The 131928-nt window shown below is 41.1% G+C and overlaps 8 protein-coding genes across 12 annotated transcripts; 4 read left to right on the plus strand and 4 right to left on the minus strand.

Annotated features, from left to right (window-relative positions):
- Positions 1 to 7349: 7349 nt before the first annotated feature.
- mideasa (mitotic deacetylase associated SANT domain protein a) lies at positions 7350 to 19737 on the minus strand. Of its 4 annotated transcripts, none has more exons than XM_085372987.1 (13): positions 19446 to 19737; positions 17293 to 19019; positions 14394 to 14609; positions 12229 to 12571; positions 12061 to 12127; positions 11834 to 11976; positions 11633 to 11736; positions 11447 to 11522; positions 11227 to 11315; positions 10600 to 10743; positions 8450 to 8578; positions 8124 to 8290; positions 7350 to 7854 (listed from the first exon to the last, which is right to left on the minus strand). In XM_085372987.1, the coding sequence occupies exons 2-13, from the start codon at positions 18799 to 18801 to the stop codon at positions 7578 to 7580; spliced, it is 3264 nt and encodes a 1087-aa protein (XP_085229113.1). In that variant the 5' UTR covers positions 18802 to 19019; positions 19446 to 19737; the 3' UTR covers positions 7350 to 7577. The 4 variants fall into 4 exon arrangements, with proteins under 4 accessions (XP_085229113.1, XP_085229112.1, XP_085229110.1 ...); XM_085372986.1 differs by having other exon boundaries at positions 19435 to 19737; XM_085372984.1 differs by having other exon boundaries at positions 19431 to 19737.
- A 3675-nt stretch (positions 19738 to 23412) lies between these two features.
- Positions 23413 to 34617, plus strand: ttbk2b (tau tubulin kinase 2b). The gene is made up of 15 exons (XM_085371886.1): positions 23413 to 23472; positions 23877 to 23999; positions 24094 to 24241; positions 28291 to 28364; positions 28446 to 28586; positions 28674 to 28778; positions 29321 to 29386; positions 29967 to 30059; positions 30145 to 30270; positions 30374 to 30531; positions 30726 to 30915; positions 31293 to 31507; positions 31596 to 32058; positions 32348 to 33021; positions 33935 to 34617. Exons 2-15 carry the CDS (start codon positions 23931 to 23933, stop codon positions 34275 to 34277), a joined length of 2865 nt encoding a protein of 954 aa, XP_085228012.1. The 5' UTR covers positions 23413 to 23472; positions 23877 to 23930; the 3' UTR covers positions 34278 to 34617.
- Positions 34618 to 36199: 1582 nt separating this feature from the next.
- Positions 36200 to 38220, minus strand: churc1 (churchill domain containing 1). Its single transcript, XM_085371888.1, has 4 exons — positions 38083 to 38220; positions 37757 to 37892; positions 36586 to 36656; positions 36200 to 36501 (listed from the first exon to the last, which is right to left on the minus strand). Exons 1-4 carry the CDS (start codon positions 38119 to 38121, stop codon positions 36409 to 36411), a joined length of 339 nt encoding a protein of 112 aa, XP_085228014.1. The 5' UTR covers positions 38122 to 38220; the 3' UTR covers positions 36200 to 36408.
- Positions 38221 to 38420: 200 nt separating this feature from the next.
- znf106b (zinc finger protein 106b) lies at positions 38421 to 47813 on the plus strand. Its single transcript, XM_085372563.1, has 21 exons — positions 38421 to 38474; positions 38694 to 38898; positions 39007 to 39068; positions 39322 to 39525; positions 39627 to 40736; positions 40841 to 41198; positions 41285 to 41345; positions 41743 to 41897; positions 41977 to 42037; positions 42132 to 42873; positions 42956 to 43005; positions 43153 to 43286; positions 44313 to 44447; positions 44642 to 44758; positions 44866 to 45057; positions 45313 to 45375; positions 46118 to 46237; positions 46567 to 46638; positions 46782 to 46853; positions 46951 to 47097; positions 47204 to 47813. The coding sequence occupies exons 2-21, from the start codon at positions 38773 to 38775 to the stop codon at positions 47258 to 47260; spliced, it is 4038 nt and encodes a 1345-aa protein (XP_085228689.1). The 5' UTR covers positions 38421 to 38474; positions 38694 to 38772; the 3' UTR covers positions 47261 to 47813.
- A 785-nt stretch (positions 47814 to 48598) lies between these two features.
- On the minus strand, positions 48599 to 64588 carry capn3b (calpain 3b). Its single transcript, XM_085372564.1, has 23 exons — positions 64055 to 64588; positions 60300 to 60369; positions 59624 to 59742; positions 57881 to 58014; positions 57291 to 57459; positions 56839 to 56922; positions 56662 to 56753; positions 56434 to 56511; positions 55696 to 55856; positions 55403 to 55572; positions 55296 to 55307; positions 54935 to 55143; positions 54797 to 54833; positions 52881 to 52904; positions 52602 to 52688; positions 50540 to 50614; positions 50401 to 50458; positions 50258 to 50322; positions 50004 to 50072; positions 49846 to 49924; positions 49568 to 49684; positions 49298 to 49356; positions 48599 to 48985 (listed from the first exon to the last, which is right to left on the minus strand). The coding sequence occupies exons 1-23, from the start codon at positions 64370 to 64372 to the stop codon at positions 48959 to 48961; spliced, it is 2313 nt and encodes a 770-aa protein (XP_085228690.1). The 5' UTR covers positions 64373 to 64588; the 3' UTR covers positions 48599 to 48958.
- Positions 64589 to 66987: 2399 nt separating this feature from the next.
- Positions 66988 to 75412, plus strand: nrbp1 (nuclear receptor binding protein 1). The gene is made up of 19 exons (XM_085371801.1): positions 66988 to 67245; positions 67350 to 67536; positions 67783 to 68041; positions 68138 to 68260; positions 69779 to 69880; positions 69991 to 70080; positions 70186 to 70226; positions 70379 to 70473; positions 70556 to 70639; positions 70727 to 70785; positions 71003 to 71101; positions 71179 to 71311; positions 71836 to 71926; positions 72096 to 72146; positions 72363 to 72498; positions 72674 to 72727; positions 72837 to 72900; positions 73601 to 73656; positions 73744 to 75412. Exons 3-19 carry the CDS (start codon positions 67811 to 67813, stop codon positions 73837 to 73839), a joined length of 1605 nt encoding a protein of 534 aa, XP_085227927.1. The 5' UTR covers positions 66988 to 67245; positions 67350 to 67536; positions 67783 to 67810; the 3' UTR covers positions 73840 to 75412.
- Positions 75413 to 80023: 4611 nt separating this feature from the next.
- Positions 80024 to 91094, minus strand: LOC146617267 (macoilin-1). Of its 2 annotated transcripts, none has more exons than XM_085371883.1 (11): positions 91018 to 91094; positions 89315 to 89456; positions 89000 to 89126; positions 88751 to 88874; positions 88371 to 88546; positions 86422 to 86905; positions 86192 to 86350; positions 85169 to 85339; positions 83530 to 83656; positions 82636 to 82810; positions 80024 to 80214 (listed from the first exon to the last, which is right to left on the minus strand). In XM_085371883.1, the coding sequence occupies exons 1-11, from the start codon at positions 91092 to 91094 to the stop codon at positions 80024 to 80026; spliced, it is 1953 nt and encodes a 650-aa protein (XP_085228009.1). The 2 variants fall into 2 exon arrangements, with proteins under 2 accessions (XP_085228009.1, XP_085228008.1); XM_085371882.1 differs by having other exon boundaries at positions 88368 to 88546.
- Positions 91095 to 100297: 9203 nt separating this feature from the next.
- On the plus strand, positions 100298 to 110747 carry LOC146617268 (uncharacterized). Its single transcript, XM_085372974.1, has 8 exons — positions 100298 to 100678; positions 104090 to 104348; positions 106485 to 106576; positions 106741 to 106831; positions 107408 to 107550; positions 107644 to 107738; positions 108118 to 108200; positions 110620 to 110747. Exons 1-8 carry the CDS (start codon positions 100298 to 100300, stop codon positions 110745 to 110747), a joined length of 1272 nt encoding a protein of 423 aa, XP_085229100.1.
- The last annotated feature ends 21181 nt before the right edge of the window (positions 110748 to 131928 follow it).

Genomic DNA, 131928 nt, shown 5'->3' on the forward strand with positions numbered 1-131928 from the left:
TGGGTTTAATTCCATTAAGTGAGCTACTGTGTGAGAGTAGAGTAGCAGCTGATCTAGGCTCTAGACTGTAAAACGAAGCCGAGCTTTAGGTGGAGATGACACGGGTGCAGGCAATCAAAGTAAGAGATGACACGTGGCAGGAGGTCAGCTAAGCAGATTACATCTCTCAAGGCCACTGACCAAATTTCAGCCGAGTGGTTTGTCAGTTATATGGTCAATACGGTCATTAAATGAAGCGATTTCGTTTCAGCATCAAGGGCAGCTGGATGTAAGCAATGCTGCAGAGATTATGTGTAGTACATAGATCATAGCTTCAGAGGAAGCTGGAGGCACACGCTCCATCATCATGAACAAGCTGATTTATAAATGCTTCAAATTATTTAATGGAATTTTTCGGGGTGTTTTCAAGCAAAATACAATAAATCAATGTAGTCTACAGCTTTCTGCTTAATAACATGCACTTCCAACTTAACTTTTTTTGGTCCATTTTCTGATGAGATGCTCTGTTTACCAAATGTGTAAGTTGTAACTAATGAATTGAGTCATAAATCATTTAAGCAACTTGAACTTTTCCATTAGTAGGCTCTGAATAATATCCATCAGTGTGACCACACACCTGCAAAATACACTAATTAATGGTGATTAGCTGACATTAGTATGCTTATGAATCTTTAGTAGAGCAAACCTTTAGGTTTTAGATGCATCATTAATCCAACACAGCTGATTTAAATGGCTGAATTTCATCCTCAACTTGTCTTGAAGTTCTCCAGAGTCCTAGTAATGAACTAATGGTAATGAACATTTGATTCAGGTGTGTTGACCCAGGGTGATATCTAAACCCTGCAGGACACCGGCCCTTGAGACCTGGAGTTCCCCACCAAAGAACCACCGTCCTTTCTGACCATGCGCTGCAAAAATAACTACAAAATTACTTGAACTTAGGTTGGTAATGGGCAGGGGCTGCTGCAAGGAAACCACTGATCATTTGCAATTATTTCTATCCAACTGAAATAACTACAATCTACACAACAACAACGTTAAGTCCTAAAATCTCTGTGACCCTATCTGTGCGATAGGCTCCAGCCCCAGACAACCCTGAATCGAATAAGCAGAAGAAAACTGACGCATGCATGTGCTATTGAAACGCGCAAGAGATAAATTGGATTCTGGTTTGGAAAGTTTTGAAGCAAACTGTAATTTTATAAAGTCTGTTAACACTAACCAACGGCTTGGCTTTTTAGGTAAAACATAATCACGATAATCCGAATAACTTCTCTTCAACAATGCATTGAAACTGAATGCTGATTTTTTTGAGGGAACAGGTTTTAAATGTGTAGCCAAAATTTTGCACGTACAGATTATCTTTTCTTTTTACCTTTTTGCCTTCATTTAAAAGGAGCAGTAGAGAACAGAGAAACAGTAGACACCGTGTCCCCTGTTCTACAAATGTGCCGAGGAAGACACAATCCAGGGAGAGTGAGGTTCGTGTCAGGTACCTTAACCCCTCAAAGGGAGGATGCTTCAGTTCGCTTTTGCTGTGCATATATATTTAAAACCATTTGCATGGACTGTCACCTTGGAACATGTGATTCTCCTCCATTTTTATGGACATAAAATTCTCAGACAGCCAGAGATTCTGAGTTTCACAATAACGAAACTCAGAAACAGACAGACAGGAACACAAAAGCTGTCAGTCATTCATCTGTCCTTTCATTGATTGATCAGAGTGACAGTGAGGGAAGTGGAGCCTGTACTTTTATTTTTCATACCTATCTTACCCTCCTCATTGTTACCCATCTTTGTCAACTAATATATTTACTTTCATAACTTTATTTGCATTATTTTCACTTTATATATTCGCTGGTCACTATTAAATTGGGCCCACTTTTGCAGTCAGAGCTGACACGAATCTTCATGGCATAGATTCAATAAAGTGCTGCAAGCATTCCTCAGAGACTTCGGTCCATATCGCCATGACAGCATCACACAGTTGCTGCAGATTTGTTAGCCGCACATCCATGATGCAAATCTCCTATTCCACCACATCCCAAACGGGTCTGTCTACTGGACTCAGATCTGGTGACTGTGGAGGTCATTTGAGTACAGTGAACTCAGTGTCACATCTGAGAAACCAGTTTCACTTTAAATAAAGCTCGGTTGATAGTAAGGTGCCTAAACTTTGATACACCTTTGATACAAGACAGGATGGATCCATACTTTCATTTTTTTTAAGCCAGATTTTGACCTTACCCTCTAAATGTGAGAGCAGAAACTCTGACTCGTCAGACGAGGTAACATTTTTCCAATAATCTTTTAGAAAAACGTCAAATTTTGGTGAACTTGTGTGAATTATCACCTCAGCTTCCTGTTCTTAGTTGAGGCTGCAGGTGTGGTCTTCTGCTGCTGTAGTCCATTTGTTTCATAGTTCAGTGCTTTTTAAGTGGCTGATTAAATATTTGTCATAATGAGCACTGTTATCACAGACAGCAAACAAGATTTGATGTCTTTTAATGATGAAAAATCATATCATGAATATTGAATGCTTTTGCCTGTTAAGGAACCACAATTTGAAATACTGCCTGCTGCATGGTGCGTCATCTATAAGGAGTTTCTTTTTGAGCATGCTATACACTTTGGCCTTGGTTTCCTTCCATATAGCTACCACAAGAATGAAACTGACCTGCAGCCGCACAGGTCAAACCGTGAAAATATTTTCTTGCTCACTGGCTGAACATTAATAATCTCTCTGCTTTGCATCAGATTTAACCTTGGCCCTGCTGGTTGAGAGCCACAGATCCCCGCATTCGTCTTCCAGACATTTAATGACATTGATTTAGCATTTAGCCTTTGTCTCCACTGTGCCACTCCAGTCTGAATTGTAATATCTTCATCTTCTACGCCCCAATCTATTTTATTGCATCCATATAACTGGGTTTCTAATGGGGCTTTATTAGCAGGCCCTGTGCTCAGGGAAGACATTTGATCCTCACTGTAAACCCAGTAATACTCTGTCACTTGCACGGCAAAACAAGTCCTCAGGACAGTGAGTACACCACACTGTCAGCTGCATTTCATTGCATATACACACACACACACATAGCCACACTTTTTAAACTGTTAATGTTTCCTAAGTTGCACACTTTAAAAAGCTTAATGATCTTAAGAAGAAACGTTTTAGTGTTTTATAAGGAAATATGTTACTTAGTGTATCCTTCATGTTTCATATTTTGTCTGTCTTTCAGAATCCAAAGTGGTCTCAGAAATTATTCATCTACAAGAAATTAACTGCTTACTTTTTATGTCCCATCATCACAGTGCAAAATTTATGCTTATGCCACAGGTGATCCACATGGAGCAGATGATGTGATTAGATTTTAGAGCATCTTTCTGCATAAATCTGCATGAGATAAAACTGATTTATTAAAAAATTCTCCCAATTTGTAATGAGAAATCTCTCCTGCGAGGATACACCGGTAATCTGTCACTGCACTGGTCACGCAGTCTGTTTTCATCCAATAAAGCAATTCCATCTGGGATACAGTTGACATTCTCCAGTGAGCTATTTCTTTACTTTTGTGTAACCTAAATCCGAATTCCCAAGGTAGTTTTCGGCACCATCTTTACACAGATCCTGATTTCAAATCTGCCCGTGTGGATTTGCGCAATCGTAAACATGCTTTACCAAGCATGTTTAGCTCCCAGTAATCAGCTAAGACAATAAAGCAATGAAAGTGCCTCTTGCTTTGTTCAACTGTTAGAAAAGGGCCGGGTAGTTACAGATAACTTTAATGTCATGTGGTGGTTTATCATTTTTTGACTCACTTTCTCACATCAGCTAGTAATCTACAAGATGAATATATCAGGATTAACTTTATATTACAAAGAGGGAATGTGTGTTGTATCTCAAATTATTTTGAACCTTCTCTTTTTGTTTATTGGATCTAAGCAGAGCTTTTAAAAAAACCTTTTAGATGATATATTATAACACAAGGATTATCCTTCTCCAAATATACAGAGACTTTTCAGCAACACCTAGGAAGAAGTTATGGGTAACCAAATATAGCAGAAACCCACAGAGGAGCCATCATGTGCAAATGTCTAATGCCATGTGGGCCTGCATGGCAAGCAGACTGGTTTATTCAACTTCTGTCACACTGTGAGATAAAACAGAGAAGTGTGAATGAGGCTTGAATTTCACTGATGATGTAACAACAACTTGTGACAGTTGCCGACATTCTTCAAAGGCTGTGGCGTTTGAAATTTTATTGATTGCCATTAATATTCCTCAAACAAATGCAAAAGAAACAGCCTGGACTTTTGAGAAAGGACAGGGCAGATTTGTTTGTGGTCTTATGCTGTTGTAACTCATCAGCCTATGTGTTGGATATATTCTTCGTTGTGCTTTTTGGCTAATTTCAGTTATGAGACTGGTGATCTTTAGTTACCATACCCATTTTCTTTAGCTCCAAATCAGGTTGGCTGTTCAGCTTTATCATCAACAATGTTTTTTTTGTTTTGTTTTGTGGTGAATATCTCAGAAGGTCCGTTTCAGAAATCCTGCCCTTACTGATGTGTCATAGTTCCTGGCCTCCATCTCCAGTATTTTATCTTACATACTGCCTTGCCCCATGCCCTATGCTGCTTTACAACTGCATCGTGCAGTAATCACATGATTAAGCATGTGTAGAGGTGTTCTTATTCATCTTCTTGAAGTGCCCAATGAGTTTGTCATGTGCAACCCTCATCTTTTTCATTTTCGTTGTAAAGTCATTACATTTGGCCTGGTTTTGTGGCAGGGTGGTGTTGAGAGGGCCATCAGTAATGAAAAATTATATAGTGCAAACTGCAAGTCAGCATTTTGATTTCTACACCTTCTGCAGTAGAGGCATTAGCAGGATTTTTTTTAAATGGGGTGGACCAGGAGTGGCAAGAACACAGCATGGGAACACAGTGAGGGGGGCTACAACACATGAATGAGACCAGAAATGTAAGGTTTATGTCACAGCTGCCTGAAATGTTTCTGTAATATTTAATCCACCGGTATGTGGAAGCGCTTTAGCTGGAATTATATTTATTGTTTTACAAAAAAGCAAAAACATGATCTTAAAGCATTTGATTATTTTTCAATTAAGATGCCATATTACAGCTATTTACTTCCATTTCTGAACAGAGAAATTAGTTTTAGTGTTTTTTGTTTTTTTGTTTTGTTTTTTTACAGAGAGAAGCTTTTAGTGGTTAAATATTTGATTAATTTCTGATTTCTCAGAGAAGTCTAATGTGATGGTTTAAATTCAGGTATAAAAAACATGAATTCAATTTGTTATTTAACTAATAACTAATGTTAAACTTGATTATCCAGCATACAGTGGAGTAAAAGGAAAAGGTAGTATAAGATGGAAACAGTAAAATAAAACACAAATACATTAAAGCTCAGCAAAGCATTAATTTGGGTTAGCCGCTATTAGCCTCAGCTAACAGATTAGCTTCGCTTAGCTGTTTTTAGCTTGCATTAGTGAATCTTTCTTTAAATAGAACAACATTGTTGAACTTGGACACTTGCCGAATAAACTCTCTTATGATGTGAGCATGTAATCAAATGATCAAAATTAAATCAGAGGAAAACTGTGATTTTATTTTTTTTTAGGACATTTTATATTAGGTATAATGTTAGCTTAAAACTAGCTCCTGTTATTATTTAGCTGGCTAGTTTTTATCTGACCAGACACACTACTCAATTTCTATTTATTCAATTCAATTCAATTTTTAAATTAAATTCAGTTTTATTTATATAGTTCCAAATCACACCAACAGTTAGTTGCTTTAATTGTCTTTGTACTGTAATGTAAAGACCCATAGAAGGAAAACAGAAAAAAACCCAAAACCAAACAACAACAATCAGATAATCCCTATGAGCAAGCATTTTGGAGACAGTGGGAAAGAAAAAACTGCCTTTTAGCAGGAAGAAACCTTTAGCAGAACCAGGCTCAGGGAGGGCTGCCGTCTGTTGCGACCAGGTGAGGGGAAGAAGACAGGACATAGTTATGAGTATATATTTTTCCCGTTAAAGAAACAAAAATAAATAAATAAAAAAGCTCTTCTCATTTAAAACTTCTAGAGCGTGCAAAAAATGTGTAAAACCAAGTGTTTCAGGCAGTCTGTAGCCTGAGCTTTTGGCATGTAAAGAAAATCATAGTAGGTCCACTTTAAATCAAAGGATCACATGAAACAAATGTGGATTTTTTTTTCTTACACTCATCCAAAGTCAGATTATGTGTTTAAAGCAATGTCTGCTGCTAGATTTTTGCAGCAGGAGGAAAGTAAATGAAGGCCACTCAGTCACTGATGGGCTGGAGACAGAAACAGAGCCACTTTGTCTTCAATAATCTCAGCGCAATATCCCTCGCATCTCATCTCCCGAGAGCATCATTTCCCTTTATGGCTCACACTCCTAAATGGCTGAATTATGCCACCAAAGATCAATGCAAAATTTCACCACTCCCTAGCGTCTCAAGACAAGTTGGCTTTCCAGCCCTTAATCTTAAAATTATAGGCCTTTGGAGCCTGTCTGGCATATAAGACCTATGAGCACAGCATTAGAAGTAAATCTCTCTTTGCCCACTAGATGTATAAGGATGTTATGATTTAGGAATATAAAATGACATAAATCTTGACTTGGTCTACATAGAATTTAAGCCACGTTTATCTTAGGCCAATCAGACAACAGCAATATTTCCATTCACCTACAGGCAACCATGAAGGGAAATTCTCAGCTCACACTGAACCTCTGCCGCCATCTGCTGGTTAAACAAAAAACCCCATCCACTCCTCAGAAGAATATATTTCTTTAATACATTTCTCAATTCACCAGTCACATTACAGCCGACATGATTACTTTTTATATTATCAAAATCACTGGAAAAAAAAAAAAATGCAGTATCATAAATATATGACAGTCTCATATATATATTTTTTGTACATATTCATTTCACAGGTCCCTTAGTTTAAAAATAAGTGTACAACCCACCTAAAAATCTGATAGAAATCTGCTAAATTCAGCGCTGTTTTTTTTCCTGTAAGAAGTATTTGAAACAGAATGGCTTCTGTCTTTAAAGGGAAGCAACTATAAAGTAATGATTGCCTTGATCTCATTTTATTGCTAGAAAGATATCCTGATTCATCAAACAACCATTGAAGATCTTAACATATGTTCAATTAAATAAGATTTAAAAAGGCCCTATTAGCAAAAGCAGAAGCATAGCACACGGACATTTTACACACACAAAAAAAAAAAAAAACCAACAAAAAAAACAAACTGATTATTTCAAAGGTACAAATGTGAAAATGTGGAGTGTGGCTTACACGCTGACGGTGTGAATCTGAATTACAGTCAAAGACAAACAGTTCAGGTCAGGAAACAAGTGAAAAGATCAACAGGAAGACTTTAAAAGCATCTTGTGCTTATTCTGCTCCTCATAGGGGAGCACATGTTTTTAAACACCTCCCTCCCTGATTTGTTCACCATCTCCCCTCTATTTACACGTCAATCCATCCCATTAATGTTCGTCTTTATATCGGTCTCACTGCCAGTCTTCATCGTCGTCATCCTCCCCCTCTGATGAGTCCTCTTGGCTGCTGGCCTCAGCCTGCTCTGACGCTCCATTCCCATTACCTCCCCGCTGGGTCTCTGCAGCAGACACAGCTGCCGCCGCTGCTGCTGCTGCCGCCGCCTTCCTGGCTCGAGCTTGAGCTGCTGCCTGCTCCTCCTCCTCCTTCTGACGCAGCGCTGCAGCCTTCTTCTCCTGCTCGGCATGACTCTTCATGTGAGCGCTTCGACTCTTCACTTTATAAAACACTCTGTAAGGGAGGAAAAGGGTGCAGCGTTATGCTTGATAGCAACTGTTTGGAATAAAGCGGCGCTATTGAAAAAATAAATAAATAAATAAATATATCACGGAATTCACGGAAACTTCTAAACACACTGTGCCCCACAGAGATCAGCACACTGAGATGAACCAAAAATCACCAGCATTATTTGGACTCTTATAATGAATGAGCAAACATTCATAACACAATGCTAACAGGTCAGGAATTAACGCCAATCTCTGTGATGGCTTTTGTCGTACCTGTTGCATTTCTTGCAAGGAAAAATCTGCTCAGGTTCCTGCGAGGGCTTCAGTGGCACCCGGGGCTTCTTTGCAGCAGGCTCGGCCCGAGATCTGGGAAGTGCTGGAGACTGATGAGCCTCTTTATGAACAGTATCTGGCTCTTTGAGCACCAGCACTGTTCCTGCCTGAAGAGGCAGAAACAGAAGGTTGCGTTTTAGCACAGTTGAGACCAATGGTTCATAAAATTTAGATTTTTTCAAATAAATAAATATATTGTTTTTTCCTTATTTTAAATATATTAACTGATAAGGATGTGTATCAAAGAACTATGAAATGAAACTTACATAGTCATGAACCTGTAGTGACTGAGCGACCCTCGCCTGCTGTTTTCTCTCATTGATTTGCTCTAAAGACATATTCTTCTTGTCATCCTCATCTGCTTCACCTTGAGTCATCTTCGGCTGCTGTGAACTCTGTAAGGAATCCCACCAGGGAAATTAGGCAGACTATGACCCAGAATCTTAAACATTACTTCAAGACAATAAGATCCTTGTTTCTTCATTAAAGGGGACCCGTTATTTATTTTTTTACCCTAGTCTTTCTTCTTAATTGTCCCCCCCCCAAAAAAAACCAAACAAACAAAAACAGAGGTTTTCCTTAATAAAGTCGCAGCTGTTGAGAGTTTTGCAGCCTCCACTCCCTGGTACACTTGACTCAGCTTTCTCAAGATTTCCTCAAAATGCTTTCTTAGTTGCCAGACCCCCCCCCCCCCCTTCCTAAAAAAAAAAAGAAAGCACATTAACAGTGGATACACAAAATGTATTACTCTATTCAAGGAACCCAGATGAGGGGCAGCCAATCAGAAGTAAAGTGGGTATCTTGTTTCAAACTAACAGGCTCTATATACGGGGAAGGATAGGATTAGATTAAAAATTGGATCTAGACATCTTTATATAGAGTAATAATCATATACAAATATGATTATTACTCTACATTTTTAGACCAGCTAATGTGCAACCCTTCTTTTCTCACAACCACCAACTCATCGTTCTTGATTCCAGTGGTCTTAACATTTTGCGTGGCCAGAGCACATCCTTATTTTGGTACTTTTGTAAATAACTGCTGTCAACCAGAGAATAGGTCCAGGGGTTGCTTTATTTAGGGTCACACAAATACATGTATCAGAAATGCTGAAGAAAGCCACTGGCTGAAGGGTGTCTGTTTCTTTTTGCTGCCGTGTATTTAAAATAACATAGCAGCAAAAAGACGTGGCACAAAGCATATTTCTCCATGTGCAGACATCTGTATTCACACACAATGAAACCCCTTCTTAAAAACACTCAAGTTCCATTTGATTAGTTGAAAAATGTTGACGACTTTTAATTAATCCTAAATATATTCAAACAGATAAATATAAACATGGAAGACACATTCAACCATGCACAATGAAACGCACATGAGACATTGCAAATACTACATATACGGTCATGGTAAACAGTACACCAATCAATTCAAAGGTTTTATGTACAAGCACATAATCTAAAGCACACCTGGTGTACTTAATGCTAGGTAAATACAACCTCAGGTGAGCAACAATACAACATATTACAAAGTGTTATTATTTATTTAACAACAATTTTGCCAAAAATTAAGAAGCAGTGTTTGAAAAGCTGAGTGCATCCCATAATTCAAGAGCTTATTTAACCACCTTTAGAAGCACTAATGTGAAGTAACTGTTTTCTGTGACTTAATCAGTCTCTCACATCATTGTGGAGGAATTTTGTCCCACCCTTCTTTACAGTGTTGCTTCAGTTCACTAAAGTTTGCAGGCATTTGTTTATGCACAGCTCTCCAAGCTCCTGCAAAAACATTTCAGTCAGGTTGACGTCGGGTTTTTAAATTGGACAATTATAACACCCAGAAATGATGTTGCAGATTTACTGCTGGGTTTGGGGTCGTTCTCCTGTTTTATAACTCTAAGCTTAAGCTGTTGGACAAGTGGCCTCACATGGTTGACTTTGACTGCAAAACCAAGCCCAAATCCTCACTCCTCCACCAACGTGCCTGACAGTTGGTATCAGGCGCTTGTGCTCTAATGTGTGTTTGTATGAGAGGAGTTTCAGCAGATGTGGCGCTATTAATTATGGCCATGAGGCTGTTGAAGAGGCCTTGGTTTCAAGCCACACTGAAGTCATTTATTGCACGTCTTCCTCCTGCTCTCTTACCCAGCTTTCCCGATTCCTCTCCACTGCCCTATCTCAATAAAGGTTAACAAAATCAATCAAATGCATTTGATTAGCAGCACCTGGCTGCCACGTAGCCTCTTGAGGCTGTAATTTTTCACACAGTGCTTCTGCATTTTGGTTTAACTTTTGTTTGATAAACAACAAATTAAAGGACCAGATTACTTCACCTTAGAATTCAGGATGTGCTTTTTATTACCATGACTGCATATTGACTCTTTAAAATAAAGGTCAGATTTAACCGCGCTTACCTTGACGTCCACGACTGCCTCTGCGTGTTTTTCCACAGGTGAATCAGGAGGGCCGAACATTAAAATCCCATTGCGACCAACTTTCACCTGCTTCTTGTATGTGTAGTAGAACTCCACACACTGAGCCACGGTCTTAGTCCGCACCTTTAAAACAGTCAGAGAAGCGTGCACATGTAAAGCTTTATTGAATAATAAGAATACGTAAGATAATCCTTGAGAAGTCACTCTGTCTCAGCTTATTTTACCGCTTTTTTTTTTAAAGCCCACATTTCCTATAAAAATAGTCATTTCCTGTCGCAAAGAGGATGTGAATTTTTCAGTCTGAATGACTTTTTGAACCTTTTTAAAGATGCAGCTCGTCTTTGTGTTGAGAGGTGAGCGTCCTCTTCCTGTTTACTCATTTTCCATTACATCTAAATCTGGCATCATGCAGCAAAGACCGAACGTCTTAACTATTATTGTCTTGTTTGATTAAAGCAATTACGTGAATGCCTCGAGGAGTGCACAAAGGATTTATTGACGCTACACAGAGTGCATTTAATCGTATGCAACTGTTTGTTTGGTTGCTTTCTTCCCCCCCACTGATTCACAGTTGTTCTTGCTGCAGGGTCAAATTAACGAACATACCAGTTTCTGCACCAGAAAGAAGTCCTTCCTGTAGGCAGAGATCCCCTTATTGAAAAACCGCTTCTCCTCTGCTGTCCAGCTGTCAGAGCCTGAGGGGAAAACAAATGCAGTAAAAATAGGTGAGTGAGCAAGAGCATAAATTGCAGAGAAAGGCAAAGAGAAAGCACGTGACAGCTGATTGAAGCAATTAGCATAAAAAGCTTCTTTTTGTTGTTGTTACCTGAGTAGTGATAACCTATCAATTGATGGCCTTTGGGGAAAATTGGATCCTGATGCATCAAACGTCCCAGTGTTTCCTTAAAAGTTGGCATCACCGTGAGCAAAGGCATGTCCCTCATTTGAAAGCTATGAAACACTTATAAGTAGTAGTGTAAATAATGTAATATCTGTACGTCACTTTACTCACAAGGAAATCTCCTCCACATTCATGAAAACAGTGCAAAGCCAGCTCCTGATTGGTTCCTCCTCCTCTCAAAACGCTCGAACATGCCATGTTCATCAAATCCTCCACTACAAAGAGAACGTGAGGAGTGTCGATGGTGACAAAAAGCTCAAAGTATGAATAAAAAGCGAGGTCGGTAGGTCACATGTTATGATGGACACTTACTGGTCTCTTTGTCACCATGTTTGAAGGCGGCGTCATCAATAGGAACCCAAACCAAGTCCGCTTTGTGCTGGGCGGACTGGGAAGAAGCTTCATCTTGCAAATCAGGAATTTCTGCCTGGTACTTTTGCCCAATGTTGATCCGTCTGAATGCCAACACAGAGGGCTGAGTTATGAAGCCGTCAGTTAGAAACAATAGTAGGTTGTTTGGATGTTTAAGTGCTACTCACGGTTCGAGGCTCACAGGTGTAGCCTCGGCGTTCAAGGTGAAGCTAGGCGGCGTAACGTCTGAACTCGCTGGAAGAGGCGAATGAAAAAGCTCTTGCTTGTTAAGTAATTTATTCAAACAAGTAACTCACATATATCACTGCAAAAGAACTGAAGCAAACGAGACTCACTGGAACGCAGAAGGCTCCGAGCTGCAGACTTGGGCGTAGGCGGGGGCGGCAGGATTTGGTTGGTTACAGCTATGTTAGTGAGGAAGGTGGAGAAGTAGAGTCCGGAGCCCTCCCGCACAGGAGACAGGATGGGTGGTGGCGTGTATGGGGGAAAGGTAAGAGGGTTGTCCATCAGGCGCACCGGAGAACGGAGGTTGCTCTGAAAGGAAGTGATGCTGGAGTAGACGGATGGTGCGATGAAGGTGGATGGTTTGGGGGGAGGGATGATGAGAGGTTCGGGACGTGGCCTGCGCTTCAGTTTAGCTTTTCCGTCCTCATCAAGTCCTGTATCGCTTTCCTCATCCTGGATGGAAGAAGCAGAGTTAACACAAACCTATATTTTTTATAACAATCATGAGCAGGTTTCACGCCTGACTGATCAAATTCAAGGAATAAATTCTCCCTGCTATCCTCCACCTTCCTCCTGTATTAACCTTTATTGCTCCTGGATCAGACACAACCGGCCATAAAGCTGACTGAACATTCTCACGTGGTTTATCGTGACGCAATCTAAGTTTCTCTGTGAGAAGGGAAAAGCCACACACAGACGACAACGCCTCATCAGCTGGGGTGTAAATGGATTTTACACAACAAGTCAGGTTAGAAAGGCGTTTTTAAAGTTCACCGATTTATTATTAAATCGCAGGTCCAGATCGTTAACTGTATTAAAACATCCTTTTGGACTAAACCGTTTCTGATATTCAAATTATGCTAGTGTTTTGAGACTTGTGATAAAGTTTTGTACCTCTATGTCCAACATTTGAGGACCTTGTTGGAAATTAAAGGAACAGTCCCACACAGAACAACTGAACATTTTCTCAGGCCTGTAGTGCCATTTCTCTGTTGGTGTCAAACGCCCAGCTTTGGAGGAATTGCCTGTGCATTCAGCTGGGACTTGCCTTAATTTTATGACTTTGCAAAAAATAAATAAAACTCAGCTGCAACTCCAGAAATCCCAGCGCCCAGTTTCTCCAGTAAACGGAGAAACAGAATCAGAGCTGGCACGAGCTAAAATCCCCTCTGAAGAAGTACTAGGACCACATTAAGGAAAAGTACATTGTTGTTCATTTCATTTTAAATTTGGAGATTAAAGTTGTAGTTTGAAGTCAAACAACTCCCACGGCTGCTATACTCTCTACAAAATGCCGGGTATAGATGAGTAATTGAAACGCCAACTTTAATCTCTGTATTTTGACTGTTTTCTCAAAATGAACAATGACATTTATGTTGTTGCACTAATACTCCTACCTAATACTATCATTAATGTTTACTTCTCACCCCACTGTCACAACCACATGCAACGACATGCATGCTAGCTTAATTTGCGATTCTAAACTGAATGTGTGAATGATCACCCATTTTTTTTTGTACAAGCCCTGTGACAGATTCATGACCTGTCTGGGTTATGTGGTTATGAAAATGTATGAATAAAGTCATTCTGAAAAAGACACTGAAGCTGAATTTTGCAAATGTATTTTTGGCACGTTTAGCCCTAAACGGGTCATGGTGTCGCTTTACAGTAAGAATAAGCAGACCTCTCTTCACCAAACCTACTCGACCAGATAAAAATATCTAAGCTCAATTCGGAGTTTGTCTTCTCCCTACATTGATTTTTTTGCATTACACACATAAAATAGATTTAATCATCTGGCCCAGTGATGAGTGTACTTCCTGAATCTGACTTCACTGTGAACCTACAGTCTGTAATGATGTTCATGTGGTTCAGGATTTTGGAATTAATGAGTCACATCATCTAATTCAGTCCATAAATTGTGGGTTGGTCCAAGTTTTAGTTGCACATCTCTGTTACTCCTCAGCAGATGTCTGAAAGACTCAAAGTCTCAATGTTTAACCACTGCGAGGTCTGAGCCGACCCATGAGAAGTTGAACTTTGAGGTTGTTTGTGTAACTGGGTGGGATGACATTGTCTTTGCTAACAATACTGCTCAAACTTGCATTTTAAAGGGGGGTATCAAGGTAGTTATGCAATGTGGTCTAAGCCTGAATAAACATCTACAAACACGACGGCTGTAAATGTTTCATCGTGGTATGCAAAAAAAGAAAAAAGTCCCTTTAAAGTGACTGAAAGGAAAACAATTCAAATCTCTCGTCCTTAGGGAACTAACCTGAGCAAAACTCTCAGTCATGGTGCTTCTCAGCGATCGCCGGCGAGCCACAATGACAGAAGGTTTGCGATCGGATGGTGCAGCAGGCCGCTCGCCCTGACCGGGCCGCCCCTGAGCCCAGCCACCCTGAGGATCTGTTTGACCTCTGTGGACTGGCACAGATACTGGGATGACCAGGGGCACCATTGTGGCTTGCCTGCTTGAAGCACCGTCTTCCTGTTGAGGCACAATAAGGAAAGAGGCAGGAAGATTAGAAAAGGCAGAAGAGAGTTGAGGAAGTAGCAGGAAAATAAAGGAAAAGGGATTGAGATATAAAAAGAGGAAGAAGTCCAAGTGGTCACATGAGCTTTTTTTGCATTCGGCTCCAATTTAAAAAAAAATAAAAAATAAAAAAAAAGAAAGAAAGAATCAGAATTACTGTTTCTGAACAGAAATATCTATTCTTTCGTTGTTTTTTGTAACATTTGAATCACTAAAAAGTCCCCAAGATACAACAGACATACATTTCTTACATTCACCAGCCACTTTATTAGGTACAGCTGCTTTAACTGCTCATCAGTACAAATATCCAATCAGTTAATCACATGGCAGCAACCCGGTGCAAATAGACACGGTTAAGATGATCCGCTGAAGTGCAAATCAACCACTTGGAAGAAATGCGATTTAAGTGACTTTAAATGTGGCATTGTTGGTGCCAGATGAGCTTGTCTGAGTATTTCAGAAACTGCTGATCTACTGGGATTTTCCCACACAAGCATCTCTAGGGTTTACAGAGAATGATCAGAAAAAGAGAAAATATCCTGCGAGCAGCAGTTCTCTGGGAAAATTGCCTCGTTGATGCCAAAGATCAGGGGAGAATGCCCAGACTACTTTGAGCTGTTAAATAGGCAACAGTATCTTCAATAATAACAATCAAGGTACGCAGAAGAGCATCTCTTAACTCACAACATGAGCTACAGCAGCAGAAGACCACACTGGGTGCCACTCCTGGCAGCTAAGACAGGAAACGGAGGCAACAACTCAAACAGGCTCAACAGTTGCACAACAGATGAAAAATGTTACCCGGTCTGTTGAGTCTCAGTTTCTGCACCGACATCCAGGTGGTAGGTCAGAATTTAGTGTAAACAACAGGATAGCGCACCATCCTCTCAAACTGTTCTTGAACATCCCAGTGAGCTCAGTGGCCTTCGCAGCCACCAGATCTCAATCTGGCTGAGCACTTTTGGGATGTGGCAGAACTGGAGATTCATGCAATGGACGTGCAGCTGATAAATCTGCAGTGTTATGTCATGACATCAATATGCATCAAAATCTCTGAGGAATGTTTCCAGCACCTTGCTTTAGTTATGCATACACTAGCAGATCTAGTTGTACCTAATAAAGTGTCCAGTGAACATAGAAAGCACAAAAAAAATGCAAATAAAGTTCAAAAATATATTATTCGAATAAAAAGTAGCAATGACAACAAAAACATGATACTATCACGTCAATCTGGACAAATTTCTCTGAGACAACTCATTTAATCAATGCCACAGAGGATTAAAGAATAGAGGGGAACATGTACCCAATAAAGTGGCAGATGAGTTTACTTTTAAGATTTAAAAGCACCTAAATGATAAAGTAGTAACTTATTATTTTCCTCAAAATTAATTCCTCAACCAATAAACCACATATCAGCTTGAAACGCCATAATTAAGAGATCAATTAAAAATGAAAATTTAAAATAAACACCACAGAGCAGAAAAATTAAAGTCTCTTTCAAAACATGTGCATTCCACCTGTAAAATAAAAATAGAAATATATAAAATTTCATCATAGGGCTTTACAAGCACATACTTTGGCAGGCTTTCGGAGACGTCCACATGCCTGCCTGGTATTTCTGCTCATTCTAACTCAAAGAAAAACTAGCAAAATGAGTAATCCTGGCTTCTAGTGGTGGGGGTTAAAGCATGAATCAGTTTTGTGATTTATAATTAGTAAAAGTTAAGAACAAAAGTAAAGACACTCGTCTCGTCTCCTGACCTAGAAAACAAAGTGCAGTTTAACTAACCACAACGAAACAGCTCTGGGTTGTGAATCGCCACCTTAAACCTGTTTGGCGTGTAGTGGGGAGAAAAGGAGTGTAGCTATACAGGTTGACAGTGCTGCCCCTCCCTAGCTCTGCTGAATGACTGGGAAAAGGCCTGAGGAATGTGGAGGTGTGCAGACATGCAGCTGCTCCAACGTGCGCGCGGTGCAAGAAAGCCTTCGATAAGCTTCGTAACCCCCCTGAGGGAAGAGGACTACCTGTCCGTTTGCTTGCGTTAAAATGGACTCAGACTGAGTTTTACTCATTTCTGCGACTTGTGTTTATGTAAAAAAAACAACAACAAAATAAAAACTGCTAAAGAAACCTTAAAGAAGCAGGCCCCAGTGGGTGTGCCACGATTAAAGTAAATATTATATATCCTGAATAAAACGACAGAGCGTATCATCTTTCATACAGCAGTAAAATGAGGAGAGCAGATCAAAAAGGCGAATCTTCAGTGAACGGCAGACATTCAGGTTTCACCAGATACGTTGTCTGCAGTATCGATGTGCAACTTGTTAAAACAGCCCGCAATGGCTGAGGCTCAACAGCTGCACGAGTCGAGTAAACAAGCCCAAGAAAAGGATTTTGTAAACCATAGGGAAGTTCTGCATAGAAACAGAGTCCTTCCTCTTTGTACAGCTGCTTGCCAACTTTGCCAGATGAGAAAATCTGCTCTCACTTGCACAAATGAGCTGCCTGCCCCGTTCCCTCTCAAGCAACCTGAGCCTAAGAGTATTTTATTTCTTTTTTTTTTTAAAATCATATTACTCTCATAAATGATTGATATATTCCCTACAGCAGCAGTGTAATGAGCCATTTCTCTTTTACCTTTACAATTTTTGCAGGCAGGGACTCCATCTCTGACGCCTTCTGTGCCAGGGTTTCCAAGTTGATCTCCTTGGATGCTCTCCTTCTCCTACGGATGACCCCTCCTGTTGTCACTTGGCTTTCCCCTGCTTTCGCAACCTGCGCACCCGCTACTCCGTTTTGGGGCGGTGGAGGCTCTTTGGCTTGAGACCAGATGTTTGTGGAAGGGGGATCCAGTGGCGACTGCCCCTCCCTGGAAAGGCGACGCGAGCGCCGAGGAGCAGCCGCGTTTGCGGGCTCTGTGGGATTTGCGCCGGCCTTTTCGGGGCATTGATCAGGAACGGCTGACGCGTCACAGCTTTGAGCCTCTGCTTCCTGCTGCGGCTCCGTCGACTGAACATCTTCTTTGGACCCAGTTTCAGATGGAGGCGGCTCGGCAGGCTGATAAGCGACGAAGTTTTGGGTCTGCTGCTGTTTTGGTTGCACCTGTGGCTGTGTCGTGTCTTGCTGTGACACATTTTGCTGCTGTAGCTGCTGCTGTTGTTGCATTTGCTGGATTTGTTGCTGTCTCTCCTGGAGCTGCTGCTGATACTGTTGCTGCATTTGTTGCTGCAGCTGTTGGATTTGATGTTGCTGGATTTGGTGCTGCTGTTGCTGCAAATGTTGCTGTTGTTGCTGCTGCTGCTGCAACTGAATCTGATGCTGTTGATGCAACTGTTGTTGCTGCTGCTGCTGTTGTTGTTGGTGATGATGGTGATGATGAATTTGTTGCTGTTGTTGTTGTTGCTGCTGCTGCTGCTGCTGCTGCATCTGGTGTAGAAGCTGCTGCTGAGTTTTGGGCTGCTCACTGTAGGGCAGGTTCGGAATTGCCTTGTTTGCTGGAAAAACCGAGTAATAGCCAGATGAGAACTGTTGCTTGCTGGGTCTAAATGTTGCCTGGAAGGGCTGCAGCATGGACCCCTGCAAACCATGAGGTGGCACATGTGACTGGCCTTGGAGCTCCACGCCTTTGTGGCCATGTTGATAGGCTTGCAGCTGAGCCTGGTGCATTGCCGCCGCTGCAGCATGCTGTTCCCACTCAATCCCCCTGCCTTGAGCCGGAGCCTGTGTGGCATCTCTATAAACCTCCACAGGTCCGGACAGCTGATTTTCCCCTCCCATCGGCAGAGCTACACCTTCGTGGACTCCCTTGTGGAACGTCATCTGATTCCTGACATTCACTCCGCTCATGTAGGGGCCAAAATTCTGTCCCCAGGTCGACACAGGAACTTCCTGGGACCAGCCAGGGGCCTGTAAGGAGTCCTGGTGCATCCATTTTACTGGAGCACCCTGTTGATAGTGCGGTAAACTCTGGGGCCCTTTCTCTTGATTATAAACACCAGAGCTGCTGGCAGAGTCACTGTGGCTTGACTCTAAAGCTGGCGGTCCCATACCATAATAAACCTCCCCTGGGTGCTGCACAGCCTCTTTCATGGCTGCAGCACGGTGCTTACCACTCTTGTCAGTATTTACTTGAGCAGGAAGACTCATAGTAATAGAGCTTTCAGTCCCGATCTGTGAGCAAGCAAGTTGGTGCCTCTGTAGTGCGCTTTCACTGCTTGTGGTGAAGAAATTCTTTAACTGTGTATACAGAGGTATCTGGGAGGAAATATAAATCCCAAAGGAAAGCACAGGGTGGAGAACACGCAGTCCTCCTTCAAGAATCAAATCTGAGGCTCGCTGTCCATCCTCTTTAGGGGGTGCAAGACCTTACGATAGAAAGAAGAAGTCAGACACTTTTGTTTTCTTAGAAGACACAGAGTTTTCACTCGACTCTCAGTCGTCTTTGGCAATGAGGAAATTGAGGCCTACGCCAGCAGATAGCCCCGTTAGAGTAAAGTGAAAATATACAGGATTGCACGCAGATTGAGCAGAGAGAAAGAGTGCGCGCAGATAGGGCATTGCAAGTTTCGAAGGGACAGACAGACCTCAACACGGCGGCGCTTACAGTGTAGCTGCCATTTGGCACAACAAGAAATACAGGAAACGAAGGGGCTCGTGCAATCACCCGAGCGATAGCCAGTGATGTTTGTGTGAGAGGAGAAAAAAAGAGCAATAAGGAAGCGTCTGAGGAGCGAAGAGCTCTTAGGCAATCCAGCAGATTAAAAAGCATTACTTACACACCGTGTGATCACCTTATCAATGGTGCAAAGAGTCGCCCGTGTCCAACTCCACGGAGTCACTTTGGTTTCGATCAACTGCGCGCAGCTCCATGAAGGGATCGTGCGCAGCAAATGTCATAACTCTTGACAACTTTCCCTCGAGTTTCACAGCGCGCAATATGGCGAGCAGGCGAGCGAGCAGCCCCGCGGAAATACGCTCCAAAGTCCGGCCAGGGCCCGGGGCAGGCTCAGTAACGCCGTAGTTACAATGTTGCACACTGTATCCGCAAAACCGTACACTTCCAGGAAAACATGTCCACAACTTTCCCCCCCCTCCTCCACCTCCTCCCCTCCTGCACGCAACGTAAGTAAACCCACACGCGAGACGCTGAACGTGCAGCGGCCCGCTCGGGCACTTCCTCAGATCAGTGTGCTTTCGCTGAGAGGAAAGCTCCGAGTGTTTAAAGCCGCCGTTTCGGTTTGTCCGAGGTGCGCGGAAAAAGAAAAAAAGGCTGCGAAACTGCGCAAAACACGCAGAAAGTTGTGCACCTCCAAACGCACCGCCTCACCCCAAAACAGCTCAAGTCACATCCTGTTATCCAATCCGATTGTTTGGCCACTCCCATCGCCGCATCCGTGTGCGTTTGTTTCTCAGTGGCGGCTTCCCCGGAAATCGGAGGCTCGTCACACGGACGCAGTTTGTTGTTGGTTAAAATCAGGCCTCCAACCGGGTTTACGTTTGGATAATTCATCTGGTTCAACAAACCCCAGCTCTTCTATTAGAATTTATTCATCGTTTTATTCATTAAAGCGGGCTTATTACGCGTTATTTAAAGCCCAGCTACTCACTTTTATCATTTCATCCATGTTTATGTTTTTAACAAGAAACCTATTTTAAGCAGCTTCTCTGTTTCCTGCCAGAGACGAATACATTTCCCGTCATCTGCATCTGTCCACAGTGTTATTTACGAGCAGGCACCACACTGATTATCTGGGGTGCATGCACAAACCATTTTGTGCCTCATTTTTCACATGCAGAAGACCCACCTACACCCACCAGCTACTTTGGTGGTACACCTGCTCAGCTACATTTTGGCATGCAAACATTGTCAACATGACCTACTGAATAAACAGCGCATCAGAATGGTGGAAGAAAAGTCAATGACAGATAGTTTTCATCTTCTCTATTTAAATGGGTTGTTTAATGGACTGTACTTAATATTATTGTTCACCCAGTCGCGTGCACATTTATGCAGGGTCTTTTTTTTCCCTTTAAGCCTTAAGTTCTTCCTCACATTCCCACAGACTCACTCATATTACAAGGGATGCATCGGGAGAGTTCAGTCTCTTGCCCAAGGATACTTAGACATACAGACTGGGTAAGCCAGGGGCTGAACTGAGAGTGTGTCTCTGTTGGTTAAATAAAATAAATTAAATATAAATACAGAGCCCCAAACCTCCTCTGGCATTAGCATCAAGACAAAAGCTGTGCACTAGGAGCTTTGTGGCAGGGGTTTCCACAACTGAGCAGCTTCTGGAGGTGCAATGTGTAAGCGGCCCAGTGCTTTTGCCCATATAGTTTATGTGGAACGGGGCTCTGGGGCTTTGACTCAAACATTTTGTTCTTCACCTGCTTGTTTTTGTTAAAACAAACTTGAGGAGCGACAGGTGGCTCTGATTGAAAATCTAAAGCCACTGCATGCTCATATAGTAGCCGACTTGCAGTAAATGTTTTCTTGCTTCTCTATATTTAATAGCAACATTATTCTAAATATTGACATCATCGTGACTTTAGACTCACAAGTAAAACAGAACTCATCAATAAAATGTTTGCTAAGGTCAGAAATCCGAGAAGTCAAGTATACTTAGAGTTCTTTTTTTTTTTTAGAGGGGCTGCCACTGCTAGAAATTCCAAATAATGATGACAACTTTTATAATCAGTTGTTGACCTCATGCAACACACTTTATTTATCTTAGTTTTTGATACTCATTGCATTTAAACACATAAATGAGAACACGTCATGATTTCATGAAACAGATGTGTGTTTATTTTGCATGTGTTTCAAACACACATGCCTCTGTTTGTAGCACACATGTATAGTCAACTTTTGCATGTTCAGCTCTTTATCTTTGTTTTTGTATCCCCATTGTTAGTGGGGCCCTGTATTATCGCATGCACATACAGTCAGCAATCACAAAGACGTAAACATAATACAAATATCAACTAAATTCATAGAAGAGAACACAAAAATAAAATAATAGTCAAGCTTAATATTAGACACACAAATGTGGTCACTTGGCTGCTGAGATCTACCCAAATGAGGAAAAGATGGGCCTTCAAAATGCACCTCTTTCAAATGCAGGAACTGGAATGTACCAAGTGTCACGTCATCGCAGGGGAGGCCAAGAAATGTTTACTTTAAATAGGTTGTTTATTTTACGTGACATTTGAGTTTGGTATTCAGTTGTTTTTGTTTTTTGCATTAGATTATTGATAAGTTAAACTAACTGACAAACTAGTTGCTGTTTTATTTACTTCTTATAAGATAACTTCTTTGTTGTAGTTCCCCCGTTGGGCGTCTTTGGTGTGATCAGCCAGTATTTAAGTTCCCTTTTCTTTTGTGTCTGATAGCTCAGTTATATTTTCAGTCTGGTTTTGTGTTGTAGTTACTTTACCCTCATGCCTAACCAGCTGAGTCCCTCACAGTCTGTGTTTTTACCCCTTTTGGAGTATTTTGGAGACAAATGCTGGACTTTGTTCTCCACTTCAGGTTGACATTGTTTTGTTGATTTAGATCATAAATGCTTAGAATAAATAAGCTAATAAATGATGCATTATCACAACATTTGCACAGAACAGTAGATTTAAGCTGCAATCTCTGCATGTCTTCCTTCATTGCTTCCATGAACCGCCTTAGTGGCCTTCCGCTTTTCCTCCTGCCTGTTAGCTTCATCTTCAACATTCCACCATCCCTGCTCTGTGCATGTTGAGACTACCGCCGCCTCCTTACACTCTCCTCCATCTGCTTCCTAATCTCACCATAGTTGACAATGTGGTCTGCAATCATCACAATCCATGGAAACTCCAGCCTGACATTGTCCTTTAACCTCTTCATCACAATAGCAAAGAAGAAAGGCTCAGGACCATCCCTGATGTAATCCCATGCCCAGGTTGAACCCCTCTGGTGCTGTGCAATACAGCAAATGTTGGTATAGAGCCAATAATAAGTAAATACAGGGTTATACCAATACTGATACTGACACTTTTAATATACCAAAGGCAGACAATATAGGGGAGAGCAGTGTGTCATCACTTATGAAATGACCACTAAAACACTGTGATGTTTTACTTTCCATGGCAACATACACTGAACTGAGGCTAGAAACAAAGTATCGAGCCTATCAACCTAGTATCGATCTGATAGTGATATCAGCATTGGTATCGATGCTATCGATATTTCGATCGGCCCGCCCATCTCTTCCTTCTGCCACTCCTGCGCATACCTCACCACTATCTTGCTCATAACAAATGAATGTCAGGACTTTGGGATAAAGTATATCTGAATTCCACTTAAAGTAATTCCACTTGGCTTTTGGGCCCTCATGTTGCCATATTTCTTTTAATTTTTATTTTGTAAAGAAAGAAACGTAATCGTCCCTGGAGACAGTGTGTGTCGCGAAGTGAAGGCTTATCTGTATGTTTTTTTTCAAGGGCACAAAGCTGCGGCTCCCACTTCGTTTCTCAGCCGCTGTATTCAGCACTAAGACTCCTTTCCTCTGGAGCGGTCTCCGTCAGCGTCTCGCGGATGCGGGACTTTGTGGAGCAATCAGTGGACTCGAGTTCTCTGACGTCACCGCTGCTGAGAGAGAGCGTTCGGGGCATCAGCAGCAGGCTAGCTGGCTAACTGCGGCTAACGTCAGCTATGGTCCACCACCATTGTCTCATTTCTGAAATAAACAACTCATTGGAACCGCTCGCATAGCTCGGAGTACGCCGGGAGCATGGGGACCGCTTGGAATTTACACTCTAGCCGAAATCGCGATAGCGCACAGGAGCGAGGTGAGAGAGGCTTGCTACCTAACCGTTATCCATTGGTAAATGTGCTAGTTAGCTTGTTTACAGGACCACTGCAGTGAACACTGTGTGCTGGCGAGGGTACCCTCTAAATGGCTTATCTTATCTAACGTCAACTGAATATTCTGTGCTATCTGTGTTATGCTTTAGCTGTGATTCCAACTAACTACACTATAGTAGGTTCTGTCTTTAAAAAAAATCAGCTAGAGAAGGTTTGGGTTTTAAATGCTCCTTTGAGAGACGTGAGCTAACATTCACATATGAGCCACATGCTCCCGTCAGAGCACAGTAAGATGACCTGTATGTTCTGTGGATTCAGCATCACGAAGTTTGCAGTGTTTTGAAAGAGGAAACTGACCTGGTCTCTAAAAGCTGTCCCCTCTTTGCAGTGAAGTGCTTGCGACACTGATGCTAGCTGTAGGCTGTAGCTGAGAGCACTCAGGATGAGTGGGGCTGGAGAGCACACAGACATCCTGTCGGTGGGAGACGTGGTCAGAGACAGATGGAAAGTGGTAAGTCCCACTTTAGAAGGAAGAAAAATCACGCTGGTTCATTTCTTCACTATAATACACTTGTTCCGACAATGAGACTTGCCTTCCTTTTCAGGCCAGGAAGATAGGTGGAGGTGGGTTTGGGGAAATCTATGAGGTTCTGGATCAGCTGAGCCAGGCCACAGTGGCATTGAAGGTTGAGTCTGCTCAGCAGCCCAAGCAAGTGCTGAAGATGGAAGTGGCTGTGCTGAAGAAGCTTCAAGGTGAGTTATACTGTGCCAAATCACTGGCAGAGTAGCTGAAGTAATTCTTGGGCAGGGTGTTTTCTGCGCTTAAATGCATTTGGCACCCATCAGAGAGTTTTTGGGCTTCCACCAAAACATAAAGAAACAAAGGAAATTCACTAGGACTGCAATTTTTGAGGCATATTTGTTTGTGGAGGTGAATTTATTCCGGGTTAGACTACATTTGTGTTCATGAAATGACAAAAAAACGACAGGGAGATGCAGTCTTGTGTTGTCAGGTAACGCAGACTCTTTGTCTTAACTAAATGTAGACCATTCAAGATTAAGTGCAAAGTCACTCCCCACAGGCTCAGTTTGAAAAACCCTGTTTGGGGGAAAAATAGTATGTAAAATGCCTTTTCTACCATTTCTTCTTAAAAATAGAATTTCTTTAATTCAATTAAAGTTGTTATTTCATGTAAATGTGGGTCATCTAGAGCACACAACACTGCAAAAAATGTGGTGTATCAGAATCATGCTTTGTAGCTTGTTCAAACAGGAAAGTAATGGATGACTTGTGTATTATCTCTAAGGAAATGTCTAGGATTGTACCACTTCATCGATATTTGCCTGGTTGACTGCAGTTGGTTCATTGGTAAATGACATGACATTCAGAAATGGCACTGGCTTTTTTTCTGTGGTCTCCTGTCGTTTTTGCAGTCTTTATAAAGGGTGTGATACAAAGCTGAGATAATTCTTCTTTTCCCCTTGTGCAAAATAGAATATGTAACAGAAATGCAAACTATACAAAAAGAAGAAGAGCAAATTCTTGTTTTGTACATTGGCTTTTGTACATTACAATTATTATTACAAATAATCGGTGCTGGAAAATATGTATTACTGAAAGAAATGTGTATATATATTTTATATACTATATATATTTATTTGCTTTTATAAAAATATATACCGTATACAGTATAATTCTAATAAATAATAATAAAAAATAGATATCTTCGTTCAGATTTACTAAGACAGGCTGCAGGCATTAAAATGCGCAGATGATGGAAGGGTGTAAAATTCTTCGGGTGGTCTACTAACAATGCAGTAAATTCATTTTCAGCTCATTTAAGTAATGACCAGCAATCTTCCAACAGCACTGCAAATTAGCAGCTCATACATGAGGGAGCGAGTACTCTACTAACAAAAATGATACAGTGTAACACAGTTTTACACATTTTCTTTATATCATAGAAATTTAGACCAATGATAGGCAGCTGAAGGAGAATCATCTTGTTTCTGATATAATGGCTAACTCTTCTCATCTATCATAGAGGTTGAGACAGCTGTGCTCTGGATACGTCTGACAGCTCAAGTGGTGCAGAACTTTTTCTCGATCTCTGTGTGAAGCTGAAATCTGTCAGTAACAGCTGACCTGTACGACATGTAGAGGAGCAGAAAACTTTATTTGCTGTCACATCCTGACCCATACACATATTGAACTTACTGTTGATTCTTACTGTTAATGTGCTCTCTGCGTTTTTTTTCTGCCTGCCACGTGAGGCTACAGTCAGTATTGCATGGCGTAGGAGTCAGACGGGAATCCAACACATTTCAGATGCGTCCTGTTAATTGCTTCATTTTCTCTGACATTTTAATATTGCGTGTCGTAGATCTGTTACTGGGGAGCAAAATAAAAAACTACATTGGAGTCGATTTGTAATGGAGCAGAGCGCTGTATGCAGACACACTCATCTGTGTGTTGAAATATGAATTAAAAACCCGAAACACTGTAAACACATTGCTGACTGTATAAAGTAAGTTGGCTGTCTGTTATACCCAATACACGACACAACCTTGTACAGTGATGAGCCACCTCTAATTCCTTTATATTTTGGTAGGGAAATGGGTATGCTTTCACTGCAATGGCAGTGTGTTTGACATCATTGTCGTGGTAACAAATAAAGTCATTGCCAATCAAATACTTCCCAGATGATGGATCAAAACCTCTTTCCTGCTCTTCTCTATACATATTGATGATAATTGGATTAATCACTCCATAAGACCAGTTACCAGACGTGTTGATTTGGGCTGGTATTTCTTTTTAGCCTGCCTTCTTTTGTTCTCCACTTGTCCAGTTTCCTTAGATTTTTCTAAGGACACGCTTAACACCGTGCAAATGTGCCAAATTATCAGCTAACAGTTCTTTGGGAATCACCGTGTTGATGTTTATCAAACTATGTTATCTTTGATGTTTTTCCTTGAGTCAGCTAAAAACATTGGAATGAGTCATGTTTTTTGCAAAAGGCTGCTAGTATCAAAATGCCTAAAGATGCATTTTAAGAACTGGTTCTTTGCTGACTTTTCTGTTATGTGGAGACAGCTCTGGTTCATCGAGTTAGGTGCTTTTTTTTATATGCAAACAAAAATAAAAATCATTCCTTTGATAATGGGCTGGTAAAAAGTCTAGATGGAAAATGAGTGGAAAAGCAACCAATGTCCAAAGATGAATTTTGAAAGAACTTCAAAAATCCTGGAGAACTATTGCTCTAAAAAATACAAGAAAGCCTGACTCATTTGAAGCAAAAAATAAAGAAATGAGTGGTGGCTCAAGACTTTTGCACAGCACTGTATATCTTGTATAGGGATCTAATCCTTTGATGGGCTTGGCTCTAAACATGTTCAGCGTGAGACTAGGTAAAGAGCTGCAAGGCACACACAGATTTGAGTCATCCACCCTTGCTAGGTGTGCGCTTGTTCTCGTAACACATTCCCTGTCATTCGAATAAATTCAGATTCGCAGAAGCAACAATCACAATCACAGACATGGTATAAAACACGCTTTTTTCTGTGTTAAATTTAGCACAATTTGCAGTAACTTTCCAGCCATAAATCGCATTAATAGCTTAAATTACTCTGCCAGTGTTGGTCAAGTTACTTAAAAAAAGTAATCAGTAACTAATTACTGATTACTTCCCCCCAAAAGTAATCCTGTTACTTTACTGATTAATTATTTTCAAAAGTAATTAGTTACTTAGTTACTTTTTAAAAAACACGATTTACAACCTGAATAGGTGATAAAGCAATAGATCTTACAGCCCAATTCTACTTTTTCTGCATAATCCATCATACAAAATGTAATCAAATCTCTTTTTAAAACTTGTTTTATTAGTTTTAATCTTTATGCATCAAGCAAAAATGTAATTATATGCAACATTCTCTGACTGGAAGAAATTTGTTTAACATTTAAACCTTTTTTCTGCACATTCCAGCACATAAACTCACACTTACACTCAGTCTTTCAAATAGATGCAAGTAAAACACAGCAGAAAATAAATAAAATCAAACACTAGCGGTCCTGTTGCTCTATTTTAATAATAATAATAATAATAATAATAATGGATACTTTATTGATCCCCATGGGGAAATTACTTGTTTTTCTCTGCATTTGACCCATTCACTCAGTGAAGCAGGAGTGGGGTAGGCAGATGTTTGCCCTGGTGCAGGTGTGCCGCAGCGGTCAGTTTCCCATTACGTGGTAGCGCACTTGGTGCTTGCTCGGAAGTTTAGGGGGGTTTTTTTTGCTGTAAAAAGAAGTTTTCTTCCCACGCACAACGGACGCTAATGTTTTTGTCACTTTTTATGGAATCAAACTCAAAGTAAGGTCAATACTTCCACGCTTTAAACGCTGCACGCTCATACTCTCTCCCGCACTCGATATATTATCCATTGTTGATCTGCACACAGCTGTTGTCACGAACGTCGCACTCGCCTACGTCACTGTCATGAGACATTCTCGCAAAAAAATCACGGTTTTAGTAACGCAGCGTGCTTACAGGAAAGTAATGGTAATCTAATTACCGTGTTTGCAATAGTAATCCCTTACTTTACTCGTTACTTGAAAAAAGTAATCGGATTACAGTAAGGCGTTACTGCCCATCTCTGTTCTCTGCCCCCCAAATTTTCTGGAGCAAAAGTAGCACTGACTCTGAACCTTATTAGTAAATCCTGATGGTAGTTTTTCAACACCAAATAGGGGTTTGAACATGAAGATGGGCAAAGCTCAAACTGTATAAATCTTTCTTTCACAGGCAAGGACCACGTGTGTCGCTTTGTGGGCTGTGGTAGGAATGATCGCTTCAACTATGTGGTGATGGAACTCCAGGTAAGAGCCTTGCAAATCAGCAGTAGTTTATTTAATCTGTTCTACTTCTTGAATTTGACGGTGTTGACTTTCTCTCTGAAGGGAAGGAACCTTGCAGATTTGCGCAGAACGATGACCCGCGGCACCTTTTCCGTCTCCACAACTTTAAGACTTGGCAAGCAGATTTTAGAGGCCATTGAAAGCATCCATTCTGTCGGCTTCTTGCACCGTGACATTAAACCAGTAAGTCGACCGTTGGGTTAGATCTTGTTTTATTTGAATATCACAAAAAGAAACTTTTAAACTTGTTTGTTTCTGTTAAAATTGTAGTCAAACTTTGCGATGGGAAGACTAGCCAGCACCTGCAGGTGCTGCTACATGCTCGATTTTGGTTTGGCCCGTCAGTTCACCAACTCCAGCCAGGAAGTCCGTCCAGTAAGTACTCTGTGCCGATTATACTAGAGCATAGTTGGGCTTTTAATCATAAAGGTACTTATATACATAAAATAATATGCTGAGAAATGGTTTTATAGCATAGTCTGCCAGCTGTTAAATTTTTTTTTTTTTTTGGAAATTGATTTTAAATAGTGCCCAAAATAAATCAAAAAGAAGTTAGAAATGCATCACCCATGTTCTGTATATAAAAGTGCCAGTATGTATGTACACACGTAGACTCCCTGTGTAATGTTGTGCAGTTTAAAATCCTAACTTGATGTTAAACAAAAAAATATTGCTCTAGAGCACCAGAGCGTGATCCAGGTGTAATCCAGGGATTACAGAGTCAGAGGTATACATTAGAGTTCACACACAACTGCTGCTTTAACTCAGCATGTCATCATGTGACGTGAGCCTGGGACTCCACACTCAGAGCTAAAGTGTGTTACTTATGAGTTTTAAATGTGGTTTTAGCTTTGTGCTTGCTTTACATTTACACCCGTTTATCACTATCACTCTGCCAAATCTCTCTTTTCTTTCAGCCTCGTCCCGTGGCAGGCTTCAGAGGAACTGTGCGATACGCTTCAATCAATGCTCACAAGAATAAGGTGAGCTTGCACTGTAGATGTATTGAGCACATCGATTATATGGAAGTTGGATGTAGCCCCTGAGTCTGAAAAGTGAAGTGCCTTAAACTTAGCTTCTCTTTAATGGCCAGCAGGGGGCGACTCCTGTTGTTACAAAATAGTTTGGGTTGTATAGAAGTCTATGGGAAAACAGACCTTGCCTCCTTCGCTCTGTGACCTCGTCTTATCTTCCCTAACGAGTTAATGACCCAGTGGCTGGTTTCAGATCATAATGAATAAAACATGAAGTTTGTCAGTCTAAGAGTCAGAAAAGAGGGTTGTCTGGAATATGCTCAAATCATGTCTCAGATCCAGTTTTAAGAATCCAGTAGGTGAATATGGTGAAAATTGCTCAAATTGGGGCTTCATAACAGAACTTCACTAATCATATGGTGACATCACAGTGGCAGTGAGGAAACACTATTCCTGAGTATATACGTCTAGTTTTGGGAGCATATGTGTTTGTCATAGACATGGCAGGAAAGTCAAAATCCCTGCTGGCATTAGGTCCAATTTTACCCTTTAACCCCCGTGCCCCTTTTTCTTGTGTCCAAATTTGCAGGAAATGGGTCGTCACGATGACCTGTGGTCGCTCTTCTACATGCTGGTAGAATTTATGGTTGGTCAGCTTCCCTGGAGAAAAATTAAGGACAAAGTATGTGCCTCAGTGAGTTCATTACTACATTTTAGCAATACACTGTAAGGTCATCCTCTCACTCTTTTCCCTCCTGTCTTCCCAGGAGCAAGTAGGAAATCTAAAAGAGACATACGATCATCGACTCATGCTGAAGCACCTTCCCTCAGAGTTTAGTACCTTCTTGGAGCACATCATGACCTTGGACTATTACACTAAGCCTGACTATCAGGTTGGCATTCACTCCCTTGTTTGGCTTATTTTGCATGTGCTGTTTTTTCTTCTGCAACTGTAAAATGCTGATGCATGTGTTTTCTTTTTATTCTCCGTGACAGCTCCTGATGTCTGTGTTCGAGAATGCCATGAAGAGCCACAACGTGCTGGAGAATGACCCCTATGACTGGGAGAAATGTGATTCAGAGGATATGCTGACCATCACTGCCGCAGCAACCACTGCTCAGCAGCTCACCCGCCTCACGCCAGCATACTTAGGGTACGTGTTTGAAATGCCGTAGGTCCATCGTTTAACTCACACTTCCTTCACACTCGGTTGGGTATGCGCTCAGTTATATAGCTGCAGCTTTTTTTAGACTCGAAATCTGCACAGTCAGATATCCCTGAGAAATCACTGCTCTAAATTATGTTATGGGAACGAGTTGCAAGGTGACCTTCCGGTCTCTTCCACAGCATGGCCAATGCTTCAGTGCTGCCAGGCGAGCTGCAGAGGGAGAACACTGAGGATGTCCTGCAAGGGGAGCGCCTCAGTGACGCTGACAACTGCCCCCCGATACCCACGCCGACCACCCCTGGTGCAGACGTATGGGAAGAGATGGACCGTAACAAAAACCATAAACACGCTCAGCCAATGATCAGGAAGGTCAGTGGAATGTACTTTAATGTAAAGTATGATGCTCTTAGCTCGGGATGTAATACTCATACAGTAATGCTGCTCTTTTGTGCTGTCGGGTGGATCATTTTGCAACACTACGCTGGCTGCTCATGCCCCCCAGTCATCACACATCATCACAGAGTGTTTCCCATAAATATGATTTAAGAATACATTTATTTTTCAATGAGAAAAGCTCTCTCTGACCTCTGCTCCTACATCTTCCTCTGCTAAACTTTGGTTGAAATTGCTCACTGTCTTCCTGACGAATTGGTAAAGAAGAAACAACTTGGGCTGCCTTCCCCTCTTTTTAAAGTGTCTTGCTACAGTTTCTGAAACTCCTTCTTCCTCTTTCTTTTTTTCCCCAGGTTGTGAGTGAGGATGAACACAGTCAGAACCAGGGAAACCAAAGTCCAAACACCGGCTCCATGCAGAGCTCACCTAGACGGGTGCGTTCAGAGACAATGTTTTTGGAACGGGCTGCACCGTTGCTCCGGAGGATGAGACACAGCCAGAGCTTGGCTTTTGAAAAGAGGCTCGGACCAGAACCCAAGCCCACCATTGAGCGATTCCTTGAGGCCTAGTCAGTAATTAAAAATTGCAATTAAACAAAAGCTTCAGCCTTTAAGCAGACACATTCTTACCTTAATGCTTACAATGTGTCATTTCAGCCTGGGCAAACAGCGGCCTGTCCTTTCTCACGTTGGAGAAAAGTCAATTCCTGAAAAAGGCCCTGAGCAGCAGATGTCTTCCTGCAATGAAGAGCGCTCTGGCACAGCAACCCCCGACCCAGAGGAAGCCGCAGCAAGCAGCGGCTTTGTTGCTGTAAACTTTAGTCCTGTGCCTCAAGAGGGAGACTCTCAGGAGTGGGTGATGCTGGAGCTAGAGCAAGGATCTGGAGGAAGCAAGCCAGCAGCAGAAGCATCACACGAGGGCAAGCCTGGGTCTCACATTGCTGCTGACACGGAGAACCACTCGTCCGAGCGGCAGGATGGCCAGTCCACCGGTGTGCCCAGCAGCCCTGTGCTGTCACAGATGGCCATGCCTGGCACGTGGTTACTGGGACACAGAAGGCTGCCGGGCATGCTGGGACAAATGCCTTCAGTCATTATGGGAAGGTCCCAGATGGAGCAGGTAGGAATAACAATAATCTTGTTGTACATTAACTGAGATCAACACAGGGGAGATGAATTCGACTAAACAGGTTCAACTTAAGGCTGACTTCACAAAGAGTTTCCACAGTTGCTATGCAAATGTAGATGCAATTTGAATGTTGGATGGATAATTTTAAGAATAAAATTTAACAGCGTACAACAGAAAAGAAATATCCAGTTATTACATGCAAGGTTAATATTATATCAGTTAGCTATTGTCTTTAATCTTAAATGTTATTCCCATCTAATAATCATCTAATTCCCTTCAGTCCTCCAGCTGTGCGCCACAATCACCTGTACAGGAGAGGAGTGATGCAATACCTCTAGAGGCACCATGTGCTAAATCTGAGGAAGGGAAGTTGGACTTGGCTCCTGTCCCAAGCCTTGCCAAAGGCCCCACAGCTCATCTGGCCAACGACAGAGACCCAGAGAGCGATTCTGGTCTGCCCGATCGCTCATCGGAGCCGAATCAGCAGCCTCAAGCCGATACCGTGGGCGGTGCTGTGGAGAGCACAGTCACCGTGTCCTCCTCGCCGCCTCCTGCTCTGCTCAAACGAAGGGACTCTCCCTCATCGCCAAGGTTGAGTCGAATCCCTGTCCGAGATCCCAGCAACCCCCTGGACTCTCCGAGCAGGGACTTGAACATAGAGAAGCGTAACCGCTGGAGCAGTCCCATCCCTGGCTCCCCCACCCACTCACCCTCTCCATCTCTGTCCTGTGACAACCTCCCCTCCGCCCTGCCCAGAGACAGGCTCTCCTCAGACCGAGGCTCCAGATCCGACTGTGCAGGAGAAGACCCTCTCTCGCTGTCCTTGTCATCATGCAGTAAAAGTAAAATCCCACGTCCTGTGAGTGCCACGTTTGTGCCGGAGCAACTCACTAGCAGGTTTCTGCCCCGGCCACCTCCTGGGAAACCGCCCATCCGCCCATGTGTAGACAACAGGTATGTGGTCCAAACTGGGGAAATGTGATACAATCATTGTTTCCCAGTAGTTTTTTTTCTCACCTGCCCAAGAAAGTGAAATGATCTATAATTGATGTACTACTAATAATAATCCACTCATTCCTGTTCTGAATGTTCAGCTGCTGCTAACCAGTTAACTCTAAACTCTGAACCAGTAAGCAGTAAAATGTGCAAATGTCTGATGTGATTTGTGTGTAACTTTTGAGGACTCATGAATGCCCGCTCTAATCCACACACAAGTACGAAGCAATTTGACCAAACATAAAATTAATTTACAAATGCATACGATTTTACGATGCATGCGCACGTGGAGATTTGAGACTAATTTCATGCTGCCGGCTTCGGACAGATCCATGAATGTACGCAGTAGTCAACTCCCAGTGTAAAACTGGGACATCTGGGCAATACATAACTGTATATCTAACACAGCAGAGACAAAACAAATTTATGTTGTCAACAAAAGTGACAAAAGAAATTAAACTACAGCCTTACATTAAAAAAATCAACTATATGATTCTGTTTGGGAACATTGAGTTTTAAAAAAAGTGAAAATAGGGCAAATAATAATCTTTTTTTTCTTTGACTGCACAAAAATCAAAGCATCCATCCGTCATATTAAGTCTGTTTGAAAACAAACAACAACAAAAGGATGGACACTGCCAATAGGATAAGCATACAATGAAACTGGAAGCACTGCTGAACTTTGTGTATACAGACAAACATAAACAATCATACTATTAAAATAACAGAATAATAAAAAGTAGGTTCTTTGCTATAATAAATTAGAACGATAAATAAATATGTAATAATCCTAATGATAGCAGCTAATACTAATACACAGTAATTCAAATAGCTGCTGAGAATTAGTTTTGTTTTTTTGTTTTTTTTGCAGACGGCGGCGGTTAAGGGTGCGTGCCAGCAGCACCAGCGACGCAGACTTCCTGGCGAGCCTGACCCAGCTGATGCAGGACCGCAGCGGGATGCTCTTCAGCCCGCCTCCTTGCCCTCGCAGCTCATCTTCCTCCCTACAGCGTTCGCTCAGCTCCTCCCCATCCCGGGAGCTCCGCGACGGCGGGGCACTGCAGGGCCGTAGCCGCTCTCCGTCTAGCTTATCTGGCTCCCCTCCTCGGCACGCTCACCCTCCGGACAGGTCTGGCGGGCTGGGTCAGTGGAGCCACGGCTCCAGAGGAAGGGGTTCGATCTACGAGGGTAAAGGCTCCGGCAAAGTGACTTGATGTGGCCGTGTTTCCACACAAATGACTGATCCGTATCGTGCAACTTGTAGCGAGAGGCTGCCTCACATCCAGTCACCCAGATAGCATGTGTAAATATGGTATTTACTCAAGGGAATGTACTGTATGTAATGTAAAGTGTATGATAAATTGTATTTATTTATTTATTCATTCATTCCTTGGATGTGTCTCTCAGAATACTTGACTTTGGTGGCTTGATACCTGCAGCAGAAACACAAATAGTGAGAAAATCTTGAGATTGCCAACTTTTACCTCTCATATCACTACACTCTCTTAACACTCCATATAGGCCTACTATGAGACCAAAAAGGTTATGTTTAATACTTGAGGGATGTAAAGAAATCTAAAATAAAGTAATGCTAATTGTAGATATGTACCATTAGGAAAATGGTATACACTAATAGAGACCATGTACTCACATTTAGAACACTACAGTAGTAAACAACACCACAAGCAGCACACAGACATCAGCATTCATGTATAGAAGCAGGGCATGCAGTCCCATATTGACCTCACTCCTGTAAAACTGCTAGATTAATTATAGTATGTAACAATGAATTGCTCATTTTGGCATATCAGAGTGTAATAGTGTGCTCTTACTTTGCTATAAAGTATTTAACATGCAGAAGGCATCAGCATATTAGAATGTATATGTTTAAGTGCACTCATACTTTAGTATTGTAATCGTGCATGAGTGTCATTGCAAATGATTTCTGGGTTGTTTTTTTTGTTTTTTTTATTTGTACAATCGGCTGAAGCATCTGCATTTTTATTGAGCTGCTTCTGATCAAAATACATCCATGACATAGACCAGCAATGACTTGGACTATTCCTTCTCATGAGTTTTAAATTGTATCTTGTTGTTGTGCTTCATGCTTATCTTAAAGACAGTTTTAATATAGTTTACATTATAAGTAAGTAAACAAATGACAGCTCCCCTACAAAAGGTTTTCCACCCCTTTACGTCTCTGCTTCTTGATAATTAACAGAATTTATGCAGTTTCTGTTAGAATCAGCCAGTTATCAGATAAGGGGGAAAGAATGCACAGATGAACCTCGACTGAGCACGCTCAAGTGAAAAAGTGAGGTCAGACAACATCTAATATTTAGATAAAGGTAGATTAACTATACATCACACTGTGTGGTCTTTAAGATATGATGAGACCTGATTACCTGCATACAGTAGTTCATGATACTGTGATGATCACGTTATCAGCTTAATACAGTACTTTTCTCTTTGAGTGGAGGCTTACTTGTTGTCCTAAAAGTAGAATGGAAGACAGACTTCAGCTATCACAGTCCTCTACTTAGTTGTGCTGCAACAGGACTTCCGGTGATGCACTGAACACTACAATTCCATTGATGTGCCATGATGTGATGTTTGTCTACTCAACCCCAGTTTGTGTTTTATCGTCATCTTTCTATGTTTCCTTTTCCCTCATCTCCCCCAGTTGTTTATAGCAGAAAACCACCCCTCCCTAAGTTTGGTTCTGGTCTCTTCCTGTTAAAAGAGAGTTCTTCTTTTCCACTGTTGCCAAGTGTTTCCTCTTAGGGGATTGTGTGATTATTGGGATTTTCTCTCAAATATTGTAGGGTATTTGTTGGCTCCATATTTTAGTGGATTGCATGTTTGTTTGGTAAATGAAAGGTGGCAATATAAATTCAAGTGAACCAAAATGGAAATTTGCTGGCACCAGTGTACAACTTCAACAGTTCCATTAGTGAAAATGTCTTAACATTTAAATGCTAATTTTTTATTTTATTTTATTTTTTAGATTTAAAGTAAAATAAGTGTTCTGGGTTCATAGCATCATCCAACATGCAGGAAAGTGTAAGAAAAAGCTTTATAGTATAAAATATGTTTATTTACAATATAAGGTAAGCTGACAGTTTTTATGTCATAATGAAAGGTCTTTAAAAGTTATGCATACATATATTCTGCTCTCCTCCAATTAGCATACAGTAGTTCATAAACAGCCAGGAACTGCACCAAATGTATGACATGCTTAATTATAGAAGGACAAAACTTTGAGCGGATGACAAAAATGGTTGGAACCCTAAATGAGAAGCCAGCACCACACGAAACCTAAAAACCACAGGTTTCTTTTGAGGTCTAGAAGAGCGGCGCAGACTGTCTGGGGTCGTCTGGTAAAACGCTGATGGAGTCCTCCGCCTTTCCACACAGCATGCAGAGCATAGTGTACTCCTGGACAACACAGAAAAAGACCCGTAAAGTAACAGAATCCACAGTGTGAATCTCGACCGGTTTGGTGACGACAGCGCTACTTGCCTGATATTCATCGACAACAGAGAATGTGTATTCGTGCCTGGCGATGACGTGGTCACAGTTTTTACAAACATCTGGAAAGACAAACAGATGACGGCATTATTTTTAAACTTGCTTCTGGATGGGTTTTCCCACAGTCTGGAAGTAAAATAAAACGACAGCAAAAAAAAAAAAAGAGACAGATTTACTATAAACTACTGTGTATGACCATTTTGATTTAATAATAATAACAACACTATATCTAGGAGGAAAAGAAAGGAGGAAAGAAACTTGTTGCATCCTATTACAGTGCCACGCTCTGATTCGGTGAGCTCTTTAGAACGACCCATTCGCTCACAAATGTTTGTAAAGGCAGACTGCGAGGCTACGTGATTGATTTTACACATCTAAATTAAAATACTTAACATACTTTTGAATTCTAAATTAAGATTAAAACTAAATTAAGGACGTCATGTTTTCGGTGGGAGAAACGTTTCATCACTCATCCAAGTGACTTCTTTAGTCTCACCTGACTGCACGTTTCTTTAGAAAAAAATGCAAGTAATCTCTTTTAGCCCAAAATTCAGGCTTCAGACTGCCTGAAAACCCTCCATTTCAGGCATTTTCTTTCCCTAATCTTGGATCTGTATGTTGCCAGTGAGAGTGGATATCCATAATATGGTCACCTCAGACATCCCCAATCAGAAGAAGCTTGGCCTAAAAAGGGAGAGTCTGTTTTGTGTCATCCACTCATTTCATGCAGTAGATGAGGGCGCACCCAGGCCCAGCTTAAGATGAATGTGAATGAAATCAAAGCTACTCTAGTAGATTGCATACAGTTACAGAGCTGTACATGAGAGTAAGGAGTCGTCTTTAAAGACTTTCCACAAGCTTTTGGAATTTGGCTCTTATCCATCTACAAGAGCACTTATGTATCGTCCAGAGGTTATGGGATTTTCCATGGAACCCACTACGTGGAAAGGGAAATAAAAAATTGCAAGGACAGTTTTCTATAAGATGTCAGTGCAGCCATACAGGTCCTTCTCCAAACCTAACAGACTGCCTGGGAATACATAACAGTAGGTGGGGTGTGGGCCACATACTACCGCCCCATTGAAGTGCATTTTTATCTGGTGGCACTGCTATTATCTTCAGGTTTTCTCTTCTAGTTGGAGCACTGTTGGGAGAGACTAACGGTCATATGTGACGATCTCTTCTCCATCATCGTCCTCGGTGGCCTTGTTGCTGATCATCACGAAGTCCCTGTGATGGCAGTTGGCACAGCCCAGGTAGTTCATCAAGTAGGAGCCGTTCTCCAGACAAGTGTTACCCTGTGCGGGGAATAAAGCATTGCAAACATATTTTGGCTCCTTAACGTGATTCTTAAGTATTTTATCAGAGCATCACTGTTTGTTTTGGATTGTTTACCAAACGGAAGTGAGACAAACGTCAATCATAGCTAAGTGTAGCGTTAGCTGGACGGGGTACTTTAAGTTTAGTCACTCGGTATCATCAACTTACCCGGTCCGGATACTCTTTCTGCACACAACCGTTGCACATTTTAACCAAATAAAAATTTAACTAATTAAAATAATTATAATTATTAAAGAAGAAAAAACGCCACACATACAGTAACACCCAGCTAACAAATATGTAGAAAAACCGCCTCTTCCGCACGGGACGGCGGTCTCTGTAGCCCAACCAGAGCTGTAAAACATCCTGAACGGCGGACATTGCTCGAAATCCTTCTACTTGCCCCATCTTACCTTTAGTAGATCTACGACATCTCCTTTCCTCTCACAAGCTTCCGGTCTCCGGAACGCGATTGGTGGACTTTGACGTGACGTGATTTACGCAGGCAAACATGGCGGCATTAGAGCAGTGAATGCTTGTTGCCTTGTGAAATTTACGAGGTAAATATTATCTGCAGCTAAGATTTTGTTGCGTGGAACCCAAATAGGCGTCACTTTGATGCGATTAACTTTTCCCAGCGGCTTTGGCGAATCGTAATGTCGTTAATGCTCAAAAAAGTGTTAAAACCGTTTCAAACGAGTGGCTAGTTCTGAGTTGAAGACCACGTTGAGCTAATTTTCAATGTGTTTCAATGGCTGTGCTTCTTTTCTACTGCTCAGGTTCAATATAAATGCTGCCATCAGCAATGACATGTTGAGACACTGAACAGTTTGGGGTTCTAGTCTCACGTCATCAGAAATGGCAAACGTCCAAACGCCACACGAGAAGGTGGTCAAATCCCATGTGGAGCAGAATCCTCCACAAACCTCCCAGACGTCTAAAAGCAGCTACTGCATTTTGTGTCGCAGCTGGTATTTGAGGCATGTAAGTGGCTCTTAATTCACCGAAGCATCTGGATTCTCAGTAGAGATGAATAACCTGCAGTTTCTTTATAGATAATTTGTAATCTTGATAATATGTCTCTAACTACAGGAAGCACACGAGCATATGCACAGCATGCTGCATCACAGAGAGCTGGAGTCAGTGTTGGGCAAGTGAGTACTGTGTCTAATTTGAGAAATGTGTGTTTATCACTGCTGATGACAAACACTTTTCATTCAGTCAGACATACAGTGCAGTGCAAGAGTCTTGAACCACCTCTCTTTTCTTTATACGCTGCCTCGGAGAAGCCAAAACCTTTTGCAGTTTTTCAAGTAGCCTTGAACAATATTGAAAATGACAAAGTTTCACTGACATATAACCGTATTTTTAATTCTGACAGTATATGTTGTACCCTTTCTTGAACAGAGATTCCTTTCATGACTGTCAGGCATGCAAAGCTTCCTCCATGGGTTTAAATGAGTATGCCCAGCACATCTCGACCGTTCAGCACAAAGCCAAGTTGAAGAGCTTGATGTCCAAAAATGTGAAGCCCCTGTCTCTGTTTAAGACTCTCAGCACAGAGTCTATAACCCAGATCAAGGAGAGAAACAAGGCACTGAAAAGAGAGAAGTAAGTTTTTCACCTGTTTTTAATAAAACGATTGGAATCTCTCCATGTTATAATATGTTGTTGATGGAAACGACTGCCTTTTTTTTTTTCTCCCGCCGTAGGAAGAAAGTAACAAAAAAAAAGAAAAAGAAACTGAAGCAGGTGGCTGGTCAGAGGCGTGCTCATTTGTCAAAGGGAACCACCAAAACAAAGACTGGTGCATCCAAAGTGGAAAAGCATAGACAGTCAAAACAGGTGCAGCTGGAGCAAAGGCAGAATGATGAGCACAAAGGCAGGAGCAATGGTGTCGTCCAGAACAAGGAGAACAAAGTATCCAGTAAGCAAAGACCTCCTCACAATGCAGAATCAAGCCTTCATTGTCAAAGCAGGAGACTGGCTCCTATGTCTGGAGAGCCCGAAGGTCGAAGCTGGCATAACGCTTCTGTCAACAATCAGCCCTGCCGAGTCAAACTTGTGACCTCCCAAATGGAAAGATTCGTCGAGACTCAAGGGGGTGCCACCGACCTCTGGCACCAGATGGCAGGACCTTCTGTGAGCCAGTACAACTATCGCAGCAGGAAGTATAATGGTGCAACAAACACAGTCTTCACCAGCGACCAGCTCCCTGATAATGGAGCCATCATCTTTGATCGGAACCAAGCTGCGACTACACGGCAGGAAAGTGTACGCCGCTCAGCTCAACCTGCACCGGCCAACAGCGCAGCTCCTATACGAGAAGTTGATGTCACTGCCATGCTGAAGCAAATCAGAAGAGCGCTGGGTGTGAGGGAGCCATGCAGAGCAGACCGAGAAGCCCGGAGACAGAAGAGTGAGGCCGGCGTCCAGGTGGCTGATCCCGTGACCTCACAACAAAGCAGAACTGAGGCAGAGCAGCCAGCAGGCACCTCCGCTCTGACTGAAAAAGCTCAGGACCATGAAAAGAGCTCAGGAGGTGCAGACAGACTGCCAAACAACGGGAATAATGCATCTCAGGTGGCCACCAACGGCCTGACTTCACCTAAAAGATGTACTGAAAAGACCGCTTCATCTGAGCCGGACTCAAACAAACCTAAGGTTCGAATTGCTCACAAAGCAGGCCAAGCTCATGGGGAGAAGGAGGCTGGATGTAAATCAACTACAAACACGTTGCTTAGCTTTTCGGGGGCCAGGAGTAATCAGAACTGGACAGCGGGGCATGAGGAGGTGAAAAGGAAGGCAAAAGGCACGCAGAGGTGAGGAAATCGCCATCCAATAAGGTGTTTCGTTGTATTTGTGCTTTCCCAGTTTGGAGTTGATATTTCTTTATGCTATTTGTTGTCACTGTTTAAACTTTCAGGTTTGGAATTGAGTTGTCGAATCGTCCGACTCACCAAGGCAGCTCAGTGCGTCCGCAGGACTTTGACATGCCGCTGTCCGAAGGCTTCCACTGGGAGTCGTTTCCAGACTCTGTTTCGGTGCCACACTCGACTGCACCCCCTCCATTCCGAGACACTGCTGATACTGAGCGTGACACAGGGACACAGTCAGACTCTCAGGTTCAGGAAGCTTCAGGGCAGCCGGCTGCAGCTCAGGATCCTGGCAGCAGCCAGACAGCTGCACAAATACAGATGAAAGTGGAGCCAAACTTTGAGGATTTTAATTCAGATTTAAGGGGCAGCACTAGTGCCAGCAAGAGGAAACACACCACGGTGACGGTGATTAGTACTGCATGCTGTGACGCATTTCCGAAACATCCAGTTTGCAGATGCATTTCAGTGGTGGAATTGATATGTTTTTGCAGGTTGACGGTCATTCTGACAAGGAGCCAAGTGGGAAAAAGAAGAAAACAAAGTCAAACAAAGGTGATTCTGATGATTAGTAAGATTTTTTTTAGGTAACAAACCTTTTTATATGCAATGAAATATAAGAAACTGGAACAAACATTGTCACATTTGACCTCTGACCTCTCCGTCAAGGCCAATTGATTAAGCTTAAGGTCAAAGTGACAATCATGCTATATTTAAAACGATGTTTCTTGCTGCCATGGTTTGTATTGACATTATATTGGGAATGATATATGGGGATTCTAAATATCACGTTAACCTTCTACCTCAATCTGCTTTCAAACGTTCATAAACTGTCTTTTATCCTTAAAACTATGCTTAAATTCTGAGGCAGCTTAAGATAATGTAGCAGTTTTTTGAGGGGGGGGGGTCAAACATTCGTCAGTCATTCCCACTTTTTTCCCTCCACTTGCAGATCAGGAACAAATGGACCAGCTGTTGGCGGTGTCACTGCGTGAGGAAGAGTTGAGCCACTCATTGCAGAATTTGGACAAGTCTCTGGTCCAGGCCCGTAATGCCCTGCAAACTGCGTATGCAGAAGTCCAGAGACTTTTGCTACTGAGACAGCAGGTAATGAAGAAATGTCCAATAAATAAATGTTTGACCTCAAAGGAGCCATTCATAAGTTTGGGTCTTTCTGCTGTTTTAGTTCACTTCTGAGGTCAACAGCCTAAGAGCCAAGCGCATTGAGATCCTGCAGGGAATGCAAGGTACGGTAGATGTACACTGGCAGTGAAAACTTGAACTCAGAATGGTTCCGTGGGCAACAAATGCCTTTCTCTCGTCTTTCTTAATCTCTTCCAGAAGGGTACTCAGGAACATCGTCATCGGCGGGAGCTGCCAGTGTTCGATCTCCCTCCATTCCTCCTTCGAGCCTGTTACCTGGCTCCTCAACAACTCAGCAATCGGCTTCCACAGCTCCAGCATTATCCATCACCCCACCTCTTCCAGCTCCGCTCGTTTTAACAGTGAAGCAAGAAATGTGCCATCGGTCCACAGTTGGACAAGCCAGCCACTTGTCCACAGCAGTGCCCAGTAAAACCGATGCTGCTCAGGTCCCTCTGAACCAACCCGTATCTTTGTTTCCCTCCCTGCTGCTCCCACAAACACACTTAGCAGCTCCCTTAACTGCTGCTGCTGCCATCTCTGCCAATCAGTCCAACGCAGAGTGCTCCACATCTGCAAATATACTTCTTTCTCTTGAATCATCTGCCAGGCAGCAGCAGCAGCAGCAAGAAACAAGAGTGGGATTACAGGACTGTGCAATGACAAAGATGGTGGCCAAAGAACCAGAGCCAGCCAGTGGTAATCCCGAAAGAGAAAAACGGCAACCTGTGGCAGATGACAAGGGGAACGAGAGCGACGATTCTGTTGAAATGATCGATCGCTCCAACATGGAGGTCATAGCCGTCGATGAATCGGACTGTGAGGACTCATTTGGAAAAGATTTAAAGGTTCCGGCGCAGCCACGGGAGCCGCTTCACTCTGTGAATGCTGAGTTCAGCTCTGCAAGCACACAAACGTCTCAACAAAGTCAGGACAACAGGTGAGGTTCACGCTTTGGATCGTTTCAGGGTTCCAATCCTGAACTTTACAGGAAAACTGATCCATTTCTCTCATCCCTTCAGTGAAATTAAGCCATCAGCTTTGGAAGGGAAAGATGCCAACACGCCTGCAGGTGAGTAATCTCTGCTGTTTGTCAGCAATGATAAAACATACTGCCTTTTTTGAGCTAAAATGTACCATGAAAATTTCAAATATGTATTATTATTTTTTTAGATTCTTAAAAAAAAGAAAGAAATAAACCTAGTCGCTGTTATTTCAGCATCCGTTGATGATGAGGAGCCATCCTTGGGAGAGTTTCTAAATCACAGCGGCCCCGTGAACAGCCTTCAAGTCCACAATGGCGTCCTGTACACGTGCTCGGGGGACAACACGGCTCGGGCCTACAGTCTAGTGGTATGTTCTTGGCACTTCAAAATTTTGTCCAGTTTTATCTCTAGTGCATTTTTTTTCAATTTGAGTCTCTGAACTGGACTTCTCAAGTATCTTTGTGGCATTGGTGCAGTTTTTAATGAAATGAGCTGACAGTTAACCACGAGCAGGGGTTAAAGTGGGATTTGGCATTGATACACGCTGGGTGTAGAATTACTAACGGTACCAGCTGAATTCAGTAAGATGTAAGCAGATATTATGTAAGATATTTGTCTAATTTCCAGTTCCTATTTGCTAAAATTTCACTTGCAGTTCCCACCTGTGAAACTGTGCAGAAACCTTGCAGACATGCTCCTCTTTAGTAGGCAGCTATAAGCTTAACTACAGCAACCTCAGCTTTACGTGTGCACCATGAATGCATCACAGGGGTGAGACAGGGTGTGTTCAAGGTGTAAATGAGCCGTGGGACGTTATTTTCTTATCACTGAAGTATCTCCAGGCCATCACCAGAAGCAACGCCGGGCTGCAGCGTGTGAACTCATATCAATATGCACTAGCCTGACTGCCAGATTTAGTTGCTCATTAGCTGAATGCCGTCTTTCCAAACCTTTCTGGTCCACTTTAGCCCTGACTATGGACAGCATAGCAGATTGTAAATGGGAATAAGAGGTTGCTGGCAGTTGATTGGAGAAATTGGTCGTAAACTTGCAGTTGTGCCATTTAATGTGGTGGTTTCAGGTCCAAGCCACACCTTTCTTTGGAAGGTAAATGTGCTCTGTTTCTGATCTGCATTGCACTTTTACAAGTTTTACTGCCACTCTGTGGTTAGTTAGCCAGTGTTTGCAGACAAGCATTTTTCATGCAAATGGATGGAAACTGAGGGCCATCTGCTAGCGACCAAATCGATCACAATGAGGTTTTTGGTACAGCACCCTCTTTGAGAGGGATTTTAATCAGACAAAAGCGACTGAATGTCACTGTTTTGTCTTTAAAGAAATGTATGTCTCTTTCCTCTATTATTAACATCTATATTTTGTCTTATGTATCCAGACCAAGGAGTGCTTAACAATATTTGACGGTCACACAAATAAAATCAACTGTCTACTGGTGTCATCCATCCCAAATATGCCGACACGCCTCTACACAGGATCCAGCGATCAAACTATCCGCTGTTACAGCATAAAGGTATATAATGTCTTGATAGGACTTAATGTGGTTGGTGTTGGACGTGTTTTTGGAAGTAATAAAGTGCTGCTGTCACAAAGTTGCCCACTGGCTGGATTTTAGTGTGAAACTCAGTCAGAATGTGTTTGTTGAAGTAAACGTGTGTTTTGTTGAGCATTTATTGATTTTGTCTTATAATCGACTGTTTTCTGCAGTCTAAGAAGTGTCTGGAGCAGCTTGCCCTTCCTGACAGAGTGCTGTATTTGCACATAGCCTGGAATATTCTGTATGCTGGGACTGCCAGCGGATCAGTTGCTAGCTATGATGTAAAGGTCAGTGAAATTGGATAATTACTGTACATGCCATAGTGTTCATTTAAAAAAAAAAAAATATATATATATATCCCTTCTCTTCTTTCCAACAACTTTGATCTTTTTAGACTCTGAAACAGCTGGATGTGTTCGAGTGCCACGGCCCACGAGGCGTGAGCTGCCTGGGCACAGCTCAGGAGGGCGCTCGCCGGCTGCTTCTGGTCGGATCGTATGACAGCACTATCAGCGTGCGCGATGCCAAGAGCGGCTTGCTGCTGCGGTCACTGGAAGGTCACACCAAGACTGTACTTTGTATGAAGGTGGGGAAATTCTACATCCTTTAACAGTCTGTTTTGCTGAAAACGGTTATTAAAGTTTTCATAATCAACATCAAGTCTGTGTTGACATCAGAGTCAACATTCAGCATGTGGTAAAACTTGATAGTCATAAAATGACAGCAGTGAAAATGTTTTGTTTTCTGTATGTGTGGGAGGAAATGGTTGGCTGGTGTTTGGTTTATGACCTGCAGGCAGCACTTCTTGCATCTTGTTGACTTTGGTTGTTGTTGTTTTCAGGTAGTGAATGACCTGGTTTTCAGTGGTTCCAGTGACACATCTGTACATGCCCACAACATCCATGTAAGTGACTTGACTTACTTAAAAAAGATCAATGAAATTATGCTAGCGAGAATTTTCAGAGTTATTAGTGTTATTTAAAAAAAGTTGAATTCTGTTTTAATGTTTTGTTTTAGTTTTTTAGTTTGGGTGTTTTTAGTCATAAAATATTGATGTTTTATCTCATGAAAGATGCAGACACCAAATCATTTCTGCTAGCATGAGTTGTTTTTTTTGTTTTTTTTTTAAGCCTGGTTAGCAGTCAACCATAAACGGCTCATTTTTGTCCGGCAGCCGCGTAAAAACTCAAGTTTGAAAATGCAATAACTCAAGAACAAGCTGGTGAAGGATTTTGAAATTAACACAATTGGTGCATCTACTAAACATCTCAAAAGAATTTGAATCTCAGGGAGCTCGACCTCAAGATCAAGGTCAGAGGTATATTTTTTTTAAACGTGAACAGAATAAATCGAGAAAGATGTCACTGAAGATTTTTGAACTGCTACCGTAGAGGCACGACTAAAAGTGTCTGACAACTTCTAATCCTGATAACCTTGATCTCAAGGTCAGAGGCCAACTTTTGTGAAAATCACTGAGGATTTTTGGATTTATAACATAGGTGCTTCTACTAAGAAGCTGAGGGCTATTACTGTTGGCTGCCGGTATTTTTAGTGTAACTTTAGTAATGTGTGCGAGCCTTGTGCTTTTGGTAAGTGATGTGTGTTTTTTATCGTTTAGTTTTGTTGCCATGTTTTCCTGTCTGCAGACGGGCGAGTTGGTTCGCATCTACAAGGGTCACGGTCATGCTGTCACATCAATTGTCATCTTGGGGAAAGTGATGGTAACAGCCTGTTTGGATAAACTGGTTCGAGTTTATGAGCTACAGGTATTATGACTCTATTTTCTTCCAAAGTAGAACAGAAAAGAACGCAACAAATGATTAGGTTACAATTTTTTTTCTTTTGTAAATGACTGTTGCAAATCCATTTAGACTTTAAATGCTGTGCGGCTTTGGTTGATGCTACATATTTGTCCCTGTGCATGTAACTACACAATTTGAGGAACTTTGATTTTTCTTTTTTCACCTTTTTGGGTATTTAAAAAAAATAATTTTTTATAAAAACCTTTGTAATCTGTTTTTAGTTACAGTTATCTGTTGTCGTGTGTGTGTGTGTGTGTGTGTGTGTGTGTGTGTGTGTTTTACTTTGTGTTTAGTCTCATGACCGGCTGCAGGTATATGGCGGTCACAGTGACATGGTGATGTGCATGGCTGTACATAAAAGTGTGGTAAGTGCAATTAAAGCTGGTCCAGCTGTATTTTTTTTTTTTTTGCTTTTTAAATATAAACTTGCTTGGCAGCGGTTCATACAGGAAAGGGATGAATAAACACTGCTGACTTGTTTCTCTGTGGTCGATTGCTCCACACGCAGATCTACACAGGCTGTTACGATGGCAGCGTTCAAGCTGTAAAGCTCAACTTGATGAAAAACTACCGCTGCTGGGTAAGAACCTGATGTTATAAACTGGAACAGTGACTCCTCCACGTTCACACAGTGCCTTTTTCTTGAAGATTTTTTGTTGTATTTGCTCTCTTTCCAGTGGCAGAATTGCTCTCTGATCTTTGGCATGCAGGATCACTTGCTACAGCACCTTACTAAAGATCACAGCAACCAAAATCTGCAGACGGTCAAGTGTCGCTGGAGAGGCTGCGACACTTTTTTTGCCACGCAGCATTCAGTCAGACAGGTAGTGAACAGTTTGTTAGCGTACCTCATTAGCTAGGCTATGTGTTTTCTTCTTGTGGTTCATTCAGAGAGACCAGTTTGTCAGCTTTGTTTGCATTTTGCCGCAGGAGCTTTCTGAACACATGCAGACTCACGTGGAGAACGACAGTAACGTGCAGCCCTGATGGGAATGGTGGTAAAGTGATGCAGCAAGCCAGGGTGTTTCCAGCTTGTCATTTTGGTGGTATTCTGAGATTTCAAAGTCATCAAACTGCAAGTAAAATTCAGAAATTCTCTGAGATTAAAGTTAGAAAATTGAGAGAAATACACGACACAGATTGTGTTTCAGTGAGAATGAGCAGCGGGTGATAGCTTGAGCTGGAAAACATGAGCTTCTAAATCATCTAAATCACTCTGTTGCTTTCTCCTGTAAACACACAGTGCTAAAAATCACTAGTGTGCTACTGATGGTTATAAAATAAAGCATAATGCGATAACTCATGCATGAACCTGATCAGCATATCTATGCAGAGTTAAGCCACTTGCTTTGTTTCTTCCTCTCATAAATGTGTCAATTAATCTCAGGCGATTTGTATTTTCTCACCGCTTTGTGAGTTAATAATAATATTCGGCTTTTTTCCTCTTAAAATATTCTGCATTTTTCTCCTATATTTACCACTTTAATCCCACAAAATTGAACTTCTTTTCCTTGGACGTTTATAACTGGTATTTTCTTGAAGTGCCACTAATCCATTAGATCATTTCATACTTTGTAATTTGGATTTATTTGTTAATGAAAATTGTTTCCTGCTTTTTTTTTTTTTTTTTTTTTTTTTTTCTTCCTGTGAAGACGTCGAGTTGTCATGAATATCATTCATTTGTATGTGAAGCTAATAAACATGCAGCAAATTGAGAAACGTGTCAGAATAACTGTGAAGTAGACTGTACGGTGAACTCCACCAGCTGATGATGTTATGGAAGCTCGTGAAAAAAAAAAGTTTGCTCTCCATAAATCAACATTTCACGTTGTATATCTTGAAATTTCAACTTACTCAGAAGCACCTTAAAATTTTGGGGTATTTAGTAAGCCAAAATTTTGAGATGCGCAACTCAAAGTTTCAACTTTGTCTGGCGATTTTTAAAAACTTATTTATTTATATTTTTCCAGTGGCAGAATTGAGATTCCGTATGATACCCATGAGTTTTCTAGGAGACTCCTCGACTCCCCAGACAGACAGGAGAGATCAAAGATGATGCAGCAGAAGCAGAGATACTGTATTTCTTTGACACATAGCTGAACCGCCATGATTTTATTCATGTAAAGCCTCAATTCTCCTGCTTATTATTCCTTTATTTTGTTAGCTGACTTTTGGTCATTTTCACATTTCTGACTGTAACTCTTGGAAATGTTCTGTTTCCCTGTTTAACTTTGTTCTACATCACATATTTGAAACCAGGCTGTCCAAAGACTCTCCAGCAATCTTGTATAATAAAAGTCACGCCTTAATTTTAGTACAGTATGTATTTTATTTTGTTTAATACCTACTGTATGTGTACATCAATAAAATTACAACAAATAATCACAGTGTTTGCTTCCACTTTAAAATAAAAGCATTGATAGCCACATATTCTTTACGACTTAACAACAAAGGGAAATTCTGCATCTGTGCGTGTCTGTTTACATTTCACATTAACATCTGGTGTAACCTGGTTATCAGAGCTCAGAAAACCTACTTCTTATCTGTTTTAATATTTAAAAGATTACAGGAATAAACCTGACCATTAAATCTGAATCTAGAGGAAATTGGAGCAATGACGAGCTACGTCGTGGTGAAGTTTATTCCAATCTCACGTGATGAGTCGCCAACTGACATGGACATGATCTATGAGTACATCGTCAGCTGAAGCCACTGTAAAGAGAATAAAAGAATTATTGTCATTTACTGTAGCACAGCAAAAGCCACATTGATGATACCATTTCTGTGTTTTGGTTTTTACTGTGTGACTCAAGTCAGCAAAAAAGATATTAGAAACACCCTTCAGGGAAATGTAGTTTTCACTCTGTACATGGTACACTTCTCGATTTCTGTAGTTCCAGGCTTTTCCCCCCTCATTTTATTCCTACTTTAAGTTTTATTCTTTACAAGGTCACAAATGACCTAAATAGGACCAGATTAAGTTATGGAACGAGGCACAGAACGGCAAAAATAAGAGTGTCTTACCTCCAGCACGTTGAGCTTGATTATTCCATCTCCATCTTTGTCAAAGGCACTGAATGCTCCTATAAGAGACAACAGATTATGGAGCTGGGTAACTTTTCAACCACTCAGAGCTTTAAAAATACATTAATTCATTCTGTAAGATAATTAGATTCAGTAAAGTAAATTTAATATCACTATATCATCATAACAATGTCTTAAATCTGTCAAATAGGCTAATAATCAGTCCTATGCAAGTGTTTTTGGCACCAGATGTGTGTGGTCTGTACTTACTGAACATGCCTTCTAGCCTCACAAAGCAGCAGATGTAACTATCAAAATCAATGTTCAGGCGTTCATCTGCATAGCGCATGGCTATGATGTCATACAGTTGTTTGTTGAGTTGAAACCCTGATATGGAGATAAAAAATATATATTTAAATATGTAAATTACATCATTCTCACATTAAACTGGAACGCACAGGCAAGGAGTGCATTGGCAAAATATGTTAATTCTAAAAAGAAATAATAATTATTGTGCTACAAATGAAAAATCTGTTTTTTCTGCTCACCTGCATCATTAACAGCATTCCTCATGTCGAAACTACTGATAGACCAGGTTTTATCTTTGTCGTAACGTTTGAAGATGAGCTGCAGACCCAAAGTCGGACAATCAGATAAAAACATATCAAGCATGAGCAGACATCAGCTGTGGTTAAAGCTATCCTACCTGCCAGTCCTTGATCTTTTTCCACAAGTGTTTGAACTCCTGCAGATTCAGCTTTCCTGTCCCATCAGTCTGAGCACAAAAGCATCAGTCATGGAAACACCTGCTACGTACTGTTCAACCCAACTGTTTTACTTTGACTTTCCAGAATAAAGTATTTACATAAGGTGCAATGTTCTGTTCTGTTACTGGGAAACTGGGCAAACAGTAGAGTTATGTGCACGCAATCCTCTAATTGAAATCAGTTGAAAGGATACGTCCATTAAGGCGATCATACTCCGACACGTCTCGAGGCTGAAACCTTCTGACTTTATGTTATTATCTGTGGAAAAGCACAGCTCAGTGTGAATGCCGAGCACGCTGGCGGCAGCTGTAATCGCAATCTTTTCTGCGTACTCACGTTTGGAAAGCACGTTTTTTAAGATCGTTTTGAGTTCATTGGCACAGATCTGCATGTCCTGAGGGAGCGATGATTTGTTTCATATTAGCCGATGAGAGTCTTTATAGTGTTGTCCTCAAACTAACTGTGCAATACTCACATCACCAGCAATCTGTTGGTAAATAGCCCTGAACTGCTTTTCCTCGTCGGTTTCCTCAGGTTGGAGAAGTTTCCGCTGAAGCAGAGAGGAAAGAAATTATTTACAAAGACAGGTTCACAAAAAGAAACTGCGAAGACTTAGAAACGTGAAGGAAAGAAACACTGATGAACTTTGCTGTGCAGCAGTAACTAAAGATTAGAAATAAGGTTTCAAAGTTCGAATGCTTCTAACTCAAAGAGTCCAACACCTGTAGTTGTGGAAGAAGAAAGTTTTCACAGGAATCTGTGCAGTCCCATGAAAAACTAAAGCATGGCTGATTCAGTCACTTGTAGAACTGCACAATAACCTGAAGTAATCATTTTCTGTATGACTTTATGAGTCTTTACAATGTTGGGTCAGTTCATTGGGGACATTTGTGCACAGGACCTCGATTCTTTTCTTTTTCAGTCATTCTGTTGTAGATTTGTTGTTGCACGACCCAGTTTCAGCTTTCGGCAGCTGTTGACGGATGGCCTCACATTTGGATCTAGAATACTTTGGTATACACAGGAGTTTATGGTTGACTCAATGACAGCAAGGTGTCCAGGTCCTGTGGCTGCCAAACAAGCCCACATCATCACCCCTCCCTCAGCATGCTTGGCAGTTGGTATGAGGTTTTTGTGTTGATATGTTGTGTTTGGTTTTCACTAAACGTGATGTCGTGCACCTTCACTTTGGTCTCGTCTGTCTAAAGGACACTCTTCCAGAAGTCTTGTGGTTTATTCAGATTCAACTTTCTGAGCCAAAGCTCTGCTGCCATGTTTGTTTTAGAGAATAGAGGCTTCTTCCTGACAACTCTTCCAGTTCAGTTTCTCTGAGCATTACCTTGGGGTGAACTTGGTGATACATCCACTCCTGGGAAGATTGTTGCATCGTATTGACACACAACAGAATTTTTCTCATCAGTAAACAGTCAAAACCTCTGATTTAAAGAGGTGCTCCCACTTTCTGATGATCAATTAATCAAGTGCATTTGATTACAAGCACCTAAAAGCACTAACAGTATACGTCGTTTCTGAGAGGACTGCAAAGAAAACTTTTTTACACGAGTTATGGATATAAGTTTTAAAACTTAAGTTTATATAGACATATAAGCGATCAAAGTGGCACCTTTGAGGAATTCCCCCTTTCATCAATTCATGACCCAATGCATGCGTCCAAATCAACAAAGACTGGTTTCACCAGAAGATTAAAGTACTGGAACGGCCCAGCCAGAGCCCAGACCGGACTCCACTACTGAGTCTGTGTTTGGCTTTGTGGGGAAATAATTGTGGATAATCTTCTTCCTGCCAGACAACGATTTTTCCTGATGTTCGAAGCAACAAAGTTGGGTCATTTTCAAAAGGTTTTCACTTGAAGATTTCACTTTAATTTCATACAGAACGCTGTACACTCAGTCAGTCTCTATTTGGTACTACTGTGCAGTATCATGTAGTCCAATACATCTTCTCTATCATAGGATGCATGTATAGCACTCATAATAATCAGTTGCTGCTGACATTGTTGTAAAAGTGTAAATCAAATTTCATATAAATTAATAAAGTCATATTTAAAGGTAGTGTTACACTAAAATATATCGACAGAGTGTTTTGCTTTGTTATTGTTGTTCTTGTGAGCAAGTCACAAAGTTATTTAATTACCATACTAACTGGTCTTTATAGGCATTATAAAGGGAAAGCAGGTGTATATATATATAAGGTGTAACATTAGAAAGGGGTTTTCATGGCTTTTATCAGTCTATTTAATCATTAAATGATTGGATGTGTTTCTCTATGATACCAGAGGAGAGCAGCATATGGGAAAAACAAGACTGCGGACAGCTAACATTAGAGTGTCTCTACAGGAAAACAGGTGCAGCTGAGTTACTTGAGCTCTACTGGCTTCAGACTCAATAGTTTTATTCCCAGTCATGTTATCTGATCCAGTAAAGATTGCATTTTGGAGTCATCAGTCACCAGGAAAATATGACAGACATGAGCTGTTTGCCATGTGACAGAAGACTCGCCACACCAAGGACATTTACCTTTGGTTTCTTCTTCTTCTCCCCCCGAATCGTGTCGTGCTCGATTTCTTTGCTGGCCAGTGCTCTATCTGACACAAATACAATAGGCTGACATGTAGAAAAGACAAAAAGAATTTAAAAAAAGAGTCAGTTTGCAGTAATCCCACTGGTCATAAACTCTACATTTAATATTGTGTCGGCAAACGCTTCTAATAGCTGACACGTGTTGGAAAGGAGCAGTGAAGAAAGAGCTCAGCAAAAAAGCAGCCTAACAATCCAACTGCTACAGACATTCATTACCTTTTCTTTCTGTTTCTTTTCTTGCTGGTGACCAATAAGACAAGGAGAGACAAAAAGATGAAATGAGATGAAATGGAGGAGGAAACACTTGGAAGTTCAAGTCTATTAGTTGGTCTGAGTACAGAACATATGCATCAGAACAAGCTAGGGAAAGTTCAAGAGTAAAGTTAATGAATATGTAAGACACAAAGCTGGGCTTTGAAATCAAATTCTAACCGACATTGCAGTGATCTGTAGGACATGCTGATCTGAAAGGCATATTAATGCAGACTTTAAACAGGTCATATTAGTGTCATATTCAGCCAGATATATGTATGTATGAATAAGAGGGTGGGCGGGGCCCTGCCACTTTTTGTTGGAGCAGCCAATTAGGAGCGAGTGAGGTTAAGTGGAAGGGAGCTTGTTTCATACAGTGGATTAACTGAAGGGGGTGCACCTAGGATACATGAGGGTTATTTTGAACCAAATATATGCAAAGCTACTTAAGTTGAGTCCAAGAATACGGAGTTGTATGTGAGCATAGTGTTAAAGTTAAATGTGGCATCTAATGACTGTCTGCTGCACTCCATGGAAAGATGAATTTAGTATTTTCATCCTTCTTGAAGCGGGATTTTCCCCCCAATATTCTTTATCTTTTCTACTTTTCATCTCTAGTGCTTTGGTGTAAGGAACTGAACCTGCATATTTGTATGTATGGATTAACAACCCCGTCTTTGTGTCCTTCATCAGAGTCCTTCAGTTATATTAAAACTCCCATAAAAAGGAAAAGAGGTGATCTCCATTTCCATTTTGTACAAAAGAAACAATTAAAGAAGATATAGTATGGTTTACACTTCCCCAAACAGTCAATACACTGTCACAGCTGAGAAAGTCCAGTATCTTCATTAACTGAGTGCAAGTATGATGAGGGAGTTGAGTGCTACAGTAAGGATGTGATGCAACCCCAACTAGCAAATTTGGCACTGTATAAATAAATAAACAAAATTGAATAGATGTTTCTGAAATACACTCACCAGCCACTTTATTAGGTACACCCATTCAACTGTTTGTTAACACAAATCAGCCAGTCATCGTGTACATTTCTTCAACAGCAGCAGAAGAACAGGAAACCGAGGCTACAGTTTGCATAAGCTCACCAAAATTGGACAACAGGAGATTGGAAAAAATTTTGGGTGGTCTGAGTCTCAATTATGGATGGTTGGGTCAGAATTTGGTGTAACCAACATGTAGGCACAGATCCATCATGCCTTGTATCAACAATTCAGCCTGCTGGTGGTGGAATAATGGTGCGGGCACCTTTTGGTCTCCTTAGTACCAAAAACATTTAACTGCCAGAGCCTACCTGAGTATTGTTGGTGACCATGTCTATTACTTTCTGACCACAGTGTATCCATCTTCTGATGGCTGTTTCCAGCACAGTAACATGCCATGTCACAAAACAGGGGCAGTTATAGCTCAGTAGGTAGAGTGGTGGCCCCATGATCGGGGGTTCGACTCCACTGAACGGTTACCCCGAGGTACCCCTGAGCAAGGTACCGTCCCTACACACTGCTCCCCAGGCGCTGCCTTATTACATTATTAAACTCAGATAATCTCAAACTCGTTTCTTGAACATGACAATAAGTTCACTGCACTCAAATAGCCTCCACGGTCCCATGATCTCAATCCAATAGAGTACCTTTGGGATGTGGTGGAACGGGAGAGTCCTATCACGTGTGCAGCTGACAAATCTGCAGAGCAAAAAGGGTACAACCTAGTACTATGAAGGTATACCTAATGAAATGACCGGTGAGTGTGTGTGATTAAAACACAGGTTTCTAAACAGGAAAGATAAACCAGCCTTTCAGTTTACAGTCCACTGCAATAAAAGCAAGAACATATTTTAACCCCACTGCTTCTAACATTACGCTGCAAACCTGCGTTTGATCTGATCCAATCGTAGTCTCTGCCTCCCTGTGGAGAAAAGCAAACATACCTCAGCAATGCTGCCTTTCTACATCTTGTAATTTTAAAAGCAATTTGGCTCTCAAGAAAAACACGATAGTAACCCTTACTCTGATGTGCTCTGCTTCTCAGAGAAGACCCTGAGGATGAACTCTCCTTCTTCGTGGGGTTTAAAGATTGTGGGGATGATGACGTACTCACCGGGAGGCAGACAGAAACGCTCCGTTACCTCCCGCAGGTTAATGTAACTCTTGCATTTTGCCTTGGAGGCTGTGTAGAGGAAGAAGTCCTTCTGCAGATGTTGATTCTGCCCACACATCTGTGAACAGGGTTGTAGAAATGGTGACTTGTTAATGATAGCAATAAGAAATATTATAATGTATTGTAACTTTTCTTTCCCCCCTTTTTATACAAGTGAAACCTCTCTTGGGGATACAAGCAAATAAAGTGAAAGATGCAAGATCATTATACCTCCTTCGGCACCTGCAGAGACACAAAAGAAGTTAAATATCAGGTTAACTTCTCAAATCCTGGACACGTGTGTACTTTCTGAAGAAAAAATGAGGTGTGATCACTACCTCGTAGATGGAAAAGCCTATGGTGAGAAATTTGGCCCCTTGATGGCGCTGCATCCTTCGACCTTTCTGCATCAGTGCCACGACAACAGTGCAGGCCACCTGCTCGTCATCCGGGTCATCGTCCTCCTCATACAGCTGCAGACGATACTGAGGGTTTGTCCAAAACGTGTCTGTAAAATACACAAAGTAAATATGCAGCACAGATTCATATAAACACGAATTATGTAAGTGAGAGTTTTTACAATATTGTCTTTTAAAAGTATGAAAGCTGATCCAAAAAGAACAAAGCCTACCTGGGAAGTTCCTACAGCCACCAGCAGAGCTTCCTCTCACCCAGCGACCCTCGTGGACCGACACTGTCCAGGTGTTTCTTTCATCCCCCTGCAGCGTGTCGGGGGTCAGGTTGCACATCTCCAGCTTGCTGAAATTCTTCTTGAAATCAGCAAAGGACATCCTGAAGTGAAACACAAAAGAAGTAAAAATAAAAAAGGTGCTTGCTGAGTAAATACAGTCACTAGGTTCATCATTCCCTCACAATGCAATGCAAACAAATGGTTCTCAAGTAGGAAAATGTTAAGTAAACAGTGGCAGAACAACTCCAAAGAGTTTTACAGATATTTGAGTACAGTTAAATACATTTAGCATTCACCTAGGTTTTATTGGCTTTTGAAATTTGACTGTAGTATTATACTGTAAAAAGTTAGAATTTGTATCTCTTTGCAGGTTCATTTTGTAGTGAACAAAACTGCTTGGTGGATGGGTTTTGCTATTTATAGGTTTTTATCAGTAGTGGGGCAACAAAGAGGCCATGCACGGTGGCAGTTGAAAAGTCATTCTATGTACACTGATATCTCAAAGTCACCATAAGGTGTTTGACGCTAAGCTGTGATTTGAGCTGAACACTAACAGTGATGGTAACTATATTATACTGTAGTAGGAACTTCTCACAAAACTGTGGATGAAAGATTTCAAAAAAAAAAAAAGTTAAGTCATTATAGACAAAAAGGTGTGTGGGAAGGTGTTTCACTCACCAGAACTCACTTGCCTCTATGGTCTGTTTTTTCAGGTTTTCTCTGTCTGCAGCGGAAATTGTCGACCACTCCTTTGAACTGTGGAAAGATCAAATTTCCTAAATACAAACTAAGCAAATAGGAGACACTATTTTTTTAATTATGCTGGCAAGTGGTGAGACCTCCACTACCACCATGTCTTACTTAAGGGTGATATGCTGCGTTATTTAAGAGTAAAAATATACAAACTTTGCACTCCAGGGTCCTTTCCAGAGCACAAAACCCCAGGGATTGCGCAAACGAATCAGGCGAATTCTTGTGTCCTTTGAAACCTCATCACACTTGCAAAGAAGCAGGAAAAAAAAATAACCAAAAAAATGCCTTGTCCACCAGACGATGTGCATTTACATGGATGTCTCACTCTACCTCCTCCAGGCTTATGATGGAATAGGCATGACCCCTGACCAGCCCCTGCTCAGTCCGACTCTCCAATTCACTCTCTGAAGAAACCTGACAGACAAAGCATACATCATATGTTTTATTATTAGACTCCATAGTAGCTTTGACTGATTCACAGTTCAAAATAATCCTTGTTTATCCTATACTTGGTATTGTTGTGGACACTCAGTTTATTCCCTGTCCGAAATAAGTCATTTTAACTCTAAGCCATTTTAAGCCAATAACAGCAAAACAGCAGGTGGGTGGGGCTGCGTGCCTGAGAGTTACATATGACATATATATGCTCTCTTTGACAGAGCTGAGGGGAGGGAAAAAAATGTAGAAAACTTTGTGTGAAATCTGTGCATTCTACTTGCTAACACTTAAAATGAAATGAAAGAAACATGACAAAGAGTGATGCTTTAACCTCAAACACATACATCTATGGAGCAGCCCATCAGTGAGCCTCTCTCCAGTGCATTCTTCATGATCTTGTAGAGCTCTGTGGGATCATCAGACAATTCAAAGTACTCGGTAACTCCACCTGTGAAATCCTCCATGGCTTCCAAAGTGTTCCCTCCTTTCAGTGCCTCATAAGACCCGTGCAACCTGAGAGAGAGGTCGATCATACTGGTCAGTGTGCTGACATGTGTGTTCTCCGGGGCTGATACTTTTCACACAGCTGGCTGTCAATTCGGGAAATATGAGGACGCTCGAGGTGTGTCACAAATCAGTGTGAGAGTACACTGCAAAAGTACATACGGCTCAGTAACACAGTTCATAATTGGTTGCTAAATCGCAGTTTAAGACTGAGATTTGTTGTTCAGACTAAAACTTTTATTGAAAAACCTCAATTTGCGTTAAAAACACCTGAAACAGTTCAATGCCAGACTTTTTTTCAATAAGAAGAAACAAGAACTGTCGTTCGGTGTATGGACTGGAAATCTGAACCACGCTGAACAGCAACGCATGTCAGATGACGGTGTGCATGACTGCTTGACTGCATGGGACATTAATAGGCTCTGCTTACTTGGCATAAGCTTTTTCCAAAAGAGCGCTCCAGAACTCGTTCTTTCTGAAAGACTTTGTGAAAACCAGCTGGTTGTTGCAGGTGGGAATGCGGTCGTCCACGACGACATCAATCCACTCGCCATAACGCCAGAACTGAGTGTGGAAACGACAGAGAAAATCATTGATGACATGGCAAAGTATTTTTACCATACAAGGAAAATAGCTCGCCATCCACAACATGATTGATTTATTTATCAATTTTAAGTAAGGCGAAACAACTGATAACTTTTCATGTGACATGTGAAAAACATCTTTTAAACTTTTATCATCAGCTCAAAATGTGTTCTATGCCCTGGACTACTGCAATTCATTGTTTTCAGGAGGTCCAAAAATCTCCCTGAAAAGCTTTCAGTTAATCCAAAATGCTCCAGACTGAGTACTGACATATAACTGACATATAGGGACTATAAAGAGAGCATATTTCTCCTATATTGGCTTCCCTTCATTGGCTCCCTTTTAAATCCAGAATTGAATTCAAAATCCTGCTCCTCACATACAAGGTCTTAAATTAACAGGCCCCAGCTTATCTTAATGACCTTTTAGCACCATATCACCCCATTAGAGCACTTTGCACTTGTTGTTCATAGAGTTTTCAGGCCCCTCTTCTATGGAGTCAGCTTCCAGTTTGTATTCGGGAGACAGACACTATCTCTATTTTAAGATTAAGCTTAAGACTTTCCAACAATTGCATATAGTTAGGGCTGGATCAGGTGACCCTGAATCCTCTCTTAGTTATGCTGCAATTGGTGTAGGCTGCTGGGGGACTCCCATGATGCATTAAGTTTTTTCTTTTCAGTCACCTTTCTCACTCACTATGTGTTAACAGACCTCTCTGCATTAAATCATACTTGTGATTAATCTCTGTCTCTCTTCCACAGCTTGTCTTTTATCCTGTTTTCCTTCTCTCACCCCAACTGGTCACGGTAGATGGCCCCGCCCCTCCCTGAGCCTGTTTCTGACCGAGGTTTCTTCCTGTTAAAAGGGAGTTTTTCCTTCCCACTGTCGCCAAAGTGCTTGCTCATAGGGCGTCATATGATTGTTGGGTTTTTCTCTGTATGTGTTATTATAGGGTCTACCTTACGATATAAAGCGCCTTGAGGCGACTGTTGTTGTGATAAAATTGAATTGAACTGAATAAACATGAAGCAAAAATTCTGTCTGAAAAAAGGCATCAACATTTTTCATTTGACAGAAATATCTGTATATCCTTCATCATATCATGTTTCACATTAATAGATACTATAGTATAATTCCATGTTGAGATATTTGGACTTTTTAAAAAAGGTTTTATTGTCATCTACTCAAATGTGATTTTGAGTTACGTCTTTAAAATTTTATAACACTTTATAACACTGTGTTTATTCAAATATGTTTTTGAGGCAAACATTAAACGTTTTACCCCATTGTATTCATTTTAAAGACTGAGCTATGAGTGAACATATTCACAATCAGGTTATTAACACTAAATACACTCAACAAAACCAAACCAAGGCGCATTTTTACACTTTATCCAAGAACATAAAAATGTATTTATAAAAAATTACTCTCCCACTGACCAAACGATCATAGTAAAAAACTAATATATCGAAATCTGAAATACTCTTTGACATATGTTTTACTTGGTTTTCCTTTTACTATAAATTTGACACACATAAAATGGTTTTCTGTTAACAGCACGATGCCCAAAATGTCACATTTCAACCTGGAAGTGGAAGATGCCGGCGTAGTTTTCGGTGAAGCTCTGGTCCGGGGGAATAACTCTGTACAGCAGCTTCTCGTTCAGCGTGAGACAGGCGATGGCAGCCAGCAGCCAGCAGTCACCTGTCGACAACAGATTGATGAGCTGTGATTTCATCCAAACAAATTACTTCACAGGGTAACAGAGTTGTCACACACCAAATTGCTGCAAGTGTCAGAATTCGAACTCGAACTCAGGCTCGAGGTCAGTAATTGTTCAGCATGCTCACTTGCCCCATAACCAATATAAAATCAGATGCAGATGAAACTGACACTTACACTGCTCGACTTAATGCTTTCAGGCTCTGGTAGCTGTTTTGTTTGATGTCATCCCTTTTATAAAAATTAGTTAGAGGCAGGGCTTTTGATAGTAAACTATTTGCACTGCCAATTTAGAATCACTAATTAACCTATTAATTAAAACCATGCATGTTTTTGGACTGAGTACCCGGAAAGAATCCGCACAAACATGAGGAAAACATGCAAACTCCACACAGAAAGGCCCCAGCTGGAGCTTCTTGCTATGAGGCGACAGTGCTAACTTAACATACAGGCTTAAAAAAACCACTGTAATGTCTTTTCAAAAGAGTGAAATGTGGGTAAAATCACTTTTTTGAAAGCGCAGACAGTTCAGATGTTACCTAATTCTCCCTGACAGATGTCTGTTCTGTTGGCTCCATCTATGATGAACTGGGGGTTTTCACAAATTTCCTGGAAGACAAAAAACGTCAGGAAGGGAATTTTTAAAAAAAATATGTTATGAAATCTCAGTCGTTTCACATTATGAAAGTAATTATGTACTTTTTCATTTAACCAAAGGATGTTCTCCATGACATAATGCATTTGTTATGTGTCAGCAGATGACGAAAATGACTAAAAGGCAGAATAATTGTTCTTTCCGTGGAGAATCGGTATAGAATCTCAATTGTTATATTTTCTTCATCCAGGAAGTGAAACTCTTGAGATTAAAAATCTCTTTTGCAACACTTCCTGCGTCCTGACAGACAGTTACCCCGTGAGAAACCTGAGCACCAAGAGAAAACCCAGGACTTTCTTTCTTTGCGCCACTTTTCCTTTGGTATCAAACTGCATGGAAAAAGTTGGCTTTGTATATAAAACCAGAAACTTTGGTTCCAAGTTATTTGTACAGATTAAGCTCCTGATTATAATGTAACGGATACCAGACAAAGGTTCTGTACGGCTGTTTGTGTTCATACAACTTTAATATCTGCTTTCAAACATCAGATTTATGTTTATTCAGTAATTTGTATCACAAAATTATTTTTTGACATCAAATTATTTTGATCCCAGAGTTTTGTTATGTATGTTTAAATATACGATATATTTTATACATGTATAAATCTGTAATGATTTTCAAACCTGTTATTTAAAAGCTTAGGGAGAGGGTGGCAAAAGCTTGGAAAAATAAGTGGTACTAAAAAGAAACAGCTGGGGAAACATTTTGCAATTAAATAGTTTATTTGGCAACAGGTTAGTAATATGACTGGTTTAAAAATAACTTCTTAGAGGCAAAGTTTCTCCAGAGTAAAGGGCAAAGCTTCACCAATCTGCAAAGAAAACTGAATTCACGAATTGTGGCACAATTTTAGAATAATACTCCAAAATGTAAAATTGTGACAACTTGGAATATTTCATCATTTAAAGTGAATAATATCATCACAAGGTTCAGAAACTCTGGAGAACTCTGTGTATCAGAAAGGCTGAAAATCAGTATTGGATGGTCATAATCTTTGGGAACTGAGGCAGCACTGCACGATTCTGGCATGGGAATCACTTCCAAAAATCTTTGAATGTGGACACAGTTCATTCTGCAATCCGCAAATGCTTTGTGATGCAAAGAAGAAGCCATGTATGAACATGATCACATCTAGAAATCTCATTTAAAAACGACTGAAACAAACTGAAAAACTGTTCATCTCTGAATCTACGATCGTCTCTGAACTCAGCCTGTGCATCTGAAAAGGCACTATCAGTGCTGAAAGGTATATACGGGTTTTAGAGTGACATGTGCTCCTAACGTCTATTCAGAGAGAGCCTTACTTATTCCAGAAACACAATGGTAAACCACATATTGTGTCTATTAAAAAGCACAGCTTCGTAAAAGAAAAGTCCCTGTGCTGAACCTTTTCAGAATTGGGTTTGTAAATATCCGTCTCCTCAACTCTTCTCTCCTCGTGTCATTTCCTCACCTCTTTTGGGACGGATTAAGGTCTTTAGTTGAGGAGTTTCAAAGATTTGAAGCTTGTGAAATGATAAAGGGGATTTGTCCATCCTGACATGCTGCCCTGGTTTGCTTTCTGTTTTTACCAAACTTCTCATGGTTAGATTTCAGATTACCGCTTCCCCAACACTCAATTTATTTGCAATATAAAATATATAAAATATAAAAGCTTATATTTCTGTTGATGGAAAACTAAAATCTGGATTTACAACTGAAAGCAAGTGATGTAATGCCTTCTGCCAGGTCAGGTTTTGGAACCATGAGACGCCCTCTGCATTCACTTCATATTTACATGGAAGCTCCTGTTAGAGGCCCTCTGGTATAAAAGACCTCACCTCATAACTCCTGATTACAAATGTATTTGTAAAACAAGGCGTTGTTGTCCAGACTGTCTACTATAATGAATATTCACACACATATACATACATGATTTCAGCATTTGACTTAAGTATGAATTATGCTGTGGGTCATACATCTCCATTGTATAATACAGCCTGTGACTAAGGCCGTAATTCCCCTGAATTAAAATGGAAAATGTATTTTATTTGAAATTACAAAATATTTAGATTTGGTACACAGAATATAATGTAAGCAATTTTTAGTAGTGTGCAATTTCATAGTAATTTTGAAGAAAAACAAACTATTTTTCCCCATTTTACATCATAAAATATAAAAATGCAGTTTCATGTTCCTGATTTAAAGCACCCTCCACAGCTGACCCCTGTGTGGCATTCAAGTATCACTGATCTCAGCTGAGTGTCTCACGCTTCATTGGTGAAACTTGAAGCAGCAATCAGCCTTCGTGTTAGTGTTATACTGAATTTACAAAGCAGGCATTTAAGAATGAGATTAGCGAATAATGTTGGGTTGAAAATTATTTTCTTATGATTTAATGAAAATGTAAAAAATATATCATACCATCATGCTGAAAGGAATAGACAGAGCCATATGTATGCTGTTCATACAGGTCAGTGATGATGCAATACATATATGTATTTATTTATTTCTATTTAACACCTTTTATAATCTTGCACCCGGGTTTTTAAACAACTTTTTATCCTAACTTTTGATTTTCTTTTCATTTTTATCATACTTCCGTCAATTTTGTGTAATGGAATCGAATGCCTTTGTACAACACTAAAAAGCGTTGAATAGGAAAAAAAATGTAATACTTCCACTTTGTTGTGGTTTTAACTCCACTTCCTTTATCTGATATCCTATATTACACTACAGATTTCAATTTTTTTCTTCTTTTTGTTCGCTCATCCAGCCAAAGGATCGATGAGCTGATGTCATGGCGAGGCATCAACTGTCCACAAATCTGTCCGCCCACAATTGACAAGAACTAGGTGTGTCACGAAGTGTAACAGTTTAAAGCTCTTAAATCCATGACACATACCACAATGTGGTTTTTTGTGCATATTTCCAGCCTGTACATGCTATGCAGGGTAAGAAATATGGACACTGTAGCTCATAAAGCATTTATATTATGACGGAAACATTAAATATGCTAAAGCAAAAACAGCTGATTAGCAAGGCGTCCAGTTGAATCCACTGATTTATTTACTATGTAAAGATCCAGGTGGTCAGCTTACATTTGTGAGCTAATATTTGGAATAATTCAAAAAGAGCATTTTACATTCTGGCATTGATTCATAAGTTTTGTGTAACAGGCAGGACTTTTCTCATCGCTGCTTCTGCCTCTTGGTGTTAATGTCTTTCTCAGTGTGTTTGCATGTAACGCGAACATGTCTGAATACCTTTTGCCAAATGCCACTTTAACGACTGCCAATCTGACTCATTTATCGCCAAAGGCAAACGCCCTGGAAAAGTATCAAACCCTTTTGGGAGTGTGCATCATAAAAATATGAACCCCCGAGGTCAATGCTGAGTTGCTAGTTTGAATCCCAGCACCAGCTGAGTGCGACCCTCTGCGTGAGAGTCACAGCTGTCTGTGATTGTAGAAGGTGATAACCGAGCGCAATGCGTGAGCCACCATGCAACCGTCTGAACCTGACACTCCAGCCATGTGGTGTGGAGGAAGTGATAAGGTACACAGATTTAAGAGAAGCACCTATGTAAACATGTAAGAGACTCATTCGCATTATGTGCAACTTGGCCCAAACGACACGATCCCTGAAGACTGGCACTCACCGACGGACGTTTCCATTCAATCTTCATTGAAGGTTTCCTACTGTAGAAAAGTGAGGAGTCATCTGCAGGGAACAGAGGGTCTTCAAACATAACATTCTTCTCCACATATTTGTCTCGCAGCTCCAGAAAGGTCTTAAGACGCTTGGCATCTTTGACAGCTTCATTCCTGCTGAGAATTGCTGAGTAGATGGAGTTTGACCCTGCATTTGGGTACTCAGCTTTGGTATCCAGCTGGAGAGATGTCTCAGTTTCATAAAGCACTTTCACCTTTGTTTCTTCAACGAGAAGCACTTTGCCGTCTTGTTTCTCATCTCCCATCTTGTTAGTGAACTCCTTGGCCTTTCCTCGGCTCTCTCAAGTGCAAAACGGGAACTCTGTTGCACAAGAAGCTTCAAAATAGCCCCAAAAACGTTCTTGTAACCTCCCTGATTCCAGTGCTCACTTTTAGTTCCTTTATTTAATAAAAAGTGCTGTCATGGGTCATGGGCAGCCACCAGTCTTGCTCTCACACCAGCACTCACTGTTGTGTCCCTGGAGCTCATTGAACCTAATTATAGACCTTTTAAAAGAGGGGCGGGGGCTTCTCAGAGGGAAACTCTGACCCTGTCCTAACATTTCCAAGTCACAGTGAGAGGTTAAAAAGGGTGGTCCATATTCTAAAAGAGCTTAATCAATTTTTTTTAAACTTTTGACAAGAAAATCTGCAATGTGGGTCAAGATGAGACTAGAAAATAAGCTGCTACTATAGTCCTCATGCCACTTCCTAAAAAATATTAATTGAATTGTTGGTTAGTCCTTTTTATAATGTACAGCTTGATAATTACTACTTTCATACAACAGTCAAAGATACACTCACTGGCCAATTTGTTAGGTACGCCTTGCAAGTACCTGGTTGGACCCTCTTTTGCCATCAGAGCTGCATTAATTCTTCATGGCATAGATGAGACATGGTGCTGGAAACATTCCTCAGAGACTTTAGTCCATATTTACATGATAACATCACACAGTTGCAATGTGAGGAGAGATGTGAATCTCCTCTTCCACCACATCCCAAAGGTGCTATATTGCATTGAGATCTGGTGACTGTGGAGGCTATTATAGTGCAGTGAACTTATTGTCATGTTCAAGAAAACAGTTTGAGATCATTTGAGCTTTGTGACATGATGAGTTATCCTCCCGGAAGTAGCCAGGTAGATGGGAACACTGTCATCATAAAGGGGGGGACGTGGTCAGTAACAATACTAAGGTAGGCTGTGGTGTTGAAATGATGCTCAGTGGGTGCTACATTGTTTTTCCAGTCTTCTATTGTCCAATTTTGGTGAACGTGAACAAATCTGATCTGCTTCAACGTTGTATGTTTTGTGTTCTTCAATGATGTTCTTCTCTATATCTTGGATGCAGTGACTGGTTATTTGTGGTTATCTGACACCTCAAAGCGCTCTGGGAATACTCTTTCTGACCTCTGACATCAATGAGGCATTTTTACCCAAAAAACGTTGCTCACTGGATATTTTCTCTTTTCCAGACCATTCTTTGTAAACGACAGCGATGACACCAACAACCAGGCCACAATCAGAGTCACTTAAATCATTTCCCATTCTGATGCTGAGTTTGAACTTCAGCAGGTCATTGTCAGCATGGTAAATCAGTTAGTTACACAGGTGTACCTAACAAAGTGGCCAGTGAGTGTAATTAAATTTACATACATCCAGCCAATGGGCAGTGAGGAAGAATTATTCTGGAATATTTCTGTGAATTTAGAGTTCACATTTTTTGTAACTTTATCTTACCTTGAAACCACAAAATATTAAAAATGCAGCATAATACTACACAAATATCTACATATCGACAGAAAAGGCTGTTATACTATCTATAAATAAATATTTAATGCAGACTCTACAATATTTTGGATTTAATACCTTTACACAAACCTAATTATGTACAACACAAAGTCAAAAGTCAGGAGGTAAACATTTTCAATTAAAAAACAAATTAAGTGGTGTGTTCTGCTTGAATTTGGACTCAATTTAAACCCAGTTTAATTCAACATTAGTCGTGTAGACTGAAAAGACACCTAGCGGTAAAACAAACGCAATAACACTGACTTCCTTGTGAATGGTTTTATTTGGCTGACAAAGACAACCATTCACCGGCATTCACTATTCAGTTGGCCTACATGTCTGTCAGTCAATGCCCATAACAAATACAAAAAGGAAGGCCGTTAAACACTGGTTGCCAGGTCTGAGAGAAACACGCTTTCCCCCCCAGTCCTTTAATAACGAAGCATTATGACATTCATGCCTTCTAAATCTTCTTCTTCATTTGTGGCTCCCTTTACATGAATAAATCAAACTGATTATGTTTAACTGTCTTAAAATTATCAGGTAAAATGATGGCCTACCAAATCAAATATTGCAAATTTGACTTATTTATCATTTTGACTTTTGGATACAAATACTTAACTTCTTGCTGGATATTTTCTGACCATTCTCTGTAAACCCCAGAGGTAGCTGATTTGGAAAATCCCAGCAGATCCTGAAAACACTCACTTAAACAGTCTCTTAAATCCCCTTCTCCCCATTCTGATGCTCAATTTTAACTTGATGATAATGATAAAGACTTATTGCTAATCAGCCCAAAAGCTGTACTGTACCAAGTGTGACACAAAAAAATTATGTTTAGGGGGAAATTCATTTTTCACACGTCCCGTTTTTGTTTTTCCTTTAGTAAATCATCACTTAAAAGACTATGTTTTCCCCTTTTTTGTGTAATTTTGTCTGCTATTAAAATCAGCTTGATTTTTTAACAGTGAAGTGGGATAAATGTACAAGAAGAAGGCAACACCGTGTAAGTTACGTGGGAACGATCTGAACTCCCGAGAAGGGGGATTCAAAGCATTGTATCTGGCAACCCACAACGGCTTTGACGTGCCCGAGCTCGTAGTGCAGTGTGCATCTGGAAGTTGTCGCCATCATATCTAGCTAAATGTTAACCTAGCTCTCAAGTCAGTTAGCCACTGTGTTCGAGGATATAACGATAATGGTACGGTTAGCCTGCCCGTGCTTCCTGTGCTGAGCTCCTGTGATGGTCGTGATGCTTTAATCAACACTTAGGACTGTGGTGCTGTGACGTTTACTCGCACTACCAGCGGCTGTTGTCAGAGCTCACATTAGCAAGAGTCTTGAGAAGAGGTAAGGGCGGAGGACTGCTCCGACTGACGAGGTCTAGCAAGTACAAACAGCGACAGACGTTTAATGTCAGAGTTAGTAAAGTAAAGGTTCTGGGTGTCTCGTAGACTCTTCGTTAGCTGTGTCTGCTGTCGTTGAAGTTCGCAACGTAGCTCCGCAAAGCTAGCTGCAACTCCGCCGAGAAACATTGAAGATTCGCAGCTGACAGAGCTAAACCTCCGGCCCGGATTGCTCTTCGGCGACGGGAGTCTGTTAAACTGGAGCTGGCATCGTCTCATCTCCCATCTATAACATGTATGTCCATGTGTTTGTGCTCATAATTGTGACTTATTGTGGCCTTTCCCGTTGGAGCTAACTTCCTTTTGCAAAGTCTCCACGGTGACTCTTCACCTGCAGCTAGATTAGCCGGCTACAGCCACCACGTAGTTACATGTTGTTGCCTTGCTAGCTTTCTAATAACAGTCGTACAGCCCCAGCAGATGAGAAATGACATGTAGTGTGGCGTTTATATTCCGGTGGGTCATTTTGTGTGTCCTGCAGCGGGCTGCTGGGCCTCACAACCGGGAAGATGTCTGAGGGGGAGAGCAAGCAGGCCCCGGACACTGTCCAGGAAGTGAAGCCGGAGTCCGCGGCCGCTGCACCCACAGGTCAAGGTGTGTCATCCGTGTCTCCGCCGGTGTCCATGGTGACCCAGCCTCCTGCTACTGCTGCCACGGAGGATGAGGAAGAGGAGAGTGAGGATGAGTCAGAGATTTTGGAGGAGAGCCCCTGTGGACGCTGGCAGAAACGCAGAGAAGAGGTAGGGAGGGGGGGCAGTTTTTTTTTTTTCTCCACAAACTTAACTTGGATAAACACCTGGTGCATTATTTATGTATTTATTTTTACTCCCCTAAAGGTGAATCAGCGCAATGTGCCTGGGATTGATAATGCTTACTTGGCCATGGACACAGAAGAAGGAGTCGAGGTGGTGTGGAATGAGGTCATGTTCTCGGAAAGAAAGAATTTCAAACTGCAAGAGGTGGGTGCAGAGCGAGGCCGGTGTGGTAAAATACAGCTAAAGCACAGGGTGACTGCGCATGTAACCACGATTGACCTATATGTAGTGATGGTGCAGGTCTCTGTCACCTTACTCGACAGAAGCCTGTGCATTTTTCTGCTTTCTGTACTGCTTTTTGGCAATCTCATAAACAAAACTGATATTTAAACTTGATTGATGGCCAAAACCTCTTTTGTATATGCAGGAAAAACCACAGTTATGGTCAGTTATATGATTGTTGGAACTAACAGCATACTTGGAAGCAACAAAACAGCCTAACAATGGTTTTAAGGCTTTTTTTTAATGGGATTTGTTGCTCTCTTTTCTGTAATACTGCTGCTTTTTTCCTCTTTGGTTTTAAGCTCCTTAGGCAAGTTGTTGGACTCATTGTGACCAGAACCCATAGCAGAGTTCACGCTGTACCCGTGTAGTTGCAGAAACAAATCAGAAATTTGGAAGGGAGGGAGTGTGTGGACTACAAGAACAGAACAGTACAATCTGATTCAAACTTGCTGTCTAAAAAGATTTCAGTGCTGGTTGATTTGGCGACACCTGGAGTCAGTGGTGGAAACAGCAATGACAGTTTTATGCTACAGGTCACAAAATTATGGGCAGCAAATCAAATTCTTGTTTAACTAAAAAAGTCAGAAAGAATTCGGACTTTGTCCATCGTGATATGAGGAGCTATGATTGATTGATTTGGTTACCTTTCTGGAAAAGTGAAGAAGTGCACGCCGTCTTCTTCCAGCCTACTTTGGATTCTCCTTCCTGTTGTGCCAAAAAGTGATTTATGGTAATTCCCAAAAAAGGATTGTGGCAAAACTATCTCAAACATACCTCTCATGAGTGATATTAAGTCATTTTGAGCCACAAAGAGCATTGCTATTACAAGGTAGATGCTGCAATTGTTTTTGGTTTTTTTTGGCAAAGTGACTGTTATATAAATGTCTTTTTCAAGAGACATTTGGCCGAGAGGGCAGTGGAAATTGTAACAAATATAACATCAAAGTTCTATAAAGATATTTTAAGGGCCAAAAAAGGAGTAGATTGATTATAATGTAGGTACAGCACGTTAGGATACTCACCAAACATGTCATTTCTTTATTTTATATCTAACTCCTTCATAAAATGCAGTTCAACATATTTGAAATCACATTTTAGCAGACAATCTCGCCTCTGCAATATTTGTCGCAATGATCCATCTGATTCAAAGCGTTTGTTTATGTTTTTTTAAAATACCTTGAGGAACAAGATTTTTAGATTCTCTCATTCTAATTTTGTCTCCAGGGGTGGATTTAGTCCAAGATAATTAACACTGTGGAATTTGCATATTAACCTTTTGGTTAATAGGCATACTGTCCAAACATGCTAAGAAGATTTGGATCTTAATATTGTTTAGACTCTGTTTGACTCTTTAACTTGTCTGCAGTAAAACAAGAACATATGGGATTTTTCATTTATGAGTAAAGTGTTTCATTTTTTTTCTTGTTTTTACCAAAGGAAAAAGTCAAAGCCGTGTTTGACAATTTGATCCAGCTGGAGCATTTGAACATTGTGAAGTTCCATAAGTACTGGGCAGATGTCAAAGAAAACAGAGCGAGGGTAGGAGTTTGTTTCATCGTTTTATTCTTTGATCATTTCATCAAATGATATAAACACAGGCACAATGGCCTGGATTCTTATTTGAATTCAACATTGTCTTTTGTCTGCAGGTTATTTTCATCACTGAATACATGTCCTCAGGAAGCCTCAAACAGTTTTTGAAGAAGACAAAAAAGAACCACAAGACAATGAATGAAAAGGTGGGTGGATTTTGAAATGTTGATACATTTGAGAGATCAAACACAGTTAATTAAAAATCATGTTTAAAGATATTAACTTCTCTGTTTGTTGTTCTTATCTGACAGGCCTGGAAGCGCTGGTGCACACAGATCCTCTCTGCTCTCAGGTTGGTGTTCTCTGTCACAGTATTTGTGTGGTGTGGCACTGACATGATTCACTGCTACACTAATATGAGATACATTTATTACAGCTTTATTAGGTTAGCTATGGTACAAAGGTCCTGGTTTTTATTTTTGACCACTGTTTGCTATTCTCCAGTTACCTGCACTCATGTGAACCTCCCATCATTCATGGCAACCTCACCTGTGACACCATCTTCATCCAGCACAATGGCCTCATCAAAATTGGCTCAGGTGGGTTCCACGGATCGTTTAAAGCAGTTTGGTTTGGTTTCTGTGTTGAAGATGTTCACTGTTATTTTCTTTTTTTCTTCAGTTGCTCCTGACACTATCAATAACCATGTGAAAACCTGCCGAGAAGAGCAGAAGAGCCTTCACTTTTTTGCTCCAGAATATGGAGGTGAGGTCCTCCGGGTGTATCGTTTTATGCTGCTGAGGTGTGCAGTTGTGTTTCTGTGATACTGATTAGGCTTCCGTCTGCTTTCAGCTGTTGCCAATGTTACCACAGCTGTGGATATCTATTCCTTTGGAATGTGCGCCTTAGAGGTGAGGCGATGCCTTTTTCTGCTCCTAGCTGTTAGTCACCTGCTCTGTTGTTACTGTGGTAATATGAGCGCAGTTTGCCTGAAGACCAAAAGCAGTGAATGCTCAACCTGTTATTTCTGTCTTAAAAATCCTTCTTTTGTACCATAACAGCGACTGTTGTTGACTGAAGGCTCCTGTTTATTTCATGAATCTCTCCTTTGTCCATTCACTTGCTCAGATGGCTGTGTTGGAAATCCAAAGTAACGGAGATTCGTCCTATGTGTCCCAAGAAGCCATAAACAGTGCCATTCAGTCCTTAGAGGACCCGCTGCAACGGGTGAGCGAGGAGCAAGCAAGCATCTAAAGTTCTCGTGGCTGTTTGGAAGAGAGATTTATAACCTGCGTGTGTTTCAGGAGTTTATCCAGAAGTGTCTGGAGGTCGACCCCAGTAAGCGACCCACAGCCAAGGAGCTGCTGTTTCACCAGGCCTTGTTTGAGGTGCCCTTACTGAAGCTGCTGGCTGCACACTGCATTGTCAGCCACCAGCGTGAGTCAAAGCACACACACACACACACACACACACACACACACACACACACACACACACACACACGGACGGACGGACGGAAAATCTGATCCTTTATAAACACATACTTTCACTTTAATAATGCACTTGATTCCCTGTTCTTCAAGCTTGCTGTTTTGGCAGCATCGACTGGGCATTCTGCTCAGCAGAGCCCCAATAAAACACTAACACACCTACCAAATATCTATACTTAGACTTTATTGCAGTAACATAAGCAGTTTGAAATAATGTCCGCAGCTTTTAAAGGACAAATAGTCAATATTTTTTAAAACCATAAATAAGTGAGATGGAACAGGTTAGCAGTTACAGTCATTATGACTCTTCCATCGTATGCCAAAATACTTTGTTATGCAATCTGCAGGCACAAAGACTTGAAGACTTAAGCACAGTCACACAAATTGCCTGTAATGTTGTTCTTATTTTGGAAAACTAACTATCATTGATCGGTGTTTTTCTTTAATAGTGATCTTCTCTGTTTACCTCAGACATGATTCCTGAAAATGCTTTAGAAGAGATGACAAAGAACATGGACCCTAACCTGGTTATCGTTGAGGGCAAAGAGGGGATTCAGATGAAGTAAGTCTGAGTGTAAATGTAGGAAATGTAAATTGTGGAGATTTGATGATTTCTGTGATTTGATCATCTTTAGTTTATCATCATTGCCTTTCATTAAGTCCTACTATGTCTAAAGTTTTCTGACTGTTTAATTACTGGAGTGGAAATAATAGTCTTTCTTTTGCTCCAGGCTTTCCCAGTTTCCTGCTCTTGAGCTGGACAAATTTCTGGAAGATGTAAGGTAAGAGAACAGCTGGAAATGCAAATGCAGTTTTTAACACATTTGCAGTTGGTTATAAATTTTCTCACTTTAAAGCTTGGATCAGTTGGCAAAATCGGCTAAGGAAAGTGAAATGAGAGTTGTTTCCGCTGCACTGAAATCAATGCATTGAGCAATGTGCAACTGCCACATTTTAACTAAAGCTGTGGTGGCTTACATTTGACGTTGATTTAACAGGAATGGAATCTACCCTCTGACTGCATTTGGGGTCCCCTGTCCTCAGCAACCCCAGCAGGAGGCTGTGAAGTCACCCATAGTTCCCCCATCGGTCAAAACCCCGACCCCTGAACCCGCAGAGCTTGAGACAAGGAAGGTAAGAGCAGAAAGCACTACTCTACATAGATTTTAATACCATAAAAATAAAATGATAATGCACGGCTGTTGTCTTTATCAGCATTTTCCTTTATAAATAATAATAATAAAAACTTGAAATCATTTTAATCCCAACCTGTCAATGCATTAAACAGTTTTCCTTTTGGTCCTTGAAGGTCCTTCAGATGCAGTGTAATATTGAGCCTGTTGACGAGGGCACGAAACATCACGTAAGTCACAGCTCTGCCAACCTGCTGAGTGATGAAGTAACGACATCTGTACTACATGTGAACGTGCTTTGTTAGAACTCTGAATGGACTGCTTTCATTCTACTTTCAGCTGACCTTGCTGTTGAAACTTGAGGACAAACTGAACAGGCACTTGAGCTGTGATTTGTTACCAAGTGAGTGTCTTGTTTTGAGAATAATATTTCACCATGCTTTCATTTTTGCATGCCTTTCACAAGTGAGAAAATGGTTTTAAATGCTTTTTCAAGGGAGCACAGGTTTGCTGTAGAGGTTTAACTCAAAGCAGAGAACTTAAAGATATACTAATGATACTACGATTTAGAAACCCCCTCCCCCCAAAAAAATACTTAAATACACACTATCTCAAAGAATATTGCTACGATCTGCTGCTGATATTTGTTGCATTGCTACCCTTACATTGCACTCATAAGCAGTGCTGGGTAATGTTGCTTTTAAAAGTAACTTTATACGTCACACTATTAAAAGTCATCCGATATGTTACAGTGTTGCCCACTAAAAATAAACACCCCTTTTCAGTTAGCTTGCGCAAGTTGGTTATGTTGTCCAGTCTGTTCGGCCTGCTCTGCATTCACTTCTTAGTGTGGGCCGTGGCCCCCTTGTGGGCTTTGTAGGTAGTGCAGGTGGACTATTTTAAGCTGCACATAGGTACCTCTTAAGCGATGAAATGCTTATTTGAAAAAGTAACTAAATATCTAATTTGAGTGCTGTAACCTGTGACTTTGGCACTGATCATTTCTCAGGTGATGCAACTGTTACAAACGATAGGACAGGACAAAGTAGGCATCTAAATGCTTTGTAACCCTATCACTATTTAAATATTGTGTTTTTGTTCAGATGAGAACGTGCAGGAGCTAGCTGTGGAGCTCGTTCAGCTGGGGTTTATCAGTGAGGTGAGGTTTTATCCGTGAAGTTACCACATACTGCTATCAGAGAACAATTAGAAAGATTACTTTGAGCTCACTGCCTTTTCATTTCAGGGCGATCAGCCTCGACTCGCATCTGTTCTCGAAGAGGCCTTCTCTAAGTTTTACAGCCGGAATGGTTCGCTCAATCCGGTGACTGTTTCCTCATAGCCGAGGAGTCGCCAGGCCTTCTTTCAGCCTTCCTCATCCATTTACAGCGGGACTAGCTTTTGCTTCACCTCCGAGTTGCAGGAAAGCCTTTGCGAGGACAGAGGAGGAAGCCTTGGTCTGACTGCAGATCCCACAGCCTGTTCTTGTATCTTCTAGTGGGAAAAGCTGCCACTAAGTGGTTGTTGCTTTAGATCACTTTGTTTTCCCACCAAATACAGCCATCTGCTTCTCTATTAAGAGGAAATCCTAGTTGCAATGGAAAATACAAATGTTTTCACAGTTTGGCCTATTTCTTTCAGTTCTGAAGTAGTGAAGAAATGTTAGAGGTAAGCAAGAAAATAAAAAAGGGGGTGGTAAAAGTATTTTCCTTAAGTCAGTGTTAAAATTGTATTTTAAACATTTTTTCACTTTACACTGTTTAATAGTTGTCTGTATGGAAAAACTTTGTCTTGTGTGTGTGTGTGTGTGTGTGTGTGTGTGTGTGTGTGTGTGAGAGATGGTAATGTAGGGTTAAATCTGGTTGTCTGGTCCTTTAAACTGTGTCCTGAGCAGTGAGTGAGGAATCATCGTATCTTGTATCACTTCTGGAAGGCTGAATCGCATCAAGCGAGTATCAGTTTTACTTTACAGATCTGAAATTGTGCAACATATTCATGAAATGCAGCTGAAAAACAATCGAAAGAGCTACAGATAAAAAAATATTCAAAAGATCAAACTATTTATTTGTGTTACATCTTTTTCTCAGTGTGTATTGTACTTCAATTCCAGCACTAAGGCCGGTGGGTGTTTGAATGTATGCTTTTACTTGCCCTTTTTCTTCAAAATCACACACTTATTTATCACAACAAAAAGGTGGCACCGCTTCACTGCGGTCCAGCTACTATAAGTAGGGAATTGCAGCACTTATGAGTCGGGGTTAGGTTAATGAAAAGTCTATAGGTGACATTTTACAAACAGGGTGTTTGTTCGCTCCATGTGGGCTTCCTCTAGTGTTTTAAGCATGTGATGGATGATCATCATTGAGGTTGGTGAATGCATGTATGCTTTTCCATGCCTAAATGGAAACCGATGCATGCGGTAGACTTGCTTCTGGAGTTTGTTTAGGTTTTTTTTTTGGTTTTTTTTTAAGATTTACTCTGATAATGTACCATGTAGAGACTTGTGTCAGCTTAGGCCTATCAACCTTTAGCTCGAGTAGCTCTGACATAGGTTTCCTTCATGGATACCGGAGCTAAAATCTTTTGAGAAGTTCAGCTAATTGGCTCAGACCGCTCTTTATCTGTTAAGTGTCTGGGGATCTCTCTGCTAGTTTGCACATTTCTGTATCCTGTTGGGAGATGTCCTGTGGCTTGTTTCTCGTGTACACCAACCGGAAGTTAAGATTTAGAGATTGAAATTCAGTCGGTGATCCAGTCTCGGTGTCTCCATGCTGTGACAGGGCCTGTTACTGTGAGAGACGAGTGTGGCGCTGCCTGGCATGCTTGTAAACATCTTGTGCACTGTATGCTGGACACTGCTCTGTCTCTGCATTACCCTCTTTTTTCACTTCCTGAAATAAAAAAAATTACACTGTCAGCACTTAATGATATTGTTGTGTGGCATCTTCTTTTTATCAATAACAAACAGATCAACTAATAAGCAAATAATAGAAAAATCATCATTCTTATTTGTGCTCAGACCAGAGTTAAAGTTATCTGCCTTGGTCTTTCCATGGGGACTCAACAGTGCTTCCTACCCAACCTCCTTAAAATCTGGTTTATTTGCATAATTTTGGCATATCTCATGAAGTCCTATCACACTATTCCAAGTTACAGGCCCTTGAAGTATATGATAGATGGATGGAATGTAATACTTTATAAATCGCCTTGGTTTTTTTTCTGCATTTTTGAACTCTCATTACTTCTACATTCCCAGAGAACTAAAAATCAGCTCTGTTTAAAAACTCCCACTGAATCAATTTTACAACCACTCCAAGGGTCACAAGGGGGGTTTTTTTTTGCTTGTCTTTTTTAAAAGATTTTTATTCTTTGATCAACTTTAAGCATGTACACAACAGAGATGATTTAAATGATAATAATAATAATAATAAAAACCACCGAAAGCTGTTTCCCCGTCCCTCCCAGGCCTTTACTGCAGCCACCTTCGGTTGCTGCTTGTTTGTGCGTCTCTGCTTGTCAGGTTTGTCTCCAGCAGTGTAGAGACGCGTTATTAAGTAACTACAGTAACTACGTTATTATTGTGGTAACGAGCACGATAACTAGTTATTATGCCAAAATCAATGACGCGTTTATCGTTACTGGGTCGTTATTCGTGTGTTGCGTTCGTTTTACCTCGGAAATCGGAATACGAACCTGGGAATGATGTCACACTCGAGTAAACGGCGTTCTGGTTAGTCTCGTCAGAGAAGCCGGGATTTCAATATGGCGACGCCTTCGAAAACGGTTGTTTTTCTAGCCCTCTACAAAAACAAATTACTACTAAACACATATTCAGCTCATCTGCAGTCTGGATTTACCTACATCTTCCTAGTCGGAAGGCAGAATTTCCGAGTTCAGAGCACAATCGAAAGCACCACGACTGCAGTTTCCGTGTTGGACGTAAAAAGCGCACGTGACGCTATGACGTAGGCTAGAATCTTAGACCACTGAAGCACTTAATCTACCATCATATTTTACTTATCTACATGGCCCGACTGGAGGAAATATTATTTTGGTTAAATATTGACTATTTGTGAGGCTGAAAATACTTTTAAGTTTGCCCGTCAATACTGAACTGACGGGCAAACTTGCACAGTTGATGCAGTTCAGCTGTTTTCAGTTAAGTTTACAAAGAATGGACAAACTGTGTTTATGTTGAACCATTTTTGCACTATTTTGATACTTACAGCTCGTAAATGGTCTGAGGCATAGTTTAACGTTGGCACTGCTAAAAGTATACTTTCTACCCATTTCAATGGCAAAAATAAATATACCTTTCAAAAGTTTCAACACACTGCATGCCGTGTTTTGCGATCCACTGCTGCTTCCTAGTGATACTACGTACGATTACAGTACTGCTGCATCAACCCCAAAATGATGTGTTTGCATTTATAGACGTTTGAAACAATAGAAATAGATTAAAAGAGAACGATAAAAAGTGACACATAAAACAAACATTGTTCATTTCCAATTTAGTTTCATTCCTTTCATCATTAACTTGCACTCACACTACTACACTGCCATTTTAGGTTCAGGCCATTGGGTGGCACAGTGCACTTGTGGCAGGATAGTGCTAACATGTAAGCAAGCTGGCATCCTTGCTGGGTATTCAGTTAGCCGAGCAACACATTAATAAGAGAATTCTGAGTAAAACCAAAGTTACTTTCCCTAGTAACTAGTTACTCTGAAAGTAACGAGTAAGTAACCGAGTTCAAAATGTCTTCAAACCCATGCCCCAAAGGCACTCTGTAACTTAGTTCAGCATGAATCTACAGATCAGAAAAGGAGATCATCTTAAATAATCTCAGTGTCTCTTGTTGATCTGTTGTGAGGCCAAAATGTTTATGAAGATGATCTTTATTAGCCATTACACTAAAGTTTTCAGAAAGCACTTCCATTTGCAGAAGAAGTCAATTTTGCTCGTTTTACCTTCAAAGTCAGAAAATGACACCATAAATGGCTCCTGAGTGAAGGAACATGCACATGTCTGCACAAATTAGACTCATTTGATAACTCAAATAATTTATACAAAACGGGGTCCTGGTGTATCAGGAGTGTGATCTCCAGCCTCAGAGCATCATCGTTTGAATTAACAATTGTTCGTCCAAAAACGTTAAGAAACTGTAGCCCTTGTACAAGTACATCCAGGTACATAAAGTCACAATGTGTGCTCAAATAACGGTTGAATAAAACACATTTCATGCTGACAAACACAGTGCCGTACAAAATGACAGCAGTATAAGAAGAACAGCAAGACTAAAAAAATTTTTGATATAAAACACCCTAGAAACACGCTCTAAATAAAAAGCTACCAAAATGGCGACATCCAGTTCATGAGTGTTTTTCAGCTGCGTGGGTAATTTTTCAATTCTGTACACTGAGTAAAAAAAAAAAAATTAAGAAAGAAATGAAGCAAAAACTACAAAAACAGTACATAGCACTTCAATTTAAACACATTACTCTTTCACATTAAAATTTGTGTTTTACTTCCGAGTTTGAAAGTATATAGGCACAGTAATTTCATCCGTGAGCCATGTTTCGTCAACACCGTCCCCCTTGTCCTTCCCGGCTCTGCTTTACTTCTCGGACAAGGTCGCGGTCTCTCTTTTCCAGATGCCACTGTGGAGCCACGAGCTGCCAAACATCAAAAAAATAGCGGGCTCTCAGTCGCAGCTGAAGTGAGCTTTCTTTTAAAAAAATTATCAGGTCAGTAAGACAATAAAACATCACTTAACTATTCTCAAGAGTCTCCCGGATGGCAACCAGGAATATTCATACAAAGATGCCGCCTGTTATGCAGGAATATTCCAACTCTGAAGGGTTTCATTCCAAAGCTCTGTGTTGAACGCACATATTTTGTCTGAATTTCAGCACAATTAAGATACTCCTAAATCTCTATTTACAGGCACACACAAGAACATCTTGGTGCATACTTGTTTTAAACATTTGGGGTATATTAAATAGTCACATTTACACTTTGATAGAATGGTACGAGGATCGGCCACAACATTAAAACCAGACAGGTGAAGTGAACAACATTGATCATCTTGTTATAATTTTCAGCAGGAAGATTTTAAATTTACTTTGAAACCCACCCACTCATCTGTTTTCGGGTCCGGGTCAGAGCTTCTAGCAATTCCAGGAAGCTCTGACCCGCTACATGGTAATGGCGTTTCCCGATGGCCGCGTTCTCCCACAAAAAGTGCTCATAAGCATATGAAGAAGCGCAGAAAACAACCAACGGTACTCAGTTTGGGACAACAGACACCTGAAGAGACCATAGAAGAGTAGTCCCTCCTCTTAAAGGGTCTCAATCCGAACTCTCAATCCAAATCGAGCCCAACTCAAAACCTACAGAAAACATGCAGCAATCCGAGGACCTGCAGCAGGGCAGATCCGTGAAGGTTTTCATGGCTCAAGAGGGTCGTGCACATTATTCAGCTGGTGGTTTTAATGATGTAGCTGACCAGGTTATATAAATGTGTGCATATATACCAAATTTATTATTCAAAATTTTTTTTCTCCAATAGAGACATTTAGAGAAACAAGTTCATTATCATAACCACTGAGGCTTTGACAAAAGTCTGTATACGAATTTCTCATCTTTCTATAATCATGTTTAGACATGAATGTAAATAATGTTCACAACTCCAATATTTGCCCAAAATCCGTTAAAGATTTAAGTCTAAAATATGGCCTCTTTTTCAAAGAAAAGCCGAGACGACGAAAAAAGCGTGATGGCTGATTTCCAGTTTCAGAGTCACGTGGTTTGACTGTCACGACTGACTGAGACACCGGAACAGAAGTCAGCCACTGTTTTCTTAATTTTATGATCAGTACCTGTACTGCTGGACCTCAGTGATCATTTTGTTCTAATAAATACTGACAAATAGGGCTTAAAAAAGATATTACTTTGAATCTTCTTGTCAGTATTGCAGCAGATCAAGAAAACTCTGAATTCTTACACATCTGTAAGTTTAACACATGAACGGACTTAAATAATGTTGTTCGGTTAGTTTTACTTTCATGCCAGGAGTTAAACTGTAAAGAGCGGTTTAATTAAATATTTTACAGCTGCAGCAGAGAACCTGTCAGTGCCATCTTCCTCTGGGCATGTCCACATCGGGCACCAGGTCTTCATTCAGATAAATCTACTTGGTTTGTATCTCTGCTGACACCTGTATTTGTATTTAATCGGGATAAGTAAACCTTTTTTGTTTTCCTTCAAAAAAATGACCAGCTCTGCATATTAGATACCTCATTTTGGAGTGAAACTCTTCGACCTGTGATGTGGCAGAAAACAGGAAATATACAGAATAATATCAAGTTAGCACCATCAGTGCAGCAAAAGGCATTCGACTCGTGGAGGCTTGGCCTGGTTCCACTCATGGCTGGAAGTAGAGGACTTCGCGGTGTTGTTTAGCTCTGTGATAAACTCGTCCGGATCTGACAAGTTCTGATGAGGTGTGAAAGCTCTGGGACGTCCCCTATTTCTTCAAACACTGGTACATCAATGCTCGTGGATTCAACACGTAGCGCTCGGAGTTGAGCAACTTGGTGAGATTCTGTGGCACGTGGGGCCGGGGCGCCATGTAGGACATGCCGGGGCTCACCGCCATCACCTCGGCAATCTTCTTCTTCATCTCACTTATCTCCCTGTCCTGCTTCATCACCTTATCTGTCAGAGGAAGGTGTAGATGTAAGGAGATAGATACTGAATGAGCTGCAACGCATAGGATTTCTGTTATTTCTGCACTCGAATGTAAGCTGAGCAAGATTTTCTCTGTCCGTGCAAAATCCCCTTAATCTTAACCTTAAACTCAAATCGAGGTAATAAGCTAGATGGATTATTCAAAGAAGACTTTATCTGAGCAGAAGTAGTCTAAACTCATCGCTAAGATTTGTGGTATCAAGGGTGTTATCTACATTTGGCTGAAATTCCCCACAAGGAGGAGAAGTGGTCGTGTGAGGTCTGACAACTGAAATGTTAAAACACCCTCTATTAAACCACAAAATCATTGGGTTTAATTTAATGGATTTTTGGTCGAATGCCTGAAATCAGATCTGCAGTTTAGCACAGCTCTGACATTTCTCCAGCCCTGAGACTGGCAGTAGGATTACAGTAGCCTGTCACCTCTAGAGGCTAGGGTTATGTCTCCACCTGCTCTCAAACTGGGAACATTTCACATGTTAAGTGAATGTGTTAACCACTACACCACAGAGCCACTTTCATAGTCTCTCACTAACCATTAAAAGCATTTGCCAAAGACAATACAAAGGAAAAAATTAAGCTAGTGCAAAACTTTTTCTTTCTAATGGCCAGGAGGGGAATGCACGGTGAACAGCTCTCAGCAGCCTCGCTCTGTCACCTCAGCACACACTTTCTGATGTATATGCAGTCTCAACTGATAGTTTCAGGTCGTACTGATGAAACAAGAAGTTCACTTTGTAAATAAAGGTCCATGTTAGAGTCAGACAGCAGCATCATCCATGGTACGCTCAGAGGCTTGACCATCTGGTACCCTCAGTTTTTCAGGCAGATCAACCTTGAGGTTAAGGTAACAGGGATTTGAACACCTACTGTATCTTGGACGTCTATGCTGACAACAATACCCCATCAGCCTTTTACGACTGATGGGTAAAAAGCTGAAATGCCAAAACTGCTTCAAATCGGGACTTCATTAACCAATCGGTAACATCATGGCTGCATCCATCTTTTATACTTTCTATGCTACTGACAAGTGGCTTAAAGGAAGATTACAGAAGTTCTTGGGGATAATACGCCTCATGGTATTATCCTAATCATACGCAGTGGCACTGATGAAGCCATGTAAGCATGGTCTAGTAGTTTGTATATTACTTAACATTAGCTTTTTACTACTGCCAATTGGATTCAAGCTTCCAAAATACAACATATAAACAAAAGTACTGGAGCAACTACACACTACACCTACAGGAACTGCTCAGCAATGGAAACCCATGCCATGAAGCTCCCACTATCACTAAGCTCTTTAGAACAGCTCATTCTTTCTTTTACAATTGCTTGTAAAGGCAATGTCACTGAACAAAAACTGAACTCAAAGATTATGAGGTGTGGCCCAATACTATTGTCTATGTAATTTATCATAACTGGCATCAATTTGTGAAGAATTTGTTTCCAAATATGTTTTTCTGTATTTAGTGATAACCCAAAAGTAATCAATTTGGCTTCTTTTTTTTCTTTTTTTTTTGAGGGAACCACGACAATGCTAAAAGAAAAACATTAAATAAACAATTTTTAAAAATCCCAGCAGTCACACGGTGGTGCTGTTCAATCCGACTCACAATTTGCCCCACATATCATAGTTTACTTTTCCTTGACAGTAATTTCTAATCTAATGGCAGTTTGCAGATCAAACTGAAGAAGGGGAAAAAACACAGTGATGTAAATCAGGGATGTCAAACTGATTTTACAGTCCGTTTAAAGCATATCATATTTGATACATGCGTTTTTGAGACTTTTACATCATCAGTATGATTTTTAACTAATTAATATATAACATTTTTCCCCAGAGGGTTGACTAAACACTTCATTTTCAAACAAATTGAATTTTCTGGCATTTATGTCATGGTTCAGGATTTAACGGATTAAGTGTGAATAATTTTAACTAGACACCGAATCCCTCAGAGATCTTAATATAAGAAAAACGGTAGATCTTCTACATGATAAAGAAATTGCTGAAAGTCATCTGACGACTCTTTGAGCATAAACTGTAAGAAATAAATATAAAATTACAGAAGAAATTCTGGTTAGTCACTGTCCAGACTGTCCTGTAATTATAAAATAGGTTTTGCTAAGTCACAGAAAATATATTTTCTTTTGGTTTTACATTAATGTGGACCCCTTTCTGTCATTTAATAGTTTATCTATCACTTAAGTACTTTGGTGTCGTATGAATGCCAGTGGGGGAGGTCTTTATCTATATGAAAAACCTGTAAAACCTCTGAAAATACAATAAAAGTCCCAAATTTATGTCATAGTATCCTTCACATTTTCCAAAGCTGTCAGGTGGGTTTGACACCCCTGATCTAAATTAATATCAGAAATAAGTATATCAACCTTGGGCGATTTCTAGCTGTCTGCGGGCATCTCCCAGCGCAGAGAAGAGGTCCAGTTTGATGCGAGTCTCAGCGCTCAGGTTGTACTCCAGATGTTGAGCCTTTTCCTGCATGGCTGACAAAGTGGACAGCAGCATATCTGTCTCTTTTTCCACACAGCGGTACTTTCCCAAAGCCTGAGTCCAGAGAACACATTAGCGGTAAGAATAAGTGCAAAACATCAAAATGCCAGTAGTAATTCCTGCAGCGACCACCTGTGGGAGTTGGTGCTTTGGTTTCCTGAGTATCTTTTTCTTTTTTTTGTATTTCAGACAGGCACAGTTTACGCTCAGAAAACCAATGCACCACACACATAATTACTTCCAAACAGTGATGACGGCCAGCCAGCCATTCAAAAAACATAAAATCTGCAGCACATTATCATTAAGATATTTTGAAAGATGACTCTTTCTAGGTTAACAATTTGCCTTTTGTGAAAGGTGATAAAAAAGTGTAATGTTTTTATGAAAGACCTGGCTTCTAGTACAGCATGCTCCATGGAAAGTATGCCACTAAAATGACATCAAATACCACACAGAACCACAATTTACACACCTAATGTCACACAAAAACACCCATACAGTAATGCTGCATACTGATGTGATGACAGAGTGCATTATGGTGACTGCAGGCCAAAATAAAATGGATTACAAAAAAAATGCTCAAGTTCCTCAATGAAAACCATTCTGTTTTCTTAGAGAACAAAGGGAGTTAAACACACAAAAATCAGAAACAGCAAATCAAACAGCAAAAGAAGGACTTCATGACCAAACTGAGGACAACCGAGCACTGGATCACTTGAGACTCACAGACACTTAAATGCACAAGTTCATTCCCAAATAGAGTAAAAAGATACCTCAACATCACTCTCTAGATCTACCACACGACTGTCTTTCACTTGATACTCCAGTTGTAGTTGTTTGTACTCTGTCTCTAGCTCTTTAACCTTTTTCCTTAACATTTGGGTTTCACAGTGTTCCTGCCTGGTGTGGGAAACGGAGAAAATGAGAGCGTTTGAGCAGTGACAGAGAGGCTTTGGCGGGAACTGAAGACCAGTTTCCACAGAAAGAAACAGAACATTTGATTTGCATTATAAACACTGCTGTTTTCTCTTTCAATTATTTTGAACACACACACGAGAGATTTCTTTAAAAGAAGTAACTGCTTATGGTAAATTAAAGAATCATCTGTTTTCTTGCAGAGAATTAGAGGAAAAGATCAATGTCACTCTTGGTTAGCTTAGAGCTAAGACAGGAACGCGGGAAAAGCAGCTAGCTCGGCTTTGTTCGAAGATAGCATACGCTCTTTGGCCACTCAAGTACGCCTGTTCAACAGCTCATTAGCGCAAATATCTCATCAGCCAATCACATGGAAGCAACTCAGTTCATTCAAGCTGGCAGATACATTCAAAGAGATCAGAATGAAGAATAAAAGCAATCAAAGTCACTTTGTTTATAGCACAGCGAATGGTGCCTGTATTTCAGAAAGTGATGATCTACTGGAATTTTCCCACACAACCATCTCTAGGGTTTACAGAGAATATCAAGAAGAGAAAATATCCAGTCAGTGGCACTTGTTTTTTAAAACGTGTCAACCCTGTATTGGACTATTTCTTGGCTAACCTTTAGCGAAAGAATGCCAAATTAAACGGTAAAGTGTCGGTTAGCATGGTTTTGGTCCCACAGGTTTCAAGACTGGTAAATGTATTCCCAACCAGTTGGTGAGTGGTTGTAAAGCTGTTCACAAAGGATGCTGCACTGAAAACCTCTTTCAATTGCTTTGATTACTAGCAGGTTGCCATGGTCGCCCCTAGTTTACATGGAAGTCGCTGACTTGCCTGCAAATGCTGGATAACTATTTACTGTGCTGTAGTGGAACTTCAAAAACTGCGACATAACCCAGAAATGGAGTTCAGTGACTTTCTAAGAAAATGTTGTAACAACATATGTTGACCCAACATGTATTTATGTTTCTAGGGAGGTTACACCATAGGCTGCAGTATAAGATTTCAGTGGAGGTTGCAGTTACGACATACCTATGGCACAGACGTCCTGCTGAATCATAATTCTTGCTGTAAGGATGACCGTGGCAATCTGTGAGCAACCAAAGCAGCTGCAAGGTAGTTTTCTTTGTAGCACTCTCTTTGCAACCGATTTCACTGACCGACTCCCAGCAACTTCATGCTGAGCAGTTAAGGAATACACATTTTTACTTAGCAAGTGCTGGTTGCCAGAGGGCCACCGGCTGGTCTCTGGGCCTGCGTGACTGAGGCTTAAGGTCTAAGTGATGACTGGCAGCCTTCTTAACCTCTGAACAACGCAAGGCTAACTGGCTAAGGAAGGCTACTCAAAATAATGTTAATCTCCTCATCTAACTCTCAACAAGAAAGCAAGTAAACATCATTTAAACCAAATGTTTGGCCGCATGCTTACAGCAACATTTAACTCAGAGCATGTTTCAGGAAATATAAGAGGGAATTTAAAAGTGTGGGTTACCTGTTTGTTAGACTCCGTGCTGTGCTCGCCGCCTCCTCCAGTTTTTGAGCGTGAAGCTCAGCCAACTGCTTCTCAGCAGAGAGTCTGGCCTCTGCCTCTGCTCTGGTCTTCTTCTCCAGCATCACACAAGTCTGCTTGTCCCTCTGCTTGTTTTTAGTTAGGCACAGAATCCTGAAGGGATGACATTAAAGTGGTTTTAAATAAGTTGCAGAAAAAGAGCAGCAATATGTGGGTTACTGCCACATGCAAATGGACTCGTTTGAGATCAGCGTCAAGCATACTTCAAAAACAGACATAAATGTTAAACAGGTTTCTTATCATCCTTGTAGTTGTTGTAGTCACTGGAGAGCACCTTCCTTTAAAAAAACTGGAGCATGCCTTATCAAAGCTGGTGGTGCTGATCAAAACTGCATAACATGCTCTTCTCAAATGCGATTTTATAGCCTTTGGCTGCTGGACGTGGCTTTGATGTGGTAAATGTGTTAGGAGTACCTCTGTAGTGGGATAAAATAACTAACTGAGCCTCCCTCCCCCCATTTTTTTTTAGCTCTAAATGTGCTTAGAGTGATAATCTGAGTCACATATTGGAGGAAAAGGAGGAGTGGAAACATAATTTGCATTAAAAACATAAAAAAGTAGATACTGTGGCAACGTACAGGTAATAAAAATGGTTTGTGTGACAAAGCAGGTCTGCAGCAGTGCAGCTGATCAGCAAAGTCAGTGATCTCATCATATTCTCTTTTATATAGTGATATACTATACTTCATTCATACAGCACATTCACCTGATCTGATATTGTAGCTTTACACACAAACCTTTTCTTTTTCTTGTGCAGGTTTTTAATTCTACAGTGACAGTTAAGTTCAAATCTTTTGCTTTGTTTCATGGACAGAAGAAACAATTTCATTGTCACTTTAGGTTTGGATAAGATGGGATAAACATTTTTTCATATTTACTGACAGTAGCTACAGTATTTTAAGTACTATAAAATCCGGTTTTGTGTGATAACAACTGGACACTCACTTGCTCTGGAGAAGCATGTTGGACTGTCTGAGCAGGGAAACCTCTGGTCTAAGGCTCCTCTCGCTGTTGGTCAGGTTGCAGATGTGACTTCGAAGCTCCTGTTCGGTCTGCCTGCTCGACTGCAGCTCACTCTTCAGCCTCCTCAGCTCCTGCTCCAGCCTTCAAGATAAAAAACAACATTTTAGCACTGCTGTAAGCATCACCCGAGTCAAGCTTAGCTAAATACTTACTTGCTTGTCTGTTCAGTGTGGTAACTCTGAGCTGCTGTGGCACTCTTTTCTGCTGCATCCCTGTTGGGGCTGACTGTTTTGGAGCTAGACCTGTGTTTCTTCTCAGTCCTTCCCGCAGGAGGTGAAGGAGTATTTGAGCTGCTTCTTCTGACTTTTGGTGAGGAGTTCTTAGCTGCTCGCGTTGCTTTGCTGCCATGCTCCTCTTGAGGTAGATTTTCTGGAGTTGTTGATGATTCCGGTCCTCCTGTGCTGCTGTGCAGCAGATCTTTGGACTCACCCACACTGGGTTTGGATGATGACGACGATGACGATGGTGGCCGGCGGTTTGGTTCGGCTGACCTCACCTCCTGTGACCCTTTCTCTGTTGCTCTCTCCTCACTGCGGATCTGGAGGCAGTCCACGGTGTGTGCCTCATCTTGGGCCAGCACAGCACCGTTCTGACACTGATACTGACTCGACTCAGGCTTGACTTTCCATTTGGAGGCTGTAAAATCAAAACAGGTCAGTTTTAGGAGTCTACTATGGAGCTCAGAAACATCTAGGATGAGTAAACATTTATGGCTATCCTCACTTTGGTATGAACTAACATTTAAAACTTTAAACAGGGCCAGCATCAGTCACTAGAATTACTTATTAATCACAATGAATTCTCACTGACTTAACCCAACCAAAATATTTGCCTGCAGTCCTTTCACTGATCCTATGGAGTGATAAATAGGTTCTCCACTGCTTTGCACAGTTTACACCAGGGATGTGTCAAATCCATTTTACATCATGGGGCACACACAGCCCACTTTGATCTTAAGTGCACCCGAAACACCCCTTTCTGTCAGTGTAAAGAAGTTTAAATACACATTTAATCCCTCAGATACCTTAATATAAGAAAAACTGTGTTTTTCTTATATTAAGAAAATCTCAGTTCTTCTATATGATAAAGAAATGTTGCTATAGTGAAAAAAAGTCACTTGACAACTCTTTGAGCTTAAATTGTAAGAAAAACATGTGTGAAATTACAGAAATCATTCTAATGAATGCCAGTGGGGGAGGTCTTTATCCATAGGAAAAGCTGTAAAACTTTTTAAAAGTCCAGCATAAGCTGGTTGAGAAAATGGGTGGATTTATGACGGGGACCACATTTTTTCATATTAGCATTATGTTGTTTTCAGTAAGACACGAAAGAAATAATTTGCTCTGTAAAGTGTGGGGTTATAAATTAAGATTCTTATTTAGACTTACTTTGGCCACCACAGGATTTTGAACCACAGTGGTTTCGACTTGCATCTTTTATATACAGTCCAAATCTCACCAGTACTGACTAGTAATGTGTGCCGAGTTTGTAATTAGTAAAATAGCCAGAAAATGAAAACATGGGGAGACATGACTGTTTAAAAAAAAAAAAAAAAGCAAACAAAATCTACAACTTAAAATGTCAAATGTATTTTTTATAATGCACGTATTGAAAATTTTTTTTGTCAAAATTGTTTTAAAAATGTCAATTTTTGCACCTTTGCTTCTTATTCCTTTCCCTTCATCTCTGTCCATGTTAGTTTCTCCCCCTATCATGTAATTACCATATTAAACGATACATTTATACATCGGTATGCAGCACTTATCTATTTTCAGAAGCACTCTGAAATATTTTGATAGCACAAAGCGTCAAACAGTTGCAGTAACAAGAAGATTGCTTACTTTGTTGTGCCAGCAGCAACACATCATGTTCTAGGAGGTTATTAAATACAGTTTCAGCTTGGGACTTTTACTGTCTGCGTCTTCTCAGCGAACTGACTCACAAATGTATGTTGTAATCACCTGACTGAGTGGCTCCATAAGTGGAGATTGTAATAAACTGTCAGCTTGAAAACAAGAACGACCGAAACCAAAAGAAGAGTGAAAAACCCTCCAGATAGTAAGAATGGTAGGTAGATGGTGCAGGTGCACAGACTCACTGCTGCTGCCATCTGTGCCTGTCTTGGGATAAACCTGCAGGCCTGGGGGGAGCGAGTGCTGAAGGAGGTGCATGTGGAAGTCATTCTCACTCTGCACTGCTTTCTGTATGCGCAGCTTAAAGATGTTGGTGAAGTAGCAGGTGGCATCAAACCCCAGATAAACTACAGGATATCCAATACTGAAAGTGAATACAAGGCAGTTAGAATAGAATAGAACAGCCCTTTATTGTCATTGTACATGTACAAGGAAATTGTGGGTGCTCCACATTAACTGTGCCGGAATAAATTATAAATATTAGAAAGTAGTCAGTATATAATATTTCAGTGATGAAATATTAAATACTAAATCTAAACTTTATACATTTTGTATCAAATAAACATACCAGTGAGCGGCAAAAAGATGGGACAGGTTGGCATGTGAGGTTTTAAGGTCTTTGAGTCGAAGTGAAGCCTCTGTGTACACGAGCAGGATCCACAGAGACACAGTTGATATACAGATGCCCTTCTCTGAGGAAAAATAATCAGATGAGAAGAAAATTACTAATAAATTTAAATAAGAGAATATTTTTTATTTTATGAGATGAAGAAAGTTGGGCAGATTTTGCCAAGTGGATGATAATTGTCATACTCACCTGTGTGCCATATGTAATTGAATAACACATAGGTGCTCGCCACAAAGAACAGCCAGTGCAAAGGAACAAAAATTAAACAAAAGATGTCCAGAGTGAAGGCAGCGCAAACAAAAACAACACAAATAACCTGCAAACAAAAAGGGAAAGAAAGAAAAACAACAACAACAGGAAAGTAAAATGTGAGTAATTCACTGAAAATAGAAGAAAAGCCGTGTTCTTGTTCACTGCGTGAAGCCTACTACGCATCACTGGCTGGCTTATCATCATCAGGGCCAGTGCACAGAATATGAAATCACACACAGCAGGAGTCCTCACCAGCCCATGGCAGTGGAAAGTGGTGTACACGCTCCCAAAGAAGAGCCAGCACGGCCACAGGTACTCCAGTCTGAATTCAAGGATGAAGTCTGCCAGCAGCACCAGTGTCCACATCACCATAAACTTCAGGAAGGTGTACGCGCTATAAAGACATGCAGACATTATTAAAAAGAAGAAGGAAAAAATCAATCCTCCTTCATTATTATTATTTCACTTTGAGCTCATGGCAAACAAACGTGCCTCTTCCTCTGAATCCAGTAAATAAAGGCTGTCAGATAAAGCACCAGATACTCACACACAGCCCAGTATGAGACGGGAAACTGCAAAAACGGCATTAACCTCTAATTGAGCCAGCTGTGTCTTAAAAATACAGTCCTTCCTTTTAAGCAGGGCCACTATAACAAGAACAATGACTGTTCCCTCATTTTATTAGGCAGCCGCAAGCCAAACAGGAGCTGTGGTTTTCCTCCTTTGTTCTGCTCATCCATAGGCTGCTATCACATTACCCCTTCTTTGTTTGGTAACCATGGCAATATTTCATCTGGAGGAGAGAGGGAGCACCACAGCATCCTTCTGCAAGTCCACAACAGCCTTTTAATTTTACTTATAAAGAATGCATTTCAATTAATCTCACTTGTATTTATATTATAACTAACTGCTAACTGTGCAGGTTGTTCTACAAAAAATTAGAAAATAAATTAGAATCAGCTGGGAGAGGGCTTTTAAACAGCATATTAAATCCATCCTAGAAGCCCAATATAGTCTTTTTTATTATCTTATTCTCCTTGAGTAGCATGCTTAATTGGCCTATAAAACTCCCAAGCAGAGCTGATGTAACTTTAGTTCTCTATATGATGTTATTGAAATAGCGCCCTTTATTGTATTTAGCACTATCACTAAATATAATTACCAAACAAGCTAGTGAAGTGTAAAGGAATCACCACAGCGTCTTTAATTCTCCAATCAAGTTCTTATCTGCTTTGTAGTATTTCCAGTAGTGTAATTCAATTATATGTGTTTGTGTGAAATCACTGCACACAAAGAGCAAGAAATTTAATATGTGACTGGCACACAAAATAAAATAGGACGTCTAAATCTCAAAAATAAACACAATCTCTTGCATGTGTTGTTTTTTGTGGAAAGAAAGAAAGAAAGAAAGAAAGAAAGAAAGAAAGAAAGAAAGAAAGAAAGAAAGAAAGAAAGGTGCACAATGAACAGAAAAAGTGGTGTTCCGTTCTTATTTGCGTGTCTTTTCTTGTCTGGACTCAGTCTAGACGCTTCCAGATTTTGTGTGCCAAATAAGCCAAAGAGGAATGCGCGTTTGTTTCTATTTTTCCAAAGGACGAATGGAAATAAATAAACAAAACGCAATGTGGCCGTGTTAATTTCACGCGCGATTAAGAGTGGGGGATAGAGCAGGCAGTGAGAACGCAGATGAGACGAAAGTAGGCCGACGTCAACTTGCACAGCTTCTGTTTTTATTCTGTAAACAAGGCGGGCTGAAGTAACCCGGTGCAACATTTGCGCCTTAATTCCGCCGCACTGAGGCTAATCAAAGCGCCACGCTGGCTCATTTAGGATGTGAGGGGCGGATGGAGGTGATGGGATGCGAGTCAGACAGGTGAGCGGGATGACGACGGCTGAAATCTACACAAAGACGGCCACCACAACAAAAGCAGCCGCCGGGCGCCGCGGCTCGCTACCTTTCAGACAGCTTCTCCGTGATTTTCAGCTTTTTCATCTTCCGTAGCCTGTTCGCGTCCACATAACGTTTCTTCATCTTATGGCTTCTGCTCCCCGCGTGCTGACGTTGGACACACTGCAGCAGAGGCGACAGCGACGGGGGATAAACGACAGAGCCGAGAGGAAAGACAAAACAGCCCGGCTCCCTCTTTGTGGATGAGGATGCTCACTTCAACCTGTGATGATGTCTGCGAGCAAATGTAGAGGACCGACACTTCTGCGCATGCTCAGTGGAGGTTGTACCTACAAGCGTTTATCGCAGAAGGGGAGCAAATCAACACACTGTACACATGTGTTCTGTTAATTATGACACACACTGCACAAAAATACTAACCGGGCTCATTATAAGTTCGATAATAAAGGTGATTATCATTCAACTCTCAGTTTTTTAGTCTCTTTCAGTTCCTTGATTTGGCTTTAAACTGCATAACTTTACTGTTTCAATCCAAAGCGTGTCAAACATCAGGTCCGGGGACCCGGCAAAGACTCCTGTGCAGCCCACTGGACAGTTTGGGAAAATGTGATGGAGGGACTTCTAACTGTATTATAGCTTTCAGGAACTCCCCCTGCAGTAATTAAGTGAGAGATAAACACCGTCTACTATAGAAATTGCTTTTTTGTTTAGTTTGTTTTGTTTTGTTTTTGTTGTTTTTTTTATTTTGGGGGGGGGGGGGGGGGGGGGGAACGGGACCTTATTGAAATAAAAGCACGAGATTTTCTGCCAATTAACAAAAACTTCCGTTTTTTAATTAGCTACAGGACAGGCTGGGCAATAAGCTATTACAACTTTTTTTGTAATTGTATACAGTATCTTACAATGAAAGCTCCAAAAGTTGTGCTGGAAGATGATTTTCATTTACTACAGCAGCATGTCTTTGTCATGTAGAAAATACAGTTGAGACTGCATTACCTTTTTATATTAAAATATCTGAAGGATTAAATGTGGAGTCTACACTGATTTTTGCTGTTTTCACTGGTCTGGTCTACTTAATATAAAACTGATGTTAAATGAGTTGACAGGTGAGACGTTAATTTGTTATAGCAACATTAAGTTAAACGCAAGTAACTTAAATGTCTGTGAAGGTTCTCACAGAGCTCATTGTGAAACCTGGACCCACCCTATCGTGTGATTTCCTGAGGTCAGATGGCCCAGGGTGTGAGTGGGCGTTAAGGCGTCTGGGAAGGGATCTCAAAACTGGATTATAGATGGCAGACAGATACAAACACACCCTATCGTGTGATAGGGTGTGTTTGTATCTGTCTGCCTGTCTGATCCTCTACCTAATGTGATTAGGTAGAGGATCATCAAGGGGTCCTTTGTCCCTCTTTGGGGGGATACTCCCACTGGGTTTAAATCTGGGACTCTCCACCATTTGACCTTTAAAACTGAAGAAGCTTCTCGGATGAGAGGTGAAACATCTTCAAGCAACTTAAAGAAGTCCAGACGCTTTTCTTTCAAAACTCCTTAGACTAAGTAACTTAAATACACTCCTCGACTGATCTGAAAACGTGAACATCAAGTCAGTTAAACTTCAGGAAATCACTCAGTCTAGTAAGGAAATATAAAACAATGTGAATTTGTTTCACCTGCGTGGATGTGAATGAAAGTGACAACAAGTGCACTGTAGAGGCAAACCGTGAAATGGACACAGTGGACCTGCATGTTTATTACACACTTTGCCATGCTATCCGGTTGACCTGGTGCTAGGAATGGTCAGCAATCTGTCAGCAGGGAAATGGAGTAAAGTGACTGCTAAACCATTTCTGCTTTGGGAAGTTTTCTTTCTTGTTGCCTCTGTGAGAAAGAAATACTTTAACTTCATTTAAATGTAATGTTTGGAGATTTTGTAATTAAAAAAAAAACAATACACAAACAAAACAGGGAGATGCAAATAAATGACACAGAAACCATTTAAACAGTAGAAAATCTGACCATGTAGAGCATGTTTTGTAGTGAATGGTCTTTACAGCTAGTTTTTATTCATAAGTCTGAATACAGGAACACATTTTGTGCTCCACTGAAATGTTATGAAACAAGTGTTTACACTGCAAGGGAGTAGATTTATTTTTCCTCAACAGAAATAAACCTGTTTTTTCAAGTAAGATAAGATTACTTTTGTGGAAAGAAATGCAGAAAGTAGAGGAAATAAAAGAGAAAGACTCCCCCTAAATGGTTGTGAATTGAATCATGATGACTGGATATACCACAGATGTAATTTGCCATACTTTGACCAACACCCTGTGTTTGATATATCATTAGCTTGCAGTATTGTTATTACAATTTCTTCATATTTTATTGTATGAATTGTGTGTTTTTGCTTCAAAGGAGAAGTTTGCGGATCTGACCAGTTCTCCATAAGCTGACAAGGATATAGAGAGGAGAAATATTATCAATGCTCTTAATCGCATTTGAATTTTGTAATACCATTTATAGTCATGTTAAAAAGGTCTTCACGGGATTTCATGCAGTTCTGTGGAAAACTAAATAGATACCATGATTCAGTATTTTACAGCAGTAAATTGGAGCAATAGTTTCCTGTATGACTTTATCAGTTACATCATTGCAGAGGAATTTTGGCCTTTGATAATGTTGATAATTATGATTTGCTTCATTGACATTTGGAGACATTGATTTATGCATAGCTCTCTTTAGGTCCCACCACAGCATTTGGACTTTGACTAAACCATCACATCACATTGATTGTTTTCTTGTCCAGCTGTTCTGTTGTAGATTTGCTGCTGTGATTGAGATCACTGTCCTGTCACATGTCCCCAATTTTTTCAGAGCTCTTTCCAAAGTCAGTAAGGTTTCGATAAAAGTCAAACAATTTGGCGTCTAAGGTTTAAAATTATGGTGAAAGGGTTTTTATTTGTGACTCACAGACGTGAAGTGATTGACTGTTTTGAAAAAGGTGATATGAGTGTCTTTTGCGCGGATGAGATTGCGCTATGAAAAAAGTATTTTTCAAAGCATCGAAACATATGGAGAAAAATTCTAACACAGAGCTGCATGTTTCAGACTAGACAAACTGCCAAAACCTCTGCTTTTACATGGATGGTCACATTTGTTAAAGTTCAGTTAGAATTCATTTGATTAGCAGCACCTGGCTAATTATCCTTTTATTTCCCGTGGAAGCAGTAAGGATGCACTTAAAGAGGACTTTAATGCAATCTTCTGTTTGATATTCAAAATTACAGCAAAAGGAAACTATGCATAGAAAAAGAAAATAAACACAGGGGTGCAGTGAAAACACACACATGCGATCCACAGACATGGTAAATGGCCTGTATTTGTATAGCGCTTTACTTAGTCCCTAAGGACCCCAAAGAGCTTTACACTACATTCAGTCATCCACCCATTCACACACTGGTGATGGCAGCCACATTGTAGCCACAGCCACCCTGACAGAGGCGAGGCTGCCGGACACTGGCGCTACCGGGCCCTCTGACCACCACCAGTAGGCAACCAGGTGAAGTGTCTTGCCCAAGGACACAACAACCGAGACTGTCGGAGCCGGGGCTTGAACCAGCAACTTTCTGATTACAAGACAAACTGCCAACTCTTGCGCCACGATCGCCCCACATGACCAAGAACTTGTCCCATGTGCGAATCGAAGCAGGTGTGGTTATTCTCTCATTAGTCCTTGAATTTGTCTGTTTGTTTCACTCATGTCTAAGTGGTCCTGCCTGTATAAATCACACATGTGGGGGTCTTGGAGGGTGACAGGTAACCGCGATGATGTACAGCTCTACCCTGCTGTGCGCTCTGGAGTATTCGTGTAATAATTTCAAATATGCGATTGACATGAGTTAATAACGTTTCCTCTGAAAAACCTGCTTATTACAGCTTTAACAGAGCTTGCAATAAGCATAAACAAAAGAGTTTTGCAGACAACAATGTGTTATTTAAACATTAAAGATTAAATGGCCATTCTTCTGCTCTGCTCTCCAAAGAGATGGAACAAGGCTGGGGCCAGTGCTGAGAAATAGGACGATACTTGATCCATTAGTCACAGGCCAGCCAGTAAGTTCCTGTTTCTTTGACTGTTTTAATGTAGTAACTAGGAATCAGTCATTTTTTTAAGTAGTCGAAGGGCACATACAGAAAATCACAGAAGCATGCAAATAGCAGCACATTATAAAATCCTTATAGTTGGACAAATAAAAAAAAAAATTAACCTTGTTTCTTGTGACATTTTGTTGGCCTAAGTTTTAGTGTTATTTCATTTAGTCTTTTTTTCTGTACTGTAATCATGTTTCATTTATTTGACCGTTTTCTGAAGGGGCGTGTCGTCGTCATCAATTTCTTAGATTTCACAAGGCAAGACAGCAAATTTCCTTTGGGTTCTTAATGTGAGCACTCATTCATTTTGGGATTTAAAAAGTGTCACCACACTGATTAAACTATCTCACTCCTCCTCTTAGCCAGCGGCTGTGGGGAAAATCTGTACATGTCCAGCTTTCAGAACACCTGGAGCAACGTAATCCAGACTTAGAACGACGAGGTGAAGGACTTCAGCTATGGAGTGGGATCTATCAATGGAGGAGTGATGGGACACTAAACACAGGTTCTTCTCCACCTTCTTCTTTGGGCTGCTCCCTTTAGGAATCGCCACAGTAGATCATCTGCCTCCATCTCGTCCTATCAATTCCATCCTCTTCTGTCACACCAACCCTTCTTCCTTCTTCACTACACCCATGAACTTTCTCTGAGGTCTTCCTCTTTTCTTCCTGTCAGGCAGCTCCATCTTCAAAACCCTTTGTCAAGTATATCCTGCATCCTTCCCCTGCACATGTCCAAGTCATCTCAGTCTCACCTCTCTAACTTTATCTCTAAAACCCTGAAACAGACATATCCCCCTGATGCATTGATTTCTAATCATGTCCATCCTGGTCACTCCAAATGAAAATCTTAACACCTCCTGTCTTTTTGTCCAAGCCACCATCACTAAACCATACATCGTATCAGGTCTCACTACCAACTTGTAAAATTTCTTTTTTAGTCTTGCTACTATCCTCCACAGGTACTGTTTTATATAAATATAGAGACATATAGTATATATAGTATAACTCAGGCACCCTTACTTGAGGTAATGCCACTGGATATATGTGTCCTTCCACAGGTGGTTTGGCACAAGTCCAATCAGATCAGCTGTGCTATGGCCTGCTGTCCCAACTCCAAATACAAGTACTTCTATGTCTGCCAATGCTGCCCACCATGAGTATAAAGCTTCCTGTAGTGATGATGTTTCTTAAAATTTTATTCACTTCAAATGATTGTTGAAGAGTAATTTGCAGTAAATGGATCCAAATGCTTTGGAGCATCATGCAATACAAAATGAATTTGGAAGCAAAAGTAAAATATAATTTCCTTTATTTTACCCTGAATGCATTCATTTTCTCTTTCGTTATTATCTTTGTATTGTGAAACCTGTTCAGCTACTCTACTGAGTGCTTTCTTATACACACAATAATGAAATTATCATTAGAAGCAAAGGTGATGGGTGAAATGCAAGCAACTTGCATCTACTTCAAACACGGCTTGAGGAAAATAGTGACAACTTTGGGCTGATATCAAGTGTTTGCTGTAATGTTTAGTATTTGATGGTCTGACCTACAAGGTCCCTAGAAGAAGGGACCTTCCTGCGGTGACTGCCCCAACGGCTGTAAAAACAAACTATGCAGTAAGTAGCATCCAATCAGAATATAATTTGTACAATTTATTCATGATCACAGATTAGCTCTACTTTGAGCAGTTGCTAAACAATGACAAAATAAATATTCTTAAATGGTGAGGAAGGTTACAAAATATATTATATGGTTTATGCTATTGTTTAATGCTTCTGTATCAGTCTGATGAGTACATTGACTGTTGCGAAGTGAAGCAACAGTGGCGCTACAATCACCCAACTGTGACTTTGTGGTTTCCCGCTTCTTGCGAGTGCACCAATCAGATCATCTAAATGCCAAATATCTGCTGATTGGTCAGCTTCAATAAAGATATGCTTATTAAAAACTTGCATTTGTGTTGTGTCTCTTAGCTTGGTCACCTAAAATTGCTACATACAAAAAAGTCAACTTGTTATGCTTTTATAGAGTAAATTGTCTATTTGATGTGTTCAGTAATTAGCAGAGATTGAAGAGGAAATTTACTTTGGTCTATGCTCCTACTTTTCTGCATCTGAGGCTGAGAGTGCTTCTCCTCAGGGGTCAACCCCACATGTCCCAGCTACACAGCGGGTTCCTGGTTCACATAAGGTTGTGTCTGTGTGAGGCAGGCTCATGCAGTCTACCAATGAGGAGCACAGATAGAGCTACAGACTCATATGGTTGGAATTCATCCCAACTGGATCCTTTTTTTCTTGCCTTGAGTTTCCACTTTTCACTAAGTGGCGGGTGTTTTCGTTTCAGCCCATCAAACTTTCCATTCCAACTTAAACATTAGATTTCCTATTTCCCGCATTGTCGCACGGACTGCCATTGTGTGAAAATTAGTTCCCTTTCCATACGATAACAAACTTGTTTTATTGAAAATAAACACTTGGACCACATTTCTGTAACCTTGAGCGCATGCCAAAAAAAGCCTCTATGCTCATCCCCAACCTTATAAACAGTACATTGCACAATGATTGAAACTAGCACCACTGAATGAATAATGGGCCTGAAGGTCAGTTCATTGATCATTAATAATGATCAATGAACTGCAGGGCTGGGGAAACCTGCAGTCAGCTAAGACTGAAGAAGTCACTTGGATGAGTGACGAAACACTTCTCCCACTGAAAATGTCACGTCCAGATGAACAAAATCAACCTTTTGGGAACGATTTGAACTATGGTTTAACATCTCCACTTGTATCCTCCAGCCGCCCTACTGCTACTGAAAAAACACCAGTTACTCACCTGCTTGCCCTGCCTCTCCACTGTTACTCTACATTAGACCAACATTTTTGCAGAGCTCTTTTCAAAGTCACTAAGGTTTTGATAGAAATCAATTTGATGTCTAAGTCTTAAAAAGTAGGTGAAAGAGTTTCCATTTGTGAATCACAGAGCTGAAGTGATTGACTGATTTGGCATATTTTGAAAACGGTGATCTGAGCATCTTTTGCACAGGTGAGTTTGCGTTATGAGAACAGCCTTTACTGTTTCGAGAACTGCATTGAGAGTGGTGAGAATGATGTTCCTTGTCATGGTCCTGGGTCATGGGACACAGTGTTTTGAGTTTCACTGTATTTTATTATTCATTCATGTTCTAGTTTCATTTTAGCTTATTTAGTTAATATTTATTATGCCTAGGTTGCTGTTATTGTTCGTTGTTTAGTAGATTCCCCTTGTGTCTTCACCCTTGTGTTTTGGTCTCCCTTGCCCTTTATGTTGTCATGTCTGCATCTCGTCATGTTTACTGTTTATTTTGAAAGTCTTGCTTCCATGTTCATTGTGTTTTGGCTCACTTCCCCTGTGGCGTCATAATGTTCATTCTAGTCAGCTGTTTCCTCATATGTCTCCACTTCCCCTGATCACCTCATGTGTGTATTTAAGTCTTTTGTCTCTTACTGTTCATTGTCAGGTTGTCTGCCTATATTTCCCCATGTTAGTCATAGTCAAAGTCATAGTCAAAGTTATAGTCTTGTCTTACTTGTCGGGTTTAGTTTTTCTTTATTCATGAGGTTCATGTTTGTGTAGTCCTCCTCTTGATTTTGGTTTTGATTCTTGTCACAGCCCAAATAAAGGTTCGCTTCTTGTTTAACTTCAGTTCAGTTCTCCCGTGTCTGCTTTTTGGGTCCGTACCTTAAACTCAGCGGTTGCCCAGCCGTGACAGTTCCTGATTGGAGAAAAACAATAGAGAAAAAATATAAACTGACAAAACCTCTGCTTTTATATGGTTGGTCACGTTTGTTAAAGTTGACTTAGACTGTATTTGATTAGCAGCACCTAGCTAATTATCCTCTTACTTCTAGTGGAAGCAGTAAGTATGCACTTAATGAGGAGTTTAATATGATCTTCGATACCCATCATCCAGATGGATGGCAAAACAACTAGTAGCTCAGTGTTCCAACATTTGGTAGAAGTAACTGTTTTCATAGCTTGAGATCAATGAGGTACCACACAAATGTTACCGCAAGGGGGAGTCAGGACGACAGGTCATGGGCAGATATGATCACCCCCACCCAACATTGGGTAACACGGCCCAAGTACGATGGAAGAAACAACATTAAGTGGGAGAGTAACTAACCTAAAAGATAGGATCATGGCGAAGGTTTCAATCTGGACCCTCTGCAACCGGCTACCAATATTACGTGAAGTACCCTCTGAAGGTCTACTAGAAGATGTGAATACAGCACTAAGGACAAACCCTACTGCACAGAAACTAGTCAGCTGATCTACACCACAGTAACAGTGATCCGTGAGATGCTTGGCTACAAGATGAACAGCCACAAGGAGCAGTACCCTCCATGGAGAAGGAGACTAGAGGCCAAGATCAAGGTAGCACAGAGGGAAGTTAACCAACTATCACAGTTGCAGAAAGGTGCAATGAAGAAGGTGCCTTGGTACCCGAGGCCTTGGAAACTGCCAAACTGTCATGGTCCTGGGTCGGTGACCCAGCGCTTTTAGTTTGTTATCATTTTCTAGATGATGATTGTTTAAGTTCTGTGTTATTTTCGATCTGCCTCTGAGTCTGCGTCTGTATCTGTCTGTCTATGGTGTCTCCCCATCTGTTTGTGAATCTGTCTGTTTAGTTCAATGTCTTGTCTGGTTCCATGTATCTGAGTTTCCTGTTTTATTGTGAAGGTCCGTGTCATATGTGAGTGTGATCAGTTTACGTTTCCCCTGTCCCGTCAGCCCAGATTCCTCCCAGCTGTGTTGCCCTCCTGTCTCTCATCCCCTGATTACTGGTGTGTGTATTTAAGCCCTGTGTGTTCTCCTGCCTGTTGCCGGTTCGTCTGTGTTCCTCCGTGTCAGTCTGTGTAACTCTGTGTCAGTCTGTTACCCTGTGTTCCACGGTGTCCTGTTCCTCGTCTGTGTCTCTCTGCTATTCATCATCCGTTGTCATATGCTCCCAGGTCTGTTATTTTAGTTCTCCCAGTTTAGGTGTCTTTAGTTGTTTGTTATGCCCCACTGTTTGTTTGCCACTACACCTCTGTAAATAAAACCACCGGTATCTCATCCACTGCCTGCATCTTGGGTCCTCCTTCTATATCCACACGGCTCGCCTCGGCAGCCGTGACAGTACGAACCGGCCACTATGGACCCAGCAGCATTCAACCCGCCCAAGGAGCTCCGGGAGGACATTGTTTACTCCGTGGACAAATTAATCAACGCGTGGCTGGAGCACGAGGGGAGAGAATTTCGCCAAGCCGTGGCTAATCGGCTACAGCGCTTGGTTTCTGGTCTCCCCTGGCTGCTCAGCTCACTTCACCCGCTCGCACAGAATTTCATTCTGAATGGACTCCGTCTTCACCCCCCGGCTGCTACCACCCACCCTGCAGCTCATGCTTCACTGCCCAGTCCGACAGAGGATGTTCTGCCCGGCCCGTCAACCCAGCCTTCGAGGGGGAAACGGCGCTCACGCTGCCGACGCTCCTCGCCACAGTCGGACCTGGGGATTTCCGAGCAGCCAGCTGTGGTGAGTGGACAGGACAGTATTGTTGGTCTGAACTGTGGGACCGTTTACTCAGGGGTGATGTTCTGTACGGCACTGGACAAAAACTGTTTATCGCCAGAAGCTCAGTTAGCCGCCCGACCAGAAGCTCAGTTAGCCGCCCGGCCAGAAGCTCAGTTAGCCGCCCGGCCAGAAGCTCAGTTAGCCGCCCGGCCAGAAGCTCAGTTAGCCGCCCGGCCAGAAGCCCAGTCGCCACCTCCGCCACATTCAGCCTCACAATCCATAGCTCAATTACAGTCACAGCCAGACTTATTACAAACCCTGTTACAATCCATGGCCCAGTCAGTAGCCCGGTTAGCAGAAGAATCATTAGCTTTATCCTCAGTTCAGCAGTCACCAGCCCTGCATCCTGTGTCAGTTGCTCCACTACCTGTTCAGCCATCACCTTCACCTACTCCTCCTGTACAGCAAGCCATGTCAGTCCAACCCATAACGGACAGTTCAACAACTCCGTACTCTAAGCAGAGAGACAAACCCAAGAACAATGTCAACATTCCTCAAAGGCTGGCCAGTTCTGAGACTGAGATGCACTCCAGGGCCTCCCCAGAGGCTGGGTTTCAGCCCCCATTAGACTCTGGACCCCTGGAGTTTAAGAAGCCAGCTGAGGACTGCACAGAGCTGTCGCTGCCTGAGCAGGGTCAATGCTCTGCGCAGCTGCAGGCCGCTATGTGTTTGCCAGAGGCCCGTGTGCCTGCTGGTCCTGTTCTGTCCCTGCCAGAGGCCCGTGTGCCTGCTGGTCCTGTTCTGTCCCTGCCAGAGGCCCGTGTGCCTGCTGGTCCTGTTGCGTTCCTGCCAGAGGCCCGTGTGCCTGCTGGTCCTGTTGCGTTCCTGCCAGAGGCCCGTGTGCCTGCTGGTTCTGTTGTGTTCCTGCCAGAGGTCTCCGCACCTGCTGGTTCTGTTCTGTGTGTGCCAGGGGCTCCAGTGCCCACTGGTTCTGAGACTGTTTTTGCTGGGGGGCCCGAGGAGCCCGTCCAGCCTCCTTCCTCGTCAGCTGGGGGGCCCGAGAAGCCCGTCCAGCCACCAGCTGGTCCACCAGCAGCCTCATCCACGCTTGCAGCAGCAGTTTCATCCATGCCGCCACCTGCTGCAGCGCCTCCGTCTGCATCCTCCACGCCGTTGCCTGGCCCGGCCTCTGCTGCATCCTCCACGCCGTCGCCTGGTCCAGATTCAGCATCCTCAGCGTCGCCTGGTCCAGCGCATGCTTCGGCTTCATCCGCTTCACCTGGTCCAGCCACTGCTTCATCCTCGCCTGGTCCAGCCACTGCTTCATCCTCGCCTGGTCCAGCCTCCGTGTCTTCATCCTCGCCTGGTCCAGCCTCCGCATCACCTGCAGTGGCCTCCTCTTCAGCTTCCTCATCAGCTGCTTTGCCTGGTCCAGCTTCAGCTTCCTCATCAGCTGCTTTGCCTGGTCCAGCTTCAGCATCCTCATCAGCTGCTTTGCCTGGTCCAGCTTCAGCATCCTCATCAGCTGCTTTGCCTGGTCCGGCCTCCGCTTCTGCTTCAGCCTCGTCTGGTCCAGCCTCTGCATCATCGTCTGGTCCAGCCTCTGCATCATCGTCTGGTCCAGCCTCTGCATCCTCATCGTCTGGTCCAGCCTCTGCATCCTCATCGTCTGGTCCAGCCTCTGTGTCTTCCTCCTCGTCTGGTCCAGCCTCTGTGTCTTCCTCCTCGTCTGGTCCAGCCTCTGTGTCTTCCTCCTCGTCTGGTCCAGCCTCTGTGTCTTCCTCCTCGTCTGGTCCAGCCTCTGTGTCTTCATCCTCGTCTGGTCCAGCCTCTGTGTCTTCATCCTCGTCTGGTCCGGCTTCAGCCTCCTCATCAGCAGCGTCGCCTGGCCCGGCTTCAGCCTCCGCTTCAGCGTCCGCCTCGTCTGGTCCAGCCTCCGCTTCAGCTTCCGCCTCGTCTGGTCCAGCCTCCGCTTCACCTGGGGCTGCAGGGGCCACGCAGCCTTCAGGTCCCCTACTACCACCTCCACATCGTCGGTCATCTGCCTGGCCGCCTGTTGGGCATCTCCGCCACCGTGGACGCCCTCCTGAACGCCGCCACTGCCTTCCACGTGGCCGGCCTCCGGACTTGTTTCCACGCCGCTGTTGCCGTCCGCACAGTCGGCCCCCAGAACTGTTTCCACGCCACTGTTGCCGTCCGCACGGTCGGCCCCCAGAACTGTTTCCACGCCGCTGTTGCCGTCCGCACGGTCGGCCCCCAGAACTGTTTCCACGCCGCTGTTGCCGTCCGCATGGTCGGCCCCCAGAACTGTTTCCACGCCACTGCCTACTGCGTGGCCGGCATCCGGACCTGCCCCGTTGCCATTCGCATGGTCGGCTTCCTGAACTTGACCATCTGGGCCTTTTTGGACTCTGTCCCTCCGTCCTGGGCCCCCTCCGCCCGCCCTGGTCGGGTTGTTTTCTGTTTTGTTTTGGTCCATTTTTTCGTTTCTGCTGGGCTGTCTGGTGCCAGCCCTTGAGGGGGGGGTACTGTCATGGTCCTGGGTCGGTGACCCAGCACTTTTAGTTTGTTATCATTTTCTAGATGATGATTGTTTAAGTTCTGTGTTATTTTCGATCTGCCTCTGAGTCTGCGTCTGTATCTGTCTGTCTATGGTGTCTCCCCATCTGTTTGTGAATCTGTCTGTTTAGTTCAATGTCTTGTCTGGTTCCATGTATCTGAGTTTCCTGTTTTATTGTGAAGGTCCGTGTCATATGTGAGTGTGATCAGTTTACGTTTCCCCTGTCCCGTCAGCCCAGATTCCTCCCAGCTGTGTTGCCCTCCTGTCTCTCATCCCCTGATTACTGGTGTGTGTATTTAAGCCCTGTGTGTTCTCCTGCCTGTTGCCGGTTCGTCTGTGTTCCTCCGTGTCAGTCTGTGTAACTCTGTGTCAGTCTGTTACCCTGTGTTCCACGGTGTCCTGTTCCTCGTCTGCGTCTCTCTGCTATTCATCATCCGTTGTCATATGCTCCCAGGTCTGTTATTTTAGTTCTCCCAGTTTAGGTGTCTTTAGTTGTTTGTTATGCCCCACTGTTTGTTTGCCACTACACCTCTGTAAATAAAACCACCGGTATCTCATCCACTGCCTGCATCTTGGGTCCTCCTTCTATATCCACACGGCTCGCCTCGGCAGCCGTGACACAAACAAAGACTCACACCCAGGCGCTTGAAGAGGTATACCAGAGAGATAGAGCCCAGAAGAACAAACCAGCTCTACCCCACAGAACCATCTAAGGTGTACTCCCAGTAGCAGGAGAACAATATGAGAACAGCCTCACCAATGTTGGAGATGGAGCAAAACTGAAATAGCATATAGGAGAAGGACACAATCCATAATCGCGATGCTCAGTGGCTAGTGGATGTAAGAGCAGAACACAGGAATCTCCCTAACAGGGTCCAGTAACCATCACATTGACAAACATCCCAGGAAAGGTCTCCGGTATGAAGAGTTGGACAGCACCAGGTCCCGCCATGATTCATGCCTACTGGTTGAAGAAGCTGACTGCACTCCTTGAGTGTATGGCAGAATGGCTAACTGAAGGTTGGACTGTCCAGATCCCTAAGGATCCCCAGAAGAGACCCTCACCATCTAACGACTGGCCAATAACCTGCCTCAGTACCACATGGAAGCTCCTGCAACATGTAGAAGATGGTAAAACAGGCAAATGCTGAGAAATGGGCCAATACCTGCTCCATGAGTCACAGTCCTGCCAGTAACGGAACGATCAGCAGTAAGTTCCTGTTTCTTTGACTGCTTTAATCCAGTAACCACAAGGAATGAGTCATTTTGAATCAGTAGTACAACCATGCATGGAAAAAACACAGAAGCATGCAAATAGCAGCACATAATGAATCCTTACATGTTGGACAGAAAAAAAAAATCCTTATTTCTCGTTTTGTTGGTCTAGGTTTAACTGGTATTTTATGTTTGTCTTTTTTCTGTACCGATGTAATCATGTTTCCTTTATTGTTTTATGAAGGGGCCCTTCGTCGTCATCACTTTCCTAGATTTCACGAGGCAAGACAGCAAATTTCCTTCGAGTTCTTAATGTGAGCACTCACACTTGACTTCACGAAGACGATGAAGATGAATTTTCTTTGATGAGTGATCTCGAACTGAGCATTCATTTGTTTTGGGATTTAAAAAGTGTCACCACACTGATTAAACTATCGTACAGGTCCAGCTTTCAGAACACCTGGAGCAACGTAATCCAGACTTAGAACGACGAGGTGAAGGACTTCAGCTATGGAGTGGGATCTATCAATGGAGGAGTGGTGGGACACTAAACACAGGTTCTTCTCCACCTTCTTCTCTGGGCTGCTCCCTTTAGGAGTCGCCACAGTAGATCATCTGCCTCCATCTCGTCCTATCAATTCCATCCTCTTCTGTCACACCAACCCTTCTTCCTTCTTCACTACACCCATGAACCTTCTCTGAGGTCTTCCTCTTTTCCTCCTGTCAGGCAGCTCCATCTTCAAAACCCTTTGTCCAGTATACCTTGTATCCTTCCCCTGCACATGTCCAACTTTATCTCTAAACCCCTTGTTTTTTTGGATAAAAAAATATTTTTATGCTTTTGTTTTATGCTTCTTTATCACAGTAACTGTCCCAAACTGAAGCAACAGTGGAGCTCCAACTACCCAACTGTGACTTTGTGGTTTCCCACTTCTTGCAAGTGCGCCAATCAGATTATCTAAATCCCACAAACGTGCTGACTGGTCAGCTTCAACAAACATATGCTTATTAAAAACATGCATTCGTGTTGTGTCTTCCCAGCTTTGTTCCCTTAAACCGCCATATGAAAAATGTAAAATTTTTATGCTCTAGGAGAGTAAATTGTTTGCTTGATGTGTAATTAGCAGAGATTAAAGAAGAAACTTACTTTGGTGGTCAACTCTGAGGACAAGCACTGCTGTTAGCCCAAGGGCCGTTAGCATTTAACTTTATAGCAGGGTTAAACTTGCAGAGAGTAAGAGGAGCAGACCCAATAGGGTGCATTTCTTAAGAGTGATCACAAAAAGAATTCAATAAGAAAAATTCATAGTTTGACCAGTACTAGTATTTCTAATTAGCCTTCTATATTTAAAAAAAAAAACTTGTTTAAAATAATAACTGGCTGAATAAACCATAAATTACGATATCAAATAAGTTTTTATAAAACCTCCGCTAACACACTCACAATGAGTTAATGATTAAATATATAAATAAATGTGCATTTAAACACTTTGCTAATCACTTTCTTTATAAATAATGAACATGAACACATTATTTATGAGCTCATTAATGAAAAAGAAACATGTATTTCCCTCGCCACATATTATGTACTAAGGATGAGTAATGCTTTACCAATGATGGATTAAGCATTTACTAATGCCTTATTATTGCTTAATGTCATTGTTGTGACGTGTTACTGGTTCACACATGTCTGAGTGGTACTGGCTCTATAAATGAGACCTGCGGGCTCTTGCAGTCATTGACAGTCTTAGATTAAACAATGACGTTTTACACTTTTCTTCTGCTGTGCGCTCTGGGCCTCACTGCAGTCCTTCAGGTGCCTGGCACCTTGGGGGTAAGTAAAGTCATATATCCTCTTTAAAGTTGTTTTCATTTGGTTATTTCTTCGTTTTTGAGCAATAATTTTTTTACCATTATTTTTTCTCTCATCTCTGAAAATCACATCTGAAGCAGGGTGAGTGTGGCAGTTATTCATACATAAATCTTGACTGATATGAACTATATTTAATCTCTCATTCAAGGTGTTAATTTGCTTTTAATGCTTTCATTTAGTGACCACTACGACTGAGAAGAATGAGATTGTGAACAAGCACAATACTCTGAGGGGGAATGTTCAGCCTACTGCGAGCAACATGTTGAAGATGGTAAAACTCAGAAGTTATAATGTTAATGCTTTGCACAACTAACATTATACTGTTGTGTCATGTTCAGCTTAATAATGAAAGCACACAGCACTTTTTTGTGTACACATTTGTTTTTATCTACATGTTCTGATTTAACGGGCCGTCTTGTCCTCTGCTCCCTGCAGAACTGGAACAATGAGGCTGAAGCCACTGCTCAGAGATGGGCTAACACCTGCTCCATGAAGCATAGTCCTGCCAGCGACAGAGTGATCAGCAGTAAGTTCCTCATTACTCCTCGCGCCTTACAAAAAAACACCACAAAAGCACAGAAAAAAAAGCACTTTTGTGTTTGTTTTTTACATGTTTAACTGTTTTGTTTTTTTACTTTTAAGTTTATAAAGTGATGTGGAAGTACATTTTAGATATATTTATGGCAGCGCGGTTTAATTAACTCAGTTGTATTTGTGTTTGCTTTTGTCCCGAAGGTAAGAAATGTCAGATTGAGAGTGGCACGGCAGTGCAATACGGAAAAACAGGGAAAGATGCATATAACAGCACATTATGAATCACTATCTTAACAGTTTGGTTTGTTAACATTTTGTAATTCTTTTCTGTTTGTTTCTCTAAGTTTTAGAAAGTGTTATTTTTCTGAACTGCCATCATCATCTTTCATTTATTGGGCAATATTTTGCAAAGATGCTTTTCTCAAGTCCTTTGATTTCACAAGATGATGATGATGATGATGATGATGATGAATTTTCTTTGATGAGTGATCTCGAACTGAGCATTCATTTGTTTTGGGATTTAAAAAGTCTCACCAACCTGATTAAACTATCTCACTCCTCCTCTTAGCCAGCGGCTGTGGGGAAAATCTGTACATGTCCAGCTTTCAGAACACCTGGAGCAACGCAATCCAGTCCTGGTATGACGAGGTGAAGGACTTCAGCTATGGCGTGGGATCTATCAATGGAGGAGTGGTGGGACACTACACACAGGTACAGTGATACATATACATGCACTTAACTAAAAGTGATTCTTAAGCCCAAACCCTGGCTTTAAAAACATTTGTATTTTGTCTCTCTGTGCAGGTTGTTTGGTACAGGTCTAATCAGATCGGCTGTGCTATGGCCTACTGTCCCAACTCTGCTTACAAGTACTTCTACGTCTGCCATTACTGCCCACCGTACGTATATAGCATCTTACCATAATGATGTGTTGTATAAAATGGCATATTTTAATCTTTTGAACGTCCTCTTTTGTCTGCAACCTGTATCAGTATTATTTGTACATTTTAGACCCTCATAAGCTAAGTCATTAGTGATTCTAATATACAATGATGAAATGATCACTAGGAGCAGTGATTGAATTGCAATTCCTTCAAGAAGAATATGTGGATTTTGTCATTCATTTAATGCACAGAAATTTGCATATAATTTGTCATTAAATTGTATTTCAGAGTTGCTTTGAGTTCTCATAGGATAACTGTGACATGTTTGGGATGACATCCAGCGTTAGTGTTTGCTGTGATTTTTAATATTTGATGGTCTGACCTACAATTACAGTGGAAACTACCAGTTAACCCAACCCTACAAGAAAGGACCCTCCTGCGGTGACTGTCCCAACGCCTGTGAAAACAACCTGTGCAGTAAGTAGAAATATCCTATAGGAATATAATAGTTGTAAACAAGGTGAGATATACATGTTTCTGTTTTGCAGACCTTTAGGGACATTTCAATGTAAGCCTTTGATAAAGTAATATATTGTGTAAAGATGAAGTTACATTGGTTCTGTGTGCACCACATACAATAAGATAAGATAAGATAACCTTTATTAGTCCCACACGTGGGAAATTTGTTTTGTCACAGCAGGAAGTGGACAGTGCAAAAGTTATGAGGCAAAAATTAGAATACAATAAGAATAAATACAGTACACAACTGTACAGAATAGAATAAAATACTATATACAGTAGAATAAAATAAAATAAATATACAATAAGATAAAAATAGAATACAAATACAAATACTATATACAACTGAGTAAAAATACAACGATGACAGAAAGGATTATTGCACTTAGTATTATTGCATATGTATGGATGTGTGTGCTTGATCAGTTAAAGTCTTTATTATGGAGTCTGACAGCAGTGGGGAGGAAAGACCTGCGAAATCTCTCCGTCCCACACCGTGGGTGCCGCAGTCTCCCACTGAAGGAGCTGCTCAGTGCTGTCACAGTCTGCTGCATGGGGTGGGAGATGTTGTCCATCAGGGATGACAGCTTAGCCGCCGTTCTCCTGTCACTCACCACCTCCACTGGGTCCAGAGGGCATCCTAGAACAGAGCTGGCCCTTCGGATCACCCTGTTCAGTCTCTTCCTGTCCCCAGCAGAGATGCTGCCGCCCCAGCAGACCACACCATAAAAGATAGCAGAAGCCACAACAGAGTCATAGAAGGTCTTCAGGAGTGGGCCCTTGTTGAAAACAAGCAGTTCTTTGAATCTTTGGGCTGAAGGAAGGACAATACTCGGTGTATATATGCTCAATCAACAATCATTTATTTCGGTACAATTCACAAACAGAGCATTACAACGTCCGGACGGGAGAGATGCCTGCAGAGGTTCGACAGCATGTCTCAAAATGGTGGCAACTTTCACAGACCTTTATAGCTAATCCCAGCCCCCCTCTTTGTCATAAAAGCTGCATCTTCACATGTTTTTCTAATTCTTAGTGAGCCTGGCTCCTGACCTTGCCTCCCTGTCTTTCTGTGTGAAACTGGAAGGGGGGTAAAGAATGTGGTTTTATCTCTTCTGCCCAGACACCTAGTCTCCCTCTTATGGCCTTCTTCACATGATTCAGCAGTAAAACATTCTCAAGAAAACAGTGTCAGACATTCACAGCTGATCAAGGATACAGAGTAATGCACATTTTGTCTAATGAACTACAAATGATTATGTTTCTTTTATTCAAGAGTATAATAGAGACTAAACTACATACATAGCACACCATTAGAACTAAAGGATAATATATGGCCTGCAGCTGTTAAGCTAATTTACTACCTTGACTACTGGTCATAAAATGGCATATGTTTAACTACTAGTCTTTAACACCCTCCACTCCAAACGACCTGAGTCTCCGCAGCAGGTACAGCCTGCTCTGCCCTTTCCTGTAGAGGGCGTCTGAGTTATGAGTCCAGTCCAGTCTATTGTTCAGATGAACACCAAGGTACCTGTAGCTGTCCACAGCCTCAATGTCCATACCTTGGATGTTCAGTGGTTGCAGTGGAGAATGCTTGTGCCTGCGGAAGTCTACCACCAGCTCCTTGGTTTTACTGGCGTTGATCTGGAGGTAGTTCTGCTGGCACCAGTCCACAAAGTCTTGGGTCAGACCTCTGTACTCCTTGTCGTCCCCATCAGTGATGAGGCCGACTATTGCAGAGTCATCAGAGAACTTCTGCAGGAAGCACTGGGTGGAATTGTGGGAGAAGTCTGCAGTGTAGATGGTGAAGAGGAACGGAGCCAGAACCGTTCCCTGTGGGGCCCCCGTACTGCAGACGACCCTGTCCAATAAAGTTGCACGCAACAACAGTCAGCTTAAGGCACTTTATATTGTAGGTTAAAGACACTACAATAATACAGTGGGGATTATATGCATAAATTTTGTTACAGCACTTTCAGAATGGCATCCACTTTAATTAAATGTATTAACCAATGTTATCAATAAATGATCAGACAGAAGAGGGTTTTCAGGGATTAGTGTTAAATGTTCAGCTCTTATGCTTTTTATGTGAGAACAAGATCCAGAGTGTGATTAAAGTAATCTTTTACATTCTGAGAAAAGCAAATTGAGTCTAATATTGGAGTGAATGTAGTGTTGGAGCTGTCATTTTCGGGTATCTAAATGGATGTTAAAATCATCCACAACAATTATTTTATCTGAACTAAGCACCAAATTTAATGGATCATCTTATAGCTAAATTTATTTTAGCTGATAAACAAAGCTAACCTAAAACTGTTGTCTCCTCACCAACTTAATGCTTATTATGTTCTTTATGCTTTTCTCTCTCTCGCAGCCAACCCCTGTCCCTTCTCTGATAAGTACAGTAACTGTCCCCAGCTGAAGCAGCAGTGGGGCTGCAACAACCCAACTGTTGCCTCTTGGTGCCCCGCCTCCTGTAAATGCACCAATCAGATTATCTAAATGCCCCATGTCCAAATGTGTACTGATTGGTCAGCTTCAATAAAGATATGCATAACAAAAACCTGCGTTTGTGATGTGCATTCAGAATCAGAAATCAGAAAGGGTTTTATTGCCAAATGTTGAGCAGGTTTACAACATTAGGAAATTGCTGCGGTGCTTCAGTGCAAACATACTGTCATAAATTCCAGTTCTTCTTACCTATCTAACCACCATATGCTGTTAGTGAGTAAATGGTCTGTTTGACTGGGTCAGTAATTAGCAGAGATTAAAAAGGAAATTTACTTTGGCACACTATTTCTGAGGAAAAACACTGCCGGCAGGAGCAGATGCCCTTTGACTTTACGTGAGGTGTAAACTCACAGAGAGGAAGAGGAGCAGGGTGGATTTGGCAGAGGTTAGGAGGAAATACAAAAAAAAACCAACACAAACTTGAGCCAAGAAACATCCACAGTTTGAGACCGCATCTGATAGCAGTGATTAATTATGATATACACCACAAGTAGAATTTTAGATTTTTTTCTTTTATATTTAAGTGCCTTGATTTAAGTGGTTAGATTATAATTAGATTATTTTGTATTTATCAAATACAAAATAATGGGCCATTTGTCGCAGGATCTTTCAAGTATTTTTGACTTTCAAGTTTTGTTTTTGTGGTTTTAATTATTCTTTTTGATTCTTGAGTGTTCTTCTGAGTTCCTGGTTGCATTAGAGGTTATTGTTCCTTCCTCTTGTCCCAGTACTTCTGTATTAGGGTCATCCATGTGTCTGTGTTTCCCTGTTTAGTTATCTCTTTTCACGTCCCACTTTATTGTGATAGTTAGTCGTCCCTTGAGTCTTGCTCTTGGTCTTACTTCCCTTTTCTCATCCGCCATGATTTAGTTCAGCTGTGTCTTGCTTTCCCCTTTTGTCTCCACCTCCCTGCTTGCTCTTCTGTGTGGGTACAGATAAATAGTGCTGTCCTCCCATTAGTCGTTTGTCAGAGCTTTTGTTTGCATGCACTCAGTGTTTCCTGATTTCGTGTGGTCCTTTAACTTTGTACGTAGTTTACTTTTTCCTTTCAAACTTTGTTTCACATTTCTCCCTTGCCCTTTATGTTATTTTCTCTGGACATTTTTTTAACAGCCAAAATAAACTCGTCACTTTTTGTTACAGCTCGCCTTTTTCCCCTTTTTCGCATTTTGGGTCTAAAACTCCATTACTGACAGACTGTGACAGTATTGTGCATTTACATATGACTTTAAAAGTTTTAAAGGTCGCCCAACTGATATAATCAATAAAATAGTACGCTAATGATGTAATAGCTCATACAGCTTACAATCTATCACACATTTTTCTTTGAGGAGTACAGAAAAAGGTCTCATTCACCACCAAATTAAAGTGTTTAAATTCAGGAGCATGGATAAAGACTGAGTACTAACCACAGCCATGTCAATTATCTTACTGGTATTAGCATAATGGCAAAAGGAAGACCTCATCCATATCATCCCAAAAGTACCACTTTGTCCATGATCAAGACCAGCAAAATAATAATCATCACCATCTAGCAGGTGGTAGGGCTGGAGTCTTTGTAAGAATTAAAGAGAGAGAATGATGTGAGAGCGGGCCGGGTTTCTTTCAATTCTAAGTTTCCATTTTAGCACATAACAAAAGATGCTGTCGGCCACTAAGCATCTTTAGAACCAAAACCTTCATGATATGCCACCAAAGCATTTCTTGATGTTATCCGATTGACACCGAGCATTATTTTATTGGCTTGTAGCTTCCATCTAGAATTATCATTGAAAAGAAGAGACTCGTCAAAAATATATCAACAGGGTGGGAATAGCAGATATAGGATTGTGAATGTTGAAAAGCATCCTTCAGGTTTTTCACTCATAAATACAGAATGTTATGCTGATCATGTTGGTGAACCGGATTTCTGGCCTGTCATTGCCAATCAAGACCCAGTGCCATGGTACTAGCTTTTGACCAGACCTAACCTAGCTTAAGACATAATTATGCTGTAATCCAACTTACGTATAGATGGCAGAAAGGAGCACACAAACACTCATTTTCTAAACATAATAATCCAAACTGGCATATTCAGGAGTAGCGCAAAACAACAGATATGACCTTGACCTCAAGCATAGTTTATTTAAAGACCATTTGGGTGATCATTGTGTGCAAGTTTTAATAAAAGTTGACCACTACTCTGGGAGAAGTGGGGATTCCTGTGAATTGTGGATGGATGGACAACAGATGACATCCTTCAGGCAAATGAGCTAAAATGTATTTTGAAAAAAGTGCTACTTTGGCTCTGATGCATCTCTGTGTTTGTTGTGGCTGATCTAGTCTAAAGCAACAGAAGTCTATCTGGCTCTGAATTATGAAAGCATACACATGTTCATCATTAGCAAGATATAGGTATAGCTTAGTTTTAAATGACAACTTCCCCGCTGTATTGGCCCTGAAAATAGCATCACATCCAGAGAAGGCGGGATTAAATTGTCAATACAGACTTATCCCTCCATGACCAGTTGGATACCATCATTTTCTTTCAGATTGCATGCTTTTACTTTAACTGCTCATTTGAAAAAGAAATGCTCTTACTTTCCCACATGCAAGGCTGAGAGAGAGTGCTTCTCCTCAGGGGTCAACTCCACATGTCCCAGCTACACAGCAGGTTCCTGGTTCACATAAGGTTGTGTCTGTGTGAGGCAGGCTCATGCAGTCTACCAATGAGGAGCACAGATAGATCTACAGGCTCGTCTGGTTGGAATTCATCCCAACTGGATCCTTTTTTTCTTGCCTTGAGTTTCCACTTTTCACTAAGTGGCGGGTGTGTTTATTCCAGCTCATAAAATAGTCCAATCCAACTTACACATTAGATTTCCTATTGCTGCCTTGTCGCACGGACTGCCATTGTTTGGAAATTAGTTCCCTTTCCATGCAATAACAAACTTCTTTCATTGAAAATAAACAATTGGACTGCACTTTTATAACACTGAGCGTAAGCCAAAAAGTCCTCTCTGCTCACATCACAGCATATGGGATTCAAACCAAAAGCTGTAAGACAGATGAGTGAACTACCTGAAGTGAGCAAACGGGGGAGCTGCAAGGAGTTTCTATTCCCCCAGCAGAGGGGTGATAAGGGGATGAGTTTTTCCTCTGCCAGCGGGTGCAACGATAGCAGAGGTCTTCTGGTTTGGTCGGACTCGATAAGCCCTGTCTTGCCATCCTGTGGGGCTTATCAGCTGCAGCAGCGAGTCTCAACAGTTAGTCCCACAGCCAGAAAATGTTTACAGCTTTGGCGTCGGTTTGTCTTCCTGAAATGCAGATTGTGTAAAACAGAAATAATTACATGTTTGTTAAAGCATGTTTGTTGTTGAGTTTATTCATATCTATAATTAGCCATGGTGGATTTTGCTGCATAAGATAAATTCATTCTCTATAGTCATTTTATCTAAACTTGCATGGGCTGAGTTAAAATCAGACAGCTTATGTTAACACAGCTAAAATAGCTTGCTACATCTGCTCCAACAGACAGCTTTGCTGCATGTGTAGCAAACAAGAAAGGTTACATTTCCCTTGTTATTTCTTTTAATAAACCAGTGATGGGAGGGGAATAAGTTGACGGAAGCACAGAAGAGACATTTTAATAGGCAGGAAGACACATACATCAGTCTGTCCAGAGACTGTCCAGCCCTTATCTCGCCACATCAAATACAGTCCCTTTGGATTAGAAACAGGATGCCTAAAAAAGAACCGAGTGCATCTGAACCTGACAAAAGATCTCGAGATTCAGTGCAACAAATTAGTATTGCATTCCTCCAACTTACTTGAAAACTAAGATTAAACAATACACACACAAAAAATTAATACTTTTCCCTCACAGACATGAAGCAATAATATTATTAAAATGAAAATGAAATATTTCAAATTAAAGGTTTATTCATTTCAATACTTAATCAGTGAGGAAAATATGCTTGCTATAAACTGAACGTTTGACCAAATTTAACATTTTTCTCTGTACTTGTGTAGCAAAGTGACTTGGAAAATTTACACAATATGATCATATTCTTTGAGTGCATGCAGAGAGAAAGTAACATCCAAAAGTTAAACGCTTTACTGCGTGTCTGTCATTACTGTCGAAACCATGAAGTGGTTATTGTTCATGTTCGTTATTCATGTTGTTTAAAAAGACAAAAATATATGAAATAAAAGGTTTTTTCCCCAGTATGTTCCTTGAGTTTATCTCAAATTGGGCTGAAAATTAAACATCTCCAGTAAATGAAAAGTTTTCATTTCAAGAATTGGACATTTAAAGTGTACTTTAGTATTATGCATCACTTGTAGCAGTATTAGTAGCATTAAAAATGCAGTTAATGCATTAACTGAACTTCTGGGACAGGCATCTTTGTCTGAGCTGTGATGTCAGGTGCTTGGCTGAAGGAACTCAGTGCAGACATTAATCCAAGTCACTCCTCTTCATTCACGTAGCATCACTATTTTATGTACTTATATTCACATCTCTTACTTGAAGAGCAGCTTTGTGTTGAGAACTATTTTCCCTCCATGACCTTTTCAGCAAAGGCCTCAAACGCACAGCACACCACGCTCAAGTATCACCTGTAGGAAGTGAGCTCCCGCTACACGAACAGTTAGGAAGGCCTCTAATGAAAGCAGAGCACTCGAATTGTGCCACTTCCTTCCTTTCACTGAGTGCCATTAGATGCGGAACAACAAAGCTTGCTGGCAAGCTCCTGACCTTGCTCTTAAGCTTTCAACACAGAAAACAAGAGGAGATCTGAAGCAAAGCTCTCTGAGAACAGCTCTCCTCTGTCACATGCCAGATCACTGACAGATCACTTTTATCGATAAATACTTGAAAGAAGGAGCGCTATAGCATGGTAAACACTGTATTTCTAATCTGTATGCAGTAGTGGGTGCTGCACTAACTTCCCTTTATTGTCCTGAAAGGTTCAAAAACTGTTGTTTTATGATGAGTGCAAAAACTGAGCTCCACCCTATTAAATATAACAGGCCTGGTTCATTTGATAAATTAGCAGGCGGGTGGTGTTCGTTCTCACTGATAGCCATACTCACGCCAATGAGTACATTAGATGTACATTAAGCAAACACTTGGAGAAGAGATCCAAACAAGCTGCAGAGGAAAGGGTTAAACATGGGTGTATCCCAAACAGAATACAGGGCAAAACACGCAAAGCTGCAAAAATAAAATCAAGAGCGAGAAAAATACACAACATATTGATGATGTGGTCATAGCATTTTAAATAAAATGTGTTTATAGTTGTAGAATAAAAACGTAGAGCTCTCCAATGAGGCACCTTCATTGAGGCATTATAAAATATCCATTTTGTGTTCATTATTTTAACAGTTTAAATTCATTATTAAGAGCAACACATGTGCCTGCACATCTTTTCAGGGTTTGGTGTGTTTATAATATTTTTAAATCTTCTGTTTTTCTGTTTCATTTTCTTAACATTTCCTTCATCTGGTGCTGATTATGTAAAAAAGGTTAGAGCAGAGTGGGGAATTTGCAGGAAGTAGTAGAACACAATATGCACACGCATGCATACAAATATATAGTACAATGTGGAGTCTAGACACTGATGGTGGTGAAGATGAAACCTGAGGCTTGGATGGAGCTCTGACTGACTGGGGTTAGGTGGAGGTGGGGAGGAAGTGTGTTGCATGACTGAGATTCTGAAAAGGAGAATGATGAGAACACATGGTGATGGTGTGTGTGTGTGTGTGTGTGTGTGTGTGTCTATAATCTATAATCTTGGGCGACCGTGGCTCAGGGGGTTGGGACTCGCATCTGTAACCAGAAGGTCGCCGGTTCGATCCCTGGGCTCTCTGTCCTGGCTGTTGTGTCCTTGGGCAAGACGCCTTAACGCCATCTGACCTCAGGAATTCGCATGATAAGGTGGGGCCAGGTTTCACAATGAACACACCCGAAACTCTGGCTGATTGGGACCCACACCCAGTTTCACACCTTGGCTCAGGCGATTAGAGGATCATCAGGGGGTCCTTTTGTCCCTCTGTGGGGGGTTACTCCCACTAGGTTATATCTGGGACTCTCCACCATTTGACCTTAGAACTGAAGAAGCTTCTCGGATGAGAGATGAAACGTCTTCAAGCAACTTAAAGAAGTCCAGACGCTTTTCTTTGCAAGCTCCTTTGACTACGATGACCTGGATGACTGAGAACCTTCACAGACATCTTATTTCTTAGTATGATCATCTGATTGCTCGTGTGAGAGTCTTTGTGGGATTTGTGGACTATAAAAAAACATAAGACAGAATTGTCAGATCAAAATCAATTTTCTCTTTCAAAGTCACTGAAAAGCCATATGTTCATTTATCACAGTGTACCATGCCAAGAAGTGTTGCAGGACTTCAAAGAAATCTTATTAAATGATGTTATCAGATTTTTGTGCGAGAGTCTGAAAAATTACTCAGCTTAGAAGTGAAAAAAAAAAACCCTGTAGTTTCGCTATTTGAAGTACCAATCAAGTGTGACTCCTCCAAGAGCAGCTCAGTCTCCACAGGCTGTAATGTTTAACGTCCAACTTTAGAATGGAAATGCACATGCTCGTGCAAAAACAGTTTTGTTCTCTTATTAACAAGAATTTCCCGAATAAAGTATGCCTTTTCTTATCTTACATTTTTCCTTCATACCGAGTGTTATTTTTCTGTAACTCATTTTGAATTGTTAAGGCTTGCAGATATGTATTATTACAGGCAGGACTGTTTGAAATGAAATGCAGGCGTGGGTCTGCTGGGCTTCACCTCCACTAATTCAAGTGACTGAAATGAACCATTGTGTTTGTGGTAACTGCACCTTTTGGCCTTGTGTTATCCAGTCATACTTTGGACTGCTGAGGTGTTATTTTTATTAACAAAACATATGAGAAGTCTTTGTTGCAGTTTTGGTGAGGGAAATTCTACTATTTTATTCTAGTGCTAAGTAGTGGTTGCTGAGTGGTGCTAAATAGTAGCACATATTGCTACTATATGGCTATTATTATAAATCTAAAGTCATGATTTCAACACAGCACTTCACAAAACAGAAGGTGGCTGTCTGTCTTATGGTTCTCACACCCTCTCTGTGGCACTTGTGCCTCACCAAACATTAGTTTCTGCATAACATTACACATTTCCTGAAATATATTCCTGCACGAAATTATAGACAACTGATATTTGAGAACTGTGACAGAACCATTTACCTGTCCTGGTGTGTATCCATAAAGTATAACACCCTGACAAAAACTGCATGAGAGCAACATTTTCTCCAGAGCACCAGTCTCACTGCAGCACTCTGGGTACCCCCCACCCACTCGGCTCTTGGCCTTAATAATAAATAAGCCTCACAGGTCTTTACATCTGCTTATCTCTGCTGCCACAATAATCTGACACAGACATTTGCCGGGCCTGACATTTACACAGAAACCTGGGAGAGCAGTGCTCCTTCTCATCCTGTGAATCTGCTTGGTATTAGCTGGTGTCAGACAGATGCACTGCCGAAATCCATAAGCTTCGCTCAGGAATGGCTTGTTCGTGCATGGGGTCGATCACTCACGGTTCATTATTTCAGTGAGCAGCAGATGCATTCCTAGTACAGCAGTTGTGTGATGTGAGAGTTTGAAAGGTCAAGTCTTCCTGGAAAGACTGGCAACTGTGTCGAGTGTTTCCACTTGTAAATATTCTTTCTCACTGCAGAACGATGGACTTCAAATTGTTCATAAACGGTCTAATAACCCTTTCCAGATCGATGAGCAGCAACAGTTGCTTATTATTGCCGATGTCCTTACTCCTTCGCACAACACTAAAAATCAACACCGCTCACACACAGTTTGGTTCAACTTATGTTAAATTCTGCATTTTATTTAATTTTTAAACATAAAAAGTTAATTCAGGAACTACTACTTCAACAAGCTCCAGGATCTCAGACGAGATTTCAAAATTCCAGGTTGCGTCTACGTTCCAGATTACAATATTGCAGAAGACGATCTGGAGGAAGCTTGGCGATAAACTAGAAAAAGAAGCAAAGACAGACTGAGTGTTGCAGTCGATAAAAAAACATCACGAGCCAGAAGAAATTCCTCATATGTTTCAGATTATATTCTGTGGCTGTATCGTGCTGAAGGAGAAAATATATATGTATTTACTGTGACAGTCTAAATCTCATAGGGAATATAAATGACAAGATGGAGAAAGATTCATAGCAGCTAATTATTTCTATAGTTGCATAATCAGAGCCCTCCTCTCACCGCTGAGTACTCTACACTAAAAACTACTGCCAAGTGTCATCATAAATTTCAAATTTATTGTTCTCTCACAACCAGCTACAGCTTTTAAAACAGCATGTATTTCACCACAGGCATGTGAAGCATTCTCATTGTCCTCTACAGATATATGATGACAATTTAAAGCACAGTTTAGTTATATTACTTAACATGAAAAACATAAAACACTATTCTCTTACTGCAGCAGTGGTACTGGTTGTATGTGGTGTTTCCATGCTCTCTCTGGGCACTCCAGATTCCTCCCATGGTCCAAAACACCTGGGATAGGCTCCCTCCACCCCAGCCCCCGAGCAGTATCTCCCTCACTAGCAATCTCAATGCAGAGCAATTGAGTTGAAATTCTGCAATGAGTCACAATGCAAAATCTCCACACTCTGTGATCGAACTCCAAGATGACAACACATGGAAACAATCAGAGACTTCTAAGAACATTTGGGAGTGGAGAGGATGGAGCGGGCTGCCTGCAGTCATGATCTCTACCCCAATGAGGTCAGCTTGGACTGTTCATGCCAGACTGACCAGCGCAACCAGATTGGCTAACTTGCAACCAATACTGGTTGAATGCCATCCCACAGCAGGTGTATGACCAAGCTGGCGACCGGCACAAGGATGAGGTTCCAGGTTGTTGTGGTGGTGTATGGTTCCTCAACATGCTGCTGAAGCCCCTGCTTGTTAAATGAATAAATTATTAAACTGCTAATGTGGTTTGTTACTTTAGATTTCAATCCTCCAATTCAATAAAGGACACCAAACAAGAGTCAAGAGCAGAATAGGTCGTGTGGAAGAAAAGATTTGCCGAGTGTTTCATGGGGGCAACCCCCATACTCAACTCTGCTGCTCAGCCCACAAATGCATTTTCCTTACAAATTTAGGAGGAAATAAAAAAAACTGTCCAGCAGTTTAAGATTTGGTGCCAAGAAGCACCGTTACAACAAAAGAAACAATCGACTAAACACAAATTTCCTTACTTTTCGTGATGCGCTTCTTTGAATAACTAGTCCCATGACAAATAGTCGCAAACAACCCTCACGAGAAACTGTCCGTAGCATTGCAAGTATTCACCATTAAAAATGCCACAGTTTTAACGTTGCCCACTGGCTGAGAATAACTGGCTGTTACTATACCCACAACCACAGCCTCTTGGCTATCTTACACATAAATCATCATTGTACGCACACATACATATAAATAGAACATTCTAAGAAAAAGCAAAGTATTTGCACATCGAGCAGTGTGTACAACTCAAACACGGCTTGTTAGATTTGGAATAAACTGTGACTGGCTTTCACTGCTTTGACACAAGGCGTGTGACACAAACTGTGATGAGTACACATGTGGACACATTTGGTATATATTTAACACATGTCCTAGAAGATTAATTAAAGGGAAACTGATGTAACGTTCCTCTGTTTTCACCGGCTGCCAAACAATTCTGCAAACTGTAAATGTTTTCATTGATTCTGAGTTTTAATAATTAAGTTGCTGGTTACATCATAGGTCCTCTCAGCTGTGTAGTCTGTGGTGCTGTTTGCGTGACAAGTCCTTTTCTCTGTTTTCCTCCACTCCCCATGTTGTTTGGGCTGGGATGTTTTCTCATTTTGCAACCCCCCCCCCTTCCATTCTTGCTATTTCTATGGGACGTCCTGGGTTGTGGCCCAATCATTTTAGTTTTTATTAAGATGTGGTGATAGTCTGGCAGGTTGATTGCCCGCATGGAGATGCATGAGGAAAGGGTGCGGCAAAGGCCTGTAATTAGGCATCATTTAAAGAAACCCGTGCTAGATAAAGCAATTACTACATCACTGTAGGGAGGCCATAGTACATTGGGATGTACTGCAGAGGAAGCTCTAGCTATCAAAGTATTTCATCCAACAATAATATCGCAGCAATTCCTTTCAAGCTGGGCAGTTTATATATAAGGATAATCAGCGTGGAAGAATAGAACAGGGGTGATATTGAATGCCCTTTGACGCATCTCCACTTGCTGCTGTCTCTGCTATGCATGCAATTAGCTTGACATTTAAAAGGCAAAAAGAAGAATGTGGCTTAGCACCAACTTTACGAGAACAAGCCTGGCTCCTGACATGTCACCCGTCGCTCCGTTTGAATGCATTTCTCATCGTTTTCTGCACCAGAAGAAATGTCAAACTTTAATAGAGTTTTAACATATATTTAATGCTTGCACTGGCCTATTATCAGATGCTGCTGGTGTTATCTTTGTAATTGAGGAAACTAGAAAGCAAAGCAAAGATTTATCTATGTATGTGAGCAAACAGAAGAAGTCCCACGGCACTGCAAAGCAACCCCCACCCCTCTGCTGGCTTTCTGCAGCTGGCCTGTTACACATACTCCCTCGAATAGACCGCGTACTGTGTGTGCAAACAGTACACATGGCTTGAAAAAACTTTGTGGAAATAATGAAGTCAAACTTACTATAGAGTACACCTGCTTTCTTCTGGTCACTGATAAACTTGCACATTTAAAAATAATCTTTATTTGCATTCAAGATAAAGCTAAAAATCAAACTGATCTGCAATGTGCTTACATTGAAAGTGAAATTTCTATGAGCCTTCTGGGTTTAAAAATGCTGACCCCTCTTGAACAGCCGTGCCTCTTTAAAACTGCCTTGAGAGGTTAAGTTGCTGTTCATCTTTCCAAGTGCCGTTTCCCTCTATCGCATTTTGCACATGTGGTTAGGTCCATCGGCATAAATTCAGTATATTCGCTCGTCTGTCCGCACTCTCTTGGGACTGATGCCTGCTTTGCTTCCCATGGTAACATGATAAGCACACATGGTACCAAATCCTGCCCACACCTGTTAAACATTCAAACTGAGCGATGCAGCTATCATCATCTGCAGTTGTCTGTAAAGATTTTGAAGTACTGTACTTTAATTACTATGAAGAGGCCAGAACTGATTGACATCAAAGTATTTTTTCTTATCAAGCTCTTATCTGAAAAGCCATTTTGGCCCCATGCTATAGTTTCTGTCTGACCTCACTTTGGTCCTCCGGGTTATAAATTCACCCTACACTACCGAGATGCTATGAAGCCCATAACTGCTCTTTACTTAAATAACATTAAGTGCCACCACAACATAAACATGATGAGAGTTTATGATTGTCCTTGATTGCTAGCATCCAACATGCTGATTACCCGCCTGAACAGGCTTCCCTCCAAGTGGGCTTATCAGGGCGTACAACTGTTTCTCAGCTCTAGCCACAGGAAACGAGCAGTGGGGTGCAGACAGGGGACTGTGGTGAAAAAGTAGCTCGAGATGGAGAGAATGAGCATCCACGCTATCTCCCTTAAATAATGTTAGAAATTATATGGTGAGACCAAGGACTTCGGTGGAGGTAATGGTGCAGAAGGACGGTGATGTTTGTCAGGATATTTCACTACAGTAAAGTGTCAGAAAATTGTAGGCAGGATTAAGGATGGCAGTTTTTTTAACTACTACAGTTTTTTAAACCTCCTAGTGATTGCTTTGGTTGCTAGCAGGTTGCCCGGGCTTTGTTGTATCACTAAATATACCTCGTAATTTATTGAAGTCAGAGTCTCTAGTTGGAAATAAAAACTTTTCAAAATCTGAACAGTCAAAGAAAATACAATAAAAGCATAAAGACACTAACTCAATTCTAACAGCTGGTTCAAATGCTTTTTTTAAACAAGTGAAATGATCTCATCGCCTAGGAAAGCAGTTATTTTAAAATGAACCGTAAGGAGTACAGAATATTTCTCTTTTTAGGTCTTTGAAATAAGAGGAGACCAGATCCTCTCTCCTCTCATCTTTAACTTGAATAGACACTCACTGAGTGTCTGAAGTGGACCTCTTCTTTGACACAGTACCCCCTGCTACTGTTGTCCCATTAAAAGGCTGTGGTTGCATATAGACCTAATGACATATGTAGAGCAGGACTGCAACACTGAAACACTTTTTGCTTTTGGAATACGAGTTCTTTTAAAATAACTCACTGCACAGGATTTTAATACATTATGAATCTAAGGAAATTTCAGTTTAATGTAAATTTCTGAGTAGTGACAGATTTGTAACAGATGCCAGCACATTTGTGATTTTTGCTGATTTATCACAATTAACTGTTATATTATCACAAACAGATTGCATCTCATTTCCAGCATGGCCCCATTCAATTACATACCGATAGCAGTCATACTCTTGGCGCACCAAAATCACTTTAAAGACAGCAACAGTCATGTGAGCTTGTAGATCTGGTCCTAGTCTTCAAAGCAACCATTTGATAATGTTCCTTAACTCTGAACACTGTCTTCTCTAGATCTGCATTCTTATTACACTATTCCTAATATAAGCTAGAAATTGTAATCACCCAGTGTCCTTGTCACTAATAGATTGCAGCTTTCATTTACCTGCTTCAGCTACATTTACAGACAAACTGTTCTTTTTATTCAATGTAATATTTTTACCTTCCAGTTTTTTGGTATTCTGGGTTTTACAGGCAGAACTGACCTGCAGCGCTGCTCTTACCATGAAACAGATTAAAAACAGAAACAGTACAACAAATGTTTCCCAGTGGATGCACTAGCTTCAGAAAAGACTTTAAAGTATCACAGCTGCCTCACAGAGCGTAAAGGTCAGCGCTGACTTCAGAAATTCTCCTCGATTTCTTCATCAGACCTCATAAATCCAGATGGGTTACTACAGATGCTGCACATGCAAATCTCTTTGGATATCAGGCACATTTCCGTGCAAAGCTGCATGTGAAGTTGCATACACGCTACATTCAAACATCAAAGATTGATTGCTTTGACTTATGAGGTGAAAAGATCTGGGTTTTGTCTGTCACACTAATGGTCTCTGTTCCTAATCAGTCACACGCATATGGAGGAATCTTCTGTATGCCAGAATGCGGTGTTGCTCCCCTGACTGTCAAACAAAGTATGTAACTTTGCATGAAGTCGGTGTAAGGAGAGTAATCATCATGATTACATAAAGGTCTTATCTTAACTGATGGTAAGTTCTTTTACAGGGGGTGCAGAATTATTCGGCAAGTTGTATTATTGAGAAATAATTTTATTATTGAACAACAACCATGTTTTCAATGAACCCAAAAAACTCATTAATATCAAAGCTGAATGTTTTTGGAAGTAGTTTTTAGTTTGGTTTTAGTTTTAGCTATTTTAGGGGGATATCTGTGTGTGCAGGTGACTATTACTGTGCATAATTATTAGGCAACTTAACAAAAAACAAATATATACCCATTTCAATTACTTATTTTTACCAGTGAAACCAATATAACATCTCCACATTCACAAATATACATTTCTGACATTCAAAAACAAAACAAAAACAAATCAGCGACCAATATAGCCACCTTTCTTTGCAAGGACACTCAAAAGCCTGCCATCCATGGATTCTGTCAGTGTCTTGATCTGTTCACCATCAACATTGCGTGCAGCAGCAACCACAGCCTCCCAGACACTGTTCAGAGAGGTGTACTGTTTTCCCTCCTTGTAAATCTCACATTTGATGATGGACCACAGGTTCTCAATGGGGTTCAGATCAGGTGAACAAGGTGGCCATGTCATTAGTTTTTCTTCTTTTATACCCTTTCTTGCCAGCCACGCTGTGGAGTACTTGGACGCGTGTGATGGAGCATTGTCCTGCATGAAAATCATGTTTTTCTTGAAGGATGCAGACTTCTTCCTGTACCACTGCTTGAAGAAGGTGTCTTCCAGAAACTGGCAGTAGGACTGGGAGTTGAGCTTGACTCCATCCTCAACCCGAAAAGGCCCCACAAGCTCATCTTTGATGATACCAGCCCAAACCAGTACTCCACCTCCACCTTGCTGGCGTCTGAGTCGGACTGGAGCTCTCTGCCCTTTACCAATCCAGCCACGGGCCCATCCATCTGGCCCATCAAGACTCACTCTCATTTCATCAGTCCATAAAACCTTAGAAAAACCAGTCTTGAGATATTTCTTGGCCCAGTCTTGACGTTTCAGCTTGTGTGTCTTGTTCAGTGGTGGTCGTCTTTCAGCCTTTCTTACCTTGGCCATGTCTCTGAGTATTGCACACCTTGTGCTTTTGGGCACTCCAGTGATGTTGCAGCTCTGAAATATGGCCAAACTGGTGGCAAGTGGCATCTTGGCAGCTGCACGCTTGACTTTTCTCAGTTCATGGGCAGTTATTTTGCGCCTTGGTTTTTCCACATGCTTCTTGCGACCCTGTTGACTATTTTGAATGAAACGCTTGATTGTTCGATGATCACGCTTCAGAAGCTTTGTAATTTTGAGACTGCTGCATCCCTCTGCAAGATATCTCACTATTTTTGACTTTTCTGAGCCTGTCAAGTTCTTCTTTTGACCCATTTTGCCAAAGGAAAGGACGTTGCCTAATAATTACGCACACCTGATATAGGGTGTTGATGTCATTAGACCACACCCCTTCTCATTACAGAGATGCACATCACCTAATATGCTTAATTGGTAGTAGGCTTTCGAGCCTATACAGCTTGGAGTAAGACAACATGCATGAAGAGGATGATGTGGACAAAATACTCATTTGCCTAATAATTCTGCACTCCCTGTACAATAACAATGGATGGAGAGGTGATCTTTGCATGGGAAAGCCCAATAAAAGCATCAGTTCAGAATAATTCAGGTTTATTTATGTAGTGTCAGTTCACAATGACTATGAATAATAAATATAGGCTTAGAACAACACATATTGCATTGTGTTATTATTTGACAGAAATTACCCCAAAAAGCAGAAGCAGTGTGTGAAAAACTAAGGCATCTCATGACTCAACTTGTAGCTTGTTGAACAACCTTTAGCAGCAATAGCCCGGAGTAATCATTTCCTCTATGACTTTATCAGTCTCTCTCATCACTGTGGAGGAATTGTGGCCGACTCTTATTTACAACACTGTCCCTGTTCATTGAAGCGTCCAGGCATTAGTTTATGTACAGCTCCCTTAAGGTCCCACCACAGCATTTCAATCAGGGTGAGGTCCAAGTTCATGACTGGCTCATTGCAACGCCTTGATTCGTTCCTTTTTCGATCATTCTCTTGCAGGTTTGCAGCTGTGCTTCATATCACTGTCCCGCAGTGTGACCCAGTTTCAGCCAGGCTTTAGCTGCCAGACAGATGGCCTCACATTTGACTCTAGGATACTTTATTATACGGAGTTCAAGGTCGACTCAGTGACCACAGTAAATTTTGTTAAAAAAATAACGACACTGTGTAATGTGCTGTGATATGATACGATAAGGATTAATCCTTTTTTTCCTATTATGTCCCGAAATGTAAAAACCCTCTGGTTTTACAATTGAAAGGAGGTGCACTTTCTTTTGACCATGACTATAAGCATCAAGTGGCAGCATGTAGAAGATAAAGATTTTCTATCAATGGGAAGATTTTTTTTTCTTGCTTTAAAAACCGTTCACTGCAAAAGTGATGTAAAACTACATTTTGCCTCGAGGTGTAGAGTTCATTCAAAAAGCTACTATTAGGAATGTAACTATATGCATTATATATGATATACTGCGCTTTTATACCCTATTATACTCCCACAGTTGACTTAGTACAACTCAGTACATCAAAAGACTCATTTCTCTTGTCTCTACCTCTAGCTAGCTCGAAGCAAGCCTCATTTTCTTGGTGTCTTTCTGGATGTCGTGTTTATTGGCAGTTCTTCGTGCAGGGTCTGTCTGGTGAAGCTCAACGCTGGTTTTCATAAAGTGTGCCCAACCTATTCCCACCTCCTTCTTCCGAATTTGATTTCTGCTGTTTCCACAAGTTAATGTTACTGATGTTGTCTGGCAAATGGATGTCTTCAGTATTCAAGATTGTGTATAGGGTAAGGACCTCTATCCTGTAAAACATTTCTTTGCAACAGAAACGTCAAAAAGAAAACATTTCAAGCATAGCATAATCCAAAAAAATACATTAACAGGAATGGATATGTACAGGGAGTTTTTATGTTTTGAAATTAAAATGGTTTTATGATTCAAAAGGGAGCAATTAAAAAAGTTGTTTTGTCTCAACCTACTCTGTTTACTGCACATCAAGCAATCAAGAAATCTAATTTCATAGTGTTTTCTAACTTTGAAGTAAACATTTATTCATCGAAACAAAAGAAAAAAGTTCAAATGCGAGAATGAACCTCCAAATCTAACTTTGACTTTTACATATGGGCTTTCCAAGAATGTCCTGAAACAGAAACCTACGGCAAATTGGAGTTGTGATTAATCATCCAAGTCCTTCCCGCTTTGATCCCGTACACTGAGTCGTGCTGCCATTATAGGAAAAAAAGAAAAGACTCCCGTCTCTGACACATGGATCAAACGAACAGAGTATCAGCTGGTTTGAAAGCAGAACAAGGAGCTCTGTGAAGTCATTTATGTTGCATAACAGTTCATGAGGATCCGAGACAAAAGGAGCCAATTTAGCCCTGATGTCTTGTTTATTTTCCACAAATCTGCATTTTACGGCGGGGTTGTGGCTGAGGAAAGATAAATGGCTTAATGGCTTTCCTGGAATGCGAAGTTCACAGGAAGGCTAGATTAAAACTGATTTTTGCAGATACAAGAATGCTTTCCTTTGCTTTCAACTTTAATGTTCAAAGTTTATCCGTTTTTGTGAGCCTTAACAAGCCAACACATTCCTTTGGAGAAATAACAACAGCATTTGTTTGATGAAATCGCCAACGTATTCCATATAAACCTGAGCGACTTGCAAAGTGCAAAAAACGTGATCTTGAACGCCTCACAGATTTGCTGATACAGATAAAATCTTATTGTGCTTTAACTACAAGTGCTTTTCATGCGGTTTTCACAACATGAACAGAGAGAAACAAACAGTCTAACTTTTATTCGGCTTCAGTTTCACAAGTATACACAAACGGTGCATCAATCATGGAGCGCTTAAAGTCTAACAGAGGAGGTTATATGGATGGAAGAAGCATCAGTTTCACCATTTTAGAGTTTCTCCTTCAAAGGGTAGCAACCATTCATGGGTCATAATAAATCTGTATGTTCACAGTGATGTAAATAAATTCACTACGAGCAAACAATTTAATTCAAAGACACTCGCTTGGGGCCCAGCTTTAAAGAAACAAATACATATAATGAAAAAGTCATTAAAAATGAATTCTTCCACATATTTAACGTGTTTATTGTTTACTTGCAGCTCACACTTGAGCATCCCTGTGGCTTGCACCAAGTGTAAAATAATAGTAATAGTAAGATAAACAACTGCACATCACCACAGAATTATTAGCTAAATTTTAAAATTTCATGTGTAAGTATTTCCCGTCCTTCCATCCATCCATTTATCTTCTGCTTACACGATGATGAGTCGAGAAGCCAGCAGCCTAAGCAGAGAAGCCCAGACTTGCCTCTCCCCAGCCTCCTCCTCCAGCTTATCCAGGGGAACACCAAGGCGTTCCCAGACTACGAGAGATACAATCTCCACAGCGTGTCTTGGATATCCTCACCTCACCCATCCTAGTGAGATGCCCGCGAACCACCGGAACTTCCTCCTTTTGATGTGGAAGAGTAGTGGCTCTACTTTGAGCCCTTCTCTAACAACTGAAGTCCTCACCCTATCGCTAAGGGAGAGGCCAGCCACCCTTTAAAGAAAGCTCATTTCTGTATTGTCACTCTTATGGTTACAAAGCTCGTGACCATAGGTAAGGGTAGGAACGTAGGTCGCCCAGTAAATCCACAGGTTTGCTTTTATGCTCAGCTCTCTCCTCACCACAATAAACCAGCACAGCATTTACATCACTGCAGATGCGCCTAAGTATTTCCTGAGTGCTGTTAAACGGGGAAAACTTGTCTGTCTTTTTTTTTTTTTTTTTTTTTTATGATTTTTTTAAGGCTATATAAAGTCTGATGACAGCCACTGTGAAATGAAATTATACAAATAAAACTAATTTGTGCTGAAAGTTCAGTTCTCCATGCATTGTAATTTTAAAGCAAACTTCTTATCACAGTATGGATACTTAAGCCCTGCGTGGAGTCATGAGGCTTACTCTCCTACACATGCAAAGTTACACACTTTGTTCGATGGTCAGGGGAACAGCACCACATTCCTGCATCTAGAGGATTCCTCTGGATAAAGAGCAACATATTGTGCAGCTTTGCACACAAATGAGCAAAAACTTATCCACCCATATCTTGTTTTTTAAAAGTCATTAAAGATCTTTGCGGTCATTTCACTCTGGAAACAGCACACTTCAAAGAAATCATTAAAAGCCCCAAATTACCATAGCATTCATACAGATGATGTCTGGATATGAACATCTTCGGTAGGCTAAGCTTTACAAATGTTGTGATGTAATTTTTCAAAAGAAAGCAAATATTGTATTTTCTCAAGCTTATTTAGTTAGATATCCAGAGCAGACAAGCATGATATCATCTTTACCCATAAGGCCTCAACCTTTGTCTAATCACTAGATCAAACACTGGCACTAAATTAAAGACTCCTGGGGATAGTCGCTGTGAAATGTGAGATTGAGAGAATGTACTGTTATCGAAAAGTAAACAGTTCTCACGCTCTCTGAAAATGCCGACGGACTAGAGCCAAGTGAGAAAAAGCTAATCCTCAGAGTTCAAAGCAATCAAGTTAATATATTTTATGTCTTAAAATGTTTTCAGATTGGAGCTTCATTTCTCCAGGGTCCAGAGTTACACTGGGAAAAATCTGTACATAAAATGGACACAGCCGAGTAGCTTATTTTTTTTCAATAACTAAAATCCAGAAAAAGAATTTAAGTCACAACAGCAGTCGCCTCAAGTCGCTTTATATTGTAAGGTAAGACCCTACAATATGAAGAGAAAACCCCAACAATTAAATGACCACCTCAGAGCAACCACTTCTCAACGGTGGGAAGGAAAAACTCCCTTTAAACAGGAAGAAACCTCCAACAGGACCAGGCTCGGGGAGGGGCCATTTGATGCAACTGGTTGGGGGGTGATGGGAGAAATAAGAAAAAGAAATAAGATAAAAGAAAAAGAAATTACGACAAGAGGAAGCTGGTGTGAGAGAGTACTCGTCACTGCCATGAATGAATGGCTACAGGTGGTATGAGGGGCCGTACAAGCCAAAATTCTTTCTTTCACTTTCACACACATACATTCTTTCTTCACATACATATACTTTAATTTTTATTCTCATATTTACACATATTTAACATGCATAATGCAATATTATGCTCTCTTATACATGTGTTGTCATTCATGCAAATAACATACAGAAGAGAGTGCATGCATGTCTGAAGAAAATATATGTATGCAAGAGAATAATGTATGTGTATGAAAAAGTATAGTGGAAACATAAGGAGTAGTGGAAATGGAAGGTAGAGTGTCTGCACGGCTGTGATTGGCTGAGAAGCACGAGCCGGTTACTTTCAGGTGTCTAACAGCATGGACGGGGGAGAAGAAACTTGAGTACTTCAGCAAGCTTTGCAATATCAGTCTTTTCGATATCAGACCCAGAAACACTTTGGCAACTGAAACCACCGATTAAGGAAAAGGTAAGAACAAAACAGGATGCTACTTATCTGCACATTTGCCAAATACAAAATATTAAATATGCTTTGCTGATTTAGCAACACACTTTGTTACAACATTTTAGCACTAGCTAATTCGTTCAGATAAGCATCCACATTAAGAACAGTAAAGGCCATGATGTTTATTTAAATATTAGTGGCACTATTTGTACTTGTGACCCAAATGTAAGTTGATGCGTACTTTGATATTATTTATACTAAATTATCTTTATTAATGTGGGAGGTGGTAGCTACATTAGCTTGAAGAAGAAGACTGAAGAAGGATGAGTGACGAAACGTTTTCCCCACTGAAAACGCTACATCCAGATGAACAAAATCAACTTTTAGGGTATGTAAATATAAAAATTAAAATAAAACTTTGTGAAAGTGTAAGTATATGTATGTGGAGAAGAATGCATGTGTGTGAAAGTGAAAGAAGGATTTTTGGCTTGTTTGGCACCTCATATCTTTCTCTGGTTTCATAAGCAGTCAGTAAAAAAAAAATCAGTCATCCATTTAAGGACTGTGATGTATTCAGTTCTTAACTATTTCTCTCATTGTCAACGAATCTTGACGATCAAAACAAACAAAAAAATCGGTAGCTTCTCTTTGAATTTGTTCAATATGTTCGAATATATTGTTTAAGTTATAATGTCATTTTCATTACTACTACTAATTTAACCACAATGCTAGTAAAGAAAACACAATGGCTTTGACCAGCTTCATTGCTTGGTTCTTCTGGGTTAGGTCTGGGCATGTCAAATAAGTTTTCCAAGTGTATTCCATTTTTTGGTTCAAGAGTGACTTCCTGCTTAAGGATGAACTTCCTGTGTTACAAAATGCATACACGTGAATGTCAGAATGCATGTATGCAAAAGGATGAATATTGGGATTGTATGTATATGTGAGTAAAGGAGTACAAATATCTATGCGTTGAAAAATAAAGAGTATATATATGCACGAGTAGAAATGGCTGCACCTGTAAGGGTAATAAATGTATGTCAGCATAAAAATATGTAGCATTAATAAAAAATAGAATATGTGTGAAAGGAAAATTAATGTATGAGTGAATATACATGTATACACATTTTCACTGCAATGTTGACCCTGTGCTAACTTGCATATGACAAATAAAGCTGAAACCGATATGAAATAAGAAGAAGAGTGTACAAAGATGACAATACATGTACACATGTGTGACAATATCTGTATATGAAAGAACAATATATTTACACAAGAGTGACATAACAAACTTTAGCTTGTATGGCCACTCATAAAATGGACCACAAAACCCCCCTATATTTTTTCAAATTTACCAAATAGCTCACTATACCTC

The sequence above is a fragment of the Diplotaxodon limnothrissa genome, linkage group LG15 (assembly GCF_057381915.1).
Source record: "Diplotaxodon limnothrissa isolate DT_005_m linkage group LG15, D_limnothrissa_male_GT1.1, whole genome shotgun sequence".
In the NCBI taxonomy this organism is placed as follows: Eukaryota; Metazoa; Chordata; class Actinopteri; order Cichliformes; family Cichlidae; genus Diplotaxodon; species Diplotaxodon limnothrissa.

Excerpts from the sequence above, each read along its gene's own strand:
- capn3b (XM_085372564.1), bottom strand. The coding sequence starts at position 64,372 with ATGGGAGATGAGAAACAAGACGGCAAAGTGCTTCTCGTTGAAGAAACA. Across the intron at positions 50,459-50,539 it reads ACCAACAGATTGCTGGTGAT|GACATGCAGATCTGTGCCAA; the intron begins GTGAGTATTGCA and ends TCGCTCCCTCAG. Across the intron at positions 49,685-49,845 it reads GAATGCTGTTAATGATGCAG|GGTTTCAACTCAACAAACAA; the intron begins GTGAGCAGAAAA and ends TCTCCATATCAG.
- LOC146617267 (XM_085371882.1), bottom strand. The coding sequence starts at position 91,094 with ATGAAGAAACGTTATGTGGACGCGAACAGGCTACGGAAGATGAAAAAG. Across the intron at positions 86,351-86,421 it reads CACACTGAACAGACAAGCAA|GCTGGAGCAGGAGCTGAGGA; the intron begins GTAAGTATTTAG and ends TTTATCTTGAAG. Across the intron at positions 85,340-86,191 it reads AACATGCTTCTCCAGAGCAA|GATTCTGTGCCTAACTAAAA; the intron begins GTGAGTGTCCAG and ends TCATCCCTTCAG.
- churc1 (XM_085371888.1), bottom strand. The coding sequence starts at position 38,121 with ATGTGCAACGGTTGTGTGCAGAAAGAGTATCCGGACCGG. Across the intron at positions 37,893-38,082 it reads AGAAAGAGTATCCGGACCGG|GGTAACACTTGTCTGGAGAA; the intron begins GTAAGTTGATGA and ends TTCCCCGCACAG. Across the intron at positions 36,502-36,585 it reads CTGTTGTCGATGAATATCAG|GAGTACACTATGCTCTGCAT; the intron begins GCAAGTAGCGCT and ends TGTGTTGTCCAG.
- LOC146617268 (XM_085372974.1), top strand. The coding sequence starts at position 100,298 with ATGGACCCAGCAGCATTCAACCCGCCCAAGGAGCTCCGGGAGGACATT. Across the intron at positions 106,832-107,407 it reads CAGCGACAGAGTGATCAGCA|CCAGCGGCTGTGGGGAAAAT; the intron begins GTAAGTTCCTCA and ends TCCTCCTCTTAG. Across the intron at positions 107,551-107,643 it reads TGGTGGGACACTACACACAG|GTTGTTTGGTACAGGTCTAA; the intron begins GTACAGTGATAC and ends CTCTCTGTGCAG.
- nrbp1 (XM_085371801.1), top strand. The coding sequence starts at position 67,811 with ATGTCTGAGGGGGAGAGCAAGCAGGCCCCGGACACTGTCCAGGAAGTG. Across the intron at positions 68,042-68,137 it reads GGCAGAAACGCAGAGAAGAG|GTGAATCAGCGCAATGTGCC; the intron begins GTAGGGAGGGGG and ends ACTCCCCTAAAG. Across the intron at positions 72,728-72,836 it reads ACGAGGGCACGAAACATCAC|CTGACCTTGCTGTTGAAACT; the intron begins GTAAGTCACAGC and ends TTCTACTTTCAG.
- znf106b (XM_085372563.1), top strand. The coding sequence starts at position 38,773 with ATGGCAAACGTCCAAACGCCACACGAGAAGGTGGTCAAATCCCATGTG. Across the intron at positions 41,346-41,742 it reads GAAAACAAAGTCAAACAAAG|ATCAGGAACAAATGGACCAG; the intron begins GTGATTCTGATG and ends CTCCACTTGCAG. Across the intron at positions 44,448-44,641 it reads TCCGCTGTTACAGCATAAAG|TCTAAGAAGTGTCTGGAGCA; the intron begins GTATATAATGTC and ends TGTTTTCTGCAG.
- mideasa (XM_085372987.1), bottom strand. The coding sequence starts at position 18,801 with ATGAGTCTTCCTGCTCAAGTAAATACTGACAAGAGTGGTAAGCACCGT. Across the intron at positions 12,572-14,393 it reads TGACTGAGAGTTTTGCTCAG|GATGAGGAAAGCGATACAGG; the intron begins GTTAGTTCCCTA and ends TCTTCCATCCAG. Across the intron at positions 11,316-11,446 it reads GATAGGTTATCACTACTCAG|GCTCTGACAGCTGGACAGCA; the intron begins GTAACAACAACA and ends TTTTCCCCTCAG.
- ttbk2b (XM_085371886.1), top strand. The coding sequence starts at position 23,931 with ATGAGTGGGGCTGGAGAGCACACAGACATCCTGTCGGTGGGAGACGTG. Across the intron at positions 30,060-30,144 it reads GGAGAAAAATTAAGGACAAA|GAGCAAGTAGGAAATCTAAA; the intron begins GTATGTGCCTCA and ends CTGTCTTCCCAG. Across the intron at positions 32,059-32,347 it reads GAAGGTCCCAGATGGAGCAG|TCCTCCAGCTGTGCGCCACA; the intron begins GTAGGAATAACA and ends AATTCCCTTCAG.